Raw genomic sequence first — 133,762 nt, 5'->3', positions numbered from 1 at the left:
ATTTTCCAAATTTATTTTTTTTAAAACTTATTTTATGGTAGAAATAATATTTTAATTTAAAAAAATATTTAAAATCAAAGAAATATTTATAATACTAAGATAAAATACCAATGAGTCACAATCAAAGATTCTTTTAATATATTTTATAGTAGAAATAATATATTAAATTTTTTGAAAAATATTTAAAATCAAATAAACATTTATAATACTAAGATAAAATTGCAATGAGTCAAAATAAACGACAATAAAAGCATTCCACTCGTATCAAAAACTATGATATCTCTTATCCAACCCAATAAAGTCCCATGACCCATAGTCTATTTGTAAGGGCATGACTCATGATTGACTTATCAAAGTTGGATAGTAAACCATGAGACCATAACCATGAAAAGTGGATTTTAATTCCCTTTTAAAAACAAATCTAATAGTCGTCACCACGGTGCAAAAGGACTCTCTCTATGCACATGTATACATGTACCTCTATAGTGCAACTTCTCACGCGGCTCTCATGCATACATGCCGTGCGAAAGTTTATTGAAGGCCTTTGCTGTCACAAGTCTACAACCACATACAAGAGATCACACAATTCTCCTAGCCTACAAATATGATCCATGTGCATCTCTTCGACCTCAACAAGATATGACTCATTACAACCATTCTCAATTGTGCCATATGCCTAGGGCTAACGGTTTACGGTATGACCACTGCAAACCCTTCTCGGTTGTGCTATATGCCCATGGCTAAAGGTTTTGGAAATGATCAGGGCTATAAACTTCTCAACCCTTGATCAATCAACACACTCTCACTGAAATGCATATTCTCTTATAAAACCCTTAGTCAATTAACCCATACTCCCATTGAAATATATATTCCACTGCAAATACCATTTTTACAAGCTCTCTAGGTCTTAAAGGCCGCAAACCCATATGAAGTTGCCCCATAGAGGGACACGCATGCATCTGCATAGAGATCACCTTTGTACTATGGTTACAAATGCTAGACTTGCTATTAAAGGATGAACTGAAATCCATCATGTCGCATTGCTTATGATCCAACTTTGACAAGCCAATTATGAGTTCATATTCTATGAACAGCAGGTTACAGGTCTTTGTTGGGTTGGATAAAAAGACAATAATTGATCATGTTTTTGGGCTGGGTGGAGTATCCTTACTGTCACTAATTTTGATCAATTGATATCAATCAATTCTTAATATATTTTATTTTGATATTATAATATTTATTTAATTTTAGATATTTTTTATTTTAAATTTATTGGTACCAATTAGCTTCTAATAATTTGGCGCTTTAGTGCTAATCCAGTCCTCTACAGTGGTATCGCCACCTTTTATTGCATAAAGGGTCCACCTAAAATTTTCGCCACACCCCATGTTGGGAGAGAAAGGGGCACGCGCCACCTTCTTTAAAAAATAAAAGGCACGCCCCATCTTTAAAAAACATTTGTTTTCGTGTTCAATTTTGGTGGTACAGGAGATATAGATCCCATGCCACTTTTTGTGGTAATAGAATGGCCACACACTGTTTTTAGGAAAAGGGTGTCACGCCCATTTCCTTGTCTTGATGTGTTCAAATTTTGAATTAGATAATATATGAAAATTTTTAGATTTGATTTTGGGATATATTTAAATTGGGAGCTACGGGAATATTGAAGATATGTGAGAGAAATATTTTGTAAAATAATTTAATCAATTTAGTGAAATGATGAGAAAGAAATTAAGAAAACAAGATGATAGTTAGACCAACTCTGAAATGGTTTGGATAAAATTTTATTTGTGGACATTTAAAAGGAAAAAATTGATAAAAAAAAGAGAGTTTAAATAGGTGTGATTTGAACCGTTCAAATAAAAGAAAGAAAAAGAGGTGCGATTTGAAGCATTTTTCAAAAAAAAAGAGAGAGTTAGGAAACGGTTTTTATGAGTCCATGTAGAAATGATTCACCACTTAAACATCTAGCTTTCAAATGTATTTTTGGACTTATAAGGACATGTAATCTCTAGCATGGAGATCATGAATATGAATGAATAAATAAAATTAAAAAATTAGAAATAATAATTATATTAAGAAAATGTGTGGTTTCTATAAGGTTGCAACCTTAAACAATCCAATTAAAGCCCACCTCCAAATTTTATCATAACATGTAATTTTGGTTTAAAAAATTCTTAAGAATATCTCAAAATCTATTTCCATATCTAATTATAAAATTTTAAACTAAAAAAATAGTTAAAATCAAGTAGATCTATAAACATATGAATATCGTAAAAATGGATGGCCTAGATAATGTGTTGCAAGATTCACTATTTTTACTATTCAATTTTTTTTTTTTTTTCATATTCATGCATCTCGAGGTCAAGATGATCAATTAGAGGGTTTTTCAACATCCTTTTCCAACATATTTTTGAGGTGCATCTTTAACTCTACATTTTAAGGTCGCAATCTTATATAAATTTTTTCCATTAAAAAAACATTCGGACTTTTGGTTTCAAATTTTTTTAGATGGACCACCTATTTGGATCCATATTTAAAATATATGATTTATACCTTGGGACAGCATATTGTAGAAATGTGGTCCAACCCCAACATGAAACAATTCTCGAAAAAGGAAAAATAATTTCCCAGTAAATGATGGACAGTAGACTTGGACCCCTTCTAAGCTGACTTGGGGCGTTGCATCTTTCACTCGACTGACAAGTGAATTATACCGTCAAATCAGTACCGTCAAAAAAGCCAGTTTTCAAATCTCAGCGGTAAACAATGTCCACCCTCAGTTCCACCGTCAAAACCCCAACGTCCCCTCTTTGACGGTGACTGTCGTGCTCTAACACACGTGCGGGGTTGCGGGCTTGCTTCCGGGCTGCCGTCTCCACATGTGCGTGTCAACCATAGCCATGTCAACCATTTCTCATTCGTTTTGGAGTTTTTTTTTCCAAAAACAGAAAAAGCCAAAAAGGCAAAAAATAAACAGGTGTCGCTAAAAATAAGAAATTATTTTATATGCAGGCTGGACCGTATTTCTACATATGCTGTTCCGAGGTATAAAGCATCTATCTTAAAAATAGATTCAAACCGGTGGTCCATCTAAAAACAATTCAAGACAACAATCTAAATGTTTTTTTACTAGAATTATTATTTTTAATTTTTAAAATTTATTTATTTTTTCATATTCGTAATTTTCATATTAGAGATAACACGTCTTTAGTAATTAAGTCCCAAAAATCTGTCACAAAAATAAATTTTTAAAAAGTGCCTTATTTCTATATGGACTCACGAAAACTGCATCCACAAAAAGAAAAAGCTAAGGGATTTTGGGAGAAATGAGGCCAAGTGGAGGCTTTGAGAAGTAACGGGCTAAGGGGCTTTTTTTTTTCTTTTTTTTTTTTAAATTAATTTTTAGAAAAAAGAGAATAAAACAATCACGTGGAAAACCCCCTCTCCCTCCTGCACGTCATGATCCGTTTGCTTGGACGCTTTCTCCGTTATTTTGCCACGTCATAGGGGTCCACATTAGCTTATTAGGTTCCACACGTATCCTGCTTACGTGGCATCATCGGCTCGGCTCGCCCTAGCCCAAAAAATTGGCGTCAATTTTGATTTTGAATTAACAAAATAGAATTCAAAAATCGAAATTAAAATATCGGGTGTACGTATTTGTGTGTATGTACAAAGGGAGGGAGGTTATTTTTTTTTTTTTGACAAGAAGGGAGGGAGGGTAATTATATTTAGGAAAATTGTTTCACGGGAATCAATTTTCTACATTTGTGCTCCACGAAGTATAAAGCATCCATTTTAAAGATGGATGCAAATAGGTGATCCATCTAAAAATAATTGAAATTAACGGTTTAAAGATGGATGCAAATAGGTGATCCATCTAAAAATAATTGAAATCAACGGTTCAAATATTTTTTTAATAGAATTTACTATTTTTAATATTAAAAAAGTATTTTTAATATTAAAAAAGTATTTATTCTTTCATATTCATGATCTTCATGTTAGAGATTACATGTCTTTAAAAATTAGGACAAAAAATCCATGTCAAAAATCAACTTTTAAGAGACCATAGTATCTGTGTCCTTATATTTAGAAAAAACATATAAAGAGACCATTTGCTTTTGATTTAAGGAGGTCACAATCACTCCCGTTCATCAGATTTCAAATTAAGTTTTTGTGAGTGTGTCATCGACTCGACTCAAACTTCAATTTTTTTTGAATTTTGTGACACCACCCAAGCCATCGAATTTGATATCGAAGTATCAATTGTGACGTCCTTATAATAAAAATAAATGGTTTCATAGTACACAAAGTCTTATATTAAAAGAAAAATGAACAAGAACTTCAGTTCATAATATGAGAGGGCATAAATCACTATTAATGACATTTATGATAAAATGGAGTTATATATCATAAGTATCTTCAGATTTCTCACATTTATTGTTATATGAATATGCTCAAGGCATATGTAGTCGTGGTGATGGACATTGCAACCTGACATCTTTGATTCCATTCCTACCATAGATAGCAGACTCTTTGCCCACTAAACTATCAAAAAAAAAAAAAAGTTCTCTAGAAAGGTTTTATGAATGATAAACATGTAATATTTTGTTTTCTTCCAAATATCGGTTCTCTTGAAGTTATTATGAGAATTCTGCCTTATAAAACAGGTTTTTATTTTTTTCTAAAATGGCTATTCCTCACAATCGCTCCTTGTGATGCTGCGGAATCATGGAAATTAGGATCTCAAGACTCATAAACACGTATGATGCTGCAAGGAATAAATGACTTACATCACGATCTTTATTTATTTATTGACAAATGTTGTCATATTTTAAATCATGATTTCTTTTTCTTCCTAATATTAGTAGATGGATATTCACCGAAAGCCTATAGAGCTTAGGTAGTTATCTAGTTTCATATAGCCTGCGAGATAAACAGGTATCATAGGTAGTAGACTTACGTTTTATAAAATTAATTCATAAAGTGTTGCTAACCAGGAGTGTTATATTTCACTTCTTTCTAGCTTTTCTTGGCCACCCATACTTATAGCAAATAATCCACGCAAAGTAGTGGAAAACAGTGGGTGGCAAATATAAAACCATGAATTTCTTGCTCAGAGAACAACCCTACTCCATTAAAACCAATATTTATGGACAGTTTAAAAGTCACAGGTAATTTCTTTTCTTTGGAAATAAAACACAAATTTCAAACCTTTCTTTTAGGGAAAGTGTAAACCAATATTTATGGACGGTTTGAAAGTCACAGGTACTTTTTTCTTTGGAAATAAAACACAAATTTCAACCTTTCTTTCAGGGAAAGTGCACACTACACCACTTATGTAGAATGGCTTGTAATGGTAGGGACATCCATTATGAAGATTAAATTTAGTTGTTTATAATGAGTTTTTAGTTTTATAGTTTTGGGGAATGTCTACTGTCAGCCATGGGAAAGGATGGTGGATGTCTCCATGGTGTACCATATGCTATATAGATCATTGGTATATCTGCTTTCCCCTTATTACAAAAGAAAAGGCATGAAGCTAAAAAGGGCTTTTTTTTTTTTCTACTCTCATAATTTGAATTATTTAATGACTAACCCATACTTTTTTATCTAATTTCAAATTGCCCGCCATTGTTTTTATCAAATTTCAAGTAGCCCATCAAATGACACATCAAAATGGGTTTTGAAATTTATCAAAATATAGAGAGTAAATGTTCAATACTTCAAATGTTGAGAATATTTTTGATATCTAGATCTTCAAATGTAGCGATGTACAACATGCACATAGCATGTACAGCATCAAATGTTGCATTCATACCTATATGCATGTGTGTGCATATCTGTCTCCAACTTCCTTAAAGGCACCATGGTGGCATAACAAAAAGGATTTCCTCAAAGAACGAGTGAGCCTTTCATGTAACTTACTTTCTTGTAGCTACTAAGACCTAAGAAACAAGATTTCTTCAAAGGGTGAGCATTTCTTGGACTTTATCATGGCCATTAGACAAAATTAGCAGCCCACAAGAAATAGATTCCACATAAATGATTTTCATAGAAATAGAAAAGGGAAATGTACTAATAAAAAAGAAAACCATGATAATCAATGCCTAAAATACTCTTACCATTAGTGAGTAAAACACTCTCCTTGGCTATTTTGGTGTACTCAAAGAATCAAATGACCCAAATTCTTAAGCAGAAAAACCACAAAAAAAAAAAAAAAAAAAAGAAAAAAAAAAAAGAAAAAGAAAGAAGATGGGAGGAAAGTCGAAGAAGTTATAAGGAAAATAAAAGAGAAAGAGGTATCAAATTCTATCCATTGCATGTCATTTTATGCTCCAAGCCTCCAGACTTTTTTCACCTTTTCTTTACTTCATGATGTGGTGCAACTACCGTATTATAGAGTTGTAAAATAGTACTATGATATAATTTCTTCCATCTTTTATTAATGAAAAATGGGTAGAGGGTCTTCTCTCCCCACTGATTTGCCCAAAAAAGAATAAAAGAGGAAGAAATGAAGAAAATGGAAAGGGAAAAAAGGCAAATGGTTGCGGCTTGCTATTAAACATTGGCTTTGAGCCCATCAAAGAGGAATAGGAGGTGAGAGAGATTCAAAAGCAAAGCAAAGGCCCCATAGGCCCCCTCCATTTAATGTGGGGCATTTGGGCTTGTATTTATAGGGGAGAGGATTTGAAGGGCTTCCCACAAGCTCTTTGAATCCCCCCCCTTCCAAAGAGCTTCGGCCTTTCCACCCAATAATGGCTGTCATCACAGTTCACCATCCCTTGACCTTTGCATTTGGCCTCTTGGGTACATACTTAAATCGATGATATACCAGTTCTGTTTTTATTAATTCCATTGTTTCTACATTTCATAATTGTATTAAACTTTTTACCATCATACTGTTTTTGCAGGCAACATTATAGGAATCATGGTTTACTTGGCACCATTGTAAGCTCTCTCTCTCTCTCTGTTTATGTGTATGTGGCACTGTTGTAATCTCTCTCTCTAGAATTAGAATATTCTAATTCTACTAATAATAATAGATTGGTCGGACTTCTACTGCAAGAGTGACTCACAATTCACTTGGTTCCTGAGCCATAATCATAAGATTTCATAAGAGAGATGGCCGAGTGGTTCAAGGCATACTATTGGAACTGCTATGTAGGCTTTTTTTTTTTTTTTTACCAAGGGATCGAATCCCTCATATGCATGCTACTATTATATTACTTTTTGGTGGGTTTGATGATTTGAGAAGTAACAGTTGAAGAGCATAGATATCTTTTTGAGTTACTCAGAGTATATTAAAAGATCAGCATCTTGGAGTCTTGACATTCCAGCTATACTACTACTACTACTTCAATTCATAACCAGATTCTTTTGTGCAAGTAGCCAAGTTGCACTACTCCTTCACTTTTACCTTACTTAGGATGTGTATTCCTGGCATACTATTAATGCCTGTAATCAAAGAAATCGAATATGTTTCGGTGAGAACAGCTAATTGATTTTGTTTTGTTTATTTAGGCCGACATTTTACAGGGTTTACAAAAAGAAATCAACAGAAGGGTTCAAATCCTTGCCTTATGTTGTGGCACTCTTTAGTGCCATGTTGTGGCTCTACTATTCCCTTCTCAAGATTGATGCTTACCTTCTCATCACCATCAACAGTGTTGGATGTGTCATAGAGCTCATGTACATAGCCATGTTCTTGGCTTATGCACCCAAGAAAGCAAAGGTAAATAAATCCCTTCATTGCATTATATATGTATTAATCCCACAAAACTAGGTCTCTCTCTCTCAACTGAATTTAGTCTGTCAACTAAACTTAGTCTCTAACTCTCTCTCCCCCATATGTGTTAATCTCACAAAACTGAGTATCTCCCTCTCTCTCTCTCTGTCTCTCTCCCAACTGAACTTAGTAACTCTCTCTAATTGCATTAAACCATTTCAGGTAGTTTTGGCCACCTTTTTCATTTGTATTTATAAGGCTGACGTACCCATATAACAAAAAAACCTCCTGTCTGCTTTTTTGAAGTCCTAGGGAATGTCTTTTTATTACCCTTTTATTGCTTACACCTCTTACCTTTACGAAATAATAAAGGGGAACTATTCCGTAAGACCGTGGCTCTATAAACCCGCACTTCAAATCTTTCTAGAAAAGGCAGTTCAGGTGAGGAAAACTCTGAATCGATTGGGAATAACTTCGACCTCGACCATCATGGATTTCGAAAAGAAATGTATTTGAAACCTAAAAATGGTCCATCTCTTGGGACCATTCATTTCAAGAGATCCCCTAGAATGCACATTTGGGCTCTGAAATTCCAGGGGTGGAAATAGATTTGTAGGGCAGCTTTTCCGGCACCAGAATTTTGTATTGCGGTGGGTTTTGAAGTGAGGCCTTACCAAAATTAATAAAACCCCGGCCTTATGCCAAAACCACACAAAAAAAAAAAAAGATGCTTATCCGATTCAATCTGCTGCCTTAGTTTTTTTTTTTGGGGGTAAATAATCTGTTTGTCTTGCTTAAATCGAACACGTTTAAAAGGTTCTTAATATTTCTTTCCACCAATGCCCACAAACTTCTTAATTTTATAGCTCACCAAAGTTAATTGTTTCTACAAAGATTATGATACTCTACTTGCTCGGTTCTTCGCGATTTAAAATATTAAATAAAAAATTGAGGATAAACATATTAACAAAGAGAAACTCTTAGAGAGAGAGAGAGAGAGATTAATCTAATGAAATTCTGTATAATGTCTAGTGCTCTTAAGCTGCCTGTTGCTATAATGCACATTAATAAAATCCAATATATTTTTAAACTTGGCCGAGTCTACTTAAAAACGCCAATTCGGGTATATAAAAAAAGTAGAAAAAATCCTAAAAATATATGTAAAAAATATGGCATTGATGTATAAAAATTTTATATGTAATTTGGATGCTTTGTCAAAGATAGGCGAGTGAGTTTTTCTAGCCATATGCTTTATCTTTATATAGGAATTTTTTTAAAATGTCCCTTACCATAATTTTTTTTGTTTTGTCTTCAAATTTATGTTTTGTTATAGTTTTTTTAAGACAATTTGGACTTTTTAGCTTGCTTTTGGTTTTGTTTAATCTTTATTATCATTATTTTTTTAATATTAAATATTTTTATTTGTACTTTTTACTTTTTCAAGCCGTGTACAGTACTTTCACTGGTACTCATCCTGGGGCTGGGGCGGAGTAGCTGGAGAGTGTGAATGAAATCAAACGCTTCAAATGAAACTTTTTTGCTCCAAAATAAAATGAAGCGATTTGTCATTTCAGTTCAAATCATTGTGAAAGTATGTAATTAAAAAATATGATTTATTCGTTTTCTCCATGCATGTGCAGATGTTGACAGCGACGCTCCTCTTGTTATTGAATGTGGTAGTTTTTGCTGTGATTGTTCTGTTCACATTCTTATTCGCAAAGGACTCCAAACGCGTTGGTATCCTCGGCTGGATTTGTGCCTCTTTCTCAGTTAGTGTCTTTGCTGCTCCATTAAGTGTCATGGTAAGATCGCATTCTTTTTTCTTCATCCATTTTAGAGAGAGAGAGAGAGAGAGAGAGGAAAGAGAGAATTTGAATGCGAAAGGTGGATCAGGAAAGCTTATTAACAATTACAGTCGACACTTTTTGCAGAGATCAGTGATCCGGACAAAGAGTGTGGAATTCATGCCCTTTTATTTATCGTTATTTCTCACTCTCAGTGCCGTTACATGGTTCACTTATGGCCTCTGCTTGAAGGACTATTTTGTAGCCGTAAGTATTTCTCTTGTTTAATTCACTGCAGGGTAGTTTTGGTTTCAATTTTATTCCTTTCTTTGTTATGGGTTGACGGATTAGGGAATATGAGTTTACTTGGTTCCATTTGTTCGAGCTATTTTAACCGTGGAGAGAGAGACCGGACTTGGTCTCGGTTGATTGGACTTGGACCGATCCGAGTTGGAATTATACAATATATTGGAAGACCCAACCTTAGGTTCAAATGACAATTAATTGGACCCGGCTAGTCTGTCTGTTGGAGCCGGACCTGAGTTGCCGGTTATGGGGGTACCATTGGGTTGACCTAGCTTTATTTGCACCCTGAGAGATATGCCCTTTGCGATGGACAGAACGAGAAGGGTCTAGACCAGTGATTTAAATTTTGTACATTAATTTCTGATCCAGGTCGGGAATTGGTTGTCAAAAATACGAATCGGTCTAATTTTGATAGAATTCTATCATAGGACCGAGCAAGTCTATTAGGGAACCCGATGATCCAGATCACCCCATTTGCTCAGTTCCCACCATTTTTATTTTTTTGTTATTTCTAGTTTTTATTATTTTTTCCCAATTTTGTTTTCAAATTTTTAGGGACCAACTGTCACGGAAGAAATGGTCTGATGAATCCATATCACCATTTAGCCGATCCGAACCGTTTGGAAGGCCAGTTCTAATGGCCAATTCGGTTTTCTAAACGATAGTCTAGATTGTACAAAGAGTAAATATTGTTAAGTCTAGATTGTACAAAGAGTAAATATTGTTATGTTTGGTTACTTTTATAAAAAGAAACTTATGTCATGCAGGCTGGACCACATTTTTACAATATGCGGTCCAGAGATATAAAGCATCCATCTTAAAGATGGATGCAAATAGGTGGTTCATTTAAAAACAAATGTAGCCAACAGCTCAAAAATTTTCTTAATATAATTATTACTTTTAATTTTTTATTTTTATTTTTCATATTCATGAATTTGATTATATATTTTTTAAAAAATTAGGATCGAATTATATTTAAAAAATATATTTATTCTCAAGTCCGCATTTCTACAATATGCGGAGTGGCCGCATAGAAACCGGGTCCTTTATTTATTTATTTATAATGCCATCCAAATTTGGATATAGTACTGACTTTCGCTTTGATTGCTTTCACTGAACAGTTGCCAAACGTGCTAGGCTTCCTCTTCGGAATTATTCAAATGTTTCTTCATGCAAAATATGGTCATGCCAAGAATGTCATAGTGATTGATGAGAACCTTCCTGAGAAACACATTGACATTGTGAAGCTTGGGGCTCCCACGAATCCAGAGGTGCACCCAATTGTTTCACCACCACCGTCAGATGAGGGCACGTGTAAGCCATCGGAAGCAATCGCATGCGATGTATAGATTCCACGATGGTGCAACTTCATGAATATGCCAAGGATAATCTAAACCCTTCATGTCAGAAATTAGGATAATCTAAACCCTTGTATTTCTATGTTTAGTTTTGTTTTATCAGTGATGAAGCGTTTAATCAACAAAGAAGAGTCTATAGTATTTAATTATGTTACATTTACCCTTTGAATGAGAAAATTTAAGCTTGTCAAATGATTTACAATAGGAAAAAGTTTATATAGAGCCTAGGCTCTAAACAATCAAATTAGCGCGTACCTCAAAACTCTCACTAGAAGAGGTTGTTTTGATGCCCAAATATCAGAAAATTAATCATCTTGACATCAAGATACATGGACATGAGAAAAAAATGAAATTCAAGTTTTGGAAATAGTACATCTTATAACGCGTTTTTGGACTGTCAATTTTCAAGATTTTTAAGTTTTCATAAATTTGCTCGATCTACACTATTTTTGAAGCTTTAAATTTTATAACTAAAGATAAAAGTATAATTTAAGGCTAACACAAATCTTTCCAATATCGAAACCATATCTCTAGATACTATTTGAAGGTGGGCTCTAATTTGATAGTTTAGACTTTAGAGGCTCGGCTCTATACAAACCGTACCCTTTACAATATTGAATAAAGGAAAAAAGTTTATATAAGGCTGCAACATTAAAATGTCGAATTACAAACGCCCCTCAAAAATCCATCGCAGAAGGTTGTTTTAATGTTGAAAAACCCTCTAACTGATCATCTCAACATTGAGATGTTTGAATATAAAAAAAAAAAAAAAAAGATTTTGAGTACCAAAAATAGTGCATCTTGCAACACATTATCTAGATCGTCAACTTTCAAGATTTTCATATGTTCATAGATCTACTTGATTGTAACTATTTTTGGAGTCTAAAGTTTATAATTAGATGTCAAAATAGATTTTCATATAATCCTAAGAATTTTTTATACCAAACTTGCATGTTATCATAAAATTTGGAGGTGCGCCTTAATTGTGTTGTTTAAGGTTGCAACCTTATAGAAACGACACCCTTGAATAAAATGAATAACGTTTAGTTATTTACGAAAAACAATAGAAAGGAGCTGTAAAAGGATGACTCATAATCATCTAAATCTTTGGGTTATCCCTAATATTGTGGTCAATCTTGTTCAAATAGTTGTTATAATAAATATAAAGTTAAACCCATTCAAAATATTATTGTAACAACACAATCCATGTATATCCAAAAGTATGTATATCTTGTGTTATAAATATACAATCTCAGCTCACATGAAAGTTCAAGAAAGTGAGATAGAGATTTCTTCAAAATATTTAAGCTGCTCTATTATGAACATGTAAACTTTTGGCCATAACACTGTTTTTATAACATGGAGGCAATGATCACTCAGACGTGAGATTTGGTCGTTAAGGGTGTGCCACTGATTATATACAGTGTTCAAGAAATTATTTTTCGAGTTTTATGATATAGTATTATAGGCCTGATTTCGAGAATCTGATGGCTAGTATGCTGCCCTATGTGATATTCACATTTTCAAATGGCTGGAATTCCATTTCCATGCTTCTTTCCAAATTAGATCACCTAGAAAAAAAAACTCCATTTTGATTCGCAATACCAGTATTGCGATACTTTTTTGGCGATGATCATAGTTGTACATAGTGGTTAAAATCTATTTCCTTTTTCTTTGGCTTCAGTTTGGTTTTATAGCGTCATAAGTTATTATACTTTATTTTAGTGGCTTTTTTATTTTTTTATTTTTGGATGTTTTAAGAGTTAGCTTTTTGAAGGTATTATTGGGGTGGTGTAAGTGGTGAGAATGTAAATCACAACCTAATGACTTGGGTGTTAGGTTGTTAGGATTTAATAGCCGCCTTACATGAGCAAATAAAAGTTGTTACCATTCTTCATATACATAATGTTAGGATTTAATAGCCGCCTTACACGAGGCAACAAAAGGTGTTACCATTCATTCATGTACATAATGTTAGGATTTAGTAGCCCCTTAGAAAGGAATTTAGTAGCCCCCTTAGATGAGGAAACATAAATTTAAAATCTAAAAAATTGGATCCCATCAAGAATGTTTAATTATTTAACTAGAACAAAAATAGGCGAAAGTATGAGTCATAATATGAAAAATAAACTATGAAACACACACCATAAAAATAAAAAGATTTATACGGTTGACCCCAATAGGGCTATATCCAAAGTTAAACTACTCTCCAGGAACAGACCCATCTCGATTTCTTCTAAGCGAGAAGAGACTCATATCTATTCCACAACTAAACGAAAAACCAAGAATATAACTCGTGTTTCTCTCCGTCTAAATGAGAAGTGACCCATCTCTATTCCACAACTGAACGAGAAACCAATAATATAACTCATGTTTCTCCCCATAGGAAGCAGCAAGAAACCAACCTCCCATCTCTATTCCACAGCTAACTAAACGAGAAGAAACCCATCTCTATTCTACAACTAAACGATGAAGAAACCCATATGTATTCTACAAATAAACGAGAAACCACAAATAGAATTCGTGTTTCTCTCCATAAATATTTATTCCACAGCTAAACGAGAAGAGACCCATCTCTATTCTACAACTAAATGAGAAACCAATAATATAACTTGTATTTCTCTCCCTAGGAAGCAACAAGAAACTAGCCTCTCACCCTATATGAGGAGCCTCTCACCCTACGGCAGGCACCTCGTGGTATCGTGGTGTTTCTTTGCATAGGACTGAAAAGAGGCCGGCCTTGTCCTACCTTTTTCTCTAGATGAAGCCACCTTTCCATATATATAAGGTTAGGAGTTCACATTTAGCAGGAAACTTCCTATAGACGTTATATATATCTCAAGAACCAAGAGATATACCCAATAGTCATAATTTAATTGGATTTCTAATTCCTTTAAGAAGTTTATCACTATCAATCTCAATCTCACATATTATGGGATTTCCTTATATGGGTGATTTTGGATATTACCATATCCAACACACAATCTCCGCATGGCGCAAAACAATAAAAAATCATATGCCTCAAGTTCTATCCGTGGCAAGTTTTTATGGTTTCTGATCTAGCCCGCTCCGACTTAGGTCCCCACCGAGCAAAGTACTTGAGTGTAACTCAGTTGATTTAAAAAAAATATAAAAGCTTAAATATTTATATAAAAATATGGTATCAATGTATAAAAATAAGAAAAAAATCGTATAGAGCTGAGGTTTTAAACAATCAAATTAGAACTGACCTAAAAACTTTCACTAGAATAGGTTGTTTTGATGCCCAAATAGCCTAAAATTGATCATCTCGACATCAAGATGCATGGACATGAGAAAAAAAAAGATTTCAAGTAAAAAAAAATGGATTTCAAGTTTTGAAAATTGTACATCTTGTAATGCATTTTTGGGTCGTCAACTTCCAAGATTTTCAAGTTTTCATAGATATGCTCGATACACTATTTTGAAGCTTTAAAGTTTATAATTAAAGATGAAAATATGTTTTAAGGCTATCACAGATCTCTAGTATTGAAACCATATTTCTCGACACTATTTGAAGGTGCGCTTTACTTTGATTGTTTAGAGCCTCGATTTTAAAAGACCGCACACATAAAAATTACATATATAATTTGGATTTTTTTTACAATTGTGAGCATTCCTTGCCATAAGCCCTATTTTTATATTTTCTTATTTTAATTTTTTTAAAAAATGTCTTCAACCATAAAGAAACTTTGTCTAGAGGGTGTGGTTTGTATAAGGTTGAGGCCCTAAACAATGAAAATAAGGTGCAGCTTCAAATGGTGTCGTAAGATGTCGTTTCAGTATTGAAAATCTTGGTGATGGCTTGGAAATTGATTTTTATATCTAATTAAGATTTAAAGCTTAAAAAATAATGCAGATCAAGTAGATCTATAGGCACTTAAAAATTCCATATATTGAATTACAATATGCACTCTTTTTAAGACTCGAAATCCAGTTTTTTTTATATCCATGCATCTTGAGGTCAATACGATCAATTTGACGATTTTTTAGCATCGAAACGACATCTTCTAGTGAATTTTGAGGTGTATTTTAATTTGATTGTTTAGGGCCTCACCCTTATATACTTTTTTTTTTCATTTCTAAATCCAAGCTTTTTCTTCTTGTTTTTATTTTTTTTATTTTTTTTAGCTTTCTTTGACATTTTATGTTGACTTTGGTTTTATTTCATTCCTACAATTTTTATTATATTTTTAACAAAAATTTTGATTGTTTTTTTATTTTTAGGAACTTTTGACCCTGTCTACTAGTCACCCGTGTCCACTCAAGCTTTGTTGAGTCACATACTATGGGCTAGGCTAGAGTTAGACGCTCAATCTGAGTTTCAAAACACACACGTGCATACACACGCACAGAGATATATATATAATGATTATCTAAACTTCACAACCCGTCAAATTACAACGATTCAAGATAGAGAGTGCTGTGAAGGGTGGATTTATTAATTTTATAGTCTACTTTTTTAAAAAAGATACTTTTGTAAGGGTAATTTTGTAAATATTACTACAAGACAAAGGTTACTTTTGTCATCTCCATATGGGGTAAAGTTGAAATTTTAACTAAAGAACAAGGGCACTTTACAAATAAAGTTTCAAGATACTAACTTCCAAAATGCCATGGTTCTTTTGTGAAAATTTTAAACTTGCTTGTGTTTGATGATAAAGTTACCTATTTAAATAATTTTTTAATAAAAAAATAATGATTGTTTTGATAAATACACCCAATCACAACACTGTTAACTCTAAACAAACGCACATATATATATATGGACAATGAATGCATGGAACGATTGTATAGTAATATGATGCAACAATATTCAAAAACCATATTATGGCTATTTGTTTTGGGCAAGTTTTTTATGCTTTTCCTACAACATAAAGCTTATATACTTCCCCTTATGCAACCATCCATTCTGAATTGAGGGCTAAGATTGTCCCAATCGCAATGTCATATCTTTATACTATTTTATTTTTATTATTTTTTCTATGAACTATTTAACACCAAATTTGGACATCCAATCCTCTATTAAACTTGCACTAGCGACAAAATATAAAAAACGATTTTCAATAAAATAATATGACCAAAATACCCCTGAAAGATACAAGGGGTATTTTGATCATTGTATTTTATTGGAAAATTATTTTTAATATTTTTTTATAGGTGCGCCACAATGAGAAGATGGCACATACCAAATTTCATATTCATATAATTTGTATAAAAAAAAGCTAAAAATAAAATTCTTTGAGACGTCGAATCTAAGATCAAACGGTGAGCGACTCTCTTGATCAAAATTGGACAGCCGGATGGTAGAGGAAACATAGATCTTCTATGTTGTAGGGGAAGTATAGAAACATTTTCCATTTGTTTTATCCAAAATTTGAAATATACACTCTTTTCATTCTAATGAACAATCATACAAAATAAAAATTTGAAAACACAATCTAGAGAGTATTTTTTTAGCCTAATTAACACAGGGCATTCATTTTGGTGAGATGCTTAGATCTAGGCCTTAGACAAATTTTTTCACTTTTCAATTTTTTTGATGGATTTATTGTCATTAGATGAATAATGTTAAAAAAGAAAAGAATGATTTTGAGTTTATAAAGGCTAAGATCTTGAAATTCACTAAATGAATGGTCTAGATTTGTTTTTGGAGGGGGACTCATTTTGACCATATCTAGGGTTCAAATTGAATTTTTTTTTTTTTTAGGATTGATTATTGAGATGAAGAGAGTTTGTGTGTAAAATTTTAGGTCATACAAATACCACAAACATGATTTTCTAGAAGTGTCATTGCATTATATTATGATGCAACCATTGCATGAAATCACTACCATATATATATATATATATATATATATATATATATATATTCCTTTTTTTTTTGCTATAGAGTAATTTGGCTGAAATAAATGTTCATCTGAAAAGACAAGTGAACAATTTATTAAAAATATTAAGAATTTGTATCAGGAAAAATCGAATCGAAATGGTTAACTGGACAACAGTTACTCAACACTAACCGGTAAACCGACCTAATTGGGCAAGTCCTTGAAGGTAAAAAAGTGTTAAAAAAATAAAAATCTAAATGAAAACTATATTTAAAACATGATTAAACAAAGCACATAAAAATGAATTTGAAAATTAAAGAAAAAACAGATTTTAAATAATCGATTTGTACTCGGGGAGTATTTTTTAAAATTTCCAAAACATGGGAAAATGTAAAAATAAGTATTAAGGATCAAAACAATTTTCAATCTCAAAAATGCATTAACAACAAAATCCCTTAAAATACCTGGCCTGTTGCGATCTAACCACACACGTTAGAAATTGAACTATCTGATTTTTCTTACACTAGTTTGTGTTAACAATTAGTGCCTGACCTTTGAACTGTCTGATTTTTCCTCCAGTAGTTTGTATTAGCAATTAGTGCCTGTTGAGCGGTCAAATTAGTAAACAACTGAATCTAACATCGGCGGTAATGTACGCTCTAACATTGGCGGTAATGTATGCTCTAACAAGTAGAATTAAGGGTGGTAATGGGCCGCACGGCCCGGCCCTAAAATGGTAGGGCTTGGGCCACAAGCTGTGGCCTGAGGTATAGGCCATTTTGGCCCAATCTTAAGCCAACTTTAAACTATATAAGTTGGGCTGGGCCTAGGCCATTTTGGCTCAGTCCTAGGCCGTCTCTCGTGCTTAGGCCATTTTGGCTCAGTCCTAAGTCCCTATAAAAAAAAAATAGGGTCAGCCTTGGGATAGGGCGGCCCTCCGATACTGTTGTGATACAGAATAAAATTTATCAGCAATACCGACTAAAATATCCTCTTTTCAAAGAGAAATAAAATCGTGTAAAAAATCACAAGAAGAAACAACAAAAACATGCTAATACAATATTTCAACTCGAAACAGAAAAAGCAAAATTAAACCCACGAGGGGATCTTTTTCACTCTCTACCTCTCTAATCTAAAAAAAAAAAGTTCTGCTTTTTCTTTTCAACGTCAAACTCCCTTTTACGTTACAATGCACCTTCTTCCCTTTTAATACTACGTCCTTTCCTTTGCAATAATTACGCTCCTATTTTACCTTATCTCCGATTACCAATCAACACCCAATAGATAAGGGTAAGCTTTGTATAAGGGAAAACCACACCCTTCCAAACAAAAACAGACTTATCTCATAAAACTACTTCCAATAATTATCTACTCCTAATAATCAGATGACGCTATCTAATATGAAGACACGCTTTCTAAAAAAAAGAAAAAAAATGTCCTACCAAGAAAGGTTTAACCCAAATAATAAAAACTCATTCTAAAAAATTAAATTGTCTTTTATTTCTTTTTTTGCCCGATCATGATCTAACCGCTCCAGCTAGTCCAACGCAATAATCTCAATCTCAACTACATCACGTTGCCAACCCTAAGAAGAATATCGTATAATAACTCCCTCGCACAAAAAAATAGTTGAGAGGATATATACACAAAATTTTAAAAAGGTATATGATGAGACCATTTATCATTGGTATAAAGTAATCACAATAAATCTTGACCATTGGATGTAAAATTGGGTGGCTACATTTATTTCATTACCAAGTTCAAAGTTCAAATTTTTTTTTTTGAACTTTGTGACACATCCAAACTATCAGATTTCACATCGGATGGTTATAAATAATTGTGACGGCCCTATTCCAAAGATAAAATGATCTCATTGTATATTCAATCCCTAAAAAGAGACGACTTTTGTCCAAAAATTTTATATAACCTCAATGGAAAATCCTTAGAAAGCCACTGAACCTGAGCCCTCTCTCTATCCCCGCAGTTTCTCTCTCTCTCCGACTTCTTTAAGGCAAAAACTCTAATGTCTTACCAAGTGAGAGATCCTCTTCTATCTATTTGTTTGTATTCCAGATTTGTGTGAACCCAATTAATTGATCTAAAAGTATAACATGCACTGTAAAATTATCTTCAATAGCTGCCTTTTAGCTGGTACCTACTCAGCCCTTGTCTGGGCTGAGTGACTCGAGTGGGTCCACTCTCGCCAGAGGAATGCATGCCCTAAAACAAATAAAAAATTTCTCAAAAATAACAAAAATCCATTCAGTCTGATTTAGAGTTAATAGAAATCATCATAAGGTCGAAGATGAAAAAAACCTATAAAATTTATACTATTGAAGATTTTGAATAATATCTTTCATAACACGCAAAAATTTAAAAAAAAAAGAAGAAAGGATATGAAAGATCCCAAAGCAGCCTAAAATCTATCAAAAATATCAAAAAGTCATTTCTAAGCAATATATCCTTCATTTGTATTTAGGGGTTTTATTGGGGGAGTTCAACACCCAGCTTGCCCAAAACTCGCCTTACCACTAGGTCGAGGCCAAATTACTTAGCCGATTTTAAGTGGACTAGGGCTAGTCATGCAACGCTGCCCCAAGCAATGTCAAGGTGCCATTTGTTAACTGCCAATTCTGCACTGATTAACGTAACCAACTACGACAGCTTTAACCCTGCAAGCATAACTTGTTGACAATGAAGATGGAAAATTGTAAGAAATGAAAGGAGATGAAAAGAAACTTTTTGGTCTTAAAGTAAATATTCGTTTTTAAGACTGATCTTCCATATATTCAAAGTTTTGGGTTAAAAAAATTCCCTTATGTTTCTTTTTCTAAACTGAGCTTCTCTAGTTTAGAAGTTTTGGATCATATGAATCCCTTTTCAACATGATTGTCCACCAGGAACAAATATACAATTTTTTACATTGTAGGACTTATTATGTCCACCCTTCTCAGGGAAGGATTGGAGTTGCATCCATGAACCTTCCAAGGTCCATTTAGGAGATGGATTCAATCCATAACCTATCCTATCATCTCAACTGCCCTGATAATGGATCTTAAACAAACAAACAAAAAAGAATTTTGGGCCTTAAAATAGTCTATATCTATTTCAATTATTTATGGATGGGATTTCTATGCGTCCTCCAGCTCATATGGAGGCCCCCACTAAAATTCATTGTAGATGATTTTTTTTTTTACATAGATATATATATATATATATATATATATATATTTGTAGATTCATCATCTAGGCCAAGATGATCATAAATATGAAAAGAAAAGTAAACTTTTAAACTTAAAAATATAATTTTTTGGTATTTTTTATGCACCGTCCATGCCTTATTTATGGACAATATACTGTAGATAATGTCCATCCTAAAGATGGACGTTTGTAAGTCAGCGGGCTCTTGCGCCCGCTAACTCATGAAACCATTTTCCATTATTTAAAGATCTTCAAATTTGCATTATTTTGGAGCTCCATGGATCTCAAGCGGAAATGGATTTGATTTCGAATGTGTTTCACGTCCTAAATTAGGTAAAACATGGGGAGGATAGATGTATAATTCCACCGAGGCATCAAAAACTATTCCTAATCTCTCTCCGTTTCATTTGAATAACTTCCTCATTCAATAGATATCAGCCTTGTATCGATAAAAAATTCAATGAATGCTTATAACTGGCTTATTTCTAGATCTCCATATTTCCAGAATTCCAGGTTCAATCAAACACAGGTCCTCTTGCTTTTCAAAATTCCAGAAAACTTATCATACACAGTATTTGTCAGTCACATGGTCCAGCTTCCAGTAAGTAGGATCTTCCATTTCCAAGGAGGTTCAAACAAATCATAGAAAGAGATGTTCATCTTCTCTCTCAGGAAAAAATTATAGTAATATGAATCGTCAAGCCATATAGACTCTTACATACTTTAATGGGATTCATCCAATTTCTGAGCTTCATCGCTTGCGCTAAATCGTCTATACATATCAGCAAATTCAGGATTCAAGTTAACTTCCATGGATCTTAATAACCCTAATTTGATCGAATGACCATGAATCCCTTTCCCTTCCTCTACACAATCACAAGCCCTCATAACGCTTATAATCAAAGATGGGTTAGGCTCCAACCCATCAGAAATCATATCAGCAAAAAGCCTCAGTGCTTTCTCTCTCCACCCGCTATCAACACATCCCATTATTACTCTACACCATAAATTAACATTCCTCACAAGTAACCCATCAAATATATACAAAGCTATATCCATTTTTCCACAATTTCTATACATATCAATAAGGGAATCCAAGACTCGGACATCTGAATCAAACCCAGTTTTGATCAATTGAGCATGGATTTCCTGGCCTTGCTTTAGAGCCATCTCATGGCTACAAGCTCTGATCATGCAAGAAAAACCCAACTCTTTAATGGCTTCCAAACTCAATCCAGAGCTCAAAATTCGCCTGATCAGAGCCATGGCTTCCTTTCCCTTGCCATTGAGATTATAGCTATCGATCATTGCCGTGCAAGCCACTAAGCTCGGTTCTTTCATTTCATCGAATACTTTGAGTGCATCATCAATGCTTCTGCATTTCCCATACATATCAATCAAAGCTGAACCAATAAACTCATCCGATTCCAGTTCTTGCTCAATTAACTCTCTATGGAGCTTTCGCCCCCTTTCCAAGTCCCCCACTTTAGAGCACGCGTTGAAAGCTACAGTATATGTAAAAACATTAGGCAGGGCTTTGACTCTCTTCATCTCATCGAACAATTTGAGAGCCCGGTGAGGCTGGCCACTCTGATAATATGCAGAGATCAATGTCGTCCATGAAACCGTGTTTTTCTCCCTCATTTTGTTGAACAATCGGCGAGCAAGAAGGAGGCGACCACATTTCGCATAAAAATCCATGAGTTTGTTGGCTACCATGATATCGGTTTCGAGATCGAGCACTCTGATTTTGTCATGGATTAAGAGACCAGAAGAGAAATCTAAGTTTTCCGAGCACATTTTGAGGAGGATGCAGAAGAGGGTGCGATCGGGGGGCAAGCCTTGGGCGTGCATCATGTCTAGGACTTCTATGGCTTCCTTTACTCGTTTTTGAAGGTTCCATTGGTCCTTTGAAGGGATAGAGAAGTTGGGTTGTGGAGGAGGGTGGTTGCTTTTTGATCTTTGGGCGCGAGGGGTGAGAGTTTTTGGTAGGGAGAGAGAGGACGTTGTTGGTGGTGGTGGTGGTGGTGGTGGAGAGAAGGCGTGGGGGTTGTGGAGGTGAGCCATGGGAGAGACAAGGTTCGCCATGGATCGAAACCGGGATCCCCACTGTTCAGAGGCGACCGTTATGCGATTATTTTCGTATGTATGCCATATCAATACGAAAAAGTTCATATAAAGGTGCGGCGGTCTTAAACCACGACCTCAAAATTTCTACCTGAATATTTAAGGCCACGAAAACATTTGAATTTCCTGAAAATAATGTAATTTGTAATGCATTATCTACACCGTCAGTTTTTAAGATTTTCAATTGTTCATAGATCTGCTCAATCTACATAAGCTTTAAATTTTATAGTTAGAGATGAAAATAAATTTTAAAAGCATCAAAAAGATTTTCAATACTTAAACAATATCTTTCAACACTTTTGAAGGTGTGCCTTATTTTCAAACTACACCCATATGGGTAAAGAAAAAGCTTATATAAGGTTGCAACCTTAAAATATAGAATTAAAGATGCACCTCAAAAGTCCATCATAAAAGGTTGTTTGGGTGTTGAAAAACTTTATAATTGATCATTTCAATATCCAGATCTATGAATATAAAAAGAAAAAACGATTTCGAGTCCGCGAAAGAGTGTATCTTGCAACACATTATTTGGCTCGTCCATTTTCAATATCTTCATGTGTTTATAGATCTACTTGATTTGAACCATTTTTAGAGTTTAAAATTGTATAATTAGTGATGACAATAGATTCTCAAGTCATCCTAAGAATTTTTATATCAAAATTATATTTATAATAAAATTTAGAGGTGCGTCTTAATTGGATTGTTTAATATTGCAACTTTTGGAAACCACATTCTTGTATAAAAATGCCTAAACCTAAACATTCAAAGTAAGGCACACCTAAAAATAATGTGGAAAAATGTTGTTTCAGTACTAAAATTTATGGGTGAGGTTTGTATAAGGTGTCAACCTTAAACAATCACGGTAAGGTGCACCCCAAAATCTCATCACAAGATATATTTTAGGCGGCGAAGCTCTTATGATCGCCCTAAAAAATATTTTTCACCCTTATTATAAAATTGAAAGCTCCAAAAATGTTGCAGATCTAGAAAATCTATAAACACTAAAAGATCTTAATAATAGATGGTCTAGAGGATGTGTTACAAGATGTACTATTATTAATACTTGAAATTCAATTTTCCTTTCATATTCATACATAACAAAGTGGATATGATGAAGGGTTTTCTAATGATAAAACAACATTCTTTGATGAATTTTGTTGTGCATTTGCCGTGTATCTTACTCGTACAGTCAAAAGTTGGCACCTTATATGAACTTTTTCATAAATTTATATTTTTTTCCAAGGAAGGGGTAATCCGGTCATTTAAAAAATGCGGTGAAACAATTTTCCCTTCTTTTTTTTTTTTATTTTTATACCCTTTCGTTTTTAACGGTTGATGCGGCCCACGTGAGTTGGGGGTTTTTAGCTCGAGATTGGGTTAAGCCCTTAAGCTAGGGAAAATTGCGTGGTTTCTCTGCCGCTCTACACTGGTTTCTTTCTGTTTCATTTTCAATTTCTTGGTATCTTGTTGCGTCGTATTCTTTTGCAATGGAGAAGCAGTTGAAGCCAAAGCATGAGATGATGAAGAAGAATCAGCATAAGCGATTGGGAGGAATGGGTCTTTCTTTGGAAGCCTTTGCAAATGCCAAATCAAAGGACAACCAATACAATCCTGCAATAATAAGTATATATATATATATATATATATATCTCTCTCTATTGATATCTTTTTATTCTGTGTTTTTTGTGGATATTTTCATTCTTTGAGTTTTGATATTCTGTGTAATTGAGTTAGATCACTCCTAAGCTCTACTTATGTGTTTTTGGGGAATGTTGGGATTCAATTTGATTTAGAAATTTTGGTTTCCGAATTAGGTTTTAGGGTTTTTTTAGTGTCTCTTATTTTTTTTGTTGTTTACTGTAATTCAATTCAATTCGTAACGTCTATCAAAAGTAAAAAGGAAAAAAAAAGAAAGAATTTCCTTTTCTCTTGGATGCCAAATTTGCAATTATTCTGCTTTGAAAAAATTTTCCTTTGGCATGTTTGGGGTCGGTTTCTGTTGCTCCGATTCATCAAAGTAGACCTGATAAGGGATGAGTTGGATTTTGAGATTCTTCAGTTTATGGGTGTTTAGACTTTAGACTTGGGTTGTGTTCTACTTGGTTTTGTGGGTGATACCGTGATAATAATAATGTGTATGATGCACTTCTCGGTTTATCTTTTTACTTGTATGAAGTTGAGCTTTCCTTCTAGTGTTGCAGAGGTTCAAAACAGCCAGATATGTAACCTTAATCTTGTGAACTGGAACATTCCAAGCATCAATTAGATGTAAGGAAAGAGGTGATTACAAATTTCAACTCTTGTTCTCTAGGCCTGCTTTTTCCCTTTTGTTCTGTTATTTTAAGCCATTTGTAGTTTGGCACTTAATAGAATGCTTAAAAATGTCTTTCTCATTTCGATAGTGACGCAAAAAGATTTGTGATCTCCAATGAACGATCTCAATATGATGCACAGCGAGGTATAGAATGCTTCTCAAGTTTTCATTAATTAAATATTTTAAATTTGTAACATTTCCTATGGACTGAAAACATCGTTTTGGAGTGAGGAATTTATGCATTCTTGTGATGCTTTATTATAAGTGCAACACACATTACTACTTATTGAAAACAATGCGTTGGTAATTGTTTGAGCTTCTTTGAATCTGAACCATATGGTTCCTGATCAGATCTTTTTGAAAATATTAAATAGGGATGATTTTTTTATTTTTTTGTTTTAACATTCATTGGACAGAATGTAAATTTTCGAGTATATATCCTGTGCAAAAATGTGTCCTGTTGTATTATATTTCTATTGATCCAAATATGTAACTGCCAGAGATGATCTCATGAGTCTCCCTCCATGTTTGATTTAAGGAAAAACATCAATATGCTGATAATAGTGAAAATTTGTTAAAAAAAAGGTTTAGCTAATCGCCATTAACAATTTATTCTTCTGCTACACCATGCTACTATGTTTGTTGATCTTGCAATGCATTTTTAGGTCAATGACCTTTTCTTTTTGAAATAAAATTTATATAGGACTACCGATAATAAAAGAAAAAGTTCAACATGGGATGCTCAAGTTTCAGAAGTGATTGTCTAAAATGCATTTAATCTTTTAAAGGTCTTATGCCATGGGAGGTGTAGTGGAGGGGGCAGAAATGGATATGCCACTTGGTTTGTTGTGCACCTCAAGCATAAGGCTTGCGCTTTATAAGGCATGTGCTTTACACAAGGAGTGCGGGCGCTCCGGATTGCCTTTAGATATGACCATTACATGCATGCATTTTCGAGGCTTTGGACCTGTCACTTGTGCTTGAAATGTGCCCCAGGACACCTTTGACAATTATTTGTGCTAGTTCAACTTCTAGCTTTATTTTGGAATATATTGTTGCCCATATGCTTGTGTATCATGATGAGTTTGATATATTTTTGGATATTTAATTCCTAAAGGTTGGACCATTAATTTGAAATATTTTTTGGGAAATTGATCAAAATACACCTAATGGTTGAACTATTTAACATTTTACCCTTGGTGTATTTTGATAAATTTTAAAACTGATTTTCATGTGTCATTTGATGGGTAATTTGAAATTTGCTCAAGAGAACGATGGGTAATTTGAAATTGCATAAAAAATTGTGGGTAAAATATTAAATAGTTCAAGTCATAAGTGTAATTTGATAATTTCCCTATTTTATTTGAAACCTCCAAAACTTGTCAATCAATACGTAAGCTAAGGTAATCATCAAAAAAGAGCAAAATGAAAAACTTTGGAAAAAGGTCTGTTGTTTGTCTGGCATGTAATTCTGATGCTAGTGCGACGTCTTGCTATGCACCAGAATGGGTTCTGCGTGTTAGATATTGTGCTTATCGCAAATGAACGGTTTCTTGCTTATAACAATAATATGTTGTAAATTCTAACCTGGAGCAATATTTATAATAAATCTAAACCCTTGGGGTATTAATTCTTTTATCCAACCAAAGTGTTGTAGACTTTACTGAGAAAATGCTTCCTTTTGATTGCAAACCCCTTGAGTAACTACCTTATTTTTACTGCAGTAAAAAATCTAGAGGTTGTTTTATTTCCTGTAATTACTTGAGGTCACATTGCAACCTCCATCAATGTTGCTTTGCATGTCCTTTAAGCTTCAACATCTCAATTCCTCTATTTTACCTTTTGGTCTTATTATTTTGTTGTCCTCCATTCTGATCTTCTCTATTATAAGAAATTGTGAGTGGAAATTTATGATTCCAAGTTAAGACTCATTGGTGCTGATGGTGAACATTTTTTATTTTTACTTTTCATTGTAAGGTTCACTCTTCAGTCATTGATTCTTCCCTCTTCATTAGTCAATGGAATTGTACTGAGCTGTGTTGCTTGTTCTGGAAAATGCATATCGTGTATTTTGACATGGGAGTAGTGTCTGTTCATGTTATGTCTCATGCTAAATGATGCTCTCATGGATTTGAGCAATACATTTCCAAATTGGGATCATTGAGATATGGAGTTTTTGGTTTGTGTTCTGTTTGAATTTGCTGCTCTCGACTCTCACATTCGTGATGCCGTTTTAGGTGCTGTGGACATGTTTTATTGAACTTAATTGTGTATAGGAAACTTCTGTTGTGCATAAATCCTCACTCTCTCTCTCTCATTGGAGGATGTTTGTTCATGTTTTCAGAAAAGCAAAGGGAGTTGTACAGGAATGCAAAACATGTGAGCAAATACAAGAAGTTTGTGAAGAAAGAAGGTGAAAAGTATAATACTCCGAGAAACATAAGCATATCAGAGGTTGGAAGCAACCTGTCCCTTTCTTCTACCTCCCTACCTCTCTCTCTGTCTCTCTGTGTATTATGGGAATATGCTTATTTAACAATGTGACTGAGATTTTATTGTAAAATATTTTTACAGGAAGAACTGAAACCGCAAGTCTTTCAGAGATCTGAGCAGGATGAAGGTGAACTCAGAAGCAGTAAAGAGAAGAGGAGGAAGAAAAAAGTATCACAGAGTTTGATGCAAGAATATGAGAAGAAGCGACAAGAAGAAGAGAAGGCGAGAGCAGAGAGAGAAGCTATTGCAAAAGCCAAGCGAGAAGATAGAGAGAGGGTAGAAGCTCAGCGGAAGGCACTAAAAGAGAAGATGCTGAAGAAAACGCGTTCGGGGCAGCCCGTCATGAAATACAGACTTGAGCATCTACTGCAAGGCATTCAAAACTCCTCTAACTAACCATATCATCATCGTCTAGGCCTTATTCTATGCTCCAACCAGATTTTGTTTCTTTTCACTTTTTTTTTGACTTTTAGTCAGCACATATTAAAGAGCTGACAAATTTGACAAATTGAGTGATAGCAATGCAAGTATAATTTAGAAAGAAAGAGAGAGAGAAGAGGAACCTGTTGAGGACTTGTGCCTTATTTGGAAGAGTTAGTGTTGAAATTTTGAAGGTTACGTGTAGTCATTAGGTCGGTGAATTAATTTGATATTGTTTGTGTTTTGCTTGAAAAACACTTTTCACCTACTGCCTCTGACCAGTCCACAATTTTTGCTCGAGTCTACGATTTTAGAGTCGGTTTAATGATTAAAATCCGATGAAGTATAATGCACCATTCTTGTTGATATATATATCTAAATTCTAGCATTACTAAAATTTTGCTGGCATATAATGTTTTTCTCTCCTCTCCCTTTCATAAAAGAAGGAAAATCGATAAAGGAATATGGCGAACAATGTACAACTTATTATGTTGTTTCTTAACATTGTTATGGCATCATCGTCGTCTATTTCTCAACTATTTGGAGTTGGTTATACAAATTTTGGTCCGTCAATCTCTTTTATTAAAGATTATACTTTTAGTTATGGGATACTAACAAATTTCCAAGTGCTGTAGTCTTATCAAAATACGTAAAGTATCACTCATAACTTGTTCAGAATTGCAATCCTAAGTGTTCAAATACCTTTAAATCAATTCGTTTGAATATTATGGTTGGGTAAAAAAATTAGGATTTGAAATTTAAAAAAATATATATATATATATTTTTTTTTTTCAACAAATCATTTAGATCACCTAATTCGCCCTAAAATTAAATGTTTATAGATATACAAGATTATACCATTTTTTTAGTTTTAAATTTTATTGTCGTTGGAAATTAATTTTCGAGTACTGACGCCGAAAGTGCTTTCCTTATTAGGATTTGAGGTTTTGTTTTCGTAAAAGCCGAGGCTGTATTGACTCTTCACTCATTTATTTTCTTTAATGGAAAGGGCAAAATGGATAGGTTAAAAAACGATTAATACGTCATCTCTTTAAAATATTAAGTTTATTTGGTCATTTCTCCATACTGTGGGCCTTCACTCTCCATTTACTTATGGACGGTCCAGATAGCGAACATACCTTTGCATTTGGCTAATCTGGACCGTGAAAAATAGTCTATTTAGTTAGTAAAGTGCTGACTATATACTAGACCACATTTCGAAGTAGATGCCTTTGCTATTCCGGTGTCCTTGCCCGAATTTTCCGGCGTCATTTTTTGTGGAAAGGAATCGATTCAGGCCCGAGAATAGACGGTCACGATCTCGTCTAGTTGTTTCTTATAGCTTCCCTGGCGTTTTCAGGAAGCGTGAAGAACGAAGTGTCATTTTCCGGCGAGTTTCCCCTTGTTTCCGAGGGTTGTGGTAACATTTCCGATTAGAGTGTCAACAATATTTAAAAATGGTTATAGTATTTTCTTAATTAAGGGTTTCTGAATGTGTGAATGGATCTTTTTTTCAAGGAAGTTCAATGTGAAAGTCAGTATTTCTCCTTTTTCCGTTTTCCCTTATTTTTACCTAATGCAACACTGCGGAATTCAGCCACGTATGGTATACCTGGAAAATTTTATTTAATGCACAATGCGTTATTGAGAAATTCAATCCACTGTTTAGTTTTTATTTTTTGAGCAATTAATTGAATCTAAGTTGTTCTCAGAGAAGTGAAAGATGCCCTAATTCTGGATCATCAATGCTTTACTCCAGAAGGTTGTGAGAGAGAAATGGAGTGCCAGTGCTTTGGAATTCGTTTTTTACAGTCATGATTGTGTATTTTTTAATCACTTTTTCTCATTAACTCGAACGGATCGCTTGTTTCGTTGACTGTGGTAGTATGCGGTAGTTTTGTTCAAAATATACTCAATGAGTTTTAAATTTCACTAATTGGAAGTTTAGAACTGGTTTTCTTCGGAAGGAGTTTTCTTTTTTGTCTTTTTTCTTTTTTCTTTTTTTTTTATATGTACAGTCCATGGTATTCTTTTCCCTTCAAGAAAAAATAGTAAATTTCTCGGTCTGTTATTTTGTATGTGCAGTCATGTTCTCGTGATCTCTTTGGAAATTGCAATTATGCTTTTGTCTTACATACACTGTATTATGATAAAAAACTCTAAATATTTCTATTTATTGGAAAACAATTACATATGTAATCCTGGGCTTTTTTTGTTATGAACTACAAATATCTGGACTATTTTTCATTATTAATATATAGGAATCACCACATGTTTGGGAATCACTAATCTCATAATTTATGCAAATATATCATGGAAATTCTTGGGCATTTTAATTATTTAATAAACATCTTCTTTAGCTAAGCCTTTAAGAAACGTCTATGGCGCTTTCTAGTCTCATTTTGAAAAGTATTTATTTCTCATTGAAACAAGCCAATTCGCATTGTCATGCATGTTTATAAAATGCTGGGTGTTTTTAATCAGAAGAAACTCATGCTCTTTTCTTGGTGTTTAATACAGGGAAAAATCCAATTTATATAAATTCAATGATCACGCAAATTTGGGTTGTCCAGGTTTTATAGTTTTGGAGGATACCATTTCCTTTTCTGAAACATCAGTTCTCTGCGTATCGTGATGGTATCAATAATGGAATGGCTATTGATGTTTTTATTGTGTATTATATGGATGATAGGTCCAGTTTATTTAACTCTAGATACTGATTTTCAAGAGACAGTTCTTCTAATCAGAGACCCATTTTGAAGCAACAAGCATTTACATGCAGTTATTGGGACTACAGGTTTGCTTTTGCATTTGAGGTGGGCTTGTCTGTAACTTATGTTTATTCCACTCATGTTTATCAGATTCCGATGTCCAGGCATGTATAAAAATCAGCTGCAGGAGTTAGCTCAGAGAAGCTGTTTTAACCTTCCATCTTATTCATGCCTCCGAGAAGGACCGGATCATGCACCTCGATTCAAATCCACTGTTAACTTCAATGGCGAGATCTTTGAAAGTCCAAATTACTGTACCACCCTTAGACAGGCTGAGCATTCAGCTGCTGAGGTGGCTCTTAATGCTCTCTCCAAAAAAGGCCCTTCAAGATTGTTAGCTTCGAGAGTTCTGGTACATTCACACTTTTCTTGTCCTCTTTCTTTCCCGTTATCTGTGATGATTATGTATTAGATCATTCACTGGGTAGAAGGCCAAAAATCTGATTCATCGTCAAGAATTTGTTAAAGTATTGGAACTCAGCAACATTTTGGTGAGTGAAGATGTAATTTTGGGATTTTATTAGAGGGTTGACCAGAGGGGGCCTGCAGATGGTAACACAAATGTTTTACCGAAAAGGTAAAGAATGAAAGGAAAAAGAATACTAAGCCTAAAAACAAACAAAGAGTTTACCCTTTTGTATACTTCCTCCTCTCTCAATATGATTGGAGAAGGTAAAGTTATCTCAACGCTAATATTCAGCTTCTAATTGATCGGAACTTTCATTCTTCTACTATAATTGAATTCTCTGATAATTAAAACTATAATTCTATTCTTTTCAATATATTGTTAATTTGCGTGTAAACTCACTATTTTGCTCTTTTTAGGGATACACTAGATACTTTCTCATTTCTTCAAAAGTTGTGGTGATTTCTGGGATTCAACTGTAGCGTTCACATGTCTTCATTATTCTCTGGATGTCTCTTAATAAGTCAAATGTTGGATTGAATGAAGGTTCTTTGAGATTTCTATCTGAATTATTACTTCATGAGGGTTTTGGAACTGACTCACTAATCCAGAAGTTATAAGGAGACATAAGAAATAAAAAAAACCTTTGACTTCGCAGAGGAGAATTGTGATTGATAAAAAGCTTTCAATTATGTGATTGAAATAGAGTTTCAACTATTCATCTTTTAGACTTAAATCATCTTGATAGAAGTACTTGACTCTTACAGTGACATTTGGGATTTTATTTGTGCTCGCTTCTGACATTACTAGTAATGTAAATGCTAACTCATCCCAGTGAATACTATGTAGTTTGTAATTTTTTTTAAGAATGAAGTGTTTATAGGATTATTTAACCTTTGTGGTGGTTTATCCATTTACTGCATAATTTGAATATCATCATTTTTAACCATGAGTGTCTCTTAGAACTAACTATTTAAATTTGTTCATAATTCATTAACTTCATTTTCTGCGGGTGGCTTAGTATTGTCTATTCCTTGTTGAATTATTGTGCTTTTGTGTCATTTATCCAATTGGGTACAGTATATATGGTTAAGGAGTCTTGAGCTTTTGCTTGCCTATGAATATGCAGGATGAGACCGGTGTGTACAAGAATTTGCTACAAGAAACAGCACACAGAGCTGGGTTAGACCTCCCTGTTTACACCACCGTGCGATCCGGACCTGGTCATGTGCCACTTTTCTTGAGCACTGTCGAGCTTGCAGGAATGACCTTTTCAGGAGATCCAGGAAAGAGCAAGAAACAAGCTCAGAAGAATGCAGCCATGGCTGCCTGGACAGCTCTGAAACAGAGTGAGTCCATTTCTAGTCTCTTGGGCTCTTTTTCTGTTGAATTAGATGTTCAAATTTTAATGAAACGTCAGCAGCCTTGAGTTTCTGAATAACTGAATCCGTTTTTTGGTTTTGGTTATGGATTTTGATGAATTATAGATGTGAAGATCTAAATTTAATGCGTACCTGTAAACAGAGAAAGGGATGAAAGTAGCCTGATGTTATTTCATTAGCACTCCTCCTGGAGGACCTATTATTATAACTGCCATGTTAGAAAGCTCAAACCATGTCCCCAGCCAGCATCAAGTGCCAAATATAATGATGAACCAACTATCACTATTGGCTTTCACAAAAAAGTACATAAATATCAAACAATAGTCAACTTTTTCATTTGTAATTGAAGTTTAGAATAAAGTATTGCCTATGGCACCAATGGGAGACTTTTAGGACGTTCTAATGTAAGTTAACACACCCACAGAGCTAGCAGTTGGACCTACGGAAAATTCTGGATCATTTTGTCAATTATTTTGGGACTCATAAAGAAATTTCCATATCCAGTTACTTTTTTTTATAGCACTTCGTGCACACCCATCAAATTCTATGAAAGAAATAGCGTGACACATGAGAATCAATGCATGTGCATTGCTTGAATAAGAATGAAAATGTAATGGGAAATTAGTTTACTTGAATTTGCAAGATATAGATAATTGCATGAAAGAGTCAAACAAAGAATGTGATTGTATTGTGACAAGCATACTTTTGACTAGTTCTAAAAAGATAAGGATATTTCGGTCCTTCCCAAAAATCTGTCATGGTATCCTTTATTTGAACATTGGTAATATGAGTTTGTTATTTCTGAGATAGATGTTAATATTACTGCAAAGGCGGCTATGGACCATAAATGGGCTATCATTTGCCCCATGTAGAAGAAAGCAAACTGTTCAGGAAAAGCATTTAACTACCACATGAAACATAACCACTCTATTGAGTTAATAATATTCACATTATGGGGGAGAGTTCCAGTTCAAAACATTGAAATCCTGCAATACCGGAAAGAGATTGTAAACCAAAATTATAAATTTGTATTTGAGGTAGCTGTTGGGTGATGTATTATCGTGGTTGTTAATCCTTTTAGGTACTGTCAGATGCTTTTTTGTCAATTTTTTTCTTTCAACCATTACCATATCAACTGAGAAGATCTGAAGGGCGATCACTGATAACCTTTCTGCCTATTATACATTTCTGATTTTTGTTTATTGCTAGAGAAGGACCTGATTGTTTTCTTCTTTTCCTTTTTCTTATTTTCAGTGTCGCAATCTGGTCCTTATTCCTCTTTGTCATCAGAGTGTGAGGTTAGCGAAGAGCAAGAACAGGTCACCATTGCTCGTCTTCTTGCAGGGCTCAGCCTAACTATCCAGCAAAAGACACCTGTTCAACATGAACGACAGCAAAAAAGCCAGGATCCAAATATGCATAGGAGAGAGATTCCCCAATCATGTATTATGTCTACTGCATATCCAATCTTACCATATCAAAATTGGTCTCCCTGTGATTTCTCAACTGACATTTCTATGTACCATTCATGGAATCAGCAACACAACTTATTTGCAGTTTCCCCGCCTCCCCAACTGCTGCCATACATTCAGGCCTCTTATCATGCAAACCATGGCTTATCCAGCCCTACAAGAATGGTCATGGGAGTCTCTTCTTCTTTTTCGCCACCTTTTCTCTCTCTTGAACCGCTGCCCATGCAGGTTAGAACCAGTGGGTGTCACATGCATGAGTTACAAGAGGAAAACAGGAGGGAAAAGAGAGAGTGGCCTCATCAGGTATTAATGCCAAATTCCAGGATAGATTCCAGCAACCTGAATTCCAATCACCGGTCTGATACTCCCAACCTCCGGCCATTCAAAAGCCAGATGCCTCGTGCTTCTGTCAAATCCAATGTGAAAATTCAGGAGGTGGAGGAAGAAAAGCAAAAGGGTCGTGGTTCAGGAGTAGAGAGGGAATCAAAGTGCGAGAATTCTGAATCCTCGCATCAAAATTCTTGTATTTCTCAGATTCACGAAGGTAAGGAGACAGAGCATTTATGTGTTCAGGGTGGCTCTTTGGGAGCTTCAGCTACAGAGATCCGAAACCGACCTGTTGTGAGAGAATCTAGACTTAGGCCGATAGCCCCCAGTTCAATGCACTTTCAGGGACAGAGCATGCGTAGGTTCAGTCATTCGCATGTTGCGAATTTCATGGCTCCAGCAGTTCAGATAAGGTCAGTGATACCGGTTTGTTCGGCTCCACCAGAAAGGAGGTCACCAGAGCCCAATGACATGTGCTCGACTGAATATGATCCAAAAAAATGACGAGTGAGAGAATGTTTGGGCATCCAATTTAGAGGTAGGTTAAACGATTATATTGCTATATGAATACGAGTAATCTTCAAGAGTTGCTGTCAGAGTTGTTTGTCCTTCGGGTGCTTTTATCTACCTATGTTTTATGCTTCTTTATGAGTTTTGTCTGGCTGCTGCTGAATCTGCATTTCCTGCAGAGACAGCATTCATGGATTCTTTGGTCGAGGCAATCATTTGGGTCCATCGAAATTGAAACGATGTTGTTGACCTAATCTGGTCGAGCTCGGCCGACCCACTATTTTTTACTTAAAGCTTACATTTTATATTTTAAAAAATATTATATATTTTTTAAAACATTTATGCTTTAAGAGAACGGGTCGGTTAGGGTTTGATCGGCCTAGACTTTGCAACCAACGTTAAAGATGCTAGGTGAGTCTGGGTCAGCGCTGACTCAGAGCCCCCACATCTACCAACGACCTATACACTACTTTGAATTTTTTATTTTTTAGTTTGGCTCTGGAAATTAAGTTTTTAGCTTATAGGAGAAAAGCAATTTCTCTATTTTTGGTTCAAAATAGAGAGTTTTTGTCAAAAACGTTTTCGTTTCAAATTTTGGATCCAAACAACCGGCAATCTCCCTGGAAATCAATTAGCTGGTACTCTTTGTTTGGGGATCTAAACAACTCTTAAGGAGAATGTAATAAAATGGTTTAATTTCATGTAGATAATTGAGATGGTTAAATTAATCAATTTATTAGAGAGGAGCTGTTTTTAATGTTTTTTTGAGAAAAAAAAAAAAACCATTTTATCATCCAAATTTAGAAAGTTGTGTATATTTTGTATTTTACACCGAAGTTCCTTCTTTGAGAGTGCATAATGTATCTAATTATATTTTTTATATTGGATTAAAGTTCAGATTTGAGGAATTCATACTTATCATACCTCAAATTTGTAAAATAAATATTAAAAAATATTTTAAAATAAATAACTAAATTACCCCTATTTTGTGTTTGGAACCAATGTTGTCCGATTTGCTTTTGGAGTCCTCAATTTGGTAAGAAAAACAAAGTAATTCGGTGCTTCGGGAGAAGATTTTAGATTTTTTTTAATTAAACAAAAATAAATTAGATATTTATATATAAATATATAAATATAATGAAAATTTTAATATATATATATATATATATATATATATATATATATATATATATATATATATATATATATATATTTATATTTATTTATATATTTATATAGATATTTTTTTTCTTTGGAGGAGATGCATAAAGTTTACACTTTTAAAATTTTAAAGTGTATTCTTAAACTTATGATAAACTTTTATATAAATTTTACTAAGATTTTACATAGTTCGCCAGGAGATGCAGGTGTGGTGCTGGAAACTCATGCTGACCTGAAAACGTATTTCAACCATTTAAATATCTAATATTAGTCTCGAGCAAATATAGAAATATTTGGAAATCTTAAAAAATGGACGATCTAGATAAAATATGTTACAAGAACTATTTTTAGGACCTAGAGTTTTTCCTACTCACATATCTCGTCTCGAGGTTGAGATGGTAACTTAGAGGAAAATCCTGTTCAAAACAACCTTTTCCAAAACCACCCGTTAGTTTTATAGTATAAGTTCAACATCTCATGTGAATTTTTTCTTTTATCAAAATATAGAAAAGTATATAAAGAGACTATTTGTTTTTTATATAAAGAGGTCATAATCATCCTCGTCCATTAAATTTCAAATTGGATGATTGTGAGTATCATTAATTAGATTTAAAATTCAAAAAAAAATATTTCAAATTTTATAAGAGATCCAAACCATCTAATTTAACATCTAATTACTACAGAAAATTATCCGTTCTAACAAAGGTATAGTCTCAAAGTACATAATCCGTTAAAATACTTAGTTTCAGGTATCCATTAAAATACTTAGTTCCAGGTTTGGAACTCCAAATAATGGTCATGCTTGAATCACTTGGCATGTAGAACGCCTTCTTGTACTAAGTTTCAAAACTAGCAGGGAATGTGAATTACTTGGGTCGTTAACTCCAGCCGGGTAAACTAAGATGCCCTCGGTCGTTTGTGTTTTCAAAAGTTACAAAAAAAAAAATAGAAAAAATAAAGTTAAATGGAGTGGAAAATGATTAATGCAATAGAAGTCATATATCCATCATAAAACAAAATCTCTTTCTAAATTAGCCATTATGAGCATTTACACAAGAACACGAACTCGATATAATACATAAGATAGGACTCATCAATTCATCACTATCATGAAAACTTTTTTCTAATTATTTGGGATTTGATATACGAAATTTTGTCTAATTATTTGGGATTTGATATACGAAATTTTGTCTGTCATTCTAGTCTATCAACATTCTAGCCTATCAAGGACCATATTTTCAATAAAACTATAAATCTTCATATTTTTTCTCACTATTTTCAACTATGCCTTTTTGAGCCTACCTTTTATCTGTTTTCAGCCTTCAACTTGAACCAACTTGCACCTTCTAATAAGTATGGTACTGGGTTTGCTACACATGGCCAACCCACCTAAATTTATTTTCTCTCCTCTAATCACATATTGAAGCCATACCTATGTTCTCTTTAATGTATCCATTACGAATACTATCACTTCTTGTTTTGCCACTCATCCGTCTCAACATCCTCAACTCAACTATACTTATCTAATAGGTATGTTGTTTCTTGACTGTCATACATTCCTCCTCATTGAGCAAAGCTGGTCTCATAACTGCCCAATGTGGTGTCATCAATTAGTTATGCTTATTTGCCATTTATATCTAATTTCTTGCATTAACCTTCTATGACTACCATCTATTAGTACAATGTACCTAAAATATAAATTCTTATTCTAATACCAATGTTGGTTTTTGTGCTGATTGGACGAACTAAAATACTGCGGTAGAGTATGTCATTATCAGTCATACTACTATTAGATTTAGGTGGACATGTAGTAGATCAATTTAAATCTGTGTCAGAACAAGCAACCGTACTATTTTTTAATAAAGATATTTCTTTAAAGAGAGTTAAAAAATGACACTCTCATAGGCATACTAAGAAAAGTAGGACTCAATCCATTTTGTCACTGTTACTTTCATATCCAAATATTACATTAGTACGCGATTTGTCACACATAAGGATGCAAAATTATCACTTTAGTGAAATGACAATTATGCAATAATTATATTATTATATTATTTATAGTAAATTGATATAGTAACAATATAATTTCTAATTATTATTTATTATAGTATTATATTTTTTTAATCTTATGTTATTGAAATTCATGTATCATTTTATATTGGAAGAAGTTTATATAGATCCAAGGGTCTAAACAATCAAATTGGAGCCTTCCTAAAAAATTTCACTAGAATAGGTTGTTTGGATGCCCAAATATCCTTAAAATTGATTATCTCCATATCAAGAAGTATGGACCTAAGAAAAAAATGGATTTCAAGTTTTGGAAATAGTGCATCTAGTATCATATTTTTGGACTGCCAATTTTCAAGATTTTTAAGTTTTTTTAGATCTGCTCGATCTACACTAATTTTGAAGCTTCAAATTTTATAATTAAATATGAAAATATATTTTAAGGCTATCACAAAGATTTTCAATAATGAAACAATATTTCTCGACATTAGTTGAAGGTAGGTTTGAATTTGATTGTTTAGAGCTTCGGCTCCATACAAACCGCACCCTATATATTTTATTCCTCATTATAATTTACAAAAATACCATTGTAATTTAATCTAATTATAATAATGTAATTAATACAATAATTATAGTTATATAATTACAAGTTTAAAAAATAATATAATTATCCTATGACCAATCTTTAATGGGTGCGGTTTGTATAGATCCTAGGCTCTAAACAATCCAATTAAAGCCTACCTTCAAATAGTTCCAAGGATGTGGTTTCAATACTGAAAATCTTTTTGATAGCCCTAAAATATATTTTTATATTTATTTATAAAGTTTGAAGCTTAAAAATAGTGTAAATCGAGAGATTTGTGAAAACTTGAACATCTTTAAAATTGACGATCCAAAAATGCGTTACAAAATACACTATTTTCAAAACTTGAAATCCATTTTTTTCTCATGTCTATGCATCTTGATGTCGAGATGATCAATTTGAGGATATTTGAGCAGATGTATGTCGAGATGATCAATTTGAAGATATTTGGGCATCAAAACAACCTCTCCTAGTGAAAGTTTTGAGTTAGGCTTAAATTTGATTGTTTAGAGCCTCGGCTCTATATAAAGTTTTCCCATCTTTAATAACTTATAGTTCATTTGCAAGTGCGCCCCCCACATGTCTCAATATATAATTAAAATATATTATAAGGATTGGACTTATGAGTCCGCCGACTCATTTACGCTCGTACATTCTACTTCTAAGGTCCATCTTATAGATGGATTTTATACCCAAATATTTAAACATCTGGGATCCAGACGATGATGATCTTGAATATCTTTATGAATTGCAATTTAAAGATAGTTTGATTAATTTTATATGCAAAAACAAGGAATCATATATTAATGTTCGAATTAGGTTGTTTAACCATAGGGGATTGTTGTGGACGCCTCCAGCACCTTTTTCTCTCAGCTTAAAATCGCATCTATTGAATTCGAGAAAGAACTCCACCCAATGAATTCTCTGCATAAATTGTGAGTAATCCAAGTTTGTTTCATCAGTTAATATTTCGAAAATGAGCAAATTTATACAAGGTGCCAATCCAATACCATTTAAGGAAAGGTGCACTTCAAAAATTCTCTAGTAGAGTGTGTGGATGTTGGAGTACCCTCCAATCGATCATCTTGATCTCAAGTCTTGAAAATTGTGGTATGCGTAAAAAAGTTATATGAACTGTACCATTTTTGTAATTCTAAATTTCGTAATTATGGATAAATATATCTCAATCCATCTTAAAGTTCCGAATACCAGAATAACATCTCCAGGTAAAATTTTAGTTTTTCATCTAGATAATGTATTCAAGATACACTACTTTTATAAGGTGCCAACCTTAGGCAATCAAAGTAAAGCCCACCTTCAAATCTTGCCAAAAAGGTCACAAAAGCCCTTATTATTTTCTAGTATTAAATTTTAAGCCCAAAAAATAGTACACATCTAATAGATATATAAGTACTTCCATATTTTAAAAATAGATAATATCTAGATAATGTGTTCACAATACACTATTTTTAAAACTCGAAATCCCTTTTTTTCATATCTATACGTCTCATGATCAAGATGATCAATTGGATGCTTTTTTTATCACTTCTACATTATGAGGAGTTGCACATGGGCGTATTTAATACTTCAGCGGGTCATAAAATAACTACCCAAAAAAAAGTGGGTCTTAAATAGTGCCTATTTTGCGTCTCGAATGGTTAAACTTTTTCGGTAACTTTGAGCATACTTTTGATATTATTTAAATTTTGTCCTGGCATATTCATGCTAGGATACATTTAACTAACTAGTGACCTTATTCACAGATAGAAATGACACCTCACTTGATAAGTGTCCTTTGCAAGCTCATCAAAATGAGCTTCACACCAGAGAAGTGCAGGAATACATGAGAGAGAGAGAGAGAGAGAGAGAGAGAGAGAGAGAGAGAGTTACAATTGAATTGCAGCAAGACTACAATCATCAACCTATCTTAATTCATGTCCCTCCTTTTGGGATCTCTAGAGCTCCATAGAAAGTGTGAGTTGGTGCTAAAGATGAATTCAGTCTTCATAATAGCTCAGTTTCTTCATGATCACCTTCACCATCCTCCACTTCATTCTCTTCATCATCTTCGGGAGCATCAGGATCCATACCCTAGACAAACCCAGTTTCAGACATTCTCTTGTGTACATTTTTCAAGAAGAAAAAGGCTATACATACAATTCCGTTCCCTGACAGTGTGATGCAAACCTAGATATATGGAACTTCTACAATTAGTGGGGGAAAGAAGCTATATATACAATTCCGTTCCCTTGTTATTCATAATATTTGTACAAACTAGCTGTAGGTGCAGTTATGATTGAAAGACAAACCTTCATCTGTTTGTCCAAACGCTCAAGACCCTTCTTTGCAGCATCATTCTGCGGGTTTATACTGTATAGCAAGAAACAAAAGATTAATCCCAATGTCAACAGATTTACTACGTAAAAACATTTTATATTTGATTTCTTATATTTATTTTTCTAGGTAAAACTCTGTACAATAAATGTTCTTATCATGTTCTAGTAAGAGGGTTTGCGGACTCTAAAATATCATGTGTTTAGGTGCCCTCTTCTGTTGAGCCCCTTAGCTCCAACGTTTTGCTTCTTTGCCTGTCAACTTTCACAAAATCCTCATATTTTTTTTTGTAATGATAACCTGCACGAGGCATCCACAGATCCATTCCAAACACATCATATTATTTTAAGTAATTTCACCCATATGTTCCTACCAGTTCATAATTCTAATATTCCTAATATAATATCCAGAACCACACCTGCTCCTATCCGGGACCTTGCAAATCTACTTCACAAGAGTACCCTCCACTCTTTAACTGGTCAATATCAGCGAATAAATAATTTATTATGTACCAAAAGGTCCATTACTTACCATTGCATTTCTTTTGGTATATGTATGACAGCAATATATCCGATGATAATGCAAATATCTTCAGTGGAACAGCATTTTGTACATTCATGTCAAAGAACATGGGCATCTTTGTAGAACGTTCAAGATCAAAGTGTCGTGTTCTTGTAGGGGATATCTTGTTGCAGTGCTATGCTGACGACTTTGCCATGGCATCATATTTAAATAGAAGGAATATTCAACTTGCACTAAATGTGAAAAACAGCATGTGGGAGAGTTTATCATGTCTAACTAACCACAAGTGCAGGCAATGAGGATCCTTGAAAAGAAGGAAGTTGGTCAAAAAAAAAAAAAAACAAAAGTACATATGGAGAGCACTGTGCCCATTTAGATTGGTCAATAAATTGTAAATTCACAAAAGCCTCATCTGAAAGTCAATGAATTCCAGTGGTTATGCAGTGCAAAAGGAGTTCATGAAGAGAAAAATCCCATGGAATTGAATTAAAATAGTACCTCAGTGCTGTCTGATAATGTGTTACTGACTCTAGCAACATATTTGACTTGGAAAAAATCTGGGCCAGCTTAGTATGAAGAGAATCATCTTCCCAATCATTAAGATAACGCTCAAGGAGTGATATAGCATCACCATGTCGCCCCTCCATAACGTGTAGATCGGCCAAGGCTAAAGCAGCTCCAAGATATCCACGCTCCAAACGAAGGGCTGATTCATAGAACTTCCTTGCCTGCTCGAAGTAACAATGAATGAAGCTAAAAAAAGTCTAACAACACCATAGAACCTGATCTTGGTAAGATTAATACAAATGAAATAAAACACAGATGAAGGGTCAAGAAAGAACTCAATAAACCATTTTATGAAATAGAAATATACGACTCCCCATTTCCTTAAATCTCTCTCTCTCTCTCTCTCTCTCTCTCTCTCTCTCTCTCTCTCTCTCTCTCTCTCTCTCTCTCTCTCTCTCAATGTGCATGTTGTGTGTCTTGGTGCATACAAGTGCTCCTGCAAAAGTTCAGCACACAAAGCGGCAACAATGGAAAAGAACTAGAACTCTCAATAATGAGCCCTCTTTAGAACCCATTCACAGATGATGCAGAAAATAAAATAAAACTTTGTTAACATTTTGTGGACCATGTTTCTCTTTCTTTTTTTTTGTTTGGGGGGGGTACGACGAGGGTATTTTGGATATTTTTCTCTGTAATAGACTTTTCTAGAATTACAGAAATTCTAGGGGTTTTCCATATATTGTTTCTACATGGGGAAATTAGGCGGGAAAGGTTAGAATTTGAATTTAAAATTGGTTTGTGAAGAGGTATTTTCCATGGCTTGGGAAGGGGTATCATTTATTAATGCTCCTAGGAAAGTTACAGAAGTTTGACTTAGGAGCCAAGCCAAGTCTATAAAAAGAGGAAGATTTTTAATTTGGTGGGATAATTTTATTTTCTTGCTATAAGTTTCATAAATGAGGAACATGGTTCCCATCTTGGGTAGTGGACACTCATACAAGTAATTGAAGCTGGGCTCCATTAGCTTCAACCGTTGTATCTGAATGACAATAGAAATCCCTTAGTTTCTACCCAATTGCAAATTGTTTCTCTCTATTCTAAATCATTGGTTTCAAGGCAGGAATCCTCTCTTTTGGACACAGAGTTATGGCCAACAAAGGAAGACATGAAGGCCAAGGAGGAGGTGTTGTACTAAGGGCACAATACGAAGAATTCTTCAGGATGTCCAATGAAAAGCAACAATTTGCCTCAACCGCTTTGAACAAGAATCAGTTACTCCTGAAAGTGACGAATCAAGTAGAAACTGAAAATCCTTTCCACATCCTAAGGAGGGAGAACCCAATTGTTGGAGGATAGGTTGTTCCGTGCCCTAGCTAGATCAGATCAAGGTGTTAGGGTGGACATCCCAGAATATTCGGGACAATTTCAGCGCGATGAATTCTTGCACTGGCTAGATAATGTACAGACTTTCTTCGAGTAGAAGATTTCCCAAAAGAAACGAAAGTCAAATTTGTGGCTACCCGATTCAAAGGGGCATGCCCAAATATGATAGCAGCAGGTGCAGGTCGGTTGAGTACAAAAGGGGAAAGAAAGGATAGCGACTTGGAGGCAAATTAAGTTCCATTTTCAGGAGAAATTCATCCCCAGTAGTTATTCGCAATAATTGCACTAGTTTGCGGCAAAAGGAGGGCGGGCGTTCAGGAGTACACAAATGAATTTTTCCTCCTTATGAGCCAGAAAGAAGTCAATGAAAGCATTGGCCAAATTGTCACAAAGTATGTGAGTGGACTGACGCCTCAAATTTAAAACAAACTAATTCTACTCTGCATTTCAGTCTTGACATGGCTATTCAAATAGCCTTAAAAGCTGAAACCAAATTGAAAAATAGCCTCTAGTGGCTGGAAATAGACCATAGTTCAAGGGGAACATGTGGCAAAACAAAAGCCACGAGAAACCAGGTCCAGCTTGTTCCTATATAAAGCATCTAAGGGCAAAGCTCTAGCTATCAGTTGGTCCCTCCAAACCCAAGACCAGGGTTCGAAATGTTAAAAATGTGGCAAGATTGCCCATCGGTCACATGAGTGTAGGAAACATCACGTTGGCACAGATCTCCTAGATCTGCATGACACGGCTTTGCAATAGTGAGAGGTTACTTCACATTCGCAAGAGGTTACTCCACATCCAAAATTGTCTTGAATAGTATCACCAAATTCGTGTATGACGTTGAAGACTGCTTGAAAGATGCGAGAACGTTAAAGTTGCCTCCCCAAAATGACGGACATGGCGAAAACCCGCAAGGGCGTCATGGGTCAAATATGTCAAAATATAAAGAAAAAAATGTCCGGCGTGTTAGCATCATTAGCTATCACGAGTAAAAGTGTCAAAATAAAATGGGCAAGATGAAACCCCGCAAGGGCATCGTGAGTAAAAAAGTGAAAGAAAAGGAAAGGCAGACATGGTGTAACAACCATGGGTAAAAGCACCACAAAAACAATCTGACGGGGTTTTGTGAAAACCAGAAATGGCACATACCCTAAGGGCTTGAATGAAAACCTGAAAGGGTGTTCAAGTCGAGAAACATGGAGCTAGAAAGCACTTCTGTGAGAAGCACCTCCAATGTCTCCCCATTCCCTCTAAGAGACAAAAGGCGAGCTATGAAAAAGAGATAAAACCAACGAGATGTGCAAGCCATGGAAGTAAAGGAGATAGGCAAAGAAAAGGTAAAGTCATGCCCTTTGAGCTCTCTAATACTCTTGAGCACTTTAATTAGATTTATAAACCTAGTGCTCTGTCTGTTCATTAGTAAGTTTGTACAGTGTATTTTGGTGATATCATCATTAATATCCCAAACATAGATGAACATTCGCTACATTTACAGTAGGTGTTGGAGGTCCTTTGGAAAGAAAAGTTGTTTGTAAACCTCACAAAAATTTACATTTTTTACTGATAACCTAGTATTTTTGAGTTTGTGATGTCATGCAAGGGTATATCCTACCGGTACAAGCCATTGTGGATTGGCACCCATGTTTATAGCCAAAATCAGGAGCAAAAGAACTGATGATCTCTCTGCTCTGATTTTTGCTTAAACGATATCTTATGTTCAAAACGGGTAAAAGATTTGCGGCTTCATCAAATTACAAATCATTGAAGGCCCACTTAGCCTATTTCTATGATCCCCTAGTAGGCTAACGATTTCCTCAAAAATAAAGAAAACGATTTTGAAAAACAATTTTTATCAAAGGAAATAAACCTAATTGTAACAGAAATTGAAAGAAACTAAACAGGTGGCTTACTTGCTTAAGTCGTGCTCATAGGCCTAGCACCCAAAGTGAGGCCTAGACCAGACTGATGAGTTTCGAGATATGGATTTCTCCATCTTGGAGGGAGATTGAACTTCCTTTTTGCTGGAACTAGAAGCATCTAGGCTTGCTTGATTAGGTTTGAGGTTGACACCACCCTAAAGTCTGTTGGAATTATGGCCTTTCAAGGCCTTATGTGTGTTGTTAGCACTGTTCAGGGTCACAGTGGGAGTGACCAGGAACATAGTAGCTACCGAAATCTTTGCGCATTGGGATCTGGATAAGCCGAAATAACCACGATTACATGAGGAGAGGTTCTTGGGCCATATTATGAGTGTGTGCACAAGACAGTCACAATTTGGGAAGTTGTTCTGATGAGAGAAGATCCACCTATCAGAATTGTGCACATGTGCAAAGAAAGGACCCCTGCATCTGCAAAAGTGCATGTCCTCGAGCGGGCACCTGTAATCCACTAAACACTGGGGAATCCAACCATCTATCGATTAGCTTTAATAGGTATGTTCATGTCCTGACTTAAGTCTGTAACTCATAGGAGCCTGTCGGGTAGGTCTGAGAAAGTGGTTTGGGTTTTCAAATCTAGCCTAGTGGAATACGATGTAGCCTAACCTCCTGAAGCATCCTTATCTCCTAATAGGATTTTTGTAAAGTACCAGACTCTGATATTTTGATGGAAAATAATTTAAATATAATTTATCATAATTTTAGAGAATTTTTGAAAATTTTATTTCAAGGAAATATGTTTTATCAAATTTGTTATATGGTAATTCAAATAAAGACAGTCGCTGGCATGTGGCATACAAGTGGCCAATGTGTGTCACATATGCAACCACTAAACTGCCATGTCATTGCCCTATGGGCATGACAGGGATGGCCCTAGAATCCTTGATGTGAAGGCCTTGTTTGGTTAGTGTATATAAACTTACTATGAATAATATTATGCGGTACATGTGTGGTGGCCTGTGTGAATGTAGAATTTTTTATTTCCAAAAATCTCTAATTTAGGAATTTTATGATTTGATGGTCAATAGATTTTTAAAATAAGAGCGTGTAATTGGTGGTAAGAAGATAGAGAGACACCCCATGATATATGATGATATAATGTCCCCCATGAAAGTCGCATTCCATAAGATGAAGTGGAGTGCAAGATTAAGAGAAAGAGATGAAGAGAGAGGGTGGCACGCCACCCTTATGGGGCTCTCATTTTTTAATTCAAATTTAGTGGTGGTGATTAGATGATTTTAAAATCAATGGTTGAGATTTGATCAAATTAAAAAATTAGGATTTGAAGGGCACATTTAATTATGGGAGATTTAGAGGCGACTTATGGGCATAGTGATAAAGGTGTGTTTGATTATCACTATTCATATAATAGCTGCCAATAGTGATTGATAAGGTTAGGTCTTTGGCCTCACTCAACCCTTGGATCACTATTTTAACTCATTCGATGGTTAAAATCTAATCTAGGTTAAAGGTCCACACATGAAACCTCTATAAATAGGACCTACTCGACCTCATTAAGATACTTTTGTCTCACTCATATTCACTTGAATTATTCACTCAAGAGGGCCATGCCCCACTGCCACCTATCTCTCACTTCCTCCCTTGTGATAGTATCTTGAGCCTCCCATTTAATGCGAGATATCTACACTCTTGATCCCATTATGAGAACATAGTGCCTAAGCCCCACCACGCACCTCTCAAAGCCACCTACCTTCCTTTCTGGAAGGAGCACATTGCTGTAAACCATCACAACAGTAAGCTATCTCACTTCATTCTTGTTTATTTAAAGTTCATTAGTGCTTGCATTTAAGAGCTCCTTGTTTTATGCCTTTGTGGTGTAGTCTCGAGCTTAGCATTTCTCCAAACTGTTGTAATAATTATGTTGCTGTAAATGTACGTGTTTGATGCATAACGGTAAGCTCAAATTGTGTTTTGAGGGAAAGATTGTCCGTGTTTGATCCCATTAGATAAGTGGATACCTGGACCAAACTCCGTTTCCCAAACCACACCATTTGAGCTCACTTATGGTTCACACAAGGCTCTTATCGTCCTATATCCTTGTGAGGTTCCTTTGGCCCTTATTTGTTGAGTGAGACTTGACTAGTGTGGCAGTTATGTACATGCTTCCCCCGATTAGATCAGAACCATCCCTCTTGCGCTATCAGTTGAGAGTGATAGCAAGGGTTGTATGTATACCGTAGCAGTGTTCGTGAGGTGAATGTATTTTAATCGGCTTCCCAAAAGTCACATCAAACTCATACACCCTTGCTCATGTTGTAAAAGAGCCAGGCTCATGTTGTAAAGTTATTGCAAGTCAAAGACTATTGTGTTTGTAATCTTCTCGTTTGTAGTAATTTGGGGATTTCCCAAGGTTCGGTTGTGCATTTTGAGAAGGGATTTTTAAATTTTTTATTTTGCATACCTTGTTAGAAACCCTTGTTACTACTTTCAAAGTCTATAACTTGCTATATTATAGGCATAAAGTCCATAGGTTGGTAATGATACGGGGAAGATAGCTTGCCTGGGATTCTTGGAGCTTGCACTTGGTCTTTAGGTGTCTGGACGGGGGCTGGAATCTTCTGGTTCAATATGTCAAGTTTAGGGTCATGGGGCGCCAGGATCACTAAGGCTTCAAAGCTCAGGGTTAAAGGATAGGGTAGGTCATAGAGGCTCAGAAATAAGATCCTAGGGTAGCTGGGAATGGTCAGTTTTATAGGACAAAGGCCTTGTAAGAGTCAGGGTGCATGTGGCAAGATCTGGGCCATACATCTCCCATCAACGCTCTAGCGTCATCAATGACGCTCTGTGTGTTGCTGGGTAACGACAGGCCTATCAAACACCACCATGCTCGCTATTACCCTACATGCTAGCCCAAATTTGATTTCATAACCGTTTTTTGGTGGCAGACCCATGTGATCCCCTGAAATTCCCTCTAAAACATTCCATATTGGGCATGATGACCTAGATAAGGGATCATTGGGGGCTTGATTGAGGTAATTATGGCCTAATTAAGGGGCTAATAAGGTTGGGAGATTGATTAGGGTAAATTTGGTAGATTAAGCATGTTATCTAGCTTAACTTTGTTGAGTGTTGGTCAAATTAGGTGAGTCCAGCCTACTAAGAAAATTGGATTGGCTTGATAGGGAAGGTCTGGGCAGATTAAGTTTGTTTAGGCCCTAATGGCTCTAGGTTTTCATCATAGGATTTTTTGTGGAATTTCAAGATCATTTTGGTGGATGGTGTGTGGTGTAATGGTGGGTATGGACTACCTTGTTTGGTGTGGTTTGTAGTAGGGTTTTTGGTGAATTTGCTTCAGTAAAGGGGATTTTCAGGTTTTTAAGGTTTGGATTAGGAAATCCTAGTGAATTCTGTTGAACCAAATGAAGGGGGCTGTCTACAGCCAATAGTGACTGAGGTGAGAAGTTTTCATGGTTTAGCAACATCTTACAAGAGGTTTATCCAGAATTTCAGAACCATAGTAGCACCCATAATTGATTGTATGAAGAAAAGGGTCTTTGAGTGGACTTTGGCTGCTAAAAACAGCTTCAAATTGGTGAAAGAAAGAATGACAAGTGGTCTTGTCCTTGCACTTCCATACTTTAAAAAGGTCTTCCAAGTGGAGTGTGATGCCAGAAACGTGGGAAGGAGCGGTGCCCTAAGTCAAGAGGGTAGACCCATGGCCTTCTTTAGCAAGAAACTGAATGGGGCAAAGACTAATTACTCTGCATATGAGGTGGAGTTCTTGAGACATTGAAGGCACTATGTCATTCAAAGGCAATTTATCTTGTTCTCAGGCATTGAAGCGCTGAGCACTAGTGCTCAATAGAAACTGAACCGGAGGCATGCAAAGGGTCTCTTACAAGGGTTCACTTTCGTAATCCGTCAACCAGGCAGGCAAAACAATGTGGTTGATGCCCTCAAGTGGAGTCGCCACCTCCTTGGTACATTTGCCACCTCTTAGGTACATTTGCCGAATGTTTTAGCTGGTGAAAGGACGGCCTCTAAACATTGGCCTTTAACCATAGACATATATGAGTATGGACTTTTGGCTGGGGATTCCCCATGCCTCAAGAGGGTGCGACTCTATCTTCATGTAGTAGATAGGTTCCCGAAAATGGCCTACTTCATTCTTTGTCAGTACATACTTGACGCGACTCAAGTGGCTGCTTGTTTCTTTGAGGAAATGGTCGGCCTTCATGGTGTACCAAAAATCATCACTTCCGATCGATACACGAGATTTGTGAGCCATTTTTAAAGAATCTTATGAAAAACGTTAGGTACTAAACTGCAATATAGCAGTGCCTATAACATTCCAACAGATGGCCAAACCAAGGTCATCAACAGATGCCTTCGAGATTTCGTTGAGGAGCCTCACCGGAGACGAGTCTTCTCAATGGGATCGAGTTTTACTTCAAGCAGAATTTACCTATAACAATTATCTTGATCAGTCCACTAGGAAGGCTCCATTTGAGGTGGTGTATGGCTGGCACCAAGCAAAGTTCCTGATCCAGTCCCTTCACTTGAGGGGGCTGAACTAGCAATGTGTTAAAGGCTCGGTTGAGTGCATTCATGGCCTTCATCTTCAAGTTCAGGAAAAATTACAAAAGAGCTACGACAAATACAAATCCGACGCCGACTCGCACCAAAAGGAAAAGACCTTTGAAGTAGAAGACTTGGTAATGGTGTGCCTTAGGAATGAAAACTTACCTTATGCTTAAATACAAGAAAATTGGCCCTCGTCGAGTACTAAAAAAGATGCACAAAACGCCTACAAGATTGAGCGTCCTGAAGGACATGAAATTTCTCCCATTTTCAACATCTTTGACCTATATCAGTATCATGGGAAGGTTGTTGTGGAAGGTGTTACTTGGTGGGAAGCGCATCTGCCCAAGAGAATGGGGGATAAGGTAGAGAGGATCTTGGAAAATCATATCAGCCCCATCCGTCATGAAGATTACTGTAAGTATTTTGTACAATGAAAGGGCAAGCCTGATGCTGAGAGTTTGTGGGTTTCTAAAGAAAAATTGATGAAGATTGACCCAGAAGCCCTTAAGAAGTCCATAACTGGCTCGAACTCAGGGACGAGTTCTCTTTAATCCAGGAAGAATGAGCCAAAAATAAAAACTTGTTAACATTTTGTGAACTGTGTTTTCTCTTTTAGTTTGTTTTTATTTATTTATTTATTTATTTATTTATTTATTTATTTATTTATTTATTTATTATGGGAGGGGGGGGGGGGGGGTGTGGGGCGGTGTTGGTTTGGTTAAGACATGGGTGTTTTGGGTATTTTCTTTATAATGGAATTTTTTGGAATTATAAAAAAGCAAGGGGTATTGTCCAGTAATGCTCCCTAGGAAAGTTAAGAGAAATTTGGTTTGAGAGCCAAGCCAAGTCTATAAGAAGAGGAAGACATTTACCTTGCTGGGATCATTTTATTTTTTCCTGTAAATTTCAGAAATCTAGAACATGGTTCCCAGTTTGGGTGGTCCTTGGACCCTTGGCGGTATTACCAAAGAGCCCTATGATGAAGTCTTTGACTCCATTCCCACCAAAGGGTAGGGGCCCAAATCCCCACTGACTTACCCTTTTTTTTTTGTGGACCCTCATATATGTCATTAGAGCTAGGCCCTGTTAGCTTCAGCCCATTGTCCATGAATCACAGTTAAAATCCCTTAGTTTCCACTATGGTGAACTATGTCTCTATCGTTTCTCTCTGTTCATCAACAAAGTGCTCCCATTTCATGCAGTTTTATGAAATTCATGGTCAGAGATTTTTTATAAAATGAGGTCACTCTGCTAGACTTTCTTGGAAGTTGGGAAAAATCCTTGTGACCATTACGTGAGGCATTCAAAGCAAATCTTATATGCATAGTAGAACATTTCCACTTGGGTACAACATATTCTAATATGCATAATTGGAACATTTTTGTAAAGTGTCAAACATTCATATAAACACACATGAATGATCACTGTAGTATCTTTCAACAGAATAAAATTTGTAATCCACTAGTGATTAACTTAAACTTATACACAAGTCACATTAATATAGTATAAACAAAGGGAAAAATGGAAGTAATTCCTTGCCTTCTCTATCCCACTAGGATGACTGAAATATACATCACCGACTAAGGTGAGAGCCTTTGCTGACTGAGGCATAGCCTTCATCGCCTCACGAGCAACACACAATGCCTCTTTGGTCTTATTAAGTGCCAGATATGAACGAACCAAACCTGAAATCAGTAAAAACTACTCCCATTAATCAGTTCCAATCAAGAGTTGAGAAACACATTGAAGAATGTCAAGAAACAGCTTTAGTACTACATGAAGTAAGATTCCAGTACCCACCAAAAGAAGGAAGACAGATTCATAATAACCGAAATCAACATTATGATAAAAGCTTAAGCCTTATTTTGGACTTCCTAAGACTTCCCAGTTCAATACCTTATTTTAGACGATTTGGTAAGAATCAGTGTGCCCCAAGCATGAAATTCGTGTAAATCTGCTACAAAATTGATGCAATAACCTTCAAATGAAGACAAATTGAAAGACTTAACTGGTTATGGGTAATATATATGTGTACGAGTTCCGGTTTAGATGACATGAATACTAATCTGGATTCTCAGATGTAGGGGCTCCACAAAACAATTGTTTACATCTTGAGTGTGGTACTTGTATAAAAGAATAATACTCAATGGTTTATGTAGGGACAATAATACATGCTACATTAGAAATTAATACCAAGTTCAAATTCGGAAGATGATTCCTGAATCTTTCACTACCAATAGCTGATAAATACTTCAGAGAGGCCCTTAGCGAGTGTATTCTAAATTCATGTTGCTTTCCTTCTTTTTGCGGCTTGTCCTTGACACTTTCCATAGTCATTAGATTCAAAAGTGCTTCTTTATCCTGAAAGGAGAGGAACCCCAGACATGCAGCAATCTCAACGACTTGAAAGAATCTTGATATGATCAACAGCCTAAAGAACACATGCATAGGGTTCATACTGCCACCACTTCCCTTTCATACTTCTCCAGATAACATATTTGAAGGCAATCAACTTCGCATTCCTGTAGTGATCATAAGCTGCACATATGAATTGGAAAGCACAGGCGAGCCTTCTATCAAGGTTGACCATAGGCTATATCAAACACTCTGCTAGTGCGTGTGAGTGTTTATGGACTCTGAATTGCATTTCGCAAGGCAAGTCAACATTAAGTTCTTTAAGAAAGTACATTAGCTTGTACTTGGAAGTATTTACAGTAAGATACCAAGAGGTTCTTTTGTGAATTATGACTTTAAGAAGACACATAAAATTTGGTGTGGCAACTAGCCATGTCATGCGTGATCATTGAGGGCACACATGGCTAGCAGAAAAGGCCAAACAGGAGGGGGGACTTAAAAACTTTCCTCCTAGTCCTAGACCCAAGAAATGCCATCTTATTTATTGAGGCTATGTTGACCTGAGTTACACCTGAGTTACCCCTTAACATTAAAAGAGCACTCCACTGCAATTTCAGTAGTAAATGCAGGTCGGAAGCAACGTCTTCAATACTCTGCCAAATTTAAAAGTAGCTAACAAACAGTGATCCATTGACAGGGAGTGGCAACAGGTCGGGTCGGGCCCGGGTCAGGGGTCCTGGTCGGGCAGGACCCTGACCCGCAAGGCCGCACCCAAACTGGATCTGAATGGACCTAACCCAAAAATTAAAATATCAATATATTTAACTATAATTCATAAATTGGGACCCAAAAATATAATGTGCGATCCGGAACCGACAGGACATGGACCCCAACAGTGTTCGGGTCCAAGATTTGGACCCGAAACCTACCCGCGGGTCCAATCTTTGGACCCATACCCGGACCCAGCTCAGGTCTACCCATTGGATCCAGGTCAAAACCTTTCCAAATGCAGCCTAAATGTCTAAGAGATTTAGATGCCCAGGTACAAATACAAAAACAAATACAGACGCTGGAAACAAGGATATAAGATATAGACAACATTAGCCTATCCAAAGATTTGACACATACACATGTTTATAAAGTACAAAATATATCTTATATGACACATTGACACATAAACTTGCTTAGCTAAAAAAAATTGAGATAATGCATAAATTTATATATTATAATTCATATTATACTTTTCATAGTTATATTATTTTATATTTACAAATATAGGAGTATCCAGTATGAGCATCCATATCGGATAGTGTCAACAAGGGTGCTGTGTCAACCATATATGAGCATCCGGGTATCACAACTCAAAACACAATAAAGGAGTAATTGCAGTCATGGCAACTGGTATCCCCCGTTCAGCAGGGCTGGATAGAGTACGTTGGACATGTGGGAGGTGGCAAAATCTGTATGTGCATCGAGGGGCTAGAAGGGGAAGGTCAATGCAGCATACCTTGGAGCCTACAAATATGATCTAAAAGCCAACATTTCCCATTCAATGTGGTAGTCAAGCTTTGTGGTTTGCAATTCTGACATTCAAACCCAAATTCTGGGTCTCAAATATACAGAATGATATCCAATTTTTTATTCCTCGAAACACCCGTCGATACTCAGCCCACACTTATGTGAATCTCAGAGTTAAGTTATGACAATCCTCTATCAAGATTGCTGTAAAGAGAGTGTTTATTTGGTAATACAAATTCTTCAAAAGAAAAAAACAAAGATTAAGATTCCTCAAGAGTAGACTAACCTTTCAACAGATGTGTTAGTCCTACAGTTGCCAGGTGACCCACAAAATGCATCAATTTGCAAGTGGTTGAAAACATTTTTTTTCTTTTGCTAATGCTTATGTGAAATGAGAGCTTGTATTATCGGTTTCATCCCACTCTAAAAATGTAGACATTTTACTAGTCCTCTGAGAAAATTGGCTTCTAAAACAGGCACCCAAATGGATCCTCTCACCTACAAATGCACCGCACAACAATGCCAAAGCATATATCACGGCAGCATGCAAACGCGGCCTTAAGGTGCTAAAATGTTACAGGAAAATATTACTGAACATGGGATTTAGGGATAATAACTCGATCAAAATGCCAAAGATGTAATGGGAACTAAAAAATAATGGTTTTCCCATTGGCATATAATATACAGTGAATTAAAAAAATAAAACAACTAGAGTGAAAATGCACCAACATTCATCTGGCATAAAAAAGTGCAATTCAACTTCATATGGATGTTTGAGTTTAACTCATAAGATTCTACTCGAATATGAATCCCATGAAGACACCACTAATATCTGATCGATCAGAATCTTCCCCAGCTCCAAGAGAGGATACTGTTGTAGTTGAAGCCTTCAGCTTCAAAATCTTACCCAAAATCAAGTTAACTCTTCTGAGAAAAAAATCTTACCCAAAATCAGTTATAGTAATTTTAAAAAGGTCAGAAATATTAAATCTAATGTTAAAAGAAATGATGAGAAGTAAACTCTAGTAATTAAGAATCTAACATAAATCATGAGTAATACTTATATTCCTTAATAGTCATTACCAATAAAATATTAATAATAATCGTTGTTGATCATAATTATTAATACCATTATTACCAAAGGTATTAGAAATTGACGTGTAATATCAAAATATCTAATATTCAAATACGATAATATAACTATTACAAGTATGATTATTATCATTCATGATAATAATATATATTGCCCATATTTATTAATTCAATACGATAGTTATTGTCCTCATAACAATATAATATGAAATTATGATTATAATAATAACTTTTTTTAGGGTTTTGTATTTGTTAACGGTGGGAATGGAGGGCAGAACGTTATGTTGAGGAATCCGCCCCCCTAACCGCCTATGCCCCACCCCCATTCACGATTATAATAATATCATTAATAATTATAATATTTATTTCTTATTATACTTATTAAATTAATCAATAAATATCATTATGATGCAAAATTTTAAGCATACATATTAAGAGTAATAAGTATAAAACATAAAAACTAATAATTAAAATAAAATTTATTATTTTCTATAATATTTGAGAATAAACTGCATTCTCTTGATGGAAAAAAAGGAAAACCAGCTTTATTTATATAAAATTTCTGAAAAGATATACTTTTAAGAATATAATTTTACGATTTAATAAGTAATTTATGACCAATTTTCAATTTCCTAAGGACGAATTTTCAAATATTTCAAAAATTATGGCCACTCTATTTTCCTTTTGCAATATTTTTATACTTTCCTTTCTAATTTTGGGCAAGTTTGGATGTACCCAAAATTGCAATATTTTCCAATGACAAGAAAAAAAAAGATTGAGATAGCAACTGGGAACCGTTTGGATAAACCCCATTGAATTTTATTCCCAACAAAACAGATTATGACGCTAAGCCAAATTTGCCAAAAAACGTGAGTGAAACAAATTTGAGTTAGACTCAAATTTTTTTCACTCAATTTTTTTTCGCTTCCCTCTTTGCGCCTTTTCCCCAAACCTTCCTGCTCTGAGTCGCACTTACAAAAGCCTATCTCCTACTCTCAAACAGATCTCACAGCTCTTTCCTTCTCTCATCTTCAACTATGCAGATTTTTTTTCGCTGCAAATTTTTTTTCGCTTCCCTCTTCACGCCTTTCCCCCAAACTTTCCCGCTCTGAGTCGCACTTACAAAAGCCTCTCTCCCACTCTCAAGCAGGTCTCACAGCTCTTTCCTTCTCTCGTATTCAACCATGCAAATCCCATCTCCCAATACTAGTTCAACTTTTTCTCTCTCTAGAACAAAAAACCTTTCCATCTTTCTCTCTCTAGAAAGCCGCCCCCTAATTTCACATAGCTCTCCCTAGCATTTTGACACTGAAGAGCCTCTAATTTCACAGAGCTCTCCCTAGCATTTCGACGGGTTGCTGAAGAGCGGTTGTACTCCTAGATTCCTTTCTCTTACACTCTCTAGAAATTCAGGGTTTTGCTCGATATCTATAGGAACAGTGATTCTTCAGGTCTTGAGAGTAATAGAGTTTCTCTATGTAAATTTAATGGAGTGATTTTCTAAGTATGCAGAGGGAGATGTTTTACAACCTTAAAACATAACATTTGCAGAGGAAGGTTTGTAAAGGACCTATCACCTCTTTTGCCCATCCATCAAGTTACTCTCTCTCTAATAATAATATTGAACTTCTCTTTGTTTCTGCTTTCTGGGTTCTTCTCAGGTTTCTTCTCATTCTCTGTCTCCTACATTTATAGGAATAACCTGCTGATCTAGAGAGAGAGGAATCAATATAATTAAATTCTGAAATTGTGTAAATTGGGTTTGGAATTTCTTATCGATTTCTTTAAATTTTCATATTTCTAGTTATTTTTCTGCCATTTTCGACTGCTCTATGGAGATCATTGGTCAAAATTTTTATATGTAATGAGAAAAATAAAGAAAAAATACGAATTTAGAATTTATTGCAACTCATCCAAACAGACATATCTGGCAAATAAAATGTTCTTCTCATATTTTAATAGACATCCAAACAGTCTACCAACATAATAAAATAAAACGATAATGTTTCTCAATTGAGAAGGAAAAAAAGTGCATTTTTTTTCAATGTGAATATTTTTTTCTTTGACATCCAAACTGGGCCTTTAGTATTAGAACATAAAACAGGTTTTAAAATCTTTAATGTTTTAAAATATTCAAATTTTAATGCTTTTCTTCATTCACGACTCATTTTGTTATTTTTTGAAGAGATTTTAAAATGTAAATATTAAAGTTCACCATGAATTGTGCATGTTTTAAAAGTTTTCTATAACCAATTTTTAGATTCTTATTATTCACCCACCTGCCATTGCAAATCTAAGTGCAACACACATAACGTCATTACTGTAATATATCATTTCACCACAGTAACCAGAGATCAATCAAACTCTCAGCTCAATAAATGGGAAACCATCTCCCCAGTAAAGCTCCTCAACTCCAAGTTTCGTTCTCAGTTTCTTTATCAATAAACAAAACCCATCTCCGAGGCATGAGGACCAAATTAACCAGTTGACGTTTGCATCCTTTAAATGGTTGTGGCAACAAATCAGTCAAGCCAGACCCACAGTTTTACCTGGACTGCCATAATTGGTCATGATTTATACATTTCACTAGTTATAAGAGAGAGAGAGAGAGAGAGAGAGATGATGACGCAAAACCTACTAAAAGGAAGACAAGATTGGTTGCAGGTTATGCTGAATAACAGAATAGCAACGTTGTACAAGCTAACAAGACTGATGACTCGAGTTACTTGGGAAGTAGGCAAGAACTGATTTACATAACTGTACAAAATTTCATCAGTTAAAAATAAACCATCTTGCAAATATTCAGCAAGGAAAAAAAGATGGAAATTCCGCAGTTATGGATACCAGAATCCTTATGTTTCCACACAAGACATGATCTTAATCTTAATTTTTATGAACCAAATCTGATTCTGTTGAACCAACTTTTACTCAATTTTGTCGCTCTTAACATACCTTGATATGAGCGAAGATCAGGCCGTAATTCCTGAGCACTTCTGAATGCTGTCACAGCAGCATCCGGCCGGTTCATTGACAAAAACACATTACCCTTGTTTACATAGGCCATAGCAAAATGAGATGAAAGGTGAAAAACTTCCTCACAATAAGAAACCTAAATGGAACTGCATACATATCTTTCACAAAGCTTACATGTTAATACCTTCATTATATGAGCAGTAATGTGTCTATCATCAATCCGAAGGCTCTGTATGCAACAAGAGTCCATGAAGAATATGTTTATCATGAAAAATTATAAGAATGCAATACAATGATGGATGCAAACGAAAAAACACAAACCTTTTCAGTGTATGCCAAAGCTCGACCCTTCTCATTCTTCCTATCCCATAATACAGAAAATGCGACACAAACTTCGACTCGTGAAGGATCAATATTCACCAATTCATGCACTACCCTGTTTAACTTCGACTGATCAGTCTTTGTCTTTAGAAGCATGGCATACTCATCCATGTAGGTTATAACGTATGGATCAATGGAACGAACCTGTGCAAGACTGAAAACATCACCATCTTAAAGAAAAGAAAAAAAACAATTTCTTATGACAAATCTGCATCACGTATCCAAGCTTACTTTCTCAAAATTCAAAATGGCTTCTTCATTCTTTCCAGTAATAGCCTCCACCTGCAATTTCAGTAGAAACAAGTGTCAATTTTAACATAATAGAGATGAAGGAGTAATCATAAGATACCATAGTACCATACTCAAAGACAGAAGCAGAAAATGGAACAATGAACCAACAGAACTCTCGGTAGTTTTCTTCTAGAAAGTCGTGGATTAAGTTTTTTTTCAATATGTCAGCTAACATCAGCAAGGACTGAGAGTCGAATCATGTCCAAGACTAAAACATTGTCAACAGATACAAATACTGGCCACAGATTGGTGGTAAATGACAAAATTTGGAACCACAGGGCCTAAAACATGAAAAGGTTATAGAACCACATTTCCAATTTCTTATATAGCTCCAGATGATTATAGAAAACTTAACAGCAAGTCGGCCGAAAATTGGGGTACAAATTTGGGCAGAAAATCTGGTTAGAATTTGTTCGCAATAAACTTTCAGTTTCCAAGAATAATCCAACAATTATTAAACTATATTTAAACTAGGGTATATCCCCAAAGAAGAACAGTAATTATAGTAAGTCTACTGAAAAAAGAATGAAGCACAACCAGGAGGATGCAAGGAATTTCTATCTTGTTAACATGAGAGAATTAAAACAAAAATGATAATGAAAAAAAGGGCTCGAGAGGACAGAAAGGTAAAGCAATTACGACTCTTTCTTCTGGGGGGGTAAAAGAACCATAGTTGTTGGAATCATTAGTGGGATCGGGATCAGGAACGGATGATCAGGAAGAGGCTAGAAGATCACTATGGTTGGGAGCATCAACTGGGATTGAGATCCTCAAATGTTAGGGTTCTCGCTCCCAACCTTTTGGGGATCTTGATCCCGATCTTTTGGGATCTCAATATCAACCTTTTGGGTATTTTGCCTCCAACCTTAAAAAGTACATATGTCTCATAACCATTTTTAGCAAAATCGAACCGAAACAGTTAACCTTATATGGGGCCAGAAGCAATTTAATCAGTAAACCAGCCGATTCAACTGTTCTAACCGGACAAGTCCCGGGCAGCAAAAAAATTGTTAAAAAATTAAAAAAGTCGCAAAAAAAAAATCTACTAAAAAATGAAAAACATATAAAGAATGATTAAAACAAAACACATTCAAATGAAGTTGAAAATTAATGAAAAAAATGGATTTTAAAAGTGAGTATTAATGACCAAAACAATTTTTAATATTTATTATAATGTAAAAAATATTAAAAAAATGTATAACAAATCAAATTCCTTATTTTTGAGATTTTATAGACATTTTTTTAAAATTTTTATTTTTAAAATACAGGCCGATCACCAAAACCGCTTGAAACAGGAATCGGCAAGGAGCCGGTTCCAATATAACGGGGCGGTTACCGGTTAGATCACCCAGTTTTTTTAACAATGGTTATAACTATATATACTCTTTAAATTAGGAATCTCATTATTGAAAGTCAACAAGCAATGCAACTACATTAATGTATAGTTGCATTACTAGGTGACTATAAATAATAAAATTATTAGTTCGATCGTTATCTTGGTCTTTGAGAAGGGGAGCAAGATCCGTAACAGTGGCAATTGAGATCCCAAAAATTAAAAATTCAGATCCTTTGAAGATCGCCCCTCCCGGAGTGCTGGAGTAGGATTGCCACTCAAGTTGGAAGATCCCAGCAACTATGAAAAGAACAATGATTCGCTTTATCATTTTGATAAGTAACTCAAATTGAACTAAAGCCTATAGTTGCAGGGAACTTTATCAAGTGTTGGCAATGAGGCAATCTCCCATCAGAATCTCATACCAACGATCCCGGACCTGGATCCTGAGTGAAGCTCGCTTCTCCCCAATCCCATCTTATAAGGATCTCAATCCACGAAAAAGAGGGATCTTGATTCCTTTGGAAGAGGATCACGGCCCCACTGAAAATGGGGTCTATCACGGTTTGAAGGGCTCTCAGTCCTAAGGGGAGTTTCAAAAATTTTGAATTTTAAAGCCGATGTCTTGGATTTTGTGCTATTGTTTTATTTTTTGCCAAATTTCTAGCTAACAACCACTGACGACAATTTTGTTATCTTTTTTCATAGTCGTGGCTTGCATAAGTGGTTGACAACTAGCAAACAAACTCCGCAACACCAGATTTTTTCATAGTCGTGGCTCGTATAAGTGGTTGACAACTAGCAAACAAGCTCCAAAACACCCGAGTCAGCTAGGAATTGGGGGGGGCTCCACAGTCCCGGATGGTCCCAATGAGGGGAATCCCGAAGGTTGTCCAGAGAAGAAAGGTGACCAAGATGCCTTTTGTAGAGATTAAAGTTCAGTTTGAAGATATTATCGAGCCTCCAAATGCAAGGAGTAGCTTTAGTGGCCAATGCAATGCTGTTAAGGGAGTAGCATTCAATGAGGATCAAAGGCCCACACTCTGTTCAATAAGAAAAGTTTGCATAGCATTGCAGGGACTCTGTGAGTAAGTCATAAGCAGAGCCAAGAGGACCAAAATAGTTCCAATTGTGGGTATGATATAAGCCACCGATGCCTGCCGGACCTGGATTTCCAAGGGCACTTCCATGGAAGTTTAATTTTGTGACACTGAGGTCAAGGGCCATCCACAAAGGCAACCTGGAGATGACACTTGGGGCCAAATGAATGATATGGTGCCACTAGATGAGGAAGTCCAAGGAACAAGCCGCTGAAAACTTTGTTCAAGGAAGCCCAAAATACAATGATAGAGGTGCATCTATGAATGATGGTGGGTAGGAGAGACGTGGTGCCCACAAACACCCTTGTTTTCACTCAAGCCAAATGAACCAGATTTTGGCCTGGATGGTACAGAAACCATAGCACTGGCAGCTGACCAGGGCAATGAAAAAAGATCTTCAACCAAGGGAGGGGTGATCAAGCTTAGGGCAGAGAGGTTTAGACCTGGGGGAGTGGCAAAAAGAGGTAAGGGTGTGACTCCTCACTGGCATAGAACATGGAAAACCTATTAGCAAGATGTAAAACCCCCCTGTATTATTATATTGTCAGCAGTTCGAACCTTCTGCAGAATGGTGAGCAAAGAAAAGGCTTGAAGCTTGCATGCGGCAGAAGGGAGCCCTGCTGTATTTGCTGTAACTAGTGCAGATGCATAGTTGGACAGGACCTTAAAGAAGGAAGAAATAAAAAAGGTACCATCGGGGGAGTGGGTCCAAACAATTTTTTCTAAACCCGAAAGGGTAAGAAAGAAAGCGTTGAGCATGCTAAAAGAGCAACGAATTGGCACACTTCATTCTCAGAGAGGTCTAGGCAGAGGAGGGGAGTCTGAACCAGTCTACATCTGCCATGAGAGAAATCTTTGGAGTCATTGTTTGGGCAGCATTGAAGAGGGCTGGGAATACGAGGTCAAGGGTTTGATTACCCAGAGCGCACAAAATCTGACAAGTTGAAGTTGAGCTGCCTAATCACTCTCCAAGCACTTAAAGCCCTTTCGGAGGCAGGGCCTTCAGAGAGCAAACCAGATTCATCTGTCCCATATCTATAAAAGATCACCAATCTCCAAAAATGATCCTGGTTGGTCACCATTTGCCGAGAGCTGTTTTGGTCATTTGAAGATTTCAGAAACCCAAGCTGCAGGCAGATCTGGGTTGACAAACCTGCTCGAATCTGACCATATGAAACCTGTTTATGATTGCAGCTCCATTTCAACGAAAATCACACATAAGTCGTTCTAATTTATGGGACACTGAAACCAGCACACAAAAGAGGGACATTTAGAATACTTGAATACTAGCCAAGGTGCATTTCAAGGGTGATCGCCCCCTAGGGTGAGGAAGCAGCACTTCCAAATAGCCAGTTTCCATTCAGAATTTTCAATGGTAGCATTCCATTGGGACTGCTTTGATTTACCCAGGCACAGCGCTAAACCAAGGTATTTGCTTGGAAGGATGTCTGTGCTACACCCCATCCTTCAGGCTAAAAATTGTGGACTACCATGGTTCAAGGCGACCAATGAGTTTTGTATTATCAGAGACAAATTTTATGATAAGACTCACAAGGACAAAGTATTATCCGAGAGATGGAAATGATGCATCTGCATTCATGATAAAGTCACAATTATGCACCTTTGCAATTTCCAGCAATATGTGGACATTATTGGGAAAACGCTGCAGAATGTCAGAGAAGTGTTCAAGAGCACCTGTCCAATCAACAAGAACAAAATCAGTATGTACAGGGAACTTTATTAGAGACATCCTTATTCGAGAAAAAAAAATAGAATTTTGTAAATCTACAAGTCAAGCAATTCATATAGACGTAATGTGTAGATTTATCATTTTCCCTCTAATAGTGAAGTATACCACTTAATAGTGAGAGGATACCCAATTATGAAGGATTGATAAACAGGATCACAAGGCATTCATTGTCCATCAGCCGAAATAGGAAAACCCGATACAGGATCACTCTTGGAGTTCACTTCATGCATAATACATTGTGAAAGAGTTCCTCCAAATTAGCAAATGAATCCATATGGTAAATATGAATAACTCTGTAGATGCTCCAGCTCGACAGACTATAAGTTTCAATATATTCCCAGCTCCGTTTCAGGCACTTAGAAATGGCATGTAAAATGGAAGTTAGACGACATGAACGGAGGCTGTCAAGGCACTGATGTGTACCCTGTAACTCCTTTGCCCAATCCTTTGTCATGAGTTCCACTGACTTCCATGAATGAAATACGTAACAATTGCTTTCATTGGACTAGTAGTTTATATAGTGTAACTTTATAAGTCTCTCTCAAGGGATTGCAGTTTGTTCTGCATCACTAGACACAAAGTCCCTTCATTCTCTTTTGTTCATGCACATGGTAATAAAAGAGCCACAAATGCCAAGTTTCTTATTTATGGTGGCAACGCACCCCCAACTTTGGTGATTTCTTGGTAATTTACAGGTGATCCCATTCTATATCTGAGAACCTTTGTACTCCACGTATCCATTTTCCCAATGTTCAAAAATACAGATTCAGTCGACTAAGCAGCTGGGCGGGTGTCTACGAGAGTCTAATTCCTTAGGCGGTCCATCCATTTAAGTTGGGTTATAGGTCCTAGGGATGTGGTTTGAAGGGTTTGGTTGGAAGCCATACACCACAAATTGTTCTTGGAAACCTTTCAAAATAAAAAAATACAAATATAATGTTATCTAAGTCCCTGATACATCATACATATATGATACATCAAATATAAATTTGAATTTGAATTGGTGAGTCCAAAAATAAAACTAAAAAACTATCAAAAGATCGCAAAATCAACTTTCTACATTATCAGTTCATCAACGCCAATAAACAAGAAAAATGTACAAAAATAATGGAACAAAAACAAAATAAGAACAAAATTACATTGTTTGCCCTTTTCCAATCAAGAGACAATTATTAGACCAAATGACCAACCAATAAACTATTAAAAATACATTTCGATTAAGTTCTTTAGAATTTCATTAAGATTGGGTTACCTAATCTTAACAAAATGCCATCGATCACAAACCCAAACCCACTCTTGAATAGGAAGAACAAATTCAAACATAAACTTGAAATCAATTACAAAAACAAAAAACAAACAAGCAAAAAAATATAATAAAATAAATAAACCCAACATTCATATAAATCAATAAACCCTGAACAAAAGATTTAAATCCACTAAACTTTCAAGACAAGCAAACTGGGAAAAATCTTGGAAAAAAAAAATCCAAAACTTGGACAAGGTCAAAAAAAAATTACAATGTTGCAAAAAGTCTTGAATCTCTAAAGTTTGGAAAAGTTTCTCTCTCTAAAGAGAGGCAAACTGGTTTTGACAGGGTTGCAAATGCCCCAAAAACCCTTCCCGCACCCTCCCCAAACCCCCCTCTTTAAATAGGGAGGAAACGTACCTAGATGCCCTGGGCAGAGGGCATATTTTTCTGCCCTCTCGCCAAAGGCTCGAGGTGCCACCTAGGGACCCGGGCAGATGCAGATGCGTAGGCACCTCACACCTAGGCAGCCTGCCTAGCCTCCCATTGGTGCAGCAATGCCATTGGCAGGTGAATTTTCAAACCTTGCATCTTCCAAATCAAAACACCCACTGTTTGACTTTCTTGGTATTTCATCATTTGGGCCCAAATTGCATGCTATGAAACAATTCCAGATGTACATTGATCTAGAATAATTTATAATATAGGAGCAAGAGAACTTACTGCAACTACACATGTCAAGCAGACGGAAGAATTTTGAATAACTCCCTACAAGGATACAAGTGGTTTTCCCTATCATGAGCAGGCAAGACTGCAAGAAACGTGTTTGTCACAGATTCAGCAGAATACAAAATGACCACAGAGTTTTGAGCTCAGAAAGCCATTATAGAGACTTTCAAGTTTCAAATAGGCTAGAACGTTGGGTCTACCCTTGAAGCAATAAAATACAACTATGCTCCAAGAATTAGAAAGTTAAGTAAAAATCAAGGGTGTAGCAAAGTTCACTGTGAGCTACAACAACCATGAATAGTGCCCTCGTGATATACTTTCCAAATTGGACCAGGTGACATCCATAGTTCAATTTGGGGAAATATTTAATAAAAATGTTTTTAAGCCTTCCACGGAAAAACATATAGTTTGGATGAAGTTTCAGGGGTGAGGTAAGGTTCACATTAGCTATAGTAGTCAGGTATTAGGTCTCATGGTTAATTTCTGATTTGGGTCCAAATCTGGAACAAATCAAACCAAACTTGGTGAAGAAACTTCGAATGATGAAATAAAAGGTTTTGGATAAGATCCAGGAGGATTGGGTGAAATTTGGAGTGCAACTGCAAATTCATTTTTGAAGCCAAGAAAGGCATATGCGCCTCTTGTGATGAACTCGACATGTAGATCCAAACAGTGATCAAATGGGCTGAAATTTGGTGGAAAGTATGAATCAAAGCTCACAAGTGTGCTGGTTAAATTTCAGGAGAGAAGGTTTTAATGTACCTTGGAAAGATCACCAGGATCCATGGGTTGTGTGAAAATAGGGCTCAGAACAAACTATCAAGGAGAGATTTAATGGCACCAGCATGTAGTGCAACTTTGTCGGATTACTTGCTCAAGTCTGATGAAGACCTAGAAAGAGTCTGTTTGGATTTCACGGTGAGCCCTGTGCCTTAGCTTGTGCTCTGCTCTTAACTATTGAACCCAATTTTTTTAGGGAATCCAGGTTGCAATGGATTCACCTAGAATAAGTTCGAAAGCTTCAAACAAAGGTTTCCAAATTCAAACAAAGGTTTCCAAACTTTCTTTTGATTAGATTTAGGTAAGTAAAGCCCGAAAATGCGACATTGGTTGAGTTTTATGGAAAGCCCATCAGTTGATCTCGGATCTAAGATACCTTCCAAGAAACGGAAACATCTAATGCAGTTGGACTCCATAAATCATTGAGATAATGATTCAAGAAAGATTTTGTGTAAGAAATCTCAAGTATGAAAAGATAAACCCAAGATAAAAGAGACTACAGACTTGGATACTTTTAGCAAGTGGTTGGATCTTCAAAGATCTGGAGATATACAGCAAAACTTTTGGTGAAATCAAGGCCATTGGATGCAGATTTTGATGGCATTACAAGGTCAGGAAACATCAATTTAGTCTGTATGTGAGTCATTTGATATAAGACCCAACTCTTCAGACCAAATCTGCCCCTCACAGTGAAATTTCCATTTTCAGAGTTTTGATCCTTGAATCTCTGGATCACATGTTTAATAAGGTACGTAATCTCTTGAAATTATTTTCTGATGTTTTTAGAAGACAGAAGACTGCAGAGAAGATTTAAGAAAACAACATTCCAAAATTTGAAGAAATCTTTAATGGGCATCCAGTTCAACTCTCTACACAAGGGTGTTTCAAACACAATGGGATATTTTAAAGAGAGCAGTCTAGCAGGAATCTCATGCCAGAAACTTGTTGATTCAAAGTCAAGACTATGGAAAACGCTTAAAAATACAGAGATCTTCATATTTCCAGAGAGATTGAGAGAAATAAATCAAGAACTTTACGCTAAAGTCTAGAGGAGTGCTAAAGATTGAAGGTAGCGGCCCAACACTCTTTTCCAATACAAGAAGCAAATGGAGTTTATAACATTCCAATGTCTCATGCCTGTAATTCTTTTTCTTTCTTTGAATTTCTTCAAAGCTTTGTAACCACAGATCAAAGGGGATCTCTTTTCCATACAAAGATTGGAAGTAAATGACACAATTGCTCACTAGCGTTTGAAATTTTTTAATAATAGCTCTTGATTTGTATGTGAATCCTGAGTTTGTTCCTTAATTCTGTGCTTCTTCTGGTTTGTTCGATTGGGATCTTATTACTTCAAAGATAACACTTCTAAGCAAAACAATACTATGAGTAGAAAGCAAGACCCATGGAGCCCTTACAAGGAAAAAAAAAAAAAAAAACAATAAAGCGCTCCTCCAATATCCAATCATTTCAACTTTCAAAACGCTAAAGTATATTGAAGATTTAGAACCTTCAAGCCAAGTTTGGATGTCCTCACATCCCAGTTTTTCAAGAATAACTCTGTTCTTTCCCCCACCTATACATGAACAGTAGTGAGAATTGTTTTCCGCTCCAGCTAGTAAGGCTGGTTTCTCTCTCCCTCTAATTCAAAAATTTCTGCAAAGCATTCCCTCGCCTGCTAATAAAAAGAAACCTGTTTTCCCAATCATGAGTTACCGCGTTCATGCATATATTTACAGAAGAGTCCAAACTGGGCCTTAGACTGGGGCCTCTCACCACATAACTGGCTACTGCACTTGCCTCAAAAAAATGCAGTTCCACTTGAATAAAATAGCTCTGCAAACGGCACCTCAGGTTTCCAGAGTGGAGCCAAATCAGGTTAACAGGTATAGCCCCAGGTCAACACGTATACTCACAATTCCACTATCTTGTCTTGTCATTCCATATCGCAAAGTTAGGAATGAAATTAGTTTCCTCAGTTCAAATTAGTAAAAAAAAAAGAAAGAAAAAGATTGCCTTGTTAGTACTGATGAATGAATACCTATAAAAACAAATAGCTCTCAACTCCAGCAGACATACTTTTATCTTGGGAAATCTAGCATTACCATTGTGCAGCTCAGGTTTATCATAATAAATAAATTTCGTCCACACAGAATCACCTAAAAAAAGGCTCCACATTCTAACTTTTACAAATCAAAAACCCTTGACTGAAAAAAATATACACCTCAAACTTACCTTTGTAATCATTTGAAGCAATGCAACAGTGAGCCTCCACATATCGCTGCATCATAGCCCAAAAAAGAATGAAATATTGAAACCTAAGTAAATACAGAAACTGTAATGTGACAACAGAAAGCAAAACAAGAATTCTAACACACTCATTGCTAGTTTTGAGTACATCTAACTAAGGATGGTCATACTTCATCAGATTAGAAGAACTAGAATTTAGTGCAAGGATGTACCAAACCATAGAAGAACAGATGCAGCTAGCCTAGAGTTCATAAGTGCTATGTTTGTTGTCAACTGTTCAGAACTTCCATTTATTTTCTACTTAATTGGTAACGAAACTTACATTCAATTTCATCTTAATGGTCATAAAACATCCTTGCTTTCACGTTACTGAACACCCTTTCAAGCCGTTATCAGGGATTGTGAGAATTAGGAAATCGGAAATTCCTGTTGGCATCTCTCATAACCAGGAATGTGTGTCTTCAAAGAGACAAAGCAAAAAATGACACCATTCAAGGCTCACTACCTTAGCACAAGCATTTTAATCAGCTCCCAATAGTGTTGAACCCTTTCGGCAAAGTATACTGCTATAAGTTATTTAGTGCTCCATCAATTAGGGACTCATGGCCTCACTGAGAGTATGGCCCTTGATAGTGTAGAATGGAGAACCAGGATTCATGTAGCCGGCCCCAGATAGTCGGGAAAGGGCTCTGATGACGATGATGATGAGTGCTCCATCAATTAACAAAAGAAGCAGAAACCCATGATTTTTTCCCATAAAAAAAAATTACTCAGGTCCATATTTTCAAATCTAAAAGTGCTACACAGGATATACATTTCAGCTGTAATTTGTAAAGGCTCTGTGACTATAGTGGATACTTTTTTAGCATAGGAAGAACTTCAAAAACTAGCAAGCTGATAAATTTACAACTGCTTTGTCTCTCTGAAGACACACTGGTTAAAAGGGATGCCAACAGGAATTCCCAATTCACTAATGGACATAATCCCTAATAATGACACTTGCAAGGGTGTTCAGTAACATGAAATCATGGATCTTGTCTGTTGGGATCACATGAGATTGGCGCCGAAAGACTTGCTTCACCAAGAAAGAACCACAAATAATTAGATAACACTTTTCCCATGTCTCCAGCACATGTGAACTCCAGTTTCACAGATCCATGCAGTCTGGTTCATATACAAGGACAAACCCATACCATGTAAAGGATGGACAAGGTCCAGCAAACACTGATATCATTAGCAAAATAAAGAATTAAATGACAAAAAAAAAAAAAAACCCATTTTATAGGGTATGCAAGAATGTTTCTAGCAAAAGAAAAACAAAAATGTCCCTCTTTACAATAGATATGTACCACAATTACCCAACTTAAAAGCGCAACCAACCACCAAAAAATCATCCTCAAGAGCAGGAAAATATGACAAATAGTTCCTGCACCTCATGCAACTTGATGAACTTCAACAAATTTCATTGATGAAATTGTCGAAGAAATTCAATTAGCACTTCAGAGTTCTTAAAAAAATGAGTTCCACGAACTACCAAAAACCTTAGCCACCTGAAAAGACATTACAATCAGAAGAGTCAACAGGAGGGAGAGTCAGCACCTACAGATATCATATCCGTCCCAAATTTCAGAAGAGACTTTCACACCAAAGAGAGACAACATACACAGATAAATCAAAACACCATAAGAGCACATGACCTAAAGCCGGAACCATGTTGAGAAAAATGGAGCCCTCATTTGATGTTAATAGGTTATAGAGAGATGCCGCATACTAAGAGCTCCAACCAACTTTTTTACACAAGTATCTTGAACAATTTATCTAGAAGTTGGAATTACAACAATACTAAGCCAGAAAGCTATGAGAAAATGAACCACCACTAATTGCAGACACCATATTGCACCTTTAGGAGAAACATACGAGAAGGACTAGTTGGGGCAGTCACTTCCAATCACTAATAATAAAATTAATTAAGCCCAAGGCAATACAAAAAAACATAGTTTTTAGGGAGATTGCAAACAAGAAGAGATAAAGGTCTTCTATGGAGACAGAATATATGAATCAACCATAGAAAGGAAGAAAACTAGACTATGACCAAATAAATTCATCAACTTGTCAACGAACATTTTCTATGAGAACAATATATCACCTGTAACCAACGGCTTACATCAAAATGGTCTGAAGGAGGCCTCCCACCCCTACTCAATGTCTGCAAATATCAAATAATGTATTAATCAATAAGTCAAGGGTTTTTAACTTTACTCTATTACCAAATATTCTCATACAATAGCATACTTTACATGGTCCATAGAAAAACCTTTTGGAAACAATATGGACTTCCACAACGTAATTCTAAGCTTATATTCACGTTTTCATGAAAAGTATTTACTATTAGTATTGTTATCATTTATTATCATCATCATCAACAACAACAAAAATACATCAATGAGTGAAACTCCCATGTGTAGGATAATCACCAAATATACAAACACCATATGCTCCAAATAAATACAATCAAGTAGTAAAGCCCCTTAACACAATCTGAGCATGTATAAGATAGCAACCAACTTTGCAAAAAGGAAGACAAATATAACAGTGAATCAAAATCAATCCGATTACCAAAGGTATACAAGTACTGAGAAGTACCAAAAAGAGGCCCCCCGCAAAGATCTCTATGCAGAAATGCATGAAGATCTGAGAGGCATCAAACAATAATGGAGGAAGAACAAGAACTTCTCCAACATTATCTAGGACTGACATCGCCATCCAAACAGTGTGGAGGTCATCTGTACAGATTGTTCAGATCCTCAAATTTCTAGAGGGACTGTACTCCGATTGCAAACCGAGAGTTTTGAAACCCATATTGAAGGCATTCAAGTATGATTTCAAGGCTTTCAATCGGTATGAAGCACTTCTCATGTTTTCTTGTTCTTACAACATCTCTTGATTAAGTGTTAAAATTCTCCAAGCAAGGGTATCATTTAGGGTGGATTTGACTTAGGATATCATATCAATGACCTGTTTTTAAGCCTCAGTAAGCCATATCTCGCAGATCTGAATTACACGGCTGAGTTCCAGTGCTCAATATTTCTTTTCATTTTAATCTGCTCAAAATATTATTTTTTTTAAACAAAGATCCATTTCTCTTAGGCCGCCCTGATCTGGTCTCTCTCTTTCTGAAGTTATTTGAGGATTAACTTCGTAAAAGGCAGTGTTTGAGTTATTATGGGTTTGGGCAGCTCTCTTTCTGAAGGTATTTCTTAATAGATATCAAAATTTGGCAGTCAGTCAAATTCCTTAGAAACTCGATGATCATCGATTGTTTCCTCATCTTGATTTGCATTAAGATCCCATAAGCTATGGAAATCGAAGACGTAAACATTGCTACCATTGTTGGCAATAAGAATGCAACTTGGTAATCCCAGTATTATCATTATTTCTAGCAAGTTGAACTGGGGGAATTATTTACCATGGTCTCAATCAGCCCAAATACTTTTGCTCGGAGGAACAAGTTCCATCATATTGACGGGTTTCGAAACAACCCAACCCAACAGACTCAGGATATAATGAATGGCGGACCAATGATCTATTTTAATGAAGTAGCTTCTGAATTGAACGGGGACAGCTACTAGGAATGGACTCATGTTCCTTGGTACAAAAAAAGAAATCTACAATTTGTATAAGAACAGTTTTCTTTGGGAGATAACAATGAAAAAGCGCTCCAGCTTTTAGAAAAGTACTTAAGAGTGTTTACAAAATATTTTGTTTTATCAGGGATAAAATTTTCATTATGAATTTTGTGTTCAAGTCAAGACTTTTGGGTCATTTTATTCATTGTATGGACATTTAATGTCCTTGAACATTAAATAAAAGATCATTTAAGAGGTGTGTGAGGCCCTTGAGTGGTCATTCATTTGACTCTACTTCACAGAAAGAAAGGAAAAGCCCCAAGCTTTTGACAACCTAGTTGGGTTAGAGAAGAACCCTAGGTTTCTTACAATTATTGCTTGTGCTTGGCCTGAATTACTATTGTTTGTTCTACTTCAATCCTCCTACATTAATTTGGTATCAAAGTTCAACTTTCTTCAACAACAAGGCCAAGAAACTACAACGAAGTGTAGTGTTTGCTGCTTTTAGGAAAGGATTTGCCAAATTCAACCTAAATCAACCTAAATCTTGATAATTGCACCGAGCTTGTATTGATTCTCTACCTAGATTTATGATTTCGGTAAACCCATGGCAGCAAGAAGGTGTCATGGAAGAGGTGGGAGGGGAGGCGGGGGGGAGGGGGGTGATTTGTAGACCTACTTCACAATGCCAAAGATGTGGCAATTAAAGAACTCAAAAGGCAAGTTCAGCGCCTCTCACAACAACTTGCGGGCATCATTCATGGACAAGACGATGATCTTTCCGCCAAAGGAGATTTCGATTACATCCCTTTTCACCCCCATGCTCAGTGTGAAGCGTCAAATGAAGCAAAAAGTGATAGAAGACCAAGACATGGGAAATATTGCTTGAAGGTTTTCGAGGACATTTTTATTTTGATGCAAGTTGTAACCAAAATCAAACAAGTTGTAGAAGAGGATTCACCACATGTCTTTGATACATTGCTCAAATGAACATCGAGATATCTTATGAGATTCGATCAATGACAAGGATCAAGAAGAAAATGAAGATGTTTTAGAACAAGATCTTGCTCATGAAAATATGGAGAGAAGGTAGCAAGGGCTGATAGAAGTCATGGCCTTTGAAGATCTCAAGGATGTCGAAGAGGCGGAGCATTGAAGAGATATAGGGCATTGGAATCAGAGTGGCACGGGGGAAGCGTGATCGATTCATAAACCACAATTTGCTACCTTAGATTAAAAGAGTAATGAATTAGATGTCGAGAAAGCCTATAAAGGCCAAAAAATAGGGTTTGAAATTTCCTATGAATTTTTAAAGCAATTTCAGGGAAAACTGAATTTGATAAAGTATGTATATATATACCAAGATCCGTTTCTTAAGGATTTCTTCTTACCACATATACCATTTGAGCCAACAAAAAAGAAGGTGGAGAAGGGAAGTTTTGATGTTAAATCATCTTAGCCTACTTAAAAACTCGAGGTCGAGTTTTCTCCAATCAGGGGAGATTGATGCAGGACAAAATTCTACAAATTTTTAATTTTTGTTTAATTTCAAAGGATGAAGATTTAATTTTAATTTCAGGACTTAGGTTTAGGATTTTCAAGTGTTTTAGAAATTTTGGGATTTTTAGGAGTTGTTTAGTAAAGTACTTAGAACGTTTATGAAATATTTTGTTTCATCATGGGTAAATCTCCAATGAATTTTGTGTTTAAGTTAGGACTTTTGGGTCATTTTATTCATTACATGGATATCCCTAGGCGCCCACTTGAACCCACCTAAGAGGCCACCCAGGGCCAGCGCCCCACTCAGGGGCGGAATGCGGCTCCTTGAGGGTATTTTTGGGTTATTTTTTAATACTAAAGGGGCAAAATTGTGGCTTTTAGGTTCATTTGAAACCTAAAACCCATTAGAGGCTATTTTAGAAAGAGAAAACCCAAAAAAAAATTCTACTGGGCTGCCCAAGTACTGAGCGGCCTGGACCACCCTGACTGTCTAGGTGCCGCCTAGCGTTTTTTGAAACACTGAATGGCCTTGAACATTAGATAAAAATACTTGAGTGGTCATTCACGTCACTCTATGAAATGCCCCAGGTTTTTGAAACCCTAGAGGGCTTAGGGAAGAAACTGAAGGCTTCTTCTAATTATTGATGGTGTTCGGCCTGAATTACTATTGTTTTCCTGTTCTACAATTTTTCTAAATCAATGTGGGGCTGGAAGATGATTGGGAAACATTTTGGAAAAAAATGGACTCCATTATTTCAATAAGGCTCCCTTGATGATGGGTACCAACCACATTGTGAGAAGAGTTATGACATGCTCGTCGTGGACATCCTCTTGTTAATATTACAAAGTTTTTGCTACCGGTATTGAGTGTTACTGATGACAACAGTTTAAGTTGTGAAGTGTGTTCTAAACAACGCCAACCGCCTTCTAAATAAGAGTCATGTCATAAGCCATTTGCTTTAATACATTCATGATCTTGGGATCCAAATCCAGTTTCTTCTTTTTCTGATTCCCATTTTTTGTGTGACTTTTGCTGATGATTCTCCTACATTTACTTGGATTTTTCTAATGAAATTCAAGAATCAAATTTTTTGAAAATTTTAAGCTGTATCATAAATTAATTGCCACCCAATTTGTGCCAAACTAAAGATTCTTAGGTTAGATAATGGGATAAATATATCAATATATAAATGTCCGGATACCTCCAAGAAACCATTTTCTTCATCAATCATTATCTCTTGCAATACCACAACACAGTTTGATGTTGCAAAAAGGAATAATTGTCATTTTTTGGAAGTTACCAAACCGTTGTCGATGAATGTGCATGCTCACAAAATTTAGTGTCAGGTTGTCCGTTTGGCAGCATATCTCATAAATTGTTTTACAACTTCTCCAATTCTTAATAATGCTTGTCCTAGTAAAAAATTAATTGGGCAACCATCCTTTGTCAACCATGTAAGACTCTTCGGTTATGTTTGCTTTGTCCATGTAAGGAAAACTGCCAAAGACAAGCTGGACGCCAGGTTTGTTCGATAATTTTTTCCAGGGTACTATCCTACTGAAAAGAGCCACAAGTGTTATGATTCAAAGGAAAAAAGACATTATGTTTCACACAATGTCTGGAACATGCCATATTTTCTAAAGAAAGATGCACTACATGAACCATTTAAGGGGAAGGTCATCACCACCTCTCCAGTTCAACTCGCTCTAAATGTTTCTGTATCTGAATCTGGTTCGCTTCATGTTCTCAAACCACTCCAAATTTCCGGCTCCACACTAAGTCCTTCACTCAAGGATGTCCCCAAGCAACCATCAAGACTCACCTACTCACAAAGGCAAAGGGAGCAAGAGCAAGCAAATTATGAACCACTACTCAATTTGCCTCCTCAAGAAGCTTCCCATAATTCATTGTCAATCCCTAAAGGTAATTCCTCTCCTATTATTGTTCATAAAGAAAAGCAAAATCTTCATCCTATTATTGTATATTGCTCTCTCCTCCCAGTATCATTTTTCTCGTGCTTCCCTGTATTCCTACTTTGTAATTCATCCAAAGTGGAGGGAACCCATGAAAGAGCAAAAACAAGCATTTTAGAAAATTCATACATGCGATCCACTGAAACTCCCTCCAAGCAAGAAGGTCATTGCTTGTTGTTATGTCTTCAAGCACGAGTATAGCAAAAAATGAGGGCATTGAACATTATAAGGCACCTTAGTTAGTGAAAGGATTCACCCAGACCCATGGTGGATTATCATGAGAGTAAAAATGTATTCTATTCGTGTCCTATTGTCTTTGCCAGCAAATCAAAAGTGGCCCTTATATCATCCAGATGTTAAGTATGTGCCTTCAAGATGATTTAGAGGAAGATATGTATATGTAATGTCTGCCTACAACCCCATAACCCACACTTATAACTGTGGCTTGCCAGCTTCCCAAAGGATTGTAATAAAAACAACCACCTAGGGCATGGCTTGGCAAGTTCAGCAGTGCCTTCCAAAGTATGGGATTCCATAGGAGTAGCGCTACTACTCCATATTAGTTAAAAGGCAAACTAAAGGTACTACTGTTATTCTAGTTATGTAAGTGACATTGTTCACAGTGATGACTAGAAGAGTATTGGGAGTCTCAAGAGATGCTTGCCTCATAAGTTTGACGTCAATGATTTGGGCTCCCTCTAAAGCTCTTTCGGTATTGAGGTGGCTCAATCATGACAGCTGATCTTCATTCTTAACAAAAATATGTTCTGATCTACTTTAAGAAACAGGGAAGCTGCAATTGAAAACTATGGACTCTCCTATAGATCCTAACAGTAAGTTGGATTTCATTTATAAAATACTTTTGGAAGTTGTAGGACTATATAAGAGCCTTGTTGGGAAAACTCATCTATTTGACGATTACTAAACCTAATATCACTGGTTGTGGGTCATGTTAGTCAACTCAGGCATGCACGCGGATTTACACATGTAAATGCTATCACGAGGATCTTGCATTACCTCCAATCATCTCCTACCAAGGGTCTTATGCTTTTATAATGCAAGACTTGACTTGATGGGATACTCTGATGCTGACTGCGCAACTTATCCCATAGACAAACCTTCAACCATAGAATATTACACTTCTATTGGACACAATTTGGTAGCCTAGAAATGTAGAAAACAGCACGTTGCGCAATCCAGGGTAAAAGCTAAGTATCGTGCCACGGCTTCTATAATATTTGATCTTATCTGGTTAAGAACATCTTACTTCAAGAGAATAAATATTGTCTCACGAGATTCACTTTATCATAATACCTAGGCAGTGACAGCATCATCGAGCCCAGTTTTCATGAGCGTTCGAAACATATTGAGGTCAATTGTTACTTCATTCGTGAAAAGTGACCCGTTAAGCTCCTATAAGATTCATATATGAAGACCAAAGATCAGGTAGCAGATACCAAGGTGGGGGGAAACACTGCATATATATATATATATATATATATATATATATATATAGGAAAAATATTCCCAACGCCTATAGGCAAAAATGAATAGTGATTTTACCGATGCTCATCACCATCCAAAGTTCATCATACGGTCACGATTGTTCCATAGTGTTTCAATTTTTTTTTTTTTTCTATAAATCGGAATGATCTGAAAGTTAGAGCGTGTGTACATCTTAGTGAGGCGCACCTAATGAAAATATGAAAAAAATATTTCGAAAAATATAAATTGACCAAAATACCCTTTTAAATTTTAAGAGGTATTTTGATTTATTTATATTTTACGAATTATTTTTTTTATATTTTTATTGGATTCTCCAATTTTTTATGAACACACGATCCAAATTTCATATCACTCAAATTCGTAGAAAAAAAATGAAAATTGAAACACTACCGGACAACTGTGACCGTGCGATGAACTTTGGACGGTGATGAGGGTAGGCGAAATCACTATTCATTTTTGCATATAGGCGTTGCGTAGTGTTTTCCATCAGAAGATACTAGAAAATACCTATAGGCGAAAATGAACAGTGATTTCGCTTACACTCATCACCGTCCAAAGTTCATAGCACGGTCACGATTGTCTGGTAGTGTTTTATTTTTCAATTTTTTTTCTACAAATCGGAATGACCTGAAATTTAGAGTGTGTTCATCAAAAATAGGCGAATCTACTAAAAAATATCAAAAAAATATTTTACATGAAAAAAATTAACCAAAATACCCTCGAAACGTTTCAAGGGTATTTTGGTCAAAAAAAATTTGGCAATTTTTTTTTTAATATTTTTATTAGGTGCGCCTCACTTACACACACTCCAAATTTCAGATCATTTCGATTTGTAGAAAAAAAATGAAAAATGAAACACTATCGTACAATCGTGACCATACGATGAACTTTGAACGGTGATGAGGGTAGGCGAAATCACTGTTCATTTTCGCTTATAGGCGTTGGGAAGACTCTCTCTCTCTCTCTCTATATATATATATATATATATATATATATATATATATATAGGTAAAAGTTTATATGAAGCCAAGGCTCTAAACAATCAAATTAGAGGTTACCTCAAAAATTTCACTAGAATAGATTGTTTTGATGCCCAAATATACTCAAATTAATCATCTCGACATCAAGATGCATGGACATGAGAAAAAAATGGATTTCAAGTTTTAGAAATAATGTATTTTTTGACCGTCAATTTTCAAGATTTTCAAGTTTTCATAAATCTGGCGATCTACAGTGTTTTTGAAGCCCTAAACTTTATAAATAAAGATGAAAATATATTTTAAGCCTATCACAATGATTTCTAGTGTTGAAACCACCTTTCTCGAGACTATTTGAAAGTAGGGTCTAATTTGATTGTTTAGAGCCTAGGCTCTATACAAACCGCACCCATATATATATATATATATATATATATATATATATATATATATATATATATAGATATAGCACACTTGTTCCAAGTGAGGCATGCATAACATCTATACACCAATCGAAAGGGAATTATATAAGATAGTATTGTGTATAATTTGTGAACTATATGTTGTGTATAATTTGTGGACTATACTATGTATTATAGCACTGAAATTGTCACTGTAGTCCAAAGACACATATGTAACTACAGTAAATGAACAGAGCGAAAACATCTAACCATCTCTCATATATATTCTAATGAAACCCTAGTGGATTGTGACACTCATTCTCCACAGACTCTCACTTTTCTCTGCAATACAAAACCCTAGAGTATCACATCTACACAGGTTTTAAAATAAAACATAACAAAACCTCAAACAAAAAGAGTACAACTACAGACACCTCTTACATTAAGACTCAAGATAATCTCATGATCAAGAATAGCCGTGTAGTTAGTCAACTAGGCCTTTGGTCGAATAGTAAGACACCCAATTTGCAGGAGAGAGGTCTAGGATTTGAACCTCCTCGCAAACTAAGCTAACCCGCCCCAGAAATAGCAATTGGATAAATATGAAAACAAAATTTAAACAGACTAATCAACTAATATATCAAACTAAACAAGGGGTGAAAAATGGCACATAGTATACCCATTCTCCATTCACAAATTAGTGCCATATGTCTTCTATAAAGTGAAAGAATAGCCCTATTTACGAACCTGAGGAAATAATGAAAGGATTTCCTTAGCAGAAACCCCTAAATCAGCTAACCCCACAATGGCCTCCAAAACATATGGACAGGTCCTGTCACAACAGCCACCCAAGAACAAACTGATTATCTACTTTGACGCATATCAATCATCCAATAGACACATTGAGTTCAATTCAACAATCGACAAAAAAGGAAAAAAAAGAAAACATAATTCATACAAACGCAGCATGAGTTAAGAAAATTTTCAAGCACACCAAATTAAGAGCCTACACTAGTAAAAAAACCTTTTAGTTTCCATTATTATAGATATATCCATGTTTTGAACTTCATAACACTTTTTTAAAAAAAGATGAAACTACCCCTTTTCAGCTTTTCAAAAACCGAAATCTTTAAAATTTTATGTTTTTAAAAAACCAAAAATTAACTCAAATCAGTTTTTGAAAAACCGAAAATCCTCCCACTCGCTAAAACCCATTTTCCCTCTGTTTTCTCTCATCCAAGAACAAGTGAGACGTTTCTCTCTCTTCACTCATGGCTTCTAGAGAATGGTGGTATCCACAATCTTGGAAGTGACCACATAAGGATCCATGTTTGAGGCAAGCCCCCTATCTTCAAAGTATCATGCATATTAGATAGTGCTCGTGCAATTTAGTCTCACAAATCCAACTTCGAAATCTAGCAAGTCGCAAGTAACAGATGAAGTAAAAGAAATGGACGACAGATGCCAAAATCAATTCTCTCTGTAATCGAGAAGAGAGAGATCTCATGGATACCAAAACATCTATCAGTTTATCTACTCGTCGTCTAGAGCGAGAGAGACATCAAGGATGGCAAAAAAGAGGAGAATGTTGCATAATTTTTGTTGATCCACCTATCTATTCATCATCTAAAGAGAGAGAGAGAGAGAGAGCCTGAGAAAGCACTCACCCTTTCCTTCGCACTCAGTCTCCCTACCAACTCTATATGAGGCACCACGATTACTGACTCCCTAAAATTTGAGAGAATAAAAAAAGTTCTTTTATTTCAAAAATCCGATCACATTCCCATTATTCTCTAAATAAAAGAAATTCTGAATAAGTTAGCAGCATTGATCACAAGTTGAGTCATGTGCACATGTTGTGCTGAACTTTGTTGAGGATTTATTCCTCACTCTCATTGGCTTGCATCCCCACATAAGAAACCATGAAGCTCTCTTGGCCTACAAGCATCCTTGGGCATCTTTGACCTCAACAAGGGACGACCTTCTGAAAGCCTTCTCCGGTAGTGCCATATGCCCAAGGTAAGGGCTTTAGACATGACCAGGACCATAGACCGTTTAACCCTAGGTCAATCAACCGACACACACACTCCCACTAAACTGTATAACATGCTCTCACGGCCTTTACATCATATTCAAGTTGTGTGCTACACAATTTGTCGATGTCTTGCGTTTTATGCAAAATGTACATTCTTTGACCATAACGAAACTTATTTGACCTAAAAGCTGCCCTTGCCCTGTACTCACACTCACCAAGGAGTAGTATGAAACGTGCTCCATCTTTTGTGATTGTTTCGTAATAACGGCAAATATAACAGATTTATACATAATTTTCCCTAAAATCGTTTGAAAGGATATTATGTTTTTATTTTGTGGGAGTTGTAAATTTTTTTTTTTACTAAATCTTTTATTTTTAACTTCCTACAATTTTGTGAGCGATAAAAGAAGTTCTAGAAAATTGTTTTAGATTGGTCTTATCATAATTTGACTAGAATTGGATAGGTGTCAAAGATTCAGGCCTTCCCTAAATCATGATGGTTGATTCATAGGATGAGTGGCTCAGATTTATTCATCTCTCACCACACAGATTTTCTAGCATCCTATTGGTCATGATGAGTCACAATTTTGGATAGGCATACCTAAGGACCTTAAGGCCTATATAAGGAGGGGACTCCCTCATTCTCTACACAATTTTCCCTAGCCTCTCTCTTCCCTCTCTCTCCTCCACGCCCCACTCTCTTCTCTCTTTGCTCTAGGTCTCTCTGCTCTCTAGGTGGCATGCCACCTCCCATAAGTCTCAAGGGTTGGCATGTACCACTCATAGTTAGAAAGAAAGAGGGCACACCCAGATTAGGGGAGGTGCCTCAAAGTGGAATGCCCCAAACGATTTGAAGGCGTCTTGAAACCCTAATTGTTTCTTGTTCTTGAAATCCCTAGATTTGTAAGGCATTGCCTAAGGAAGCTTCTTAGTTCAGAAAAATCAGCAAGGCCAATAGTATTAGAATGTCATCGGTAAGGAAATCAGGTGTGGGGTATACTAAGCCCAAGGGGGTGACCCTAGGCAAATTCAAGTAAGTCTTTTCAGCAGTTTTAGTTTTATTTTAAGTAATTTTTTCATATTTACTTGAATTTCCAGGAACCGTATTTGTACTAAAAGCTATAGTCAAAGTTTGTCTTTCAATCATGGATTGTGTCTATTCTCTTTGACAGTATAAGGAAAGATCTAAGATATATCTAGGGTTTTGCTTCTCGTTTACAGCAGTGTTTTATGGCACTTTCAGGTCTATTAATAAAAGAAAAAGAGAAAAGAATTTATTTTACCTCCTTGAATTCCACATTGCCATTTTTTCACATGATTCAAGAATTGTCCGACACAATGACAACCAAGCTCCAGAGAGTAATATGAAAAAAGTAACCTATAGAGACATAGAGAATGTTTGAGGATCACAAGACATAAATGAGATCCAGCAACGATCTCAACCTGAGTATATTATTGAGTAACTAACAAAGACAAGTACAAACATCAGTTCCATACAACCAGGACAAATATGTGCGCAAGAGTAGAAGTTTGCAGCTCTGAGCTCTTCTGTATCATTCAATGATAGCATCTAGTTAATTTCATGAAACAATTTGTGCTTTTTGGAATGACTCACAGCTTTCTCAATTGAGATTTTTTTTTTCTTTGAAGGTTTTCAATTGATCTCCACAATGCAATAAAACAGAGTGTCTTCAGAGGTAAGAGTAAATGTTACTTAATAATATGGCTAAAACTCGCAAACCATGAATCATATTAAACAACTTTGAGAAGACCACAAGTAAACAGTGGTACAAGTACAAGTAAACAGTGGTACAAGTACAACCTAAGAAATAACAGACACGAATGAAAAAAAAAAAGATTCGATCTCAATATGTCATTGGAAGAGATCAATAGTTGGTTGCATGTTGTAACCAACCTCAGGCACTCTTTGTAGGCTGCTGTAGCTGCACGGTTCTGTCTAGACACCCGACAAAGCCTTCCAAGAATTAGGTTCATCCGCAACGTTCTTGCCTTGTATGGAATACCCTCCAGCTGGATTATCAGATAATGCAGTATTTCACAGAACACAGATGCGGTGTTAAAATAACAGCGAATTAAGATATAAGAAAGAGCAATTATCTCAGTGTGTGTGTGTGTGTGTGTGTATGTATCAAATTCTGCAAGAAATACATCTCAGACAACTGTCACAATTTTTCTGTTTATAATATGAACTCCCCGTTGGCAAAGCTTACATAATGACCAGTCTTACATAATGCTGAGGGAAATGCAATTTATTACCAAGAAGGAGATCATCCAACCACCTTAAAATAATGCCACCCATGGAGCCACTCTAATGAAGTTGCCTAGGCATGCAAGACCAGTATTAGGCTGAAACAGCAGCTCAAAGGTTTTCAATTAACAGATTTCTACCGCTGGAAAATTTTTGAGGTGCTCGGTACTAGAAAAATATCAGGATCCCTAAAGGAGCAGTAATATAAGAATAGAAGTGAAGTATCAACAGGAGAATACGAATGTGAAATCTAATTAGAAAGGAGTTCAGAAGATTAAGGATGGATGAATTATAGCGGGCCAAGTTCAAGAATGGCTGACTTTGCAATCAAACTTCATGATAATATTAAGGTCATATGGAAGTGCCCATTAACGGTGAGCTAAAGCTTAAATTTAACAGCTCTACTGGTAGTCGCAGTCCCACAAGGGTCGCATGGTTTTTCAAGGATGGTATTAGCAAAGTTCCAGAATTTTGCATGGGGTCAATCACAATAGTGGATTCTATGGAGGCAAAGGCTAAGGCATATCTTAGCAGTCCTCTTGTCTAACATTGCCCTCTTAAGAAGACTAGATCGGAGAGCAAGTTGCTCCATGCCCCACTAAAGGAAATTGTAGGGAGTTCTTGCTTCTAGAATATGAGATTTCAACAAATGCACAGGGAAGCTAAAGATGTGATTGCCATACTAGCATGCAGTGTTATCAAATGCAGCAACATAACACATTATGTGGCATATAGGGGTATAAGAGTAAACAGTTCTTAATGCATGCATGCAAGCACGCACGCATGTACACACACCCACACACCCACATGTACGCACGTAGGCATGGGCACACGAGCACAGACACCGATCTCCACATTGATGAAGTGGAATGACCCAGCTTCCTTCCTACCATTTAACTCTTCCTCATCTCCTTTGTCTCTTTCCTGATAAAGTTTCACATGCAGGGAGGTATATAACCCTTTCCCCAAATACCCTTTAGAACCATTTTTTCAACACCAAGAAATTACAAAATAATTTTTTATCTCAATTTCTAAGTTTTTTAGAAGTATATGTGGCCAAGGGGAGAGAGGACACAAATGACGGTTCTACAGCCTCAGCCTCAGATGAGGGAGATGCGAGCGATGGACCCCAACATGTCTGATTGAGAGTTGAGATCTTGATTGTATATATTATCTATTTTTATTTTATATCAAGTTGTCATGAACTCATGAACATTTGGTCTTTGGACTTCAGGTTTTGGATGTTATGTACTTATAATAAAACCTATCGTGGAACATACCTTGGTTGCTAGAACTTGCTAGATGTTAATATATTCTCTAATGACTTGGTTGATCACCTGGTAACTGGTATTGAACGGGATGGATTACTTTGTTTTACATATTAATTGAATTAAACTATTAGAGAACAGAGACATCGAACTTTGTCACTCTTTATCATGTTATCAGCAAATCAAACAACAGATATATCAGAGATAAGTACCAAATTAAAATGCTTACTATCACATAAATCACATATTCATATTATTCTATCCATTCTTATACTTCTCATAATCTTTTAAATATTCTTAACACGTCAAAGGTGCTCCTGCATTGAGCAGCATAGCGCATTGGACCCCGCAGAGCATCAAGTCTGCACCGGCATTTGATAACAATGCTAGCATAAGATGTGGTTTTTTAACAATGACAGATGACTTCAATAGAGTGGGTTTTGTGCACTTAAATGTAATTTATTTCGATCATTATCTAGGTGTGTGTACTCATGTGCACAGAAACACATCCCCTTTTCATTAATAATAGTATTAACTATTAACTGATAAGGCAGGAAAAGAATCTGCAAAAATCAATTTCAAGTTAAAAATAATTACAACGAAAAACTGGAACATACATGCAAAGGGCAAAGCGAGTGAAAAACATGATAATGATAGATGCTGTGACATTAGATTTTCGGATATAGGTATACATGTCAATGGATATAGATATACTTATCAAGGAAGGCTACATACACAATGTGCAAGCACTGAAGGTCCCTACATGCTTTAACATCACCCCAGGTGTCCGATGTCAACAGCAAACAGCAGGGCTGGGTCCTTTGATTTTTTGACATACCATGAGCCAATAAATGACACAAATCAGTCATCCCTTGTTGGCATTTGACAATTGGACCGATGCTAAAGCATTGGGGAAACTCTAGTGTGTATTGAATACTTTTTAATTAATTAACGCACCAGAAAAGATACAAAGTTTACTGTGAATCTCATGCTTAAAAGCTTTGCACCTAGGTAACAAACAAAAACGACGATACACATAGGTATAACAAAGTTAAAGGACAACCTCAGTTAGAGCAGCTCGATTATCACAGAGGGCAGAGTGGCAAAGAGCGATTTTAAACTTCAACTGCAATCATGAATTAGCCGTCAAATTGAAATGAAAAGCAAATGTTCATAAAAAAAACTAGAAGCAAACAAATCTCAAACTAGAAGCAAACAGATCTCACAGCTCCACTCGCACAATAGATAAGGAGCACATCATTCAAACCAAAAATTTTATAAAGGTAAACAGCGTCGACAAAGCACATCACATATCGGATCAATTACCTCATGCTCATTGATTGTCGAGATATTGAGAGAATTTGGAGAGGAAGACCTGGTTATGCAAATTGAACTTCTGGTGGTGCTTGTATTTTGCTTAGGATTAACCTTGCAATGTTGCCATGCTTGTTTATACTGATTCTGTTAATGGAATATATAAATTAAGATGCCAAGTCAAACTACAAAGTCCAGATGTAAATGAACAAGATGCCTCCTCATGCTCCTAATTCCCAGCAAATATACCGGAATGCTATCAATGGATTTGCAAGGGAGTACTGCACCACTGTGAACAACTTTGAGAAAGCATATCGACCTTTAATGAAAAAGACCTTGAGCAAACAACCAAAGACAAGGACATCGAAATCTTGGTTTCACAACTATAAGAAAATATGTTGCTAATACTGCAATCCCCACTGCTTTATTGCATTATTTGATATGATAAGAAAATAACTAATGATGCACAGATACATACACAAATATCTCATAACCATGTCGAAAGTTTATAAAACATATGTGAAATTACAAAAGGTTTGGGAAAAAGGCTGATGGTGATGATGATGTGAAATAACAAAAAGCTGATATTGTAACTGTGTCCACAGTACTATCCGTCCATCATAGGAAATAACTGTATATCTTACAAGGATTCATTATTCACAACACTGCATTCCATATGTACTTGCAAGAAGGTAATTACTCTTTAGTTCAATACATTAGAAAAGGTTTTTGGATATTATCAAAGCAAACAAATAAATAACTCTAGAGTTTTAATTCCAACAAGAACACATTTTGTCGCCGTAACGTAAAATGCTAAATTATAGAGAGAAGACAAAAACTTCAGCACCAGTTAAAATATGGGGCCTCGCATATTGAGTCTCAAAAAAAAATAAGGGCCTCACATATTGAGGCCCCTTCAAAAAGTAAAACAATACGAGTATTACAACCAGTAAAAGAAAAAAAAAGAAGTGAGCACTCACAAAGGTGTCAAAAGTATTTTCGAAGACCGAAATATCAATAACCATCTAAATACAAAATTATAATATTGAAAAATGAAACATTCACTGTAAAAATGTTAAAAAAATGTTAAAAAAATAGATAGAAGTGCATGGCGTTAAAGATTTTATTCCTTTCCATTCTTTAGAAGTACGAGATGTGTTACATAAGTAAACTTTATCAGTTCAACACAAAAAAGACAATGCAAAGGTCAAGTTAACTTTCAAAAAATAAAAATAAAAGATAATGACAAAGTAAAAAGTTCAGCAACATTACTAATGCTCTTTTGTATTCCTTCTCACCATACAATGCATCTCCAAGAAGTACCTGAAACAATAAATGACAAGATCCTTACATAGGGAGTAGTGAAAAAAACTATGGGCGCAACAAACAACCTAACTTATGATCCCTTAGAAGAACATCTTGACAACTAGATAACATAAAAAGCTAATCAAGACTCACGAGTATAGAAACAAAGGATGTCAGAGAAGACAAACTCGTGCATGAGAAAGGATAATGGAGCACATTAAAGCCCCATTGTGATCGAATAATTAAATCCACAATTAGCATTCATAATATCTTTAACATAGTCCAAGATACACACTAAAGTTTTAAAAATATGCCCCCTTTAGCTACAACAAGATGGGATGCCTGGCATTTACCAAAAAAAAGGATGTCGCATGTTTCTTAGGTATCTCATAAGGCTCAGGCATACTCAAGATCAACACAGAATTTTGTGTGTTAATAACATAGACCAATAAAAAAATCTACTAAGATCTAAAACTAATCACAAAGAGCTAGGACCCATTCTTGTGCTTGTGGAAAAGTTGGTGTTTCATTAATGAAACTTAAAAAAAAGCTTCACCATTAATTTGTGGAATTTTCTACGTATAACCAGTCTAGCAAGGTAAGTAGTCTTTTTCTATTTTCGTACAATTACAATATTGATGGGGCTAAACTGTGGGGACAGCAACTTAATGAGAAAGACACTGGTGGGAGTCAACGCTCGCCACAATATTACAGCAAAATGCTATATTCAAAAGTGAAATTAAATAAAACAAGAGCTCCAAATTGGAATGTCCAACCCCTTTTATGCTACTTGTCTTTCAAGTTTCTAATACATATTAAAAGCTAACCCATTCCCATTACACAATCCACCAACTTCCTAAGCATACTCCGACTCCCAACTCTTGGAAACTCCTCATGTTGACTCTCTCTTTACCCCTTTCAAGACTTTGGAAACCCACAATTACACCATTATATGCTCGTAGAAACTAGTAGTCCATGCTGGATTAGTGGGTCCCATAATACTTGATAAGAACGACCATCTTTGTACGGCAAGTCCATAATATTAGTAGCCTTAAACTCATTTGAGAATACTCGCACATGTACTTTGAAATGGGCTAAGACAAGTCATGCAATACAACTACAATCTTTTTCAATTCGAACTCGGTGAGTTGCTATCGGGATCTTCCACTTAAAATGAAATAATAGCTCATCCTACCTTCTAGCATTGAGAGCATTGTCATACACGTTTCGGTGTACATTCTTTTTAACAAGCACGTCAATAAGAACAACCAATGAAAATGGCATCAGCTCCTTTGAGCATATCTCTCATGGCAACCCCGGTTCAGATCAGTGTATCAAAAAGCGCTAGTCCTAGGCGGCCTGGGGAGTCCAGGCCGCCTAAGTGGACGCCTAGAACCTGGGCAGCTGCCCAGTTGAAAAAAAAGAAAAAATCCCAATATACCATATTCCAAGTTAAAAAAAAAAAGATAGAAGTCGAGAAGAGAATTTCGATAATCCATATTGTTAAAACAGTAAACTGTAAAACCATAAACGAGTAGGATATAAAAGTCAACACTCAATACAATAGAAATATACAAAAATTTAGAAAATATACAGTTTAACAAAAGTCAACACTCATGACTCAACACAACAGTCAACAGACTCAACACTCAACAGTCAGCACCAAGAGGCAAGAGTCTTCAGTCATCATTATCATCATCATCAGAAGGAATATCAATAGGGCAAGCCTCATCATATGCATCAGAGTTGAGGCCATCATCATCAGAGTCATCTCCCTCTTTAATATAACGCTCATCCTGCTCTGTTTCTTCTGAATCTGCCTCTTCCTCCTCCTCTTCTTCTACCTTCCTCTTACTAGTATGTGCAGTTTGTGCAGATGAGGCCCTAAGAGTCTTGGCTGCTCTACCCTTTTTTGTGTGCTTCTCTGAACTCAAATAATGTATAATTTCCTCCTTGGTAGCCTCAGAAACATTTTTACACGAGGCAATATCCCTTGTCGTACCGGCAAGGTGTTTTTTAAATCGATAAATGCCCCCATTAGTATCCTTTCCACAATAATTACATTTAATACGATTTTTATCACTTGGATTCGAGTTATAATCATACTTCCAACCCGGACCACCACTCCGACTAGAAACTGGAGAAGATACTTCCATAGAACAAGGCTTATTTTCATCCTTTTTTGGTTCTTCAAAATTCAGAAGATGTTTAATCTCATCTCGAAATGCTTCAGGAACCTTTGTACAAGAAGCAACATTACTTCTAACACCAGCAAGGTGTTTTTTGAATCGGCTAATACCCCCATTGGTATCTTTTTCACAAAAATTACACCTTATACAATTTTTATCATTTGGTTTTGGGTTGTACTCATACTTCCAACCCATATCACTTTTTCTAGGAGTAGCAGAAATAGATCTATGACAAGGATTTTGTTCTTGTTTTTGTTTTTCATAACTTAAAAATTGCTTAATCTCCTCCTTGATAGCTTCAGGAACATTTTTACAACGGGCAACATCTCCCTTAAGACCGGCAAGATGTTTCTTAAACCGGTATATGCCTCTTTTTGTATCTTTTTCACAAAAATTGCATCTAACGCAATCTTTGCCATTTGGATTCGGTTTGCATCCGTATTTCCAACTCGGATCTCCACTCTGACTAACTCCTGAAGAAGACATCTCAAAATAAAACAAGCAATCTAAAAAATGCACTTACTTTGGTTGCTTGAACTCCAAGCTTTGAGAAACACTTCGATGATTTGATCAAATGAAATGTAGTTTTTTGGAGGTTTTTGTTACTCTAAAGGGGGTTCTGGTGGGTTTAGGGTTCAAATGAACCTAAAAGCCATCATTCTTAACTTTTATATTTTTGGAAAAAATGAAAAAAAAAAAAAAGTTTTCGGCCTCTGGGTGGGGCACGGGCCCTGGGCGGCGGCCTAGGCCTGGGCAATGCGCCCAAGCCTTCTGGACCGCCTAAGTGCTGGGTGGTCCGCTTTTAAAATTATTGGTTCAGATAAGACATAGAGAGCTAGGGCACAGCCACAGTAGTAGTCATAAAGTAGTAGAAAGAAATCAGCTCCTTTGAGTATATCTCCCATGGCACCCCCACTTCAGATAAGACATAGAGCGCTAGGGCACAGCCACAGCAGTAGTCATAAAGTAGTAGAAAGAAGTCATTTGAGTGAAAGCACAATTGATTGTCACCACCATCATTGAAAGAAAGGAGCAGTTTTTTCCCCCTAGTTGTTTCGATGCCTACTTCTTCCCCTCCATTACAAATATCATTTATTTCACTTATTCCTTCTGGGACACAAAAACAAGATATCTCCAATATTTTGCAATCTACTTCTTCACATCCACCTGGTTCTTCATATCCACATAATCCTCTCTAAGAGTATGATTTAGTTCTTGATCCTCTTTAGTAATTGGATCGCCATTAAAGTCACTATCGCCAACTTCTTTCTCAATACCTAAATCATCATCCAAGTACTTGTCAAAGACTAGTGGTAAGCCCCAATCCACAACAAGCTGACCTTGAGAACTATTTGATGATAACAAAGTTTCACCATGGTTGTTCTCCAAAAGAGGTCCATAATACCCACCCAAATCATCATCAATTTGGCACCTAGGTCAATGACATAGTTTACCAAACTCTTGATTATGATCACACCATGAATATGACCCATTTATCACCATCTGGGTCTCCGCCTTATCGCTTGAGGTTACATGGCTGAGTTCTTGCTCACTACGGGCTTCTTGATGCTCGAGTTGTAAGGTTAATTGCTCCACTTGCCTCCAAAGTGCGTCCAACTCTTCATCTATTGCATTGTTCACTTCGTAGTTGCCACGACCACCTCTTCCCCTTCTTGCCGCCATGGAAAAGGATGTGCTGAATGAAGATAGCAACCTGCCCAAGCCTGAATTCAGGCTCTGATACCAAATGATGCAGCTAAATTGTCGGGACTGCAACTTAGTGAGAGAAACACACAAAGAGAAAATGTAGAGAGAGAAAATTGGTGGGAGTCAAAGCTAACCACAATATTACAGAAAAATGTTATATTCAAAGTGAAATTACATAAAACATGAGCTCCAACTTGGAATGCCCAACCCCTTTTATGCTACTTGTCTTTCAAGTTTTTAATACATATTAAAAGCTAACCCATTCCCATTGCACAATCCACCAAGTTCCTAAGCATACTTCAACTCCCCAATCTTGGAAACTCGTGACATTGACTCTCTCTTTACCCCTTTCAAGACTTTGGAAACCCACTATTACACCATTCTAGGCTCATGGAAACTACCAGTCCATGCCGAATTTGTGGGTCCCATATTGGGCCCTACATCAAATATCAATACAAAACAAACACTAGTTTTTTCCTATTTCAATCTACTCCAATTTCTTATCAATCATACCATCTCTAAGCTTAGCTCAGATGCAGCTAGCTCCTTTTTGGGTATGAAGCGTTGTTAAACTGAGTACCCTCCACACACTAGCTCTCCTAAAAAGGAGATGATCCAATTGCGCTTTCCAGTACAGCTATCTTGTTACAACTTCACTCCAAGTCACCAGCTTTTTTTCATAGTGATAGAAACAGATCTAAAACCAAACAATCCATGCATTGAATCAAAGCATATTAAATCATCATTGTGCTTGAACAACAAAAACCATGGTCAGAGTTCATAATGCATATCAGAGTACAGAATACACGCTAATGTTTTATAAACATAATCCCTTTGGCTACCATAAGATGAGATGCATGGCATTCATCATCATCATCATCATCATCATCATTATGATCATCATCATTATGATCATCATCATCATCCAAGCCTAATCCCAACATTTGGCGTCGGCTACACGAATCATGCTCCGCATTCTGCTCTAACAGGATCATACCCTCCATTAGACTGTAAATCACCATATCTTTCTTCACTACTTCCATCCATGTCCTTTGGGGCCTTCCTTTTACCCTTGTGAAGCCTTCCACTTGAACAAAATCACCCCTCCTCTCGACGATGCACATGACCAAACCACCTAAGTCTACTTTCCCACATTTTATTGGCTATTGGAGGTACCCCTAAGTTTCCTCAAATATATTCGTTCTGAATTCTATCCTTCCATATGTCGCCACTCATCCATCTCAACATCCTCATCTCAGCTACAATCATTCCATGGATGTTGTTTCTTGACCGCCCAATGTTCTGTCCCATAAAGCATGGATGGTCATACAGTGGAACTATAGAACGTCCCCTTTAGGTTTATTGGTATGCGATGATTATGCATAGCATTTATCAAAGAAGAAAAAGAGGATGTCATATATGTTTCTAGCAATTGGATAAAATGCAGAATTATAAAGTTCAATGCACACCTCTACATGTTTAGATATATGTGAAGAAGAGCAACCAAAGATGTCTCATTCGCCATGACCAATTAATCATATACAAGCGCTTTCGAAGAATAGGGCACATTGCAATCTAATATACCCTGAGTAACCAAAATATTAAAATAAACACACACACACGCAAGCACGCGCACACGCATGATGCACACATGGGTGAGCACAATCACGCACTCGTACACACACGCACGCACACACACAATGCAAGCATGCGCGCACACAAAGATAAAAAAAAAAAGTGTCATAAAAACACAATATTCATATCAATCAAGAATTCCACATCACTGTTAAAAGCAATCTTAAAAGTACATTGGAAGCAGCATATCGAGCAAGAGCTAATGAGGTTGTGACTTTAAAACAGAAAATGACTAAAAAGCATCTAGACTGAGCTTCTAAGGAGCAATAATCCCAGTAGAATTCCAACATCTTAGTCAACAACTTGTGCGAAAAGCTAGTGAATAAAAGAGAAATTTCGCATTGCTAAAAACCAATCAATGCACAAGAAAATCCTGTAGAAAACATAGAACTCATTCTTTTTGTCTAGTTAATTTATATGGTTGATAGTAGAATGTAAGGCACGGTGAACTGATGATATTATAATAAAGGGAAAGTACACGTTCAAGCACACAAAAGAGACTGCATTACAAGCTAAAACATTAGCCACCTCCTTTGCTTCTCTATGCAAACATCCGCCCACCAACATGAAATAAGTTCAGTTGTACATCCCACTCATATTAACATCAGCCATTTCCTCGGCTTCACCGTTCACCCAGAAAATAAATAAATAAATAAAACCAAAATAACAATTGAACTAACAATATCAAGGCATGCCGAATTGTGAGACACATACACATGTTTGTGAGCATACCAAAGTAGCAAGCTTGTAACATCTAAGAACTCAAACAAAAACATAAACCAAAACTAGTATGTCTTTTTGGACACAATTGCCACATTATAAAAGTGTAGAGCAAATGAGAACCTCCATTTCCCCTTTTCAATGTAAGATAGCTTCAGTAGTAAGGACACCCTTCTCATGGTGTTCATTTAATATATGATGGTGTAGTCCTGTCGTCATACAATATAAATACACATACATAACCATGATAATTGCTGCTACTGGTGTCACAAGAAATACGTTGGAGTATAAAAATATGGAAAAAATCATATAGAAAGTACATTTCTCGACAATGTAGCCAGTAAAGTCATATTTAATGTTTTCCACACAAGATAATGCATATGACATAGGATTAGGGAGCATAAAATTAAACAAAATCAACTTCCAACGCATGAAATTGAAGCATGAAAATGGAATAAAGTTTTCCTTCGACCAAAAATACATTCACCACACGCATCCCAACTTACAAGGTGTAAACAAAACTTGACAGTATAATTTACAAAGCAATAGCATGAACAAGATCCACCAAACATATAACTTACATCTTACCAAATTTTCAGCCTTGGCATGAGGGCTCAATTCTACATTCGTACCAGTTGAAGAAATGAGAAAGCAACCCTGTTCATGAATGTTATAAATTGTCAATAGAACAAATCCTAATTCCACTCTTTATATTTTACAAACAAAACAGAACTTACAAAAAGAAACTCGTAAGTATCTTTTCTATCAATTCGATTTTTATGAGGAATATTTTTAAATATCCATAAAATTAAGTAAATAGTCTGCCTTAAAAAACCAGCAAACGAGGAATATCAGCAATGCTACAATAGAAACAACTCTAGGGGAACATCACTACATCCCAAATCGAATCACACAATGCGACCTCAACAGCATAAGGAAGTGCAATAGCTCATCCCATTAGATGTGAAATATCTAAAGAAATTCCATGCCAAAAATATTGAAGTTTCGGAAAATAAGAAAAGATTTTTCATAGTTGGATATTACACTGGTTGAAGTGGTGACTCTAAGATGATTCACTTAAATAATGAAAAAAGAACACTCGTATTCTATTCTGAACTTCAAAAGTTTGAGAAGGAAAATTACTCCAGAATATTATAGGAAAATTACTCCACATTATTATCGGGAAGAAAAAACTAAAAAGCAAATATCATCAAATCAACATTCCATCTGATCAACCACACCATTCCATATGATCAACCACACTTCCCTCCAAATAAAATTTCAAGAATGCTAGCAACTCCATGGTCATCCTAACCAAGCTCAGCAGTGTTGTTACAATGAAAATTCAGTTTAACAAAGCCATTCATTACACAACAAACATCCTAACCATAAAATGCTGAGGGGATTAAAGCTGAGTTAGATTTCACTAATGCTAAGTCATACAGTAGCTATAATTTAGATTTATAACCTACATTGAGAACCATCTTCATCAGACATTGGTAACCACCAAGCTTCAATTATAAATTTAAATAAAAAATTGTTTTAAGATTTGCAACAAGGACTACATAAAATATCACCAACTGGTTAGGGAGGTTGGAAAGTGGGAACCACATCATTCCCCTTCTAGAAATACCATGTAAACCTCCCCTAAATGATAACAGGCATTCAAGTAACTCCTAAAAACCTTAGAATAAATGGAGAATCAAGAGTTTTCCCACACATAACACAGGCTTTGGCAAAAGTTGGAAAGTGGGGATCAATCTTGTGGATTGAAGAACAGTGGAGCCAGTGGTATGATATATAAAGTAGGAAAATAGATAACATGTGAGGAGCCTCGCCAAGTAGCTCTTCCCATATGGACGAAACAGAGGCCATTTTTGGAATCCATGTGTCCATAGCACATATTGATACAAACTTCAATGAAGCCAAATAGCCTCTAATATAAATTTCCAAACACCAACATCAATAAGTTGTGGATTGCTTTTCAAAAACATAAAAATGCAATCAACATACCTAACTTGAGTCATCAATAAGTGGGCCATCGATGCATACAATAAGTTGTTCCCTCATATAGGGACCTAATGGAGAAATCATGCGACCCTCTCTCTTCGTCTTTGTCATCTCTTAACACTCAGTGAGTGAAACCTCCAGCTCCGGTGAGTCCGAGGCTGCCCAGTCAAGATCCTGGCAGTTCTGGATGTAGAAACCTGAAAATCCCCTTTTCTATTTTTTGCACAAAATCAGAAGAGTCAAATCTCAGACTTGGCCGATCCGTGATTGACTTGTGACTCAGGCTTAGACCTTGGCGAGGTTTGTTCCCAAGCTTGTATTTTTAAACATTGTCAACATGTGTAATTACCTAGAATCCAACACTAGATACTTTCCATCCTCAGTCACGATCTTAATTTCTATTAATGGTCCCATTTCAACTTAGAATAATAGTTTTGAGATCTATGCAGACCTTTGATCTCAGAGAACATGTGCACTTCCACAATACTTGTAGCTGTTTGGGAAAATCAGATGAATGCGAACAAGTAGTGAGCAGCATCACAAAATATGCTTTACAACTTGATAAAACTGGACACACCCTAAAACATACACAAGCAAAAAACTTGCTTTTCTGATACCTCATACCTTATCCGATTTTATTATTACAAGCAAAGATATTTAGGCATGATTCGATGCTTGATGAAATAAAATATACATAGTAAACTATAATACAAAAGCATCTTCCATACACTAAAGTTGGAACTGCAATCTATGGTAAATCAGGTTGTTGTGTTGGATTATGCCAAGAGCGGGTTGCGGTGGGGGATTATGTCAAGGATGACGATGGAAACAATGTTGATAATGAACTAGATCAAGAATAACGGTAATAATGAAATATGTATAAATAAGAACGTTTACCTTTAGTACAAGTAGGTCATAGTCATCCTTAGTTGTTAGATGTGAAATTAGGCGGCTAGTGGTGCGCCTTTGACTAAGAGCAAAGTGCCAAAAAAAATTCCTCAAATTTTGTGACCCACTCGTAGCTCTCAGATTTTGCACCTGAAAACTAGGGATGATTGTGACCTTCTTGTGCAAAATGTAAATGGACTTATAGTATATAATCTCATTAAATGATATGTGTTCTTTTTTTGTTTTTTAGTGGGGGGGCGGGGGGCGGGGAAAGAAAGAGAGAGAGAGAGGATCTTGTTTGTAGCTTGTAAGTAAATGGCATCTTATGCTAAGCATTTCTTAAATATAACTTTAGCAATAATAAAACTACATGGCAGTCCAACCAAGAGCTAGGTTGGATACTGCACAAAATTCCCAAAAATTTCTGAAACTGATCTGTGAATATCTATCAGAACTTAATGTGAGACATCACAATCCTGAACAGTTTCAGGTTCCAGGTCATAACCCAATCAATATAACCTTAAAAAGAACAATGATGGTTTGGGAAGTTGCTTGCACAAACCAAAAGAAAACAGATAATAAAATGTATGAAGAAAAGAGCCAATTGCATTTCAAATATAAATTAGGAATAAATGATTGCCACAAAAATCAAAACACATATCATTTCCTGATTGTAACACTATGACTAAAATTCCGAGAATTTTACGCAGATATTTCAACCAAAACCTTCACCCATTCCAGATGACCAAGATATGACCAAAATTCCTAGAATTCTAACCTTTTTTTTTTTTTTACAAGAATAGAATTCTACCCAGATATTCAACCAAAAACTTCAGACATTCCAGAAAATCACCAAGTACAACACAAAATGTAACCAAGCAAAAGGACGTTGAAACTAAAACCTTAAATCATTTGCGAAACACTGCGAGCTTGATAATAATAAAACTGTAAGAATAAAGTAAAATGGCACCTAAGGCTGAACGACAATCTAGATAATCATTGCATATAAAATCAATAAGGCTGGAAATGCTAAGCAACCTGGAGAATAAAAACAGTGCTGAAACCTGATATAAATTACAGGAAAATGGCAGTGTGGCTAAAAATAATATGGATTGTTCCTAATTTAATTGAGAAAGTAAACTTTAAGTAAGTGCACAGCTCATAATCAGATGCGTGCAGGGCAACCCTCGATGCAAAATTCACTATAAACTCGACCGAATTTTTTCTGAAACTAGTATGAAATAGATAGGATTCTTACAAGCATTTGAGCAGATTCGTATAATCCATGATCGAGAAGAGAACTGACTTGGTCCTTGGTCACATCCATTTATCCCTTTCTCTTTTCCTTTCTCCCTCTCTCTCTCTTTCAAAACTCCAGCTACTCTCTCTCAATCTAGAAATATCCTCTCTCTGCAATACCTGCTGTATTCCGCTGCTTCTCTCTGATGAAAACGCGGGGGAAACGAGCGGCAAGCCCTAGCTTTAAACCCCTGTATTTGAAATGTGGCGTTGATAATAGAATTACGGGACTACCCATGTAAAGTTCCTTTGTGGCCATATGACCACGCTATTAAAATACTCCTAGAAGTCCTCGCCGTTCGTGGCAGTGATGGAGGGAGAAAGAGTCCTTTATGTTGAGTACCGGTTCTTCCCATTAGGAGTACCCGTCTGGTGTTAAGGGAAATGGTCTTGGGGTGAGGTTTGCACGAGAGTACTCGTGTATACTATATAAGTAAAGCGCACCACAAATTTAGCCTAGATGATGTAGTCTTGGTATCAGATCATTCTAAGTTAGCTTGAAAATCTATGTATAGTCCTAATTATGAAATTTTAAATTTTAAAATCAATATACGTTGAGCAGATCTATAAATATTTAAAAATCTTTAAACTAAACAGATCAGATAACTTGTTATATCGTACACTATTTTTAGAACTTGAAATTTACTTTTTCTTTATAACTAGATCGATAGGAAGATTTTTCAATTTCAAAATATTCTTCTACTAAATTTTTTAAATGCACCTTACTCCTAGAGTAATTATTTAAAAAAAAAATTCCATTTTTTTTTCCCTTGAGCAATATCTTGAGACTTCAGAGAAATGAAATTCTAGATATTTAAGGAATGTGTCACAAACTATGGCCCAAATACCAAGCTAGGGTCCATGCTTGCCCAGTTCGACTCAACCCTAACAGGGCCAGGACCAAGGATAGCCTGGCCCGTTGCCACCCTTATCTAGCATGGTCTCAGCCTAACCGCCAAACAGACCTAGAGGCAATTCCTCACTAGGAGGGATGGTTTTTAATAAGCTTCCATATTTAAACCAACATTCCAACTCGAAAAATAAATTATACAAGCCAGAGACTAAAACAACTGCAATTATTAGATTTAGAACGAACTTTGATAAATTTTCAGTTTTGGGGCATCACAATGCAAATCCGCCCTCGATGGATCAACCTAGTCCATTGCCATATTAAAAGTCTTTTTCTCTTGTTATATTCTTTCTAAATAACGAGGAAATTTCTTTTTATTTAGAAATAAATATTCATAAAAAATTATTTATACAATTATATTTTTTATTATCTATTTCAAATTAAATGCCTACCGAAATTTATTTTTCATTGGAGGAGAGTACCCATCAACTCTACAAATATCATCCTCTCTCTACCATCACTAGAAACTACTCGAATAGTTTTTATCAAGGATTTTTATTTTAATAAAATATAATTTTTCTTTATATAATTTTATTATCTGTCATCTTTTTTTTTTATTAATTTTTATTTTTTGATTTGTTCGTGCTCCCATTGTCTTCTTTTTTTATCTTAATTTTATGGGAAATACATCTTCTCCTAAAATTCATGCTTATAAATCCAATTAAGGTTTTCCTATATTTGTGTTCCAATTGATGCTTTATTGAGTCTGCACTCAGTTCTCTCAAATATATTTATTCTGAATTCTATTATTTTTTATCTTACCACTCAGTTATCTCAATATATATATATATATATATATATATATATATATATATATATGGAAAATGATCATGTGAGCCAGTAGGCTCATAACTAAAAATGAGCCCAACGGCCCAGATTGAATCTGCGCCGATCTGACGATCACAAATGCCTGATAGTATTTTAATTTTAATTTTTTTTTACAAATCCAAATCACTTGAAAATTTAAGCCTTGCTAAAAAATAGGTAAATATTCAAAAAATATCAAATAAATATTTTACATAAAAAAACATTGACTAAAATACCCCGGTAAAGTTTTGGAGATGTTTTGGTCCATTTTTGCTTTGCGGATTATATTTTTAATATTTTTATTAGGTGCGGCTTGATGAGAAAAAAACACGCCTAAAATTTTAAGTAATTTCGACTTGTAGAAAAAAATTAAATTTCAAACACTATTGGACATCCGTGATCATCAGATCGGGTCATATTCAATATGGGCTGTTAGGCTCATTTTTTTCTGTGAGCTCAATAGATCATTTTCTATATATATATATATATATATATATATATATATATATATATATATATATATATATATATATATATATATATATATATATATATATATATATATATATATATATATATATATATATATATATATATATATATATAAATCTTGGGCTAATAGGAATATATTTTTTTACAAATCCAAATCACTTGAAATTTTAGGCTTGTGTTCATAAAAATGGGTGAATCTTCGAAAAATATAAAAAATATATTTTATATGAAATAAAATGACCAAAATTCTCCCGTAAAGTTTTCAAGGGTATTTTGATCATTTTTTTTGCGTAGTATTTTTTTTATATTTTATTAGATGCAGCTTGATGAGAATAACATATGTCTAAAATTTCAAGTGATTTGGATTTGTAAAAAAAAAAATTAAATTCAAACACGAAATGGGGTTATGACCGTCAGATTGGCCCAGATTCAATCTGGGTTGTTGGGCTCATATCTTATTGTTAGCCTTTGGGCTAACAGTAGTATCTTATATATATATATATATATATATAGCGATTTTACCTATCCTCATCATCATCAAAACTTCATCGCACGGTCATAGTTGTCCGGTAGTATTTTAATTTTTTTTTTTTTTACTAATCGGAATGATCTAAAAATTGTAGTGTGTGTACATCTTAGAGAGGCGTACCTAATAAAAATATGAAAAATATAATTCACAAAATATAAATTGATCAAAAGACTCCCAAAAATTTTCAAAGGTATTTTGGTCAATTTATATTTTGTGAATTATTTTTTTCATATTTTTATTAGGTGCATCTCACTAAAATGTACACACACTCAAAATTTCAGATCATTTTGATTAGTAAAAAAAAAGGAAAATTCAAACACGACTGGACAACTGTGACTGTACAATGAAGTTTGGATGGTGATGAGGATAATCAAAATCACTATTCATTTTCGCCTATAAGAGTTGGGAAGAGTTTTCTATAGCAGGTATTAGCCCATTAGCTCATATAAACATATAAGCCCAATGGCACAGATTGAATATGGGCCGATCTGACGATCACGACCTCATTTTGTATTTGAATTTTAATATTTTTTTTTTACAAATCCAAATCACTTGAAATTTTAGGCGTATGTTATTCTCATCAAGGTACACCTAATAAAAATATATAAAAAAATATTCAGAAAAAAATAAATAATCAAAATACCTCTGAAATATTTTAGGGGTATTTTGATCAATTTATTTTATGTAAAATATTTTTTTGATATTTTTCGAAGAGTCAACTATTTTTTATGAACACACCCCTAAAATTTAAAGTGATTTGAATTTATATAAAAAAAAATTAAAATTAAAATACTATTGAACATCCATGATCGTCAGATCGGCCCAGATTCGATCTGGATCGTTGAGCTCATATATTCATATTAACTAGTGGGCTAATCCCATATTTTATATATATATACATTGGTTTTGAAATTTTAAATTTAATTGGGATTATACATAAACTTTCAAGCTAACAGAGGTAGTCAACACCGAAACTACATCTTCTAGGCAAAATTTGAGAGACGCCTTACGTTAGTACATGCGGGCAACTTATAGAAACCTCACCTTTCCCCTGTTCGAATCGTAAGACGGGTACCGATAACGTGAAGGACCGTTACTCAACAGAAATGACGCTTTTTACTCAACAGAAATGACGCTTTCTCCCTCCATCACTGTCCATACAAGTTAAACAAACGCCGGGACTTCTAGGAGCATTTCAATGGCTTGGTCATATGACTACTAAAGGAACTTTTACAGGGGTAGTTTGGTAATTTTATTACCAACGCCACATTTCAAATCAGTGTCCCAAGTCATGGCTTGGTACGAGTGCTCAGCCCATGCCGAGGTGAGTACTCGGCCCGAGTAAAGACAAGCATTGTAGCAAAAACAAAAAGTTAAAAAAAAATACAAAACAAATCATAACAAACAGAAAAAATATATTTAAAGTAAAATTAAATAAAACATATCTAAATGAGGTTAAAAAATTAACAAAAAATGGAGTTTGAAAAATCAAATTGTGACTATAGGTATTTTAGAAATAATAAACATAAAAAGAAAAAAATGTAAAACGAAGTAGCCATGGCCAAAGCACATTCCAATCTTCGCCAAAATTATAGAAAACATAAGGAAGATATCATAAATAGGATTTTAAGATTTTTTTATAATATCCCCAAGTGGGACACCTAACTTGGGGATGGGAACTTTTTTTTTTTTTTTTTGGTAATTTAGTAAGGATAACGATCTCATACCCGTTTTTGAAATCATTAGTGGTTTTTTAATATAATAGAAATCTAGACCTTAGTTGGGACACAAATGATGCTACTACCATCACGACCCCAACCCCATTCTCGAGTACTCATAACTTGGACTGAGTAATTGAACACTCCTAGTTTCCGAGTGTTTTCGTCAAAGGGAAGTAGCAGAAGATCGTAGGCATTGCACTCTAAGAGAGAGAGGAAGGGATATTTATAGAGAGAGAAAGCAGCAGGAGTCTTGGGTGAGAGAGAGAGAGAGGGAGAGGGAAAGAAGAACAGGTACAGGGAGAAATGGACGTTCCCCAGGACCAAGTCAGTTCTCTTCTTATGCAAGTCTGCTCAAACGCTTTTACGTGATGCGGTTATGAGTGGTTTTATTTGAATTTTAAAGTGTAGCGGAGGTCCTAATAGAGAACGTGATGTGGGGTAAGGATCCTGTCATCCCTTGGAGAACAAGCGAATATATGAGTTTCTCAAGTGTATAATTCCTAGATTTTGATATGTTATACACGGCTAAATCCAGTGGAGGAAAGCACTACTCGGCCCTAGAACTAGCCTCGGGTCGGGCTGAGTAACTGGGGGTCGAGCCAGAGAAACTTAGCCCCAATCGGGCAGGTTTTGGGTACATTAAAAAGTGTTAAAAAATAAAAAATATGAGAAAAAATAAAAAACATGTTTAAAGTAATATTAAACAAAATACATTTAAAATAGGTAAATAAAAAATAAAAAAATAGATTTTGAAAAAAATTAATTTGTAGCCGAGGGTATTTTAGAAATAAAAAAAAAAGTAGGAAAGAATGTGAAAAGTAAGTGTACATAGCAAACACTTCCCAATCTTTGCCAAAATGATAAAAAACATAAAAAAAACATATTATCAATAAATTTATTTTTTTAAAACACAGAATAATTTTTTAAAAATATTTATATTTTTTATTTTCATTTTTTTAAGATCTCAAGCTTGACCACTAAAACCCGGGATACTTAGCTCGCCACCCTGACAAACCAGAGTTACTTGGGTGACTCCGGGTTGGCTCGCCCGAGTAGTCGAACAATGGCTAAATCACTTTATCCGTTTTCTGAAATGGTGTATGGAAATGTATTGAATGGCCATCGTGATATTGTACAAAAATTTATGAATTTTGAAGGTTGAACTCGTATTAGAATCCTTTTTTTTTTTTTAATAGTTCCTAGCTGGAATTTAGTAAGAATCCTCAATTTCATTTTTAAAAGACCCCCAAAACTTGGACTTACTTAGAGGTGCGAAGTGATGATTAACCTTACTTAACCATTCAAGTTTTATTGTTTTAATGATCTCTCCTGTGTGTCCTCAGATAACCACGTATGCAATCTCTTTCTATCAATCATTTAACTTAGGTTACTGTTGATCATCTACCTTAGGCAACTGTCGATTCTTATTGTCATGTTGGAGTAATAAGTAAAAGTTAGTTTGTTTTTTTTTCTTTTTCCTTTTTGTTATTTTTTTGGGTTTTTAAGCAATTTGCCATTTCCGATATGAATTAAAAAGAACGAAATAACCTACAGACTCTATTTAGTGGAAATTGAAACAATCAATTCAGATAAAGCACTTAGACAGTTGAACCAGAACAATTCAGATAAAATACATCTGTTTAGAAAAAGAGCAGTTGGACACATAACCATGCACAGAGTGAAAGAGGACGGCCATGTCTAGCCTTCCAGGATAAAACATTCTCGACCAAATCGTACTGTATCATCTTGTTCCTTTGAGCATTAAGACCGAGCGAGGAATGATAGACTCCTTTCATGATGTCCAAGCACAACATATCCTCTGAAGGCTGCGAAAACAAGAATCCCCCCTCTACTCTCCAATACCCTCCCTTAAAATGGAAGGTGAATTGTGGAAGATCGAGCAGACTGTCGTTCTCTTCTTCAATTGCATAACATAGATCACGTCTATAGTCAGGACCAGGAACCACAGGGAGTTTAAACCTCTGGGTTAGGGTTTGCTCCAATAAGGAGAATATTTTTGCACTCAAATGAGTAAAAGGAAAACTTGAATAGGTAAAAAATCTTTCAGTATCTTCTACCTTTGGATCACATAAACCATTGGGAATCCCGATCTTGATAGAATCGATACTAATTTCCACTAAATGAAGCCTGTACGCATGATTATTCCCATTAATGCGGTCTAAAAATATATCTATAGATTGATAATACATGTACACTGCATCTGAATTGCTCCCACCCACCTCTGGTTCCTCGCCTAAGGCAATAAGCGAATTTCCGCTCAAACAACCTAGGCGGTTCCTCCAATTCAGATAACTCAGCTAATTGAGAAATGAGTGACATAGGCCCACCCCCTAAACCTATCATTCCCGATGCTACCCCGAGGCTAACATTATAAGCACACCCAAATGCGATATTTTGAACTTTAATTTCTGTTTCATCAGCAAAGCTCAAATCTTTATATTGAACCTTGAAATCACACTTATTGATGCACCTTGGAGTTGATGGTGTTGTAACAGAATAGCACAGGTCCTCTATGGAATCCATACCCCTATAGGAAGAAGATTGTGATGGTTTAAACTTTGGGGAAGCCCAATCCTTGGGGGTGGTGCAATCTAACCACATTATATCGCTTCCTATGTCTATGTTCAACCAAAGCTCATTCTTGGGCTCCCCTACCCCCAACTTCAATTGGAATAAAAAATAATCATATTCTAATGGAATCTTCCCCCGCTCTGAATATCGACCCTCCACCTCAATCATCCGTTTTATTCTATCAGCATCAGTTTCATGTGGATTATAAAATGGGCTCTTAGGGGAATCACAATGAACGAGTTCTACTCGAATTCCCAACTTCCCTTCCAGTAGCAGGGAAGATGAGCCCATGAACAAGATGACTGGTAGAACTGACCAAGGACTGGAAAACTTCGCCATTTCTCTCTACCAATGTAATATTAAGGTTAGGAAAAGTAGGGTAGGTTATGAGGAAAAAGGGGATTTGGGTATTCAATTGAAACACCAGCTTTGAGGTTGAATGTCTCTTGCAGCCAGAAAAGAACAGGTAAGGGGTGTTGTGGGAAAAGCTCAGTTCACTTTTAGATGAGCAGAAGGTAGCTCACATGTAATTGATGACGGGGTCACAATCACACACAATATGGGTATTTTGCTCATACTTCATGGATGGCAAGGTCACACATGAAGGGTCAGTGTTGACTGTACCGGTGACCAAACCAGTGAGGCCACCGGTGGTCCAATTTGATCGTCTGAACCAGTTCACCCGTCACCACAAAATTAAATAATTAATAGAAGAAAAAAGTTTATATAAGGATGCAACTTTATAATGTAGAACTACGAATGCACCTCAAAAATCCATCGGAAAAAGTAATTTTAATATTAAAAAACCTTTTGATTGATCATCTCGATATTGAGATGTATGACCATGAAAAATAAAAAGATTTTAAGTCTCAAAAATAGTGCATTTTACAACATATTATCCGCACCGTCAATTTTCAAGATTTTCATATGTTTATAGATTTACTTGATTTTAACCATTTTTTAAATTTAAAATATTTTATAATTAGATATAAAAATAGATTTTGAGATAATCTTAAGAACATTTTACATCAAAATTATATACTATGATAAAATTTGAAGGTGCACCTTACCTTTATAGCTACAGATGCATATGTATGCCAATTGCAACCTTAATAGAAATTGTAAAATGAAAAACTTCAAAAAAAAAATACAAAAAAAAATTATGGGAAACCATGAAACATATCTAAATAAAGAGTGATTTATGTATGGACCCTAAAATTTTTCCTAAAATACGAAATGCTCAATTTATAAGTAGAAATTACAAAGAATGTCAATCAACCCACATTTTTTATTTTTTTCAAAATTGTACCTCGAAGCGAACTTTAATTTTACTTTTTTTGTTAAGAAAAAACTAAAAAAAAATTTAAAATTCGGACTGAGGAGTCAATCCTCATACCAAAGGGCAGTTTTGAAAAAAAAAAAAAAAAAACATGTTGACCGATATTCTTTGTAATTTCTGCCTATAAACGTAGCATTTCATATTTTACAAAAAGAAATAGGATCCATTTGTAAATCACTCCTAAATAAATAACAAAATTGGAAAAATATTAGAAACAAAAACAACTCATCAATCCTGAGACCAAAATTAAAAATAACTCATCAGACATGTTTCTTTTTTCACTTTTTAAATTTATGTTTAAAATTTTTCTTTTTCTTTTTGCATTTATATTTTTTTATTTTTTGCATTTACCAAACTGAAAATGAAAGAAGGTAAAGAATAACTGCCCCCAAACATATTTCTGGTTTTTCTTCTTCGCATTTCTCAGAATAATATTTTTTCATTCCCTTGTTTTTTGAAAATATCACGTTCTAATTGTGCCTGTCATTAAATTATCAATGTACATGCAAACTGAAGCAAAGCAGCAGCGAGTGACGTAACCAAATCAAAAGGCACACTTTTATTGGTAGAAAGAACACAATTCCAAGACATACAAGAGTTTGTAAAATAAATCCAGAAGTAAAGGTTTTTTAATGAGTAGAGAATGACCCAAATACCGTACAAAACGAGGGGACTGTGCATAAGTGTATGTCGTGGGAAGTAGCATCACTGTTAAACAAATATGAGATTGCAACTTACTTTCAAGATTCAACTGAATCAAGTCACTATCTCCATTAACAAAAAGGAAATAGTTTACATAGAGATAAGGCTCTAAACAATCAAAACTACGGCTCACCTCAAAAATTTCACTAGAAGAGGTTATTTTGAAATCCAAATATCCCCAAATTGATCATCTCGACCTCAATATGCATGGACATGAGAAAAAAAATAGATTTTAAGTTTTGAAAATGATTGTCAATTTTCAAGATTTTCAAGTTCTCATAGATATGCTCGATCTATATGTTTTTGAGGCTTTAAAGTTTATAATTAGAGATGAAAATCTATTTTAAGGCTAGCACAATGATTTCCAATATTGAAACCACATTTCTTGACGCTATTTAAAAGGGTGCTTTACTTTGACTCTTTTGAGCCTCGGCTCTATACAAATCGCACCCATTTAATAATCTCGTATTTTTATAGTTTATGCTCAAGTTTCATTTTTTGAGTGCTTTGTTGTATTTCAATTTTACTTTCTTTCATATTTATTGGATTCTAGTTTTACAAGTTGATACTTCTCACCATCTCACATTTGAAAAAAATACCAAAAATATTTTAAAATAAACAAAATGACCAAAATATCTTCAAGTTTTTAAAAATTTGTGGGGATATTTTGGTTCTTTTTAATTATATTTTTAAACTTTATCGAGTGTCATTGTTATGGTGAGAAATTTGAATACCAAAAATTTAAGCTCAATATGATATTTATAAAAAAGAAAAATTTCAAAATACAATATTCATTATAAAATGGGTGAGGTTTGTATAGAGCCTAGGCTCTAAACAATCAAATTAGAGCCTACCTTCAGATAGTGTCGAGAAATGTGGTTTCATTATTGAAAATCTTTGTGATAGCCTTAAAAATATATTTTTATATTTATTTGTAAAGTTCAAAGCTTCAAAAATAGTGTAGATCGACAGACCTATGAAAACTTGAAAATCTCGAAAATTGGCAGTCTAAAAATACGTTACAAAATGTACAATTTCCAAAACTTGAAATCTAATTTTTTTTCTTATGTCCATGCATCTTGATGTCAATATGATCACTTTGAAAATATTTAGGCATCAAAACAGCCTCTTCTAGTGAACTTTTTAATATAGGTTCAAATTTGATTGTTTAGAGCCCTGGCTCTATATAAACTTTTCCTTTATAAAATAGTCGAACTTTTAAGTGTAAAACATAAAATGTATTGGACTCTTCTTGAATATTTTTTTTAAAAAAACAACTTATTTTGCCTTTAATGATAAGTACCTATTTCATTTACGAAACTCTCTGTACACCTTAGTTTGGTGAACAGCTTCTCAATAGACCCTCAAATGTAAGATATATCTGACGGCCATCAACCTTTCTTTTAACCCTCTAAACCCTTTTAACCTTTTTATTTTTTATAATCTTTTATCATCCCAAACAAATATTAAAATGACAAACATATTAACCCCAACTCTCACACATACACCCTCCAACCTGTCTCTCCCTCTCTCATGCCTTTTCTCCCCTAAGCCTCTCTCTCCCACTCCCTCTCTTCCCCAAAACTCTGTCTCTCTCTCTCTCTCCAACCTCTCTCTTGCTCTCCCTCTCTCTATCATCCAAGAGCCAAAGGGGCCAGAGATCCGCAAAGATGATCTGCTACATAATTTAGAAAATATAGTTGCTTTTCAAGGTTTGTTGCAACAACTATCCCATCTCCATGATGCAGGAGTTGATCAATCTTTCTTTTTAAGTTTTTTTCTACAAATCTATTATAGGCGTCAAAAACCCATTTGATTATGTAGTTTGTCTCTGCGAGTTTGAAGAAGAAGACAAGCTAAGATTGTTGCCCAACTGTAGTCATGCCTTTTATCTGGAGTCCATAGATACATGGCTGCTTTCTCACTCTACATGTCCACTTTGTCGAGAAAACTTTATCCCTGATTTCTGTTCGGCAAATTACTTGCCCATTGTTGTAGTACTTAATTCAGGGAGTGCAGAGCTTTGAGACTAAAGTTGTCCCTACAAATCTCGAAAAGTTTGGAAATGTCTATCGCAGGAGGAAGAGAGAGAGAGTCAATCCTTGTTTGAAGATTTTGAATTTTGTGATTTTAGAGCGAGAAGATAAGAAAAAGCCGTTAGCGAAGAGCGAGAAGGTTTGGGTGAGAGGGTCACATCCATCCACGTTCGAAACAGTGTTTTTTTTAAATGAAAAGGACTGATCATTGAAAATAAAATCATTATGAATGGCTTTCCTGCTCGCGTCTGAGGTGGTAATGTTGAAAAAAGAAAATGAGGATGGTGCCATTGATCGGCAACTCTGGTGTCAATGGAAGTGCCACCATCAATCTGTGACCCCAATTATTGAAAATAAAGGCAATTAGAGAATGGGAGTGTGGAGTTGGTAGCCGCAACGCTCGCGTTGGTGCGATGTCACCGCTAATCAGTGGCCCTGATCAAAAGCTATCCATCATAACAATGTTCACATTTATGAAAGAAAGCGCATCATGTACTTCATAATAATTCACCGATAGTGATGGCGAAAGAAAGCGCATCATGTACTTCATAATAATTCACCGATAGTGATGGCGTTGTAAACGTGACTTTAAAATGATTAATGGTGTAAAAGTGGTTGCATTGTTGGTGCCAATGCTGGCATTTGCCAGCTGTAGCACTCTAAATGGACGACTCAAATTGACTTGAAACTTTATGACAAGAGTCATTTTTCTATAAATAGGACCCCAAAGACTTCGAACCCAAGTCGAAACTTCACTGCACTCGACACTACATCCTCGCATCTTATAAAACCTAAGCCTGAGCCCTAAATCTGACATCCTTAAATAGTAATTTCAATACCCTTGTGCCTTAATTTCCCCGATACTAATCACTTCTACCCGACGGACTCTGAAGGACAGAAAAACATCGGTACACAAATATGATTCTGAACCAGCCACCGAATTTGGGTGTCAGGCTTAGGGGCCGGCTTAAGGTTAGCTTTTATTCCTTATCCTCATTTCAGTTCCATTCTATTTCAAAACCCTTTTCTAAAGCCTCGCAGAAAACTCTTTTCTAAACATTCTAGCGGATTCTTGGTTTCCTCGCTCCTGAAGCAGGTAATTCATACAAGAGCGGTTTGATGACCGATCCCTTGCTCGGATTATAGACAAGTTTGCAAGCGAAAATGAGGTGGAGGTCGTATTTTCTTTGCTGCAATTTTCATCTATAAACAAGGTTATTTCTACTCTTGTCAGCTATATTTGTCTATACAAGATAAGAGGGTTATCTACAAAGAGATCATTCACCTTTTGTACAAGGAGGTCACAGTCATTCTTATCCCTTAAATTTTAAAATGGGTGACAATAAGAGTGTATTAAATAGACACAAAGTTCCAAAACTAAATTCTCAGACTTCGTAACTCACCCCTAGCCATCGAATTTGACATCTAATGAGTGAAACTAGCTGTAACATCCTTGTAATAAAGATAAATGGTCTATTTGTAGACAATTCTATAAAATGTTCATATTGATGAAATGAACACGAAGTCTCTTCAAATAAATGTGAAACTCTTCACACATCAGACACCCAAAGCTTTAGACATCCATTTTCTTAAATATAAAATCTTTAAATCTTTGATTTTATATTTAAGAAATGGATCACTAAAAAATTTGGAGCTTTTTCTTTTCCAATTTGTGGTACCATTGGATCAAATTGCATTCATGCTCGTCATGCCGAACAACCTAGTTATGCCACCTAAAACTTCTTAAAAACACATGGATTATCAAAAGGAAACACAGCATGCATCAAATTACGCTGATTAGACTTCCTGTAGAGTGAATTTAGTCAGGGCACTTTTTTTAGCTCCAAATGTTTGTTTAAAAGTTGATTTCAAAGTTTAATAAACAAGACGCGAACAAATTCCCAAATAGATGCTTGATCAGCAGGACCAAACAAAAAATTGGTCCCGGAGGAACCTAAAATCTCATTATTTTTCCTTTTTATTTGTTTTCTAAGAAATAGTTCTGAAATTGTTTTTAGCTTCAAATCTGGTTTACAAACTTAATGCTGCCATTAAACAAAACACATCCAAATATAGTTGAAAAGTAGTGAAATTAGAAAACCAATTTGTGTCCAGGGGTATCTTCAATTTTTTTAAAAAAGGGTGGGAAAATGTAAAAAGTGGAATTCATGGCCAAAACATATCCAATCTTTAATGAAAACGATATTAAAAAAAAAAAAACATTCGAAATAAATCCCTTAATTTTTTAGATTTTTTTTAATTTTTTTAAATACCCTGCCCTACCACCAAAACCGGGTATGGTTTAACCAGCTGGTTCCGAGTTGAACTGGCGGAGTATAAGAACTCTACTGATCCCCCTGTGATCCTTCCAATATTGGATAAACAAAACATTCCCCTTTAAGTAGAGAGACATAAGTTTAAAAAAAAAAAAAAAAATCAATTAATTAAGGGGAGTGAAAGAGGGGCACTTTAGTTGTCCGATACCGTGCCCATTCATGTCAAGTAACCCAAAAGAAAAGATCAAAGATAAAAACTGCTAGAGGGGTGCTCCCTATTGTGAACTCCTGTGATCCTTTAAAGAGGTAATATAATAAAAAAGGAAAAAAAGAAAAAAAAAAAAAGAAGAAGTAGTAGGATAAGGGGTGAGAGACAGGCTTATGGTGCTGACTGCAGAGAAAAGGAGCCGTCCGTTTCTATATTATTATTTATTTTCCTTTAATAGATCGCGAGAAAATAGGGCTACAAAAAAAAATTCATAGTAAAATGTAGGCTTTAACAGTTTAACAATAAAGACAATGTATAGACAACAGAGAAGAACGTAAATAGCGTGAAGTAGGCGGAAAGGAAATGATCCCCAAAAATAATAAGGAAGAAATTTGGAGCGAGCAAAATTTTGGAGTGAGGACGAGCGAGGCGGTGTTCCGTGATTGCATAGCTCTGATTTTATAGTAGGAATCCCTATTTAGAGAGAGAAGATAAATTTTAGGTAAACAAATGAGTTTAGTTGTATTTTCTCTCTGTCTCTAAATTTTATAAGAAAAAAAATGAGCCCAACATTCTATTTGTCAATGGGTCTCTCAGCAACCTCCTAACTTTCATATATTTATGTTCATCTCACATGATTCATGAACACTAGAAAAACATGAAAAAATAATTACTTATTATTTATATTACATTAATTTCTCTTAAGAAAATCCTTATCCCTACATAAACATTAAAAAAACATTGAGAAATTAATTATTTATTTTATATATTAATTTAAGAAAGAGTTTTAGAAATAATAAGCATTAAAAAACAAATAACCATGGGATTCCTCACACAAAAATAGGTGAGGCATCATGGACATACGCGTGACAAAATATTTAATAGCGAAAATCTTACAACAAATCTATGTTCATATCTAATTATAAAATTTAAAGTTTTGAAAATCGTATAGATCAAATAAATCTATAAATACTCAACATTATTGAAATTTGACGACCCAGAAGATGCACTATTTGTCAGACTTGAAATCATGAAAACAACCTATTCTAATGAATATTTGTGGTCGATTATTTAGGGCATCATCCTTAAATTTTCTAAGGTAGCCTATGCAGGATTCTGGCCCTAGCTGAATTTTCTGAGGTGAGTTTGTATTCTTCAAAACCAAAAAAAGGCTCCAAGATGAAATAAAAAGGAGCAACTCACCACTCCAATTTCATATTTCCATCTTTGTCATTGATATTTCCATTTTTATCATTCAAAATTACAAGTATAAGAAAGGTAAGAAATATGTAGATAAAAGCCTTAAAACATAATGCAACAAAATCTCCAAGCATCAAGACTACTATGCCTAAGCACTCTCACAATTCATCCACTTGTAGCCACAAACAAAATGAATTAGAAGGAAAATTGCTTCATCCTTGTTTGTCACAATTCATCCACTTTGGAACCCCAAAAAAAAAAAAAGAAAAAATAAAATAAGAGGAAAAATTAGGAGAAAAAAGTGCAGATTCATTCTTCTTCTCAATAGTTGCACCAGTAATGACCACAGCCGCATCTTTCAGTGGGAGTATAATCGACTATCCAGCGATGTATGTAAGCTGCCCGGGTGAAAATATAATTAGTGTAGTGGAGTGGATTGTCGGACGGCTATGTTGCCGGGGTGGATCACAGAGGAATTGTTGTTGAAGATGATGGAATCATTGCTATTTTTTATATAGGTGGATGAAGTGGCTTTCCAAGTCGGGCAGTAGGATTTTAGATTCCCTATTACGGAGGCCTGAGGAGGAGTAGTTCCATGTTAGAATGTGGTAGCGGAGGAGGCCGGAGGTGACCTCGGTGGGTTTGAGCGCAAGGCCCTGGTCACTGGGGACTAAGAAGGTCACACAGACTTCGAGATCTGAGAGGTTCTGAGGAGATTGGCCCATATGTTGAATTTGCCCTTGTCTGCCAATGGGTTCGATGGCATGTGTTACAAAAAATCACACATATAGAAGTTTTATTTAATTTATTTCTCTTTTATTTTGGGTTATTACATTGTATCTAATCCAATAGTTGTGGTGTTGTAGGAACTTTATTCATTTAAAAGGAATAAAACCCTTTTGGATATAGAGAAAGAGTGAGAAAAAAGATAGAGAGATGGGCTGTAATTTGGGTTTCTCTTGAGAGCTTGGTATGCTTTGTTTTAGAGAGAGAAAGTGAGCAAAAAGCTTAAACTCCGTTGTGGGTTGGCTGTGTGCCCTATTTTAATGAGATAAAGTGTTAAAGAGAACCCATTTTTTGGTGTTCTTGGAGCCTTGTTTTTGGGCTCAGTTTAGAGTGAGCAAGAGCTGTTGGAAATTGATATTTTGAGCTCGATTTCACGTTGTAATCTTCCCAAATCAGTAAGTAAAGTTTCGCGTTATTCTCCCTTGGATGTAGGTCACGATTTGTGACTGAACCACGTTAAATTTTTGTGCTCTGTAGATTGAATGTTGCTTTATTTTTTATTCCATGTTCTTACTTTGATATTGTGTAGTTTCTATTGCTTGTTTATATTGATATATGTATAATAGCTGTGAATATTATAAACCCATGTTGTTTTTTCACCTATCGATCCCCAAAACTAGTATCACAGCCTAGAGTTTGTTCTTCATTTGTGTCTGTGAAGAAAATCTTTTTTTGCTATTGTGGTTATTTGTTGTATTTTTGTTGAAAATAGAAAGGACAATGGAATTTGAAAAGTTAAATCAAAACAATTGGGCAAGATGGAAAATGATGATAGACAATTATCTTGTTGGAAAAGAATTAGATTGACCACTTTGAGGTAAGCAGGCCATGCTTGTTGGAATAGAAGATTGGGAATGGGATGTTTTTTATCGAAAATGTTTGGCTATTAGACCATGTATGTCAGCATCAATTTTATTTGATATTTGTCAATGTAAAACATCTGCAAATCTTTGGCAATCTTTAGAGCAATCCTCTAGTGCAAATAAAATGTATGCAATGAAAAAATTATTTCTTTTGCAAATGAAAGAAGGTGCTACAATTAGGTCACATGTGAGTGAATTTAATTCAATTTCTACACAATTGAGGTCTTTGAAAGTGAATTTGGATGAAGAAGTGTTATGTTTGCTTTTGCTGAGTTCTTTGCCTGCTAGTTGGGATACCTTGGTTACTACTGTGACTAATACAATGGGTAACAAGTTAAATTTAAAAGATGCTGTAGTTTTATTGTTAAATGAAGAGACTAGAAAGACATCCACACAAATACTTGCCAAATCAAATCAAGTATTGGCAGTAGAAGATAGATGAAGAACACAATATAGAGACCAACCCTATGGATTTAATAGAGGCAGATCTCATAGCAGAGGCAAGTCCGAGTCACAGGGTAAGAATGTTACTTGCTGGTATTGCAAGAAACTTGGGCACACAAGGAAAGATTGTTATACTTTCAAGAATAAGCAAAAGGGCAATGACAAAGATAGCCATGCCGAAGCAATTACAGTTTCAGATGGTGAAGATGGGGTCACTTTTAGTGTTTCATACACAACATTGTCTATTACAAATACTTGGGTTTTAGACTCTGGTGCTTCATTTCATATTTGTCCAGAAATGTCATATTTTTCATCCTACACAGATGTTGATGGTAGCTTGGTTTATCTTAGTGATGATCAAGGTTGTAAAAGCATTGGGAATGTTGTTATCATGCAATCAGATGGAAAGAAGCACACATTGAGAAATGTGAGGCATGTTCCTGAGTTGAAGAAAAATCTCATTTTAGGAGGCAGTTAGATGACTCTGGTTTTATAGTAACTTTTGGAAATGAGTCTTGAAGATTTCAAGAGGATGTATGACAATGTTGAAAGGGAAAAAAGATGGGAGTCTCTACACTCTTCATGGCACAACTCAAATGAATGATGTTACAGGGAAGATTGTCGCTGCAGCTAGTAAGCATGACGATATGCAGATTTGGCATAACTGTTTGGGCCATCTCAGTGAGCATGGTATGAAGGTATTGCAAACTCAAAATCTTATTTCTTCTAAGCATTACTTTTTTTTATTTTGTGATCATTGTGTCATGGGTAAGCAGCGTATAGTTAGTTTTAAACGAAATGAATCTCATATAAAAAGTAAAGCATTATAATTGATTTATTCTGATATTTTTGGCCCTATTCATGTTAAATCTCTTGGTGGAGCTTCTTATTTTGTCACTTTTTATATAATTATTCTATAAAGTGTTGGTTTACCATTGGCATCTAAGGATCAAGTTTTTGAAGTTTTCAAAATTTTTAAAGCCAAGGTTGAAAAAGAAACATAGAGATTTATAAAATGTTTGCAAACTGATAATGGTGGAGAATATTGCTCGAATGTCTTTGATACTTTTTGTAAAGATAATGGCATTCGCAGAGTAAAGACTGTTCTTGGGACACCACAACAAAATTGTGTCATTGAGATGATGAATACGATCATCATTGGAATAGTAAGAAGCATGCTATCACAATCTGGTCTTGGTAAGCAATGTTGGACAAAAGCTGCTAATACAGCTGTATATTTGATTAATAGATCTCCTAGTGCACCCTTAAATGGTGAAATATCTAAAATTCCATGGAGAGGTAAAAGTGTGTTATATGAATATTTAATAACATTTGGGTCTGAAGTTTATGTTCAAGTGCCTAGTGAAAGTAGAGCCAAGCTGGATGGCAAGTTAAGAAGATGTGTTTTTCTTAGGTATGGTGGTGATGATAGAGGGTATAGGATTTGAAATCCTATTGCAAATAAGACTATTAGAAGTCGAGATATTCTCTTTAATGATAAGGTAATGTTTGCTGAAAAGAAGCAATAAGACCCAAAACAAGAAAGGCTTATTGTGGATATACAAGAACCAAATCCCATTGTTTCACTTCGGCAAGTGCAAGAGAGTCAAGCTCAAGCTCAAGACAGTTTTGATGTAGGTGATGCTAGTTATGAGGATGACACTGAATTAAATCAAGATGAAGAAGGACTACTAGTTACACTTGAGCTAGAATTGAGATCCACACGCCCTCACAAGCTCATACAAATGTATTCTCTTTCCTTATATAATGCTTTGTATATAGATAGTGGTGAACCTGAGTCTTTTCAGGAGGCCATTTATTGCACTATTGCTGAAAGTTGGCATGAGGCAATGAAGGAGGAGATTGATGCTTTACATAAGAATGATACATGGGAGTTTGTAGAACTTCCACATGGGAAGAAAGTATTGAAGAATAGGTGGGTATATGTTATTAAGTGGGAGGCAAATGGTCTTATACGAGCCAGATTTGTGGTGAAAAGTTATGGAAAAAAACTAGGTGTTAATTTTAATGATTTTTTTGCTCCTGTTGTTAAGCATAACTCTATTAGAGTTGTTTTATCTTTGGTTGCTAACTTGAATTTGGAGCTAGAACAACTTGATATTAAAATTGGCTTCTGGCATGGTGATCTTGATGAAGAAATTTATATGTCAACCTGAAGGTTTTGAGAACAAAATCAATCATAACTTGGTTTGCAAGTTGAAAAAGGGATCGTATGGTTTGAAACAAGTATTTAGGCAATGGTATAAGAAATTTGACAGTTTTATGCTGGGTGAAGGTTATTTTAGATACGATTTTGATAATTGTGTGTACTTCAAGGGTCCAACATATGATTCTTTTATTGTTTTGTTGCTTTATGTTGATGATATGCTTGTGACTAGCAATGATCTGAGTAAAAACAATTTTAAAGCTTGATATGTCTAAGTATTTTACCACCAAAGATCTTGGACCAGCCAATAAGATTTTGGGCATGCACATCCATAGGAACAAAAAGCAAGGTAAGCGTTGGTTAAGTCAATCTGAATATATTTTTAAAGTTCTTGAGCGCTTCAATGTGATTGATTGTAAACCTGTTACTACACTATTAGCTGCAGATTTCAAGTTGTCTAAAAGAGACTATCCAATGAATGATGTATATAAAAGTACGATGAAGAATGTTTCATATACTTGTGTAGTGGTAGTTTGATGTATGCAATGGTTTGTACTAGACTTGACATTGCCCATGCAGTGGGAGTTGTTTCCAGATTTATGTTTAATCTAGGTTGGGAACATTGGCAAACACTTAAGTGGATTGTTCGGTATTTGAAGGAGATACGAAATGTATGCTTGTGTTTTGGAAATCCATCATTAGAAGCTGTTGGTTACATAGATGCAGATTATACAAGATGTCGTGATACTAGAAGATCTACCACTGGATACATTTTCAATATTGGTAGTGGTGCAGTCAGCTAGATGTCAAGGTTGTAGGAAATTGTTGCCTTGTCATCAACTGAAGCTGTGTATGTGGCATTGACTGAGGCAGCGAAGGAAATGATTTGGTTGAGAAGGTTACTTGGCCAGTTTGGGGTGAAACATGATAAATATGTTGTACATTGTGATAACCCGAGTGCGATTCATCTGGCTAAAAATGCAGCTTATCACTCAAAGGAAAAGGATATAGATGTTAGATATCATTTTATTTGGTTGGCCTTTGAGCGTAGAGATTTGCAGGTGCACAAGATTCACACTAAGAAGAACCATGCTGATATGTTGACGAGGGTTGTCTCAACTGAAAAAAATATGTTATGTAGAAGACTTTCGGGGTTGGAGGAGACGTAACCTCGGGTGGATGGAGAGTGGTGCATTGTTGATTATTTCAGAGACTTTGTGATTTGTCTTCAAGTAGAAGATTGTTACATCTATGAAAATAAAACACACATATGGGAGTTTTATTTAACTTTCCTCTCTTTTATTTTCGGCCATTGGATTGCATCTAATCTAATGGTCGTGGTGTTGTTGGAACTTTACTCATCTAAAGGGATTAAAACCCTTTTGCTTAGAGAGAGAAAGAGTGAGAGCAAAGATAAAGAGATTGGGTTGCAATTTGGGTTTTCTCTTAAGAGCTTGGTATGCTTTGTTTTAGATAGAGAAAGTGAGCAAAAGACTTAAACTATATTGTAGGTTAGAGAGAGAAAGTGCGCAAAAGACTTAAACTCCATTGTAGGTTGGCTGTGTGCCTTGTTTAGTGAGAGAAAGTGTTAAAGATAACTCATTTTTTGGTGTTTTTTGAGCCTTGTTTTTTTGGCTCAGTTTAGAGTGAAAAAGGGCTGCTGGAAATTGATATTTTAAGCTCGATTTCACCTTGTAATATTTCCAAATCAGTAAGTAAAGTCTCACGTCATTCTCCTGTGGATATATGTCACGATTTGTGACTGAACAACGTTAAATCTATGTGCTTTGTGGATTGAATATTGCTGTATTTTTCATTCCATGTTCTTACTTTGATATTGTGTAGTTTCTATTGATTGTTTATATTTTTATGAATGCACAATAGCTGTGAATATTATAAACCCTTGCTGTTTTTTCACCTATCGATCCCAATGCTTTTTTTTCATCCCCAAGGCTGCATTGGCGAAGGAGGCTAGGAATGTGAGGAGGAGGAGGAGGAGGAGAAGGAGGAGGAAGAGAGGTGCTGTGATGTTAACTACGACTGTCTGCTGCCAGCCATGGAGAGAGGAAGCCCTGCAAGTTTAAAGCGCAACAATGGCAAAGGGAGATAATGGAATGCAAATAACTAACCAAGATAGATTTATATGTGAGATTTCAATTGAGAATAGGAAACGAGGATAATAAACCAAGCCCCTAAAATGTCTAAAATAATTAAGAAATCTTTTAATAGTTATCGATTTAAATTGGGAGTCCAAGTTGGTTTGAGATGAGAATCATTCTCTACTCAAGATATAGATCACATTTCTCGGAACACAAACCAATAGAGAGAATGGGAATTAGTATGCGAACAAAAAATAGTTGGATAGGAGCACGTATATTCTGCTTTCTCGGAAACATACAGATACATTCTAGAGCAAAGAATTTGGGGATTTTTCTTTAAAATTAAAATTTTATGACCCATCTAATATAATTAGATGATTATTTGCAAACAAAGCATTTAGATTTTGAGTTCTTGACTTTATTGTATTATTGAAAATGTCGAGAGTCAAAATTTTTGGGGGTTTAGAGATTATATCCCCAGAATTAGGGACATAAAACATATTCTTAGTGGAAGTTTTGCCTAAGGGAGTATATAACTAGTATACTCTTAGGAAATCATTTGGCTTTGGATGGTTTTTCTAAGTTAATGCAAAGAGCCATCCAGATTAAACTAGGTCCTTAATTGAGCCGATTCTTTTGTGAGTTTAAAATCGGCCACATATTCTCTAAAGGAAAAAGTTTATATAAGGTTGCAACCTTAAATGTAGAATTCCAGATGCACCTAAAAAATCCATCGAAAAATATGTTGTAATGTTGAAATACCTTCTACTTGATCATCTCAACATCGAGATGTATGAATATGAAAAAAAATGATTATAAGTCTCAGAAATAGTGCATCTTGAAACACACTATTTGGACCGTTCATTTTTGAGATTTTCATATGTTTATAGATTTACTTGATTAAACCATTTTTTGAGTCGAAAATTTTATAATTAGAGAAGAAAATAGATTTTAAGATAATCCTAAGAAATCTTTACTTCAAAATTATATATTATGATAAAATTTGAACGTGCGTCTTAATTGGATTGTTTAAGGTTGCAACTATATAGAAACCACACCCTTCTCTAAAACATATAATTCTCCTTATAAAATGTTTGTTTGATAATTTTGATGAAAATTTTTTTATATAAGGTTGCCACCATATACTACAGAAGTCGATCCACCTCAAAATCCCAATGAAAAAGATTATTCAGAGTGAAAAAAACCTTCAAAAACGGGTTTAGATACCAAATAATTTGAAGCAAAATTACTCGTTCTTTACAACATATTGAATCATGAAAATTTGGCACTTTCCATTTAATCTCTAAAACATGAAACATTCAAAATAATCTAGTACTCTTGGGACTAAATTTATCAATAATCTTGTAAACCTAACAGGTTGATTTTTGACAAATAAAGTACAAAAAAAATAGAACCGGCAACAAGCAAATCAAACAAGAAAATAATAATAAAGAACACAAAGATTTACATGGTTTGTCACGGATGTGACTACATCCACAGGCATGACAAACTGAAATCCAGTATACCAATGAAAGTTACATCCAATATTTTGAGACATAGAGTTATCTCTCTAACTCTCAACAAAACCAAGTCTAGCAAAACCTTTCTAAGTCACTCTCCTGACCGACACTACATGTCGTTTTTCCTTCTCTTTACTTATGGCAACCATTACTGACAATACCAAATAGAGATGCGAGAACAACGAGAAATTGACTTTATTTCATTAAAAAGAGAAACACCTAAAATCTCAATGGGAACCAATTCTCTACAATAAACTAGACTCTTAATCTTCAAGAATCTACAAGAGGCACCATCACAATGTTTCTCTCAATAGGAAGCTAAAGGAGGCCTTGCCTCTCTCTTTCTAAAGAGGAAACCACCATTCCTATAAGATGACCTAGGGCATACGTACCTATTCTTTCTTCTTTCATCCTTCAAATATAAATGTTAAGAATCAACACTAAATATGAAACTTCTATATGTGTTACATATATCTAAAAAACCAATAGATATATTCAAAAGTCCTAAGCTTTTTGGATTTTTATTTTTTGAGAAACTTATCAATATCAATTTCAATCTTACCTAATATGGGATTTCTTTATGTGGGTGATTTTGGATATTATTATATCCAACAATTTCTACATTGATATCAAAATCGCCTGCTCACCATACCAACATCCATTGGATAGCTTTATGAATTATTCATCTTATCTAAATAAATTATTTCATTATTCTTGCCTGAAAATAGTGTTTGCTATCAAAATTTTCCACCTTCAACCTTGCATTCAAAATTTTTATCTCCATATCAAAACCCCAAACTAGGCTCTAATACCAACGCATAAGCTCTAAACCCGACATGTTGATTTTTGACAAATAAAGTACGAGAAAAATATAGCCGGTACTAAGTAAATAAAGCAAGGAAAAAATAATAGAGAACATAAAGATTTATATAGTTTATTACATATGTGACGACATTCATAGGCACAACAAACTAAAATCCACTATACCAATGAAACTTACATTAAAGATTTTGAGATATATAGTTACATCTCTAACCCTCGACAAAAGTATTATTATCTTTTTTACAATATTTTTATTATTTTTTATACTATTTATAATATATGCCTTTTTATTTAAAAGGGCCGTGTACCGATCCAATACGTTAACCCAAGGTTATAGTCATCCGTTTGGCTAGTGACTAAGAATGGGTTCCATCAAATATGTCATTTCAGCCAACATATCCCACCCTCACCTTCCTACTCTTCAAGAATGATAATCCACATGATCAGGTCGTTATCATGATCAATAGATCATACCCCATGTTCTTTTCTTATTTTCAAAATTTTCACTGAGGGTATAATAATATACGGGTCAGGAACATTAGGTTTTTCATGCACCTAGTAGATGTAAACTGCTCAATCCACGGCATGGTCCATTTAACTAACGAGATTATCTATAAAGAGGCCATTTATCTTTTGTTCATAGAGGTCACAATCATTTTTGTTCTTTAAATTTATAAAGGGGTGGTTGCAAGAGTGTCATTGAATAATGTTTACGCTCCGATTTGTGCTACCATCTCTTTTTTCTTTTGATGCCTTTGCTTGCTGGAATTGGTAGATATAAGGTTCTTTTGATCTAGATCTAACACTCTGATCTGTGCCACCATCTCTTTTTTTTTGGATGCCTTTGTTTGATGGAATTCGTAGATCTAATGTTCTTTTGACCTAAATCTAATATTCCTAAGGTATGGAGAAAAACTGAAAATTTTAGGTAGGGTTTACCTAGGCTTTTCTTAAGATTGGAGAAGAATTTCATTTAGTTTTCTAAAGATTTTGGGATCTCCAGATGTTCGTTTTTCAATTGGAGAAAAATTTCTCTTAGTTTTCTAAGGATTTCGAGATCTTTAAAGGTTGAATATGAAATATGAGATTTTCTCTGATTTTTTTGAAATTTTGGAGATTTTTTCCTTATTTTTAAAGGGGTATTTTTGGGCAATTTTTCTAATTTCGGGAATTTCTAAGGGATTTCTTACCTGTTTTTTTTTTTTTTTTGTCTCTTTTTCGTCATTACTTTAGGTTAAGGAGAGGGAGTATTTATAAGATTTAATGGGTAATTTTTTTTTATTTTTTTTGAAATTTTTTGGATTTATCTTGAAGTTTTAGCCTTCTTTAATTCAAGAAAACACCTTTATTGCATTATAAAACCCGTTGACTGCATCATCAGGCTGCGTCTGGGTCATCAAGCCACGTATGGGCATGTCGAGCTGTGTTACAGACTGGCCCGACACTTGGGTCTCATAAGAACTAAATTGTCATTTGTTATATATTTTTATCCGTAAGTCCAATTTAGGCGATTTTTGGATCGTTGAAAAGATCTCAAGCTCTACTTCAAGTTGAGATAGGATTTTGGTAGTTTTTGAGCAATTAAATTGGGTATAGGTTTCCTATGGTCTACTAAAATTTGTGTGGTCCTTTTAAGACTAAAATCAAGGTTTTTAGGAGTTCCTTTAGCCAGATTTTCAAAGGGATGTCTACAAATAGATACAAAGTTCCGAATAAAATTCTTGCAATTCATAAATCACCCCAAATCATCCAATTTGATATCTAATTACTAGAAATAATTATAACCTGCATGTATAAAAGATAAGTAATAGGAGCGCCCAATGCTCTTATGCGAACCCTCAACCCGGGATGGTATGGATTTTTTTGTTTGGAAACTTTAAATCGCTCACCAGAATAGATGGTAAAGATGAGCATGCGACTAATTAGTACATGAGCGCATATCAAAGGGAACTTTAAAAAAAAGTCCCATTTAAATACCAGAATTAATAATAGTCCCATCTATTATATTTTATACTCGAGTTTCATTTTTTGAGTCTGTTTATTGTATTTCAATTTTTTTTTTCTATTAATTGGATTGAGCTCTAATTTTAGAAGTTGATATTTCTCACCATCTCACATTTGTAACAAAACACCGAAAACATTTTAAAATAAACAAAATGACCAAAATAGCTTCAAGTTTTTGAAATTTGTAGGGATATTTTGGTTTTTTTAGTTAACTTGATTAAATTTTTGAAATTTTATCGAGTGTGTTATGGTGAGAAGTATGAATGCCCTAAATTTGAGCTTAATCTCATATATAGAAAAAGAAAAAATTTCAAAATACAATATTTATTATAAAATAGTGAGACTTTAAGTGTAGAACATAAAATATACGGGACTTTTTAAAAAATTTAAAAATAAAAATAAAAAATTCTCCTTAGTTTCCATTTGAATTATAAGTACATATTTCATTTTAAAGAAAAAATATGTTGGACTGGCCGAGCAAACACCCGAAAAAGGGTATTGTCGATTTCTTGCACAAACCAGCCAAACCATAAGTACGTCGGAGCATTCCCACCATTAACATGTATTTTTTTTTTTTAAAAAAAGAAGAATAATTTCTTCATATTCAATAAAACATAGGCATAACATTAAAAAGTTGGAACACATGCATTTTTATGCCATGCAGAACTAAGCCTCCTTTTGACTTAGATTATTTGAATGTTAATCTCTCTAATTACCTCAAAAAAATCTCTCTCACTTCCAACTAATTCATAGGGTGTGTTGTATGTGTGACCCAACTAATTCATTGTGGAGAAGGGGCTGGGGGCGTGGTGGTAGCACTCCACATCCTAGTCACCACATTGTGGTTTTCATTCCCACCATTAATACCACCTACAAATACTTTCAAAAAGTTAATTCCTAATCTACTTGAAAAAAAAAATAGGGGCTACTTTCCCCAATGAATTACCAAAAAAAAAAAAAAAAAAAGAAAAAAAAAGAAAAAAAAAAAAAAAACCTAATTCATTGTGCATGTTGTATGTATGAGCCAACCAGTTCACTGCATGAACCGACAACCACTTGGTCTCTTACCCATCCATTTTTCTCCTCTCCACTGTCGGCGTTTCACCCATTCATTTATCTCCCCCTCTCAATTGCTTAAATAAATCTCCACCTAAACCACCCGAATCCCCTCCTTAACCAAGAGCAAATATGGCCACATTCTCATTTGTCCTACTCGTAGGGTCTTTACTCTGGTTATCAATGGCTGGAAGGCTGAGTCTCTCACAACAGCTTAAAAACTCCTCGTCCTTGGGAATTCGAGTAGATCTTGTACATCGAGATTCCTTAACATCTCAGGTACAATTAATATGATACAAGAAATAGAAGATTGGGGGATTGAATCTCCATTAAAGTATCAATATTATCAGTTTTTTATGAAGATAGGTGTGGGAAAACCTTTCGAAGAATTTTGGTATGCGATAGACACAGGTAGTGATTTAATTTGGATAAATTGCTTGAAGATGTTTCATCCATCAAGGTCATCTACTTATAGATTTGTTAGTTGCATTGAGGAAAAGTGTGATTACATCCGGATGCCATCGGGTCCCAAGTGTAATGATGCTTGTTCCTTCACATTAAACTATTCAGATAGTTCACATGTTGAGCGAAAACTTGCATATGATACATTCACCTTTGAAAGCAGAGACATACCAACCGAATTTTATGATATTGCATTTGGTTGTGCTGATAAGTTTTACAGTCATTTTCAAGGAATGTCTGGAATCATAGGTTTAGGAGGTGGGCCACTATCACTTATTTCACAATTTAGCGGGTTTATCACTTATTTCACAATTTAGCGGGCTATATGATGATGAACAGGGGCCACTTGCACCTAAATTTTCTTATTGCCTTCGTTCTGGAAGTAATGGTGGCCTTTTATGGTTATGGGAAACTTCGAACCTAAAATCCTCAGATATTCCATATACAAAATTATTCCTTCACCGGGTTGGTAAAATGCATTTTGTATACCGACTTCAGATGGTCGAAATCAGTGTTGATTCAGTAAAGATAGGAATCCCAGATGGTACATTTGATCCAAATGTAGAGGGCACAAAGAGACTCGGGTACACCTCTAACACGCTTAAGTGAGGGAATCTTTCCTTTATTGGCCCCTATTTTAAATAAAAGAAGGAAATTCCCTGTAGCTCATGATCCTAGTTTTAATCTTTGTTATGGAATTTGAGTCTCCCGGAATTTACTTTTCACTTAAAAGGAGGGGACTGGAAAGTTCCAGGGACATTCTTATTTCACAGAGTTAACTGATGATGTGATGTGCTTGCAAGTTATAAACAACCTATACTATGCTCGGTCTAAATGCTCAAAGGATGAAGATGATACAATACGACCTTGCTGCAAATTTTTTATCTTATCTTTCGCTCCCAGCAATTGCATTGTGAATTAGAAATATATATATATATATATATATATTTTATTAGTTTTACACAGATGTATCCACGATCCACTATAATAGAAGTCCTTCAGTTATGTTTGCAATTAATATGTCTCGTTACATTTCACTAAATCGTCATTTTTGCATTTGAACTTTGTGGGTTTTCCTTTTCTTTTTGTCTTTGAACTTTTCTACTCATAAAACATGGTTCATGGAAAGCTTTTTTACTTGCACAATTGCTCCATTGTTGGTTCATGGAAGGCTTTTTTACTTGTAGGATTACCCTTGTAAGGATGTGATCTGTATTTTTTCCATTTTCATTAATGAAAACGGGTAGAGGCCTTCTGCCCGCAGACTTACCAAAAAGAAAAAAAGAAAACTGCGGTAACAATAACATGCAGAGGTCAAATATATGTAGTCGTTTGTCATCTGGTTGCATCAGTATTACTAGCAGCAAATGCGCGTGCTGCAAATGTGTTTCAGGAGCACAAGGAAGTAAAAAAATATAAAATTTATGATTTAAGCACCAATAATTGGGTATGAATTTAAGAAACTTGGCATAATGGACAGTGCTTGAAACAATTACAAAAAAAAAAAAAAAAAAGGCATGTGAAGATTAATAATTAATTGTGAACAAAAGAATAACTCATGTGTTCTCATCAAAATAAACAAAATTGGTAAATGAAATTTAAAATTTTAACAAACTAGAGAGCATGTTATAAGTTATGGAAGCAGAGAGATAATCAACTCTCACTTTATAATCATATTTTTTTCAATGAAATGGTCAAAGGATAACGTGAAAAATTCATAAACAATTCAATGCAATTGAGTGTACTCCAAAGTCGATAGGATTTTGGGACTTGGAAAGGGAAAGTATTTGGAAAGTCAGCCTACTCACACTATTCTTGTGGTGTCTCCCTACAAAATATACCTCAAAGATGCACTTTTGATTCAAAATTTTAGAGTTAAATCATCTCAACCATGAAAATTTTAAAAAATATATAACTATTATTTTTTGAATTGCTTTCTTACTCTCCATTTTAACTTTAACTTGCACTAGATGTAACATTTTTTTACATCCATCTTAGAAATAGACGTTGGGAAATGAGATCTATATCTTGAGTAGATAATGAATCTCATCTCAAACAAACTTGGACTCCCAATTTAAATGGAACTTTGGATATTTCTTAATCATTTTGGATATTTTAGGGGCTTGGTTTTCCTATTCTCAATTGAAATCTCACATATAAATCTATCTTGGTTAGTTATTTGCATTCCATTATCTCCCTTTGCCATTGTTGTGCTTTAAACTTGCAGGGCTTCCTCTTTCCATGGCCGGCAGCAGATCGTACCTTAACATCACAGCACCTCTCCTCCTCCTACTCTTCCTCTTCTTCCTCCTCTTCCTCCTCCTCCTCCTCCTCCTCTCCCTCCTCTTCCTCCTCCTCCTCCTCCTCTCCCTCACATTCCTCGCCTCCTTCCCCAATGCAGCCGTGGGGTTGAAACAAGTGGATCTCGATAAAATCAGAGCTATGCAATCACCAGTATCACGGGACATCGCCTTGCTCATCCTCATTCCAAAATTTTGCTCGCTCCAAATTTCTTCCTTATTATTTTTGGGGATCATTTCCTTTCCGGCTACTTCACACAATTTACGTTCTTCCCTGTTGTCTATACATTGTCTTTATTGTTAAACTGTTAAAGCCTACATTTTACTGTGAATTTTTTTTTGTAGCTCTATTTTCTCACGATCTATTAAAGGAAAACAAATAGTAATAAATAGAAACGGACGGCTCCTTTTCTCTGCAGTCAGCACCATAAGGCTGTCTCTCACCCCTTATCCTACTACTTCTTCTTTTTTTCCTTTTTTATTATATTGCCTTTTTTTTTATATTACCTCTTTAGAGGTATAAAGCATCCATCTCAAAAGATAGATACAAATAAGTCGTCCATCTAAAAATAAATGTAACCAACCGTCCCAATGTTATCTTAATATATTCTCAAAAAATTAAAATCAAATTATATTTAAAAAATATATTTATTGCCAAGTCTACGTTTCTACAATATGGAGGCTGGCCGCATATAAACGGCGTCCTTACATATTTGATGGTATCCAGTCCCATCACTCATTCACTAGCCAATACGATGGTAATAACCTTGTGATCCCGTATTATTACCACAGAGATCATTAGCATATGGGTCCTCTTAAGTAAGGGTATATTGCCTCTCTCGGATAGGAGATTTGTTTAAGAAGAATTTTTTAATTTAAAATTTTGAGAACCACTTATAAATCACTAGATGTTTAGGTTCAAAACTTTTAAAAAAATAAAAAAAATAAAAAAAAAATCAAATTATGGATTTTCTAACACTTAGATCTCATGTGGCAAACATTGGATGGTTTGTTTTAATGGGTTTTGGAAATTTTTTTTATTGAGATTAGTATATGAGTTGAGAAGGTTAGAACCCCAAATACTCTGGGTCTTGCCGGATGGAGTAAATGAAACATATGCTCCCTCAGGACCATAAAATCTTTCTGCTTGAAGTGAAAAGAACGTGTGAAGGGCCCCAACAGCTTCAAAACACGCCAAATATAGTTAGCAGGATTTTCTGAGTTCTAAAGTTTTTTTCATCTCCAAGATGTGCACTCCCTCCCTGCCGTCCATCCAAATTCAAGGCATGTACGGCACCGATATAACCTTTTGCTTAGTTTGCAGAGTGCGGTTAGAGAGAGACTATACGCTATGATACTGTGAAACCAAAGTAAGAGAGAGAGAGAGAGAGAGGAGTGAAACGAAGGTAAGAAAGATTAAGAGAGAGAAAGATTAAGAGAGAGAGATTTGGCCTCAATCAACAACTTAGAAGAGAGATAGAGAAAATGATTAATTAATAATTATTCCTTAATTAGCATACAAAAACTTAGGAAAGAGAGTTAAAGTTTTATGGCTTTTTGGACGAATTAATTGAGATAGAGAAAATAACTAATAACATGGACAAGATAAGAAGTCGCTTTGAAAATCTAATTAAAAATAAATGGGGAGCAATTTACAAGGAAGTGATTATGGATACGTGACTTAAAGGAACTAAGTTAGATAATGTTTTCTAAGTCTTTGATTTTGCTATATATTAGGAACTAATGTCTTCTTTGCTATTTGAAAATCAACGTCTTTATGTTTTTTATTGTGTATAATTCAAATTTATTTTCATAAACTCAACAAAAATTCACTTCATTATAGATAATCTAAGTAGTTATTGCCATATATTCCTGATTTTAAATTTTTTTCTTAAACATTAGGCTATATCTCAGTTGACTATTTTGCTTTTTAAAATTTAGTCTCACAATGCTATTTATTGTTATTGTTCAAGATTATTATGATGATAATATTGAGGAGGCCCATACTACCCGTGTCCTATCATGACAATATTGAATATCTAATTTTTATTTTTGATTTTTGTGCCTCTACCACTCAATTTTACGGTTAATAATGATTGTGATTTTTTTGTACCGAAAAGAAATAATCTAATTGTATACATTTATTATTATTATTGTCAAAAAATAAAAAAATAATAATCGAGATATTATCTGATTCAAAATGTTGAGGGGACCACCACCCACACCCATGCTTGTGTGAACCGGCCACCATCCATTATGTGAGCTGCCTACTTCTGTTGATGGACCATCCTTGTGACTACAATCTGAACAACAAAAATCTCTCTCAGCTTCTATTTGAGTTTTAGGTAACCGATCGGATAGATTGAAACTGATGATTGAGGCAGAGAGTGGATGCTCAGAGTGAGGACAGAATCTTCTTTCCAATATGATTTTATTTTGCATAGTGGTGGGTGCGGTGCAACTTGAGAATGAGCGCATAGACACAGGCAGCGATCTGATTTCTCATAATGCATCTTCTTGAATTTAAACTTGTGGGCGAAATCGTTGGGGTGTTCCATTCTAATCAAATTAGATCACTGCCTGTGTCTCTACCCAACTAACGCTTAGCTTGCCCTATTCCCCACCTTCATATAGAATAAAAAATAACCATATTGCCATGGAGATTCTAGCTGTCTCATCCTTTTCATTCTACTGGCATCAGTTTCATCTCGATTATAGAATAGGTTCTTAGGGAAAATAATGATGAGTTCCACTCGAATTCTAACTTTTTTTGTAGAATTTCTTACTTCAGAATGGGCAGTCACAAGGCTGTTCGGATCAACAGAGGCAAGTTGCTAACCCATAATGGAGGGCAGGGTCACAAAAGAACTGGTGTGATTGGTATTAACGACTGATTGAAAAAATGTGGCTGATCCGAAACAGGATCGGGTAGTCATAGTCTTTGAATACCCTACTTTTAGTTTTGATAATTTTCATTCTACCGGCATCAGTTTCATTTCGATTATAGAATAGGCTCTTAGGGAAATAATGATGAGTTCTACTCGAATTCTAACTTTCTTTGTAGAATTTCTTACTTCAGATTGGGCACTCACAAGGCTGTTCGGATCAACAAAGGCAGGTTGCTAACACATAATGGATGGCAGGGTTACACAAGAGCTGGTGTGATTGGTATTAACAAGTGATGAACTGGTGTGATTGGTATTAACAAGTGATTGAAAAAATGCGGCTGATCCGAAACAGGATCGGTTAGTCATAGTCTTTGAATACCCTACCTTTAGTTTTGATAATTTTAACATTGCCTGATTTTTTCTCAATACATTATTCAGAGCCTTGAATAAAGAGTTTGAAAGCCCCAACTATTAAGTAGACTTTTATCTAAACTGTCTTCTTGTTTTTGGGTGTGTCGGTGGGGAGAGGGCTCTACCTTGGGTAGGAATTGAACCTAGACGTAGCATTGCAAATCGTCAAGCGCTAACCGATTAAGCCAGGCTGTTTTCCTATATTGTCTTGTTTGAATCTCCACTATATACATTACTTTATATTTTTCATTCAAATGGCCTGACAACAATAAAAGTAGAGAGCAAACTGATGGACAATGTTTCATTAATGGGAAAAGTTTATATAGAGCCGAGGCTCTAAACAATCAAATTAGAGCCTACCTACAAAATTGGCTGCAAGGAATGAAAGAGATCGATTCAACAGCCACATGATGACCGATCAAGGAACCATTCACAAACAAGAATGGGCAACAAATGGCTGATCAAATAACCATTCACTGACATGAATGGGCAACAAAAAGAAACAAGGTAATAATGAAACCTTACTCTAATACCATTTCAAACATAAAAAAAGGCAGAGAAAAAACTATTTTTATTGACTATTATTAATATGTATATATAATACAACCATAGATAACTTGCACCGCAAGTTAACTTATAGAGCACGATAAGTTATAATAAGTAACTTTCTATACATGATATAATAAAAAATAAATATAAAATCGTCAACTGTCTCTACAAATTTTTGTATAAGGAGGTCAAAATTATCATTAACGGTTAGATGTGAAAGCGGATGATTGGGAATGTATCATTTTTTGGGTACAAAGTTTAAAATAAAAATTTTCGAACATTATTGTACACTTCAATATATAAACTTTTATATTTAATAGCTAAAGATGATTGTGACTTCTTTCAACCAAAAATAAAAAATGGGCATGTAGAAAGCTAAAGAGAGAAATCGGTGAGATTGGGCAATTTGACATACAAGGCATTGAGCATGAGCTTTGCATGATCGTAAATTAGTAGAAGACGCAAAATCCAAGAAGAGTGACATGCCATGCCATGCCAGAGGCTTTATAAACAAAATTTGTGACATAACCGTTAAAGTCGTCTAATGATGATGACTGTAGTGGACCAAACTTTATAAGAATTAGAGCGATTTATATACGGATATTAAAATAATTAGAAAAATATAAAAAGAGCCAAAAAAAATTTAAATTACAGCCCCCGATGTTACTAACATCAGATGATTTTATTATTGTTGTTGTTGTTGTTGTTTTCGGCCACAAACAGAAGGGTCAGAGGTATGGGACCCAGACTGATTCATTATGGCCTAAGACCATAGACAAAGCGATCTGAGGTCCCATAACTTGGACTGGTGTCAGTGGCCAGAAACAACGGTCAAATGTTAATGTTTAGAATAAAATAAAAATTAGTCTGACGTTTGTACTATCGGACATAGGAGCAAACTAAAAAAAATATATATCAAAGGCGGCCCGATCTTCTCCGTAATTTTTGAAAAAAAAAAAAGAAAAAAGCTCTTTTCGTATTTTCCTCATTGTTATGGTGTCCATACATAAATTACACTAAGAACTGCGGAACTGGGTAGGATGGTTGCTTTTCTTGATTTTTTAATAGCACCTATGCATGAAGTTGCTTATTTCGTAGTTCTTACGCGTTCATTGTCTTCTATTTTGATTGATTGTGTGAGAGAGAGATGGTATTTTGCATATGAAAAGACTAAATTGAACTTTATGTATTAAACTCCTAACACCTTACAAGAAAAGGCTCTTTTCTGGGTCAATATACTCGATAGGAAATCTAATACTTGAATACTCGTTTGAAATAATATGGTGTGGCAAAGAGAATATCCCATTGGCACCTAATAATGTCGAATATTTTGGGTTCAGTAAGATGGAGAATATTCATATAGAGAGAGAACAGTAATAATACTAGATTTAATGAGCATCAACAATATATTTATTGTCGTTGTAGTAGCCAAAGGAAATGATATACCAATTACAGTAGAATGAGCCCCACAATCAATAGCTGAATGCATTAAATTTTTTAAAGTTATTTCACATGGTATTCATTTTCTTTAGGATGTATCAGTGCATGGTCCCCGATATTATCTATTGTAGACCTTACTTTTGTTATTCATTTCCTAATAAAAGATTCCATTCGGGGACTCCATTGCCATATTGAAAAATATATATCGACTTTGAAATCCTAACCAAAGTATCACGAGATCTTTGAAAGGTTATTTATATCATGAGTCTGCATGATTAAAATCTAGGGGTCGCAATGGGTCGGGTTGGGTCGGGTCTAGGCGGATGCGGACCTGGACTTGGATCCAAAAAATTGATATGGGCTATGTGTTAGTCTCAATAAAAATAATAATAAATAAATAAAATTGAAAAAAAAAAAAAAAAATACTTAAAATCACACGAGGGACTTGAGGTTCTATATCAAATCCTATAGACTAAGCCATGTGGTGACATGCAATCTTGAGAGTCATCTTTGATGAATTTCATTTACATTCCATCTCTATTTTTCTATATATTTTTCTATCTTTCTAAAGGGGTTAACCCCCTTTTATAGATAACACATTTATTTTGTAACTCTCATATTCATGGTCCATAAGAGTTGAGATCTAAGTATAACTCATGTCTTAATTTGCTTAAGTGCACCTAATTAAGATTAACAAGTTGTCATCAAATTGTTAATCCTATGTAATGTGCTAAACCTGTCATTAGTCCACTAATGACTTACATAATAGAATGTCATCCAAATATTCCCACAATTTGATAAAAGATATTTATAAATTGAATAAACTTTGCATATCTATAATATAAAAACAAATTTTTACAAAGAATCAAATTTCAAACACACCACTGGCTTTTCCCTCCAGTGCAACATCCTATTAAAGCTAAAAAATGGATTCAAGTATATGGCAATGCCTCATGTTAACCACATGAGATTTCACATTTACTTCAATATAGCTTTTGTATCATTATTGAAAAAAAGTAAATTTTCGGAAGAAAAATGCATGATAGGCCACATTTCCAACACCTTGGACCTAGACCCAACCGTACCCAAATTCATCCAACCGATGCGGACCCAAAATATAGTGTGGGACCCTAACCCGAGTGGATCCAATAGGACCCGACCCAAAAATTAAAATATTTATAGATGAGAAAAGTTTATCTAGTGCCGAAGCTCTAAACAATCAAATTAGAGTCCACCTAAAAATTTGCACTAGAAGAGGTTGTTTTGATGCCCAAATATCTTTAAATTGATCATCTCGACATCAACATGTATGGAAATGAGAAAAAAATTCAAGTTTAAGAAATAGTGCATCTTGTAAATTTGGACGGTCAATTTTCAAGATTTTCAACTTTTCATAGATTTGCTGGATCTACACTATTTCTGAAGCTTTAAAATTTATAATTAAAGATGAAAATATATTTTAAGGCTATAACAAAAATTTCAAGTATGGAAACCATATATCTCAATACTATTTGAAGGTGTGCTTTACTTTGCTTGTTTAGAGCCTTGGCTCTATACAAAGCGCACCTTTTATGTGTTTAACTATATTTAAATATATTTTATATATTGAGACTCAAAAAATATTACTGAATCCGGACCTGGACTTAAATAATGTTCGATCCAAAATTTGGACCCGGACCTGACTTGCCGGGTCCAAATTTTGGACCCATACCTTGACCCGGATTGGGTGTACCCCTTGGGTCCCAGGACCATTTCCACCCCTATTAAAATCGGAATATGGTAGTTTGTCTCAATTTTCCCCAAATGATCTTTGTATTTGACATATAAGAAACAGATTTAACGAGGATGAGTTTAAAGAATTAAAAGTGCGGTTTCTATTGAAACTTTTGCAAGAAAAACAATTACCCATCTTCGAAAAATATCCGACTTATTTTTTGTAAATTTTCCTAAATGTTCAAATTTCATTATTTTGCCTGAATACCTAATGGTCAAAATAACCTAAGAGTACAACCCAAGTTTTTCCAACTTTATACTTTATAGTGTTCTAAGGATTGGAATCATCAGATTTGGAAATCATTTGGTGAGTGGGCATCCCTGACAGGAATGGCTCGATTCCCACTATTTTTAATCTTGTGTTATTGTGCCCCATTCTTATTGATCTGGATCGCTGATTAGATCAAGATCGATGCAACATGTAGCCAAATTAAACGAACGCTGCTTTTCACAAATGAAAGGAGAAAGAGAACACACTGTACTTACTCGGGCAAAAAAACCAATTTATAGGATTTTTTCAGGTGAAATTATGAGATATTTTTATGGAAATTTTACTATAGATTTTTAGAGTCATAGTGAAGAAAAATGTTTCTAAACATTTAATCGCGTTTTCCAAATTTTGACAGCCTACATTCGACCTCACGATGTTGGGTTGGCTGGGTGAACCGGTCTTCTGAAAATCCGATCTAGATCAGTGAATGGGTGATCTTGATCAGCAACCATATCACCAAGTCTCCATACGGTGAATTGGTGTCCCAAAAAATTAAAGGGTGTGGTTTCTATAAGGTTGCAACCTTAAACAATCCAATTAAGGCGTATCTTCAAATTTTAACTTAATATGTAATTTTAGTGAAAAATATTTTTAGGATTATGTCAAAATCTATTTTCATATCTAATTATAAAATTTTAAACTCAAAAAATGGTTAAAATCAAGTAGACCTATAAATATATGGAAATAGACGGTCTAGATAATGTATTGCAAGATGCATTATTTATGAGACTCAAATTTTTTTTTTCTTTTCATATTCATACGTCTCGATGATCAATTAGAGGTTTCTTCAACATTTTAAAGAATATTTTCTGATGGAGTTTTGAGGTGCAAATGTAATTTTATGTTTTAAGGTTGCAACCTTATGCAAATTTTTTCTAAAATTAAATAATAATATTAATTTTTTTTAAAATAAAGTGGGTGGAAACCAGGTGGTTGGGACAATCCATATCATTGGACATAACCACTTGGTTCTCAATTAGAACTGGGTGTGTCCATCAAAATCGGATCAATTGCTAATTACGAAACCTAGATGGTCACCATCCTGTCCCAATCCAAACTAGAAATTCAATATACTTATCACCGAATTTCAAACACTCATAATGTATATATATAATATATAATTTTATTCAAATTTCGTTGCTAAGTTTGGTACGGTAAGATCCCCAAAACTAGAACTCCAACATACAGTATGCTCGCGCGAGAGCATGTTTTCTAGGGTTTGGTCAAGGGACCGATACAAAATAGTTGT

General features: G+C 35.3%; 6 protein-coding genes and 3 long non-coding RNA genes across 26 annotated transcripts; 6 read left to right on the top strand and 3 right to left on the bottom strand.

The window, feature by feature from the left end:
* The first annotated feature begins 6,622 nt into the window (after positions 1-6,622).
* Positions 6,623-11,372, top strand: LOC18445246 (bidirectional sugar transporter SWEET14). The gene is made up of 6 exons (XM_011629167.3): positions 6,623-6,813; positions 6,918-6,954; positions 7,528-7,738; positions 9,373-9,534; positions 9,664-9,783; positions 10,944-11,372. The coding sequence occupies exons 1-6, from the start codon at positions 6,762-6,764 to the stop codon at positions 11,169-11,171; spliced, it is 810 nt and encodes a 269-aa protein (XP_011627469.1). The 5' UTR covers positions 6,623-6,761; the 3' UTR covers positions 11,172-11,372.
* Positions 11,373-20,950: 9,578 nt separating this feature from the next.
* LOC18445245 (pentatricopeptide repeat-containing protein At5g27110) lies at positions 20,951-21,946 on the bottom strand. The gene has a single exon (XM_006855386.3). It carries the CDS (start codon positions 21,944-21,946, stop codon positions 20,951-20,953), a length of 996 nt encoding a protein of 331 aa, XP_006855448.3.
* Positions 21,947-23,664: 1,718 nt separating this feature from the next.
* LOC18445244 (rRNA-processing protein) lies at positions 23,665-27,706 on the top strand. Its single transcript, XM_006855385.4, has 3 exons — positions 23,665-23,977; positions 27,013-27,122; positions 27,243-27,706. The coding sequence occupies exons 1-3, from the start codon at positions 23,842-23,844 to the stop codon at positions 27,555-27,557; spliced, it is 561 nt and encodes a 186-aa protein (XP_006855447.1). The 5' UTR covers positions 23,665-23,841; the 3' UTR covers positions 27,558-27,706.
* Positions 27,707-28,789: 1,083 nt separating this feature from the next.
* On the top strand, positions 28,790-34,535 carry LOC18445243 (uncharacterized). 6 transcript variants are annotated; one of them, XM_020674154.2, is made up of 4 exons: positions 28,790-28,971; positions 30,443-30,704; positions 31,888-32,107; positions 33,395-34,535. In XM_020674154.2, exons 1-4 carry the CDS (start codon positions 28,808-28,810, stop codon positions 34,441-34,443), a joined length of 1,695 nt encoding a protein of 564 aa, XP_020529813.1. In that variant the 5' UTR covers positions 28,790-28,807; the 3' UTR covers positions 34,444-34,535. The 6 variants fall into 6 exon arrangements, with proteins under 6 accessions (XP_020529813.1, XP_011627418.2, XP_011627417.1 ...); XM_011629116.3 differs by having other exon boundaries at positions 28,790-28,995; XM_011629115.3 differs by having other exon boundaries at positions 28,790-29,001.
* Positions 34,536-39,864: 5,329 nt separating this feature from the next.
* On the bottom strand, positions 39,865-96,243 carry APC7 (tetratricopeptide repeat (TPR)-containing protein). 7 transcript variants are annotated; one of them, XM_088859252.1, is made up of 19 exons: positions 95,806-96,025; positions 93,663-94,152; positions 92,231-92,306; positions 85,366-85,416; positions 84,106-84,240; positions 83,843-83,905; positions 81,158-81,273; positions 77,955-78,039; positions 69,370-69,429; positions 67,209-67,254; positions 62,093-62,166; positions 57,979-58,029; positions 57,688-57,891; positions 57,551-57,595; positions 57,346-57,439; positions 50,968-51,113; positions 41,555-41,784; positions 40,510-40,570; positions 39,865-40,291 (listed from the first exon to the last, which is right to left on the bottom strand). In XM_088859252.1, the coding sequence occupies exons 7-19, from the start codon at positions 81,235-81,237 to the stop codon at positions 40,205-40,207; spliced, it is 1,263 nt and encodes a 420-aa protein (XP_088715378.1). In that variant the 5' UTR covers positions 81,238-81,273; positions 83,843-83,905; positions 84,106-84,240; positions 85,366-85,416; positions 92,231-92,306; positions 93,663-94,152; positions 95,806-96,025; the 3' UTR covers positions 39,865-40,204. The 7 variants fall into 7 exon arrangements, 6 of the variants coding, with proteins under 6 accessions (XP_088715378.1, XP_088715376.1, XP_006855445.1 ...); XM_088859250.1 differs by having other exon boundaries at positions 92,238-92,306; positions 95,806-96,015; XR_016050009.1 differs by lacking the exon at positions 93,663-94,152 and having other exon boundaries at positions 57,541-57,595; positions 92,238-92,306; positions 95,806-96,243.
* A 5,619-nt stretch (positions 96,244-101,862) lies between these two features.
* On the bottom strand, positions 101,863-103,236 carry LOC18445241 (aspartic proteinase CDR1). The gene is made up of 3 exons (XM_011629166.1): positions 102,546-103,236; positions 102,043-102,496; positions 101,863-101,941 (listed from the first exon to the last, which is right to left on the bottom strand). The coding sequence occupies exons 1-3, from the start codon at positions 103,234-103,236 to the stop codon at positions 101,863-101,865; spliced, it is 1,224 nt and encodes a 407-aa protein (XP_011627468.1).
* Positions 103,237-107,715: 4,479 nt separating this feature from the next.
* LOC110008193 (uncharacterized) lies at positions 107,716-117,160 on the top strand. 6 transcript variants are annotated; one of them, XR_016050006.1, is made up of 4 exons: positions 107,730-107,946; positions 108,071-108,188; positions 111,177-113,449; positions 116,871-117,160. It is a non-coding gene; the product is annotated as an uncharacterized LOC110008193 (long non-coding RNA). The 6 variants fall into 6 exon arrangements; XR_016050005.1 differs by having other exon boundaries at positions 111,021-113,449; XR_002282808.2 differs by lacking the exon at positions 111,177-113,449 and having other exon boundaries at positions 107,716-107,946.
* Positions 117,161-122,375: 5,215 nt separating this feature from the next.
* LOC148783409 (uncharacterized) lies at positions 122,376-125,599 on the top strand. The gene is made up of 2 exons (XR_016050008.1): positions 122,376-122,830; positions 125,109-125,599. It is a non-coding gene; the product is annotated as an uncharacterized LOC148783409 (long non-coding RNA).
* Positions 125,600-127,409: 1,810 nt separating this feature from the next.
* On the top strand, positions 127,410-128,537 carry LOC148783408 (uncharacterized). Of its 2 annotated transcripts, none has more exons than XR_016050002.1 (2): positions 127,410-128,109; positions 128,261-128,537. It is a non-coding gene; the product is annotated as an uncharacterized LOC148783408 (long non-coding RNA). The 2 variants fall into 2 exon arrangements; XR_016050001.1 differs by having other exon boundaries at positions 128,246-128,537.
* Positions 128,538-133,762: the final 5,225 nt, after the last annotated feature.

This window comes from Amborella trichopoda, chromosome 2 (assembly GCF_054954075.1).
Source record: "Amborella trichopoda isolate Santa Cruz 75 chromosome 2, AtrichopodaSantaCruz75HAP2 v2.0, whole genome shotgun sequence".
Classification (NCBI taxonomy): Eukaryota; Viridiplantae; Streptophyta; class Magnoliopsida; order Amborellales; family Amborellaceae; genus Amborella; species Amborella trichopoda.
The sequence above is the reverse complement of the archived record's forward strand: the minus strand, read 5'-3'. Positions and strand labels throughout refer to the sequence as shown.

Bases quoted from the DNA above. Each gene is read 5' to 3' on its own strand.
- APC7 (XM_006855383.4), bottom strand. From the start codon at position 95,874: ATGGATGTGACCAAGGACCAAGTCAGTTCTCTTCTCGATCATGGATTA. The intron at 69,430-77,954 runs GTTCGTAAATAG...TGATATTTGCAG, and splicing joins TCCTTTCATTATTTCCTCAG to ACATTGAGTAGGGGTGGGAG. The intron at 58,030-62,092 runs GTGCATAATTGT...CTGAAATTGCAG, and splicing joins TATTGCTGGAAATTGCAAAG to GTGGAGGCTATTACTGGAAA.
- LOC18445243 (XM_011629116.3), top strand. From the start codon at position 28,808: ATGCCTTTGCTATTCCGGTGTCCTTGCCCGAATTTTCCGGCGTCATTT. The intron at 28,996-30,442 runs GTTGTGGTAACA...CATGTTTATCAG, and splicing joins GTTTCCCCTTGTTTCCGAGG to ATTCCGATGTCCAGGCATGT. The intron at 32,108-33,394 runs GTGAGTCCATTT...TCTTATTTTCAG, and splicing joins CTGGACAGCTCTGAAACAGA to TGTCGCAATCTGGTCCTTAT.
- LOC18445244 (XM_006855385.4), top strand. From the start codon at position 23,842: ATGGAGAAGCAGTTGAAGCCAAAGCATGAGATGATGAAGAAGAATCAG. The intron at 23,978-27,012 runs GTATATATATAT...TCATGTTTTCAG, and splicing joins ATACAATCCTGCAATAATAA to AAAAGCAAAGGGAGTTGTAC. The intron at 27,123-27,242 runs GTTGGAAGCAAC...ATATTTTTACAG, and splicing joins GAAACATAAGCATATCAGAG to GAAGAACTGAAACCGCAAGT.
- LOC18445241 (XM_011629166.1), bottom strand. From the start codon at position 103,236: ATGGCGAAGTTTTCCAGTCCTTGGTCAGTTCTACCAGTCATCTTGTTC. The intron at 102,497-102,545 runs GTGGGTGGGAGC...ATCAATCTATAG, and splicing joins CCTTAGGCGAGGAACCAGAG to ATATATTTTTAGACCGCATT. The intron at 101,942-102,042 runs GTACGATTTGGT...TTTTCTAAACAG, and splicing joins CAAAGGAACAAGATGATACA to ATGTATTTTATCTGAATTGT.
- LOC18445245 (XM_006855386.3), bottom strand. From the start codon at position 21,946: ATGGTAGCCAACAAACTCATGGATTTTTATGCGAAATGTGGTCGCCTC.
- LOC18445246 (XM_011629167.3), top strand. From the start codon at position 6,762: ATGGCTGTCATCACAGTTCACCATCCCTTGACCTTTGCATTTGGCCTC. The intron at 6,814-6,917 runs GTACATACTTAA...CTGTTTTTGCAG, and splicing joins CTTTGCATTTGGCCTCTTGG to GCAACATTATAGGAATCATG. The intron at 7,739-9,372 runs GTAAATAAATCC...ATGCATGTGCAG, and splicing joins ATGCACCCAAGAAAGCAAAG to ATGTTGACAGCGACGCTCCT.